Below are 144,179 nucleotides of genomic sequence, written 5' to 3' on the forward strand. Positions count from 1 at the left end.
GGAAATAACAACTAGCACTTGGGAATACTGAAAACTGAAGTGATCAGAGATGCCTAATACTACCATAAATTTGAACAATTTCAAGTATTTCTTTCATATTGAATATATAAACAGATGACTGCCGTAGTGAAAGTAGTTTGAAGGAAAGTGTTCATTCTCTGAAGATTTTTCCCAGGCAGGACATAAAGATGTGCTGTTAGACATAGCCTTGCTGTGAGAATCCACTGAATGCCATTGATCTGGGTTTCAAAAATTAAACATAATGAATGAGCTGTAGAGAGATGGGACAGAGAAACTAGAATATATTTTTCAGATCCTAGAAAAAAAGTCTGAAATAAGCTTTTTATTTTTTTGTTGTCACTTTTTTCACTGGCTAGGTCTTCTGTTTGTATTTATTTGTGTATGTTGTTCTATTTAAAATTGTTTTCATTTTAGCAGGAAGGTAAATGTAGCAGTGTCCACTTTTCAGTAGTTTTATGAAAGGAACTTCTTTATATCTGATACTAATATCTCCTGGAAGTGAGGACATGAAGAGAAACATTTTTTTTCTCTGGGAAATAAATCCATCTTAGCTGTATATTTTCTGTGTTGAATATATAATACTCACATGTACATACTTCTTTCAAGATACATTGTCATCTTGACTTTATTTTGGAGAGAAAGGAGAAATTACTTTTTTTCTCCCTTGCTGTTGTGACAGTGAGGGTTCTTTTTACTTACATAAATCATTAACTGCTGCTCGAAATATTACCTTTCACTGGCATGGAGTTCATACATCAATCCCTCCAGTTGAAAGTGGGGTTTGAGTTTTACTTATGTGGAAATAATGTTCATTATTCTTTAAAGTGTGAAAATAAAAGGATGGTGAAAATAGGGTGGTATTGTCCCTGTCAAGATGTTATTTTCATGCTGTTAGTAATAATGGATATACTCTGAAAACCTCCGGTAGAATAGGAAGTCATTCTGAGGTATGTTTGGGAGAACTGTTAGTAGATATTGTGCAAGGAGATGTTATGCCTTGCCACAATTTTTCTGTGTTTAACACTTGAGAGCTACAGCATAAAGCAGTATTAGAGTGATTGAAGTATTTCATGCTTCCCTTTGCTTTTACGTAGCTTGTAATTCAGTTTTTCCAGTGAAAAGGCAGACCAATGTTACATCAGTAGGGTGCAAAGAGTTTGTTTTTTCTGCCCTTGCTGTAAAGTGTAAGGTGATTGCCTTCCAGGTTTGACAACCTGGGTTCCACTTCCTATGGACAAGAGTTCTGGGGTTTAGAGAACAAATATAAAATAAGCTCACTGGAAGAGAACAGAAAGAATCTAAGAGGTTCAGGTAAATAAAAATAATGAATAGGAGTGACTGAAATGCTTTAAAACATGCTTAAAAAATAAGGGCAATACATAACAATGTTGACTTCATTCAACTGGAGAGGTTAATAGGATGTACTTGCCAAGGAAGAAGAACATTTACCTACCACATAAAAGTTGTAATTGCATCCCTTAAGTGCTCAGAAATAGTGCTTTAATCTTTGGCCATCTGAGTGGGAGAAGATAATGGAAAGCAGCAACTGTTGAGTTGACTTCCTGGGAGTCTCTTGGGTTATGCAGATATGACCTGGGTGCTCAGTAGTGTTGACTGACTGATGCACCCACACAGTGTCTTTGATTTGTCACAGCTCACTGTTACTTCTGCGCTCTCTTCCTGAAGCTACAGATGGGATCTAGAGAGCAGACCAAAAAAAGCCAAGCTCACTGCAGTAGATTATCACTTTGCAGTTATTTGTCAGCTTTGGCTAATTAATTCTTCACTACTTCTAGGAGAAATTTTTACATGTTCTCATGCTGTAGGCAGAATTGAAGTAGTGCTGCATGTTTTTTTAAAAATCTTCATTCTAGATCTGCTAAGTTACAACTGAGTCTTGTCAGTGATTCAGTATGCTAAGTCAGTATGTAAGATTCTTGTTGATGATTAGCTCTACTAGCAAGAGTCAAAAAAGGGTTTCTCTTAATAAGGGAAAATGCAGAAACCAGAAATAATTTCACTATACTATGCATGAAGAATATTTTGTATGTGCCAGGGTACTGCTGCCCTTTAGCTTTTTCCCTTAGAACATCATCATAAAGTTTGTAGATTCTTTACAGAGGTCACCAAGTTTGAGACTAACTCTCTTCTTCATTATCTTTGGAAGAAAAATACTTGCATTACTCAGATGTTACAGCACATATGCAAATTTGTGTGTTGAGTTGTACACCTTGTGGTTTGCTTCTGTGTATGTAGTAATACTTGACTGGAAACTAAGGGGTTTTTTTTCAGACCTGAAAATCTGGTTTTCTGTTCAGTGTTCTAATAGATCACTGGATGGTCCTGTAGGCTTCTCTTTTGGGATGAAGAGAGTAAGTGTAGTCACTGAAATGGTTGCACTTGCAGCTATTATTAGTCTTGTGCTTATTTATTGGTGTGTGTATGAGGATAGGGATCTTGGAATGTAATGCAGCTGTATAGTCTACTATGTGATCTGCCTGCTGCTGTTATACCAACTAGAAGTTTGGGGATTCTCTTAAGCAGTTTGTATTTCACATTTTTCATTTGCTGAAGAGTAAATAAACATCTACCTATAGTCAAAAGCTTTATGTTGGAGTACAAAGAATTAAATTCTGCTTCTCCATAGTGGGTTTGGGCATACATCCTGGGCTTGGGCAGGCCAAGTCATCTTTATTTTACCTGTAAAATGGGTAGAAAAGTTTCTTTTGAGTAGTCTGATTTTTAATAGAGACTTTAATAGAGACTTGTCCCAGCATTGAGAGGGGAACTCCTCCCAGTGTTTCAGCAAACACAGGATTCATTCAGCTTTGTTTACAGTGAGGAATGGGCTATGCTGACAGGCTTTCTGCAGGATTTGACTGAAGATGCAGGCTTTGCTAGTCAGACTGATCTGCCCAAGGATTGTCTGATGGCATGAGTATCTCAAGAGTGAAAAGAGCATTAGTGGTGATGAAAGTTCAAGGTGTAAATTAGCATCTTGTCCTTGTGAGTTCTTCAGGAGACTAGACTCAATTTTTAAGCAGGACTTTAAGTTCCCTAGTGGAGCTACTCATGTTTTTTTATGGAGTTCAGAAATGCAAAATTCAAAGTATAAGTCCTGACTACCTGGGGGTTTTGAGCATTTTAACTTTTAATCATAGGAGACCTAGGAACAAAACTGGTTTAAAAGTCAAAGCAATACTATCCTGCTACTTAAAAATATATGGTGTAGTAAAAAATCACATCTAACTGAGTGGAAACCTGCTTTCCTTGGAGAACTGGGATGAGAGGGAAGGTACAGTCAGGTGAGGACAAAATTCTCCTGACAGCTGTTCACTGAAATTCACCTTTTGCATCATATTGCCTTGCTTTAGCTAGATTCCTTGTATGTTATGATTTCAGAATCAAGAGCTTTCAGACTGACAAACCACACAAACCTCTCCCTCGCTTTTTGTTTCTATAAATAGGGATATTATCTGTTTATGTTACAGTAATGTTGTGGACATTAGCGGCTTAAAAACCTTAAAGATCAAAGAAGTCTGATTACTAACAGATGTCTCTCTGACCCTGTAGGTTGGCAGCACAAAGCTTCTAAGTGTTCAGGCGTTTTGGGATCCTGTCAAAGAAAGTTTCTATTGCTGTGTGTCCGTAGAAGGGAAATCCTGCAAGAGAAAATAGTCAGGATAGGCGCTATTGTGAAATGCATATGAAAAGAAAGTTATAGCTAGTCATGCAACTGGGAGAACAAGAGGAGAGAACAAGGGGACTCATTTGTGGGAAAGGAAATGGCATCTCCTGTTCCAATACAAGAAGAGATTGGAGATGAGTTTTGTGGACCAAAATGTCACTGGAACCTCTTTGTCCCTTATTTACAAGCCCTGTAAAGGTGTTCTTCCCCGATTACTAATCTGCTTTATAAAGTCTGCTCTCAGATTCATTTAGCACTTTATCTTGAGCTGGAATGGTTCAAGATGCCTCCAACTGAAATGCAAATTAGTCTTAGATGTCTCTCTTCAATTCACACTTCTTGGAAGAAGTGACACAGTTCTTGAAAATACAGTGATATTTCTGTGACGTGCAGGCTCTTTGTTGCACACATAGTATAGCTAACCTGAATCATATCAATATCCTTATGGTCTGCCCGAAAGTGTGGTGCATGCAAGTTGCACAGCACGTGATATTTGTCACTGAATGTGTGATCTGATGATCTCATGTAAAAGAAATCTCTTCAGAGAAGGAAGAGAAATAGGGATGAGGGGTGGGATGGGGGATATGTCCTTTTCCAAGAAGGGACCAAGCAAGCTGTAGCAGTTAGTGAACATAAGCATGACAGCTCCTAAAACTTTAGGAATTTTTTCCTTTTAACTTAAAAGCCTATTTTTTTTAAAATGTACTTTTATTAAAATAAGTTTAGAAGAAATGGTTTCTTTATGATTAGTTGCATAGTGAATAGATGTGACTGACTCAGTCCCAGTTCTCTTTGGGTTTTGCTTTCTGAATTTTTAAATTATACACTTTGCTATTTTAAAATGCCTATTTTTAAATTACTCAATTCAAAACCATGTTGCACTGAAGTATTCTGACCCATCATATGATACAATGTCCATTGACAGAGTATCCATAAAAATGAAATTATTATTCTGTATAACATCTGGAAAGCTGTTTTTTCTGATTTTAAAAATGCTATTTTCCAGAATATGAATAATGGAGAAACCTAATTTTGCAGCCGTAACAACTATCTGCATCTATTAGAACTTGCAATCATGATCAGAGAGCATTGTAGTAGGTACATCAAAATATACAAAGCACCTCAAAGAGCTAACACATATAAGCATAAGAAAAAGGTAAGATATGATGAAGAATTAAATGCTATTCCTGTTGTGCAGAGAGGACTTGAGGAGCAGGTGAACATCAGTTGGTTACTCAGGGGCAGTGGTTGGTATGCAAAAGAGATGAGCTCTGTACAGACTCTGCCCCTCAGCTTCCATACTGCAATGCCATGGTGCTCTTGTTTGACAGCTCTGTGTTATATGGAGGAGAGCATCTCCTAGTGACACAAAAAACAGGATAAATTTAGCCCACCTTAAATAGTAAAAATATAGGATATTGGGACCTTAAATGCATGCTGTTGTATGTTAATGCCTCACTGACCTACGTGCCACATGTTGCAGGGTCCAGAAAAGAAAGCCTTGTGTCAATAGAGGAGGTAAAACTGTGTCTCACCTTGAGGAAGTTCTTTTCCCCCAAACTAAATCCTACCTGTTGTGTCCTTTTGTCAGCTGAATCCTGGTGCTATCAGGAATGACACCAACCTTCTTGTATTTCTCTAACATGCAACCAGACTGAAAAGTTTGTGGGTGAAGAGTCACTGCTTTCCAGGGGTTACACTTGCATGATTTAAATTGTTTTTGCAAACCCTTTGAGCTGGCTTGGAGATTACTGACCTACCTAGCCTATGTTACTGTAAAATATTTCTGCAGCACTGACAAAGAACTCTCACCTCACACAGGGTGGCAGGGGTGGGAAGTTAAAATCTTTTAATACACAAGAAAACTTTTGCACATGATGCAGACCTATTGTAGTCCTTTCTTCTTACTTCCAATCTTGTATGTTAATGAAAGTATAAACTAGAGGCAATTCCTTTGGCAGGGAATGGCTGAAAATATTTGTATGATGAGACTGTAGCCATCCAAGCTGAACTATTCATAGAGTTCCAATAAGTGGCTATATTTTTTAGCAGTTTTCCATTAATCTGATATTCTGGTGTAGGAGTCTGTGTATTTGGCTTTTTATTCAAGATGATGATATTTGTTTCAGTAGAAGTGTGGTGTTTCGACCATATGCTCAAATGTTAACACGCTTAATGCCAGCAGCAGATTATTTACATTAAAGAACATGGAGCCAAGTTAAACTCAATTGCAACTTTATTAACTGAATTACAGTATTACTAGCAAAGAAACAGCTGTTATAATCAATTGAGTATATCTTGCTTTTTTTTCCTCTCTAATTTTTCAATTGGGCTGAGGCAGATCTGTCCTTTTTAGAAGTTGTGCTCTAATCACTTATTTGTATTCTGCTTCAACCCGAAGCTCCTGAGAGGGAGGGATGGGAAGGTGAATATATCCAGAATTTTATTCCATCCTCCCTCCTTCTTGTTAGGGACTAGAAAATCTTATATGTCTTTCTTTTGAAAATGCACAATTTAGCTATGTTAAATTAAGTAGTACTTCTGGAAGATATTTTATGGGTAAGATTGAGGCAGTTCACTGTCCCCAAAAGGCTGTTGATGCACACACAGTATCTAACTAGTAGCAAATGCCTCATGAGCTTTCCACCTCTCAGATCAGGCTTTCAAAGTTTTATAGCTTTGATTGTATAACTGAAGCAAGGGATTTTTGATAGAAATGTCTATCAGAGGGATCACCAGACTAAACAAGTCAGCAGATTTAAGGAAGTGGTAACTGAGCAAAACATGGTGTGAACAGTTAGTGATGGACATCTATTCTGCCCTGTTGCAGCCAGAGGAAATGGTCTGTTCATAGATTGTGTCAGAACTGGAACTGCAATGCAGGAGTAAAAATCTCCAGTTTAAACAGTAAGGAATGGGGCATTACTTAGTGGGGTCGCAGCTAGTGGTAGGATGATGTGACCATGAAGTGCAGAATTTGAATAAGTATTCATCCTTCAGAAAAAACACCAAAACCCAACTCCTAACAACAGCCTCAAACCCTGGGTGATCATTAAGCTCGTTTGGAAAGAGGATCAGAAAAGTCTTTCTTTATATAGTTCCCCTTTCCATCTGAAAAAGAGAACCATGTGAGGAAGGCAGAAAGAAGAAGTTCAACGGAACTTTTATGGTTTGTTTGTTGGCAAACACTAGGCCATTTTTTTTCCTTCTTTCCACCCCCCCTCCCTTGCTTTTCCCCTTCCAAAGTTTTTAATTCTAGCTAGGCCCATTTCAGATGGGCCCATTTCTTGGAGAGGGCTGACAGGGACTTAGCATCCATAGTATGATCCAGCCACAAGTGATTTCTTGTGGAAGATGCAGAAGATGGACCTTTAGCATGGTTTGTACTAAATATGTCTGCTTTCAGAGGCATTCTGACTGTTTTTGAGACAAGAAGGCAGCAGAAGAGCTGCACAGCAGAGAATGAAAAGCTAAGGAATTTACACAGGAAAAAATCAATCTGCCCTGGGGATTAGGCACCAGTAGATCTCTAGAGAGTTTTCTCCTTGCTGAGCTGATGTTTCTGAGACTGGGGATAGTGAGTGTACAGGCAAATGAAGACTTGGTCTCTCCTTTTGGAGGAAGTGTTGGAACTGGAGTTGTCTGGATGCTGAAGGTGAGAGAAGGTGATATATATGAAAACAAAACGTGGAGTTGAAATAAGTATATTTTTGTGAGGGATTTTTTTTCCCATCTTGTGCATTACTGTTCTGATTTTATACTTGTGAGCAGGAGTGAATGAAAGAGGGCCCTTTTGCATGGATTTATGTGTCAGAGCTCATAATCTTTTCTGTATCATTTACAAAACCCACTGACACACACTGGCCACAGCAGCTTGTTTCTCATTCTGAGAACATGGTCAGACTGTGGTGAGGGGTTAGAAAGGTGGTAGCCTCAACTTCCCCAGTTATTTTAGGGCCCAACCACTTCTGAAAGGAGGATGATCTTAGGGGGAACAGTTGATTCATTCACTTCTTAAAAGCCAGCAAGCTCTCAATCTACCTTGTGTTATTTTCCTAGTTGCAGTTTCTTAAGAAAAGATCCTGTAGGATGCAGGTGCTGACCCAGGAAAAAAAATGGTAGTTGGAAATGTCAGGTGGAACAGAAGTAGTACTTCCATGTTTGCAGAAAATTTTTTCAAAATTTTGTTAATGGCTTTTTTTTATTGCTGTATATTCAGTGGCCTGATCCAATTCTTTGTATCAGGTAATAACAGACAATGGTTTATTTCATTAAGGTGATCGATCACTTATGGAAGTTGGTTGGAGAGCAGGGTTCAGTGGTGCAGGCAGATGAAAAGAAATATGTTTGGGGGAGGTAGCTGCATAAACATTAAGTCCAAATTAAAACTAGCTAAAACAAACAGTGGATCAAGTCCGGGGTAGTTTTCTCTCCTGAAGTACTTGGGAAATTGTCTCTCACATTCCAGACCCCAAATTTGAAGTGTGCTCATGCTTTGTGAAACTGAAGGCTTACTACAGATGTTGATTTCTATGCGTGATGTAGTGGTTTCAGCAAGTGGCAGATTTACAGCATCAGGACTTTCGAGTTTTATTGCATTCGGAGTGATGTAGCGACCTTCGGGTGCCTCCCGGTTAGACACTCCATGCAGGGAGCGCGGCCCGGAGCAGAGGGGAGCGGCAGCCGCGCACTTCTGCCCGCCGGCAGCAGGGGTAGCTCAGCCGCTGCTGCTGCCCGGGCAGCCGCTCCTCTCCTGCCTGGCTCCTGCTGCTTCCCAGGGCAGCGGCTCCTCTCCCTGCCTCGCTCCTGCTGCTTCCCAGTGCAGCCGCTCCCCTCCTGCCTGGCTCCTGCTGCTTCCCAGGGTAGCGGCTCCTCTCCCTGCCTCGCTCCTGCTGCTGCCCGGGCACAAGGGGCCGAGGCTGCAACCACACAGCTTCTCCCCTTCCTGGCGAGGAAAGGGGAAGTGGTGCCGGGTGTCAGCTCAGAGGATTGCTTTTCTGGGAGCGTGCTGCTGCCCATGGAGTGTGCGTGGAGATGGGAGTTCCTGCCTCCCACCCCCAAGCAGGACTTGGTTGATGAAGTTTGCTTTCTTGATGTTGAAATAAGTTTGTGGCAAATGCTGCAATACCCTGAGCGGGAAAATGCCCTTTGAACCCACAGGAGACTTTCGTGAGGCATGAAAAGAAGGAGGTGAGGTGAGGGAAAGCAAATGACAGCTTCGTCCAGATTAGCTTCCAAGTTAATACCACATGGCAGTCAGATGATTGAGCACAGCTGCATAGCTGCGTGGTCACATTATTCACATCCTCACTAAGTAATTTGTTAGTTACTTCAGAAGGAAAAGTCAGGGCAGGGGAAAGCAGAGGGACTGCTGGGACACACTGTCATGTGGCACGGGAGAATCTCTGGTGCTATGCTTCATGCTGATAGTGAAAACAGTAAATAGTGAAATAAATACCTTTGTGCACAAAGGTTCTGTGAAAACCCAAACCAAGAAGATAGCAAAAGTAGTCTTGTCCAAATGAATAAACACCCAAAGATTGTTAACTTCCACCTTTAGCATTGACTTTTCTTCACACAAAGAGATGTAGTGGCAGGCCTGGGACTGCTGGCAGGCACAAGAGGAAGTATTGAGCTGCATGGGGAGTATTTACTGTCCCTATTTCCTCCACAGAAACAACTGTGGGCGGGTCTGGTTTTAGTGCATATCTCTTCGAACTGGCTTTGTACATCATGCATTGTGTGGAAACCACAGGTTGGGAAGTCCTGACCTAGATGAAGGGAAGCCAGTGAATTACTGCTCTCAGCCTGTTTGAAACTGCAGTGCCACAAGTAAATGCTGCTTCTAAAAGGAGTTGTTACCATTTAGGTGCAGCAAGCCAGTAGTGGTGTTCCTTGTGTGATCATTAGCAGAACTGCTGAACGAGACAGTGTGTTTGCATTCTCTAAACTCAGTCCAACACTAAATGCAGAAACCGGGTAGGGGAGGTAGGAGCAGACAAGGTAGTGGCTAATTTAGTTCTGTTTCTGTAATGCTTTGGCTTCATGGAAAACATCAGGAAAGGCTGTGAGAGGCACATATGGCTTGTGATGGAGCAACTCCCAGAGAAAGTGTGTGAATTTGAAAGCAACAGAGACATCAGCTTGACTTCCTGTAATTACAAGGGGAGAGAAAACTGGAATAAGAGGTTAGACTCTGGCTAAAGGTAAATCCTGTGAGGCAAAGGATATCCCCAAGGGATGTTGCCCTGCCAGTGGCTGTGGCCACTTCTGTGGAAGGGCAGGAGGAGAGGCTCTTCACTACTGGCTGCATAATATTTCACTGCCACTCTGGAAACACTCCAAATTTTCACTACCTTTTGCTGAATGTATATGCAAACTAGCCTTGTTTATTTCATGAGTCTATTATGTCTACCTTTCTGTTTTTCATGAAAGACTGCTATGCTTTGGTAAAAGAGGAGTGGGATTTTATGAATTTGAAAGATCTCAAATGAATTGGTTGTGAGCTCTGCATTTTTTCTTGGAAAACACACACCAAGCAAGCCTCCTCAAAACACAAAATACATTAAAAACAAAGGTTATTTTCTCATTGGGGAATTTTGAATTGTTCAAACCAAGCAGCTGTTTTTTCAGCTGTTGCAGGTATTAAACAACTGCAAGAAAATCTTCTGCTTTGACCTGTCACAGGAAATAATCCCTTCTGATCATGCTGAACAGCTGGGTTCATTGCTTCTCCTGCAATAGTAATATTAAACTTCTCAACTTGTTACCTGCACAATGACTCGTCAAAATTTTAAGCTGGGATAAAATATGAAATAATAAAATTGCAGATGTTTAAGTGCATCCTTGGGATTCATAAATTATGGGAGCTATAGTGAATTGCTAGGAATTAATTAGGTGTTTGGAAGTGAGCAACTCTGAAGATATTTTTCTTTTTTAAAAATGCTAAATGATTTTGACCTTTCTTCCCAAACACCTAGTAACACCACTTCAATTTTGTTGGCTTTTTGTGATAATAAGTAAGATTTACTTTCCATGGTGATACTTTAATTATGCAAATCAAATTCTCACTAATGGCTTTTTTTCAGACCCCATAAATCTGGGGTATAATTTGTTTTTTACTAAATAAGTCAGGGGAAATGCAGCCCTGACAAAAGTGTGCAGATGCATTTTGGATTCTCTGTTTAACTACATTTATGCTATGTAATCATTTAGGGAAAAAAACCCAAAAGCTAGAAATCCAAAAAAACTGGTGGTCTCTGTAAATGTTAAGAAATGGAAATAATGATTGGAATTACTATGGTTTCTGTTGTTATTGTCAATAAAAGGGAACTGTTGAAAATTTATTTCACTTAACAAATATCAGTGAAACATATTACTTTGGGAATATCCTGTATGCTTCCTTTACTTGGAAACCAACATTTATTTCTGGCTTCGATCTGCTTATTGTTTAGAATAAAATCTGCTTTGCATGGTCAACATAGTTAAAAGCAAGCAGATTGGCTTCTGACTCCTACATTATCAACATAAGAATAATTGCAATCACAAAAAGGCAGGAAATAGCTTGCATTACTTAAAAAAGAACACACAGCTTTCATGTACACAGATTTTTAACAATTACTTTCCCTTCTCTTTCTCATATTTTCAAATCAAAACAGAATCCTATCTCTAAAAAGCACCAAAAACTCAGGAATAAGCAAACCATCCCAAAAGCTGAGAAGCAGGCAGTGATCAGTAATTGCTGGTACAAATAAAAATGTACTTCTGCTGTATCATTTCAAGAATCATATTTAAGAATGGTACAGCGGTTGAATGGTTCCTGCAGTACAGAAATAAAAGCATAGGAATGTACTGAGGCAGAGCTGCATGAGCCAGCCAGACAGAAACACAGTGCACTGCAGGTATGTTTAAATGCAGTATGTAGCAATATAGAGCAATTTCTGCACACCAGCCAAGGTCACTTCAGCTGGGTGAGAGTCTAGCAGATAATGTTAGAAATGCAGGGTTGTGAGGAGCAGGATCAGGAGGAGTGCATTGCTTAGCACCATCCTGTGTATGCTGAGGGTCCTGTGATGGCCACGAAAAGTGCATTTGAGCAGGGAAGATTAGATGTTCTCCACACTATGCTTGTACTTTCCCTTTACCATCTTTTTGGCATTCTAAGATTTTATAAAGGAAATTAGGATGTAAGAGCATGAGACACCTTAAAGAATCAGTAGGTGAATACCAGTGAAGATAAGCACAGTCTGGCTCAGAGGCCCTGTTGATTATCCAACAGCAATTTGATCTTGTGCTCTGTTGGTTCAGTGATTTGAACATGGTGTTTGCATTGTTATTTAGGGTGTTTTATGTAAACCGGTAGGAGCTGGTTTATCCTGTTTAGAGTAAGTTAGTTCTCCCATTCTCCCAGCTGAACCTAACAATTCCATTACAGTGAGTGCTTTCCTTATTTGTCTCTGAACTCTTTAACTGTGATCACAAACAAAGCAGCTCTGACCTCTGGCTTTGACAGGAGGTTGTCAGACTTTTCTTAACACAAGATGAGATACTGCCTTGCCTGACTTTGGATAGTTGTTCCCCATTATCTTCAGAAATTAAATCTTTTTTAAAAAAGGATGGTAGTATTTGAAGAACCATCATTGTTCAAATGTTTCTCAGGCTGCAATCCTGGATTGCTGGACAGCCAAAAAACATTGGAAGTTATGGGCAAATTAGTAGCAGATACACACTTTTAGCATTACTTCTTTTTGGGAAATTTTAACGAGTAACAGGGAGGCAAGCATGGCCTTGGATATTGTTTCTTTAATTTTCTGAATGAACAGATGAATCCTATGATTTATTTATGTTTGGATTGCTGGGAAGCCCTGTGCTTGGGCTCTGTTCTGGTGGGCCTGATTATCATGGACATGAAATGCTGTCCGTCCTGCCTCTGATCTGGACCACAGAAGTCACAAGCACTGATCTGCAGGAAGAACTAAGATAGCTCCTATTGCAGCCCATTTGTGGCCATCTAAATTTGGAAACTATATGGTCCTTGGTTTTCATACATAAATCCTTGGATTTGGACAGTCCTGCTATTGCCATTGTCAGAAACACCTCTGTTTTCTTCTTCATGGCTAAGTGCCGTGGCACATTTGTGTCACCTGAGCCATAAACTGCTCTCCCTGCAGTGCTCCATCCAAGCAGCTTCCATTTTACACAGTGGTTCAGAGTGTTCAGTTCTCCAATTTCCGAGGAAATCCAGCCCTTGCAAAACTGAACAGATGGATCTGAGTTCCAGCATGTAGACGTGGAACTATGTTTCATTCCCACATCCTGAATGAGTGCTGTAACCACTAAGGAAGGGCAAGGAAACTGCTGCTTCCTCTGCTCATGCTGTGTAGTAGAGATGTTGCCCTTCCTCATGAGAGCAAAGGGGTAGGCAGGGCAGAGCTCAGCATGCTGAACTGCAGATGAAAAGCAGGACCTCCTGTTGCCCTGCATGAACAGCCTGAGCTCCCTGAAGAGGGGGATTTAAGGAGCTTCTCTCTCCTTGGTGCTCCCTGGTGCTGGTTGAACCAGCTCACCGTGCAGAGAGTAGTTTGCATGGATTGCGCTCTTTCCTGCACATTGCAGGGGAAACTTACTTGCTGAAATCACAATTGTTGCTTCTGCTGCAAAATCTGGAGACTGCAATAGTTTTATGTCCTTTTGTACAGCCCTGCTGTGCCAAAAACCTAGGTCCACAAATAGATTAACAGCAGATTAACAGCTTGTTCCTCAGGGGACATTAACACCACAGTACTCTGGAAGTATGTGCTTGTACAGAGGAAAAGTAGCATTTGGCACTGCTTTCTTCCCAAACCTTCCTCTCAGCAGGCTGCATATTAAATATACATTAACTCCCCCAATAACGACACAATTATGACAGTTGAAATAGAATTAGAGGAGCTACCATAAAGCCCAGACCCCATGTCCCACCTTCACCGCAGGCTGCCTGCAGAGCACCTGTCAGTTGTGATTTGCATCTGTGCGATTGTTTCTTCCCTGAAATGGAAAACAAAAAAAGCAAGCTTGCTTTCAGCCAGCTACTCTGAAAAGCTTATCAGTCACAGCAAAAGCTATGAGATGTAGCCAGGATAGCTTCTAATGTGTGCATCACCATGCTCTTAGAAGCACAGGTGACACAGCATTGACAATCAGTTCCTTGCATCTTGTTGCACTTCAGCTGCTGATTGGACATCTACCAGCTGTTACAAAAAAAAAAAAAAAAAAATCCAGCTGTAGCATATCCAAAGTCTGCACTGATATTTTTGTCAATCAATTTCTTAGTCTTCTATTTATATATAGAGTACACAATAAAAAAGTTGTACAAGAAAAAAACAGTCCATTTTCACTAGAAAGCTCTAAGCTGCCTGGGATGGTCTAACACCATATATGCATTATATATGTTTATAGATATATATATAGATATATATAGATATATATATGCATTAGCATAATTCAAGAATAGATGGCATTCTTCTCTTGAATAAGCAACATGCTTAGCAGGAGAAATAAAAACTGTCTTCCAAATACCTGGTATAATGTATTAGCATTTTAGAGGTTGATTTGGACTTTTAGCATTTGTAACTCTGAATTTTCAGTATATTGTAATCATTGTTTTAGGCCGATCTCTTCTTTCTAAGCTAAGACCAAGAATCAAGGCAGTTGCAGTTTAAAGATAATAATGTCTTTAGTTAAATAAGCCCAAGACTGTAATTTTTTAAAAACGTAGCTCTAACCCATTTGTTGCAAATTATGACTTTCTGTGTTTGCACTGCTGTGACTATGCCAGTTCCTGATGTGGGCTCATTAATAGATTATTTCCTTGTTAGCTGTAGGTAAAGCTTTGACCTAGAGCTGATTAGGGAAAAGAACTTCTGTATCTATTATCTTTTCTCTCTCATAATTAGTATAATTATGCTTCTGTGCCCCAGACAGCAGTCTCAGACAGTCTGCTGTGGAGCCACAGAAACCGTCTGGACTCCCAGAACGGGAGTTTGCTGTTAAGCAAGGCATAGCTGTGTGCTGTAGAGTCAGGGAAAAGCTGAATTACACCATTACACAGAAAGTAACCACATCAGCACAGAGAGATTTCCCTTCCTCCCCACCCAGTTAAATCCAATTAACTGTGAGGAATGCAAAAAAGCAGATCTTGTAATTTCCACCTTTTTAAAGGTAAACTGGCACACCTATAAGACAGAATCAGTCAAGAGCACAGTATTTCAGTTTATAGGTGAAAATGACAGGCATTGTTGAGGAAGAGAGCACCCAGCTGAAACTGCTCTGGTTTTAATACAACACTAGAGTTTTTTAGTAATGTGTTCACCTGCTCTCCCTTAGCTGATTGAGAGGGGTTGCAGCTGGGCAGGGTGGGTGTGACTGGGACTAGTCCAGGGCTGGGCTGGGGGCTGCTCTCCAGCAGTGAGGGGAGGGCTTTCCCTTCTCCTGGGGCACCAGCTGCCTCTTAAGTGAGGTTACAAAATTAGACCAAAGGAGGGGAGATCTCTTTCCAAGGTAGATTGTGGCAGATTTTAGGGGAAAACAAGGTGAGTTCAATTTAATACTTACTACTGGTGTGTGTGGAAGGCATTGAGCAGTGTAACTGGCAAGAAATCTTGAAGCTTAAAATTTGAAGGATTTTAAGAGTGTGTTGGAGAACAGCAACAACTGTCTTTTCTGTTGTCTCTTACCCTTCCCACCATTGGCACCTCAGAGTATGTGTAGTTTGTTTCCTTGTAGTTTGACTGCTCTGACAGGATTTAGCAGGACTTGTTCTTTATGGCCATCTCAGGTATCATTGCTCTGGTGCTGTGTAGGTGAAAGTGCCATCATGAAAGCTCAGCTGTGGCTGAAAAGCAAAGCTCAGTAAAAGGGGGAAGGAGATTGTGGTAGTAGGTAATTGTAAGGAGGCAGCAATTTAACTCCTTCCTTGGGCTTAGGGCTTTAAGTCCTTGCCTTGTGGTGGAGTTTTCCAGTGAGGTGGAAACAATGAGTGAGGTGTTCAGAGGGAGCAGCCTTCATCCAACTTTTTGAATTAATTTTGTAACCTGAGAGATTTGCAGTCTGAGTGCCTGGAGAGGGAGGCTCTAGTGCTTCATGCCCTTCTCCATACAATGACAAATGCATGAGCAGCCTCTGGAAGGGAGGAGAAAGCTCAGGTTCTGGGATTCTGTTACAATAAATGTTAGGATGCTTTCTTGGCAACTAAGAATTATAAAATTGGATCCTCTCCCAAACGGAGAGGGTGTAAGGCCTAATCTACCACATCTCAGCTAAATGCCAAATTAGTCATGGTCTAAAAGCCATGACTCCTGCATTTAAAGTTGGTCTAGAGGTGCTTTCTTGTAATCAGAGGATGCTCATCAGACCAGTGATGTTGCTTCTTCATAAGTACCTGAAGATCCCGGGAGGCTGGGCTCTGCTACTTGCCTGCACCTCCTGAGGAACCTGATTGTCTTTGGATTTTGGCTAAGCTCAGTGATTCTGTTGACACAGTCCCAAGTTCCACTCAAGGCCTAGTCTTTGGTTAGACCCTGCAATTCTACCTGGAGCTGCTCAAGCTCCACTGCCGCTGAATTCCTTGTTGTTAGTTCTCAGTACTGTCAGAAAAGAAATCACTCAAACATGTGAAAATACTTTGTGTGATAAAGCACCTGATAACTGACAAGGGATAGTTCAATTTTATTTATTTGGCTGATTGTTTCTACTATATGACTTCTAAAAAAAAAGAAATTTAAAAAAACCCACTAAATAAAAACATAACCCATAAAACCACCGTGGATTGTGCTGTGGTGCAACTATCTGCGTTCTTCCTGTGCTCAGCATGTGATAAAATATCCTGGGAGAGGGTCTGTAATATCGTCCAAGGCTCCTTGCCTGGAGGTGCTCTGTAAGCAAACCCGAGGATGGGTGTGATGAGGGGTGTGGCATTTGTTCTGGTTTGATGGGTGAGGGAATGAGTGTGAGACTGTGATTGAGGCTCTTCTGATGGGCCCTGAGAATGTGAAAGGCTGGTCTGTGTTGTCACTAGAAACTGAAAAAGTTTTGTGATGTATGGACAAGTCTGCTCCTGCAGACTTTAACCTTTTTCAGGCTGTGATTAAATGCTCTTACAACTAATGAATGTCTGGGGGGTTTTCTGGGTTGTTGTTTTTTTGTATGTTTTGTTTTGGTTTTAGTACAGCAGAGCAAGACTGGTTTTTTAGTGTAATAACACCTTTTGGAAGTAAATATGTGATGGAGCATAGGAGCTTGTGTGTTTAAATTAGGTTAGTGTCTTGGGCCCCAAGAAAACAGGTAAAACCTCCTGTCAAGGGGAATGATGCCATTGAATCCTGGGTTACCAAAGAGAAATCCGAGCCTGCACGTGGAAATATTTCAGGTTTCTGCTAGGTCTTTACTAACTTTGGGACTGAGTTCCAGTTAAGAAACGTGAATTAGTTTATTAACTGTGTGTACTGACCTTTCTCCTGTTTACTCACACTGTTAATGCTTTCTTTGACTTACAGAAGGAATCACAGCTTGGGCTCTCTTCCTGTGGAACCTGCAAGCATTTACTTTGCAAGGTGAAACCTCTCCCTTGAGCTGATAAGGAGCACCCTGCGTTAGGAGTGTAACTGTTCAAACTGAGACAGCTCCCAGTTGGGCAGGGTGGAGTGCTCATTAGCAGTGGAATGTCCCCGTTCCAATGGGGACAAGCCCAGCGTGAGCAAAGCTGGCACGGAGCAGGTGAAGGAACCTGGTGATCTTACACTGTTTACACAACCTACTGCCAGTTGACCAAATAAATAAACTTGCCTGCTGACTGTATCCAGAATGAGTCAGGCTATTTACAAGAGGTCTGTTTTGGCTACAGAAGTGTAGGTGTTTTCTTCTTGTGAAAAACACTGAAAAAGAGTGGGATTGACTTGCTTCTAATGTGTGAGGAAGTTCTGGCATTTGCTCCTTGGGTTTCCTGTTTGCTAGTTACATTAGAGTGTATTACTTTTCCCCTAGACTTTCTGAATGTAATTTATTTTTTATTAGCAATCCAGTCATCATGCCATTTTCCAGCCCAAGGGAATTAGTCAGCCCCAGGTCTATTTTAACTTTCTCATTTTCAAGATGTTTAAAGATTAAAAGTTTTACATTTGGGTGTGGCTCCCATGTGAGAGGACTTGCAGAGAGTGTTGTTCACTGACTCCTTTCAAAGTATCTGAAGTGAGGGGTTTTATTGCTTGTATTTTTTGTTTCTCTTAAAATGGATAATGTGAAAGGGTCACAATGCATATTTTGAGTTCTGCATAGCATCTTGGTTTAGATCCCATTCTTTGCCACTTTGTGAGATAAACTTTTAAATTAATTTTCTTACAGGTTACAAGTATTCTTTTAATAATACCTTTGAACAGATTATTGAGTTGCTGTGAAGAGGGGTAGAGGGGATTAAACAAAAAGAGGAGGGGAATGAAGAGAGCTCATAGGTATGATTCTTCTGGAAACTCTGACTGTGAAGCATCTTGGTGGCTGCAAAAGCTGGTATGATGCTCCCTTCTAGAGTCCTATGGGAGCTCCTGTAGATATTTGGAGACTTTTGTTCATTTCCTGGGATAAGTGTTGATGGCCACAGTATTTAAGATCCACAGTAGGAAAATGTCATGAAGGCATAAGCAGGTTTGGGCCTTTTTTTGACTGATGGAAGGTAGTGCACAAGTGAAAAATTTATTAAAATATTCCACTGTGAACAGAAATAGCATAATGACAAGTAGAATTCACCTAATAGTTCTCAGTTGAGTCAGAGTGGTGAGCCTGGTAGAAGAGGGGGCAGATGGGAAAGGCTCATGCAAAGGTGCAGTCACAGTGCAGTGAGGTTTAAAGGTCTGAGATTATTGGGGGATGAGGAAAGAAGGATTTCTTAGATGTAAGAGGTTTTGTAACTGATGCATGAAAGTCTGGATATCCCAAGCAGAAGTAATAGCCTGGGAAATTATGTTTACTAAAGACTCTCCTCCTGTGTTAGGAGTAATCTGTTTCCAACCTGTTGTGCAAATGGATCTCTTCAGCACCTGAAACTGGATGCAAAGAAGGAAATCTTCAAATCCCTGGAGGAATTTGCTAGTTGCAGAAACTCCCAGAGCTCTGCATGGAGTTTGTGTTTTTTATTGACATTCTGGTAGTCCTGTGCTGCAGCTCTGAAAACTGAATTCTGGCTGCTGGGATCGATTTCTGTGCCATTCCCATGGCTGCACTTTACACAGAGCTCGGTTCCCAGGGGCTGCTCTGTAGGCAGTGCTGTCTGGTCATGGTTTGTGTTCAGGTCCCTGCTTATGAGGCCCATGGAGAAACTGGACACTCAGGGGGTTGCCTTTGCATTGCACAGGATCCTCTTTGTCTCAGCCTGACTCCTGCAGCTTGTAAGAGGCAATGGTGAAATTGCATCCACACCAAAAAACAGTCACAGTTTCTCTCTTCTCCTTCCCCTTTCTATTCTAAGCCAGAATTGTGCCGTTTTTAACTATTGCTGTTAGGGTTTTTTTTCCTTTTCTATAAGGAGAATATTGAATGAGATGGAGCATTTTCCTTTTTCTTTCTTTCAAGCTAGCCTTTCCTCTGTCACGTACGATCCACTTAGAAATCCCCAGACCATGTCTTACTGTGATTGGTTGCAGTTACCAGATGGTGCTTCTGGTTCAGTGTAGTTTGTGTACATCATGCAGTAAAAACTGTGGTGAGCCTGGCTGGAGTTGTGCAAACACTGCCCAGTTGTACTGCTGACTAATGGGCAAGGGTGAGTGCAGTTCACTCACCTGTGTCAGCTCTTACACCTTTGTAGTTGTTCTGTAGCACTCTGCAGAGTGGATGCATTGTCTTGCCTTGAACTTTCCCACAAGTCCCATATTCACTGTCATCTTAGTGCTTTCTAACTTTATGAATTGCCTTTTGGGAAGGATCTTTGGAGAACTAGGCTTTGCGAGAGTTTCTTGGATCTTGAAAGGGCAAGAGGGTCAGAGCAGCTTGTAGTTCTCACTTGCTGAGCTCAGCCTTGTAAAGCAAGACTCTGAGAAACTTCTGCATTTCATTACAATTCCCAGAATCACTACTACTTACACTGCAAAACCTAAGCTTTGGGATATATCTGTTTGTAAGCAATCAAAAATTGTATTAAAAATGTTTCTTTGTAAATCTGTAATTGGAGGAAGGAAAAAAAAGATGTTTCAATAAGTATAGAAATGGATGTTACTGTAGTCTGATCCACAGTTAGTCTGTACTCAAATACTTCTCAAAGTGACCAGCTGAGTGTTGGCTAGTTAATGTGAGATGTTAAAAGAAGTTGAAGTACCTGTTTATATTCCAGTAATCAGGTGGCTTTCCAAGGTTTTCAGCGTGCACAGCTTGAAACCTTTTAAGGTTCCAAGAGTTTGTAGTGTATTTGACCACATATTTTCTATAGACTTCAAGACTCGCTTCATTCTTTTGCAGAATCCCACAGTGACCATCAAGTCTAGCTCTAAAGTTAATAACCCTTCAGCCACTGTGATGGGGGAGATTTTGCTTTCTGCACGTTTGGATTTACACTCGAGGAGGAGAGTTTCAGTGTCTTCGCTTCTGCTTATCTTACCCTGATGGGCCAAAGTAGCACTTGAGTAGCAAACACCTTTTGCAATCCCCATCAGCTCTTCGAGGTCACTGCTGATGAGTTGGGATAGGGCCCCTCTGCCTGTGGAGCTGTGAGCCAGTGGCAAGATGCACTTTTCAGCTTGACATTCGAGGCAGTTCACTGCAAGCTGGTAAAGTTTGCACGAGGGGTTGCTTTGTTTAGTGTTTCATGCCCTTATTTCCAAACAACGGAATACAGTGTGCCTGTAATGCTGAGAGCCTGTCCTGTTACGCTGCTCTGGCTGTTGAGGCAAGACAAGCATGGTTGTTGAATTGTGTGGCACTCCTCCAGCTGAAAGCTGATTTTGGCTAGTGGGGTTTGGTTTTTTTTTCCCCTTGCCAGTACTTGATGTGATTAGAATTGGAAAGGATACCATTTTGTATGGACTTTTACTGAAGAAAAAGCAGTAAGTAGATCTACATCTCTGTTTCCAAGGTTTTTTAGTGTTTTGGTTTTTTTTTCTGTTCAGCATCTTTCCTGTCTTTTGATGATGCACATAGAATTTTATGAGAGATAGTGAAATATTTGATTGATCATATTATGAAAAATCAATGAAAAAGCTGTCAGTTTTGTGCTGCCTACTATGTATGCAGTGATGGGTTTGAGTGCTCAGCATTGTGAACAAGAAAATACCTTGGGGTGCCCAATTATAGCAGCAGTGAGAGGAAATTCAGAAGAGTAATTTTGGCGTCCTTCATTGCCTTTATGTTGGCCTCTGAGCGAGTGGCTGTTCCACTCCTTTCAGATTTCACAGCAGCAAGAGTACTAATGGCAGCTCTGTGCAATCCTGACTTCTCGTGTTTTTGAGACCGAATCAATGCTTTTCCTTCCACATTTAGTAAAACAATTTTACACGCACACTGAGCAGCTATTCTGGTCTATACCTGCTTTGAGGTGGACTAGATGACCTGGAAGATTTTATAGAAAGTCATCTCTTTCATTCATTCTTCTTCACCCACACGTTTTCCTTTTTTTTTTTTTTTTTTTTTTTTTTTAATAAACTACTTGACAATGGAGCTGTTCTTTAAAGGAAGTACTTTTAAAGCAAAGATGAGGGAAAGCCAAGTGTTTTAATAGGGCTTACCTCAAAAGAGTGGAAGTTTAAAGCAGGAAAAAAAAAAGTTAACATAAAAAGAAAACAGCAATTGCGCCTGTCCAGTTCAAGCATACAAAAATCAGGTGCTTTTACCACAGTGTCTGAACACTTAAATTGATAATGTGTTTATTGCTGTAACATTCCCATGTGGTTTGGAGCAGAACCTTTTGGAAGGGAGCTGTGACCTAGAAACTGAGTTTAGGGGCTTGGATACCTAAAGTATGTTCTAAGCAGAGTTTAGATGCTGAAATCCAGACTGCAGTCTATCTATTCCCTGTTCAGTCATTGCTTACCCTTGGAGGTGATGAACCTCCTTGACATCTATGACCAGCTGGATTTTCCTTTTGTACCCACCCAGGACTGCTTAGAATGGGAGTCCCACAGCACAGCTCATAGAGAAATGTGACCTAACCCCAAAATGAAGAGTTTCTTTTCCTAAGTTGTGATCAAAGTAGACTGATTGCTCGGGGGAACCAAGCTCCTGACAAGAATCACACCTCTGTTTTGACTGCTTTTAAATTGTAGCTGGGAAAGGAGAGAGCCTACAGGGGAAGGTGCTTGCCAGTGAAGAGGAAGGCAGGGGTCAAGTGCTGTTTCTGAGCACTGTCTTTTAATGTGCTGTTTAATATTGACATCACATCCTTAAGCAGAAATGAGAACAGGCAGCAAAGCTCTTCATTGCTATACTACAGAGTCATGCTTCCCCATAGGCATAGTTCTCTCCCTCTGGCCCAGCACATGCATTATTATAATTTGGGTTGAGTGGCAGGAGGAATCCCCTTCCTCGAGGACAGGCATGTCTTGGGCTAATGCTCTTTCCCCTGGTCTGCAGGCTTGAATCTCTTCTGGCAGTCATTTACAAACAGTGACCATGCTTCCTAACAGGAACCCACCTGCATTTTGGAAGATGTTCATGTCTGTCTGGTAGGTAAGAGATCTCTTTCCAGCCTCTGTGGCATTGTGTGATGTATAATCTCTCTTCTTTGTGTATTTGATTGACCAATGTTAACCAAACAAGCAAACACTTTGTTTGCTCTTTTGCAGGAGTTTTTTGGGAATACGTACTAGCAGCAGGGCCTTCCATGGATCAGAGTGTCTGCTCACTGCTTGGTCTGTGGTTTACAGGCAAGCAGGCAGGCATCACATATGCAGCAAGCCTTTGGTTTGTTTATCAGCACAAATATAACATGTAACCCTCCTGAAAGAGGGCACTGGCTTTCCTAGAGTGACAATCCATGCCTTTCTCTGTAGAAAGACCTTCACAGTGTAACTTAATGCCACATGTAACTCGTGACTATCAAGTGGCAGCAAACTGCTTTCTTAGGAAGAGGAAGAAAGTGGCTTCTAATATTCCCAGCTAGTTAAATGTCAGCTGTACCTGACCATATGCATAAGGAAGAATAACTCTAGGCACCAGCACAGGCTAGGAAGCAGCTCTGCAGAGAAAGACCTGAGTGTCCTGGTGGAGAGCAAGCTGTCCATGAGCCAGCAGTGCCCTTGTGGCCAAGAAGGCCGTTGGTATCCTGGGTGCACTAGGAAGAGCTGTGCCAGCTGGTGGAGGGAGGTGATCCTGCCCCTCTGCTCAGCCCTGGTGAGGCACATCTGCAGTGCTGAGTCCAGTTCTGAGCTCCTCAGCACAGGAGGGACATGGAGCTCCTGGAGCAGGTCCAGTGGAGACCACGAGGGCAATGAAGGACTGGAGCATCTCTTGTGAGGAGAGGCTGAGGGAGCTGAGCCTGTTCAGCCTGGAGAGGAGACAACAGGGAGGGGAACTCAGAGCTTTTAAACATCTGCAGGGAGGGTGTCAAGGGGATGGAGCCAGGCTCTGCTCAGTGATGCCAAGCAACAGGACACAAAGCAATGGGCAGAAACTGATGGACAGAAATTCCACCTGAACATGAGGAAGAGCTGCTTTACTGTGCAGGTGACTGAGCACTGGAACAGATTGCTCGGAGTGGCTGGGGTGACTCCCTCACTGGAGATCCTCAAGAGCTGTCTGGATGCAATCCTGTGCTGTGTGCTCTAGGATGAACCTGCCTGAGCAGGAAGGTTGGACCAGATGAGCCCCTGTGGTCCCTTCCAACCTGACCCATCCTCTGTGACTCTGTGATATGTATACTTAGCCGTGTATCTGGATAGCTCCTTCGTGCATAACTGCAAATGCATGAAGACAACACATAGAAATACTTGCTGGATTCACAGAAACTTTTTCTCTTCAGACTTTATGAAGCTTTCTTCTTTCCCTCACACTTAAAATGTGTTTTCCTGGGGGTAGTCTGAGAATGTGTAACTAAGCTGTTTGCCTGGCTTTCCCAAGGAAGCAGCTGCTGCTGTGTAGCAACAGAGAATGTGGTGGAGGAGGAGGCAGCACTGCTTTCTTCATGTAACAGGCACAGCTGCAGGAGATCTGAAACTTTGTGGCTACACTTGACCTGGTTTTCTTGTCAAAAGCACATCTGGTTTTCAATTTGATTTAACTTGGAAACTATGTTCTGCCTGTGCTGGGGCTAGGAGTCCTGAGATTCAAATCCTTCTGTAAAATGCCAGTGTGTTGCTGCTGGGAAAATTACCAAGAGAGGAGGTCTAAATGTTGTCTTGGTGGTCCTGTGAGAGAGGCTCAACTTTGTCTTGTTACTTTATGTGGCTGGGATTTGTGCCTGGCAATTTGAGTGCTCCAGGAACTGTCAGACTCCCTTCTCCTCCCTGTACTTCTTTGATTTGGCTTGTATCACCTGGCATCCCCTCATAGCAGCATTGTCTTAGTACAGGTGACTTTCCTCTCTGCTAGTATTTCTTGCCTGGCGTTGTGGACAGAGAAGTCCAGTGTCCTCTGGGACTCACGTGTGCTGTGCCATGAACTTGGTCCCTGTCTTCCCTGGAGCAACTGAGCTGAGGAGTTTCTGCAGCTCGCCTAAGGCTCCTGCAGGAGCTGGGTCAAGGTGGAAACAAGCTGCTGTTGGTTGCATCCTGCACCAGAGGTACTAGAATTCTTTCATGCAAATGAGCAATCATTTTCATCTTAAGAGCTGGGAGAATAAATGCCTGCAAACTGCAGCCCTCTGACAAGAACTTTGCCTGCTTCTGGTATGGAGAGTGTGCACAGAAGAGATAAAACAGAGGGGAGATTTGCCAGGGTTACTGATTATAAGACTGTATAAATTCCTGAATAGCAGGCAAGCCTGAGGTTTTAAAATTCTGCCTGGTACAATCCATTCCAGTGTTCTGTCTTAGGAAGGCTGTGTGGATGCTGCAAATGTTTGAATACAGACCCAATATTTGCAGTCTGGATGTTTTAAATCAGGGCCTGAACTGAAAGGCTGTAATGCAAAACAAATGCACTGGGGTGGCAGTGGAGGACAGAACAGCTAATAGATGTTTTCCCTTTGCTTGACATCTGTCACCTTCCCCCATGCCAACCCTTCCTCTGTTTATAGCAAGCCATTTGCTCCCATTAATTAGAACTGGATTGCTGCCATCTGACTAGCTTTGTGCCTGTACAAATGTCAACAGAACCAGACTGCACAGGTGGGGAGAAGGGCCAGTCAGAGGAGACCTATTGCATCTATTTGGGGAGGGATAGATTGGCGGGGGGGATGCCACCCCTCCTTTCCAAATCAGGCACATTGGCCTCTAACAATAATTGAAATGCAGACTGGGAGCCCCAGGATGCCACTTTACTCAGCCCTTTTCAGAGCAGACTGCACTTTAAGCCATCCCCTCCAGTTAAATCTCCTTACCAAAGTGGTCTGTATGAAGCCTTACATACAAGAAGATAATGGTGCTGTCATTTTTACAAATAATCACAATGGGAGCAGAAAAATAAGAGGGATGATTATGCCTAAAAATGCAATGAGGTTCCAATAGCTAATGCAGTGGAAACTAAAAGGAAGCTGAACCACAATTCCAAGCTGTTCCTGCCAAGCTGTCTTTTCTGATGTGATTTAGAAGCATACAGCTGTGTTGCCATGACGTTGGGAAGTGTACCTACTCTGGGATGGTTTTCCCTGTGTAAAATACAATGAAGACACAGCATTTAATGTGGTAGTTGAAGCAAATCTTGAGTAGGAGAAATGGGTTTACATAGGCTGGCTTGGCTGGGTTGTCAAAGAAAAATCCCTGCAGATCCTCCTGTGGTTATCTCCAGCAGTGATGTTCTGCTTCTGCTGGGACCATGAAACAAGAGGGTGGCACTGGTTTTAACACTGAGGATTAAACTCCATCTTAAAAGGAAGTAGAACAGCAGGCTTCCCTCACTCCTTCATGTAACGGTGGAAAGTGTTTCTTTGTGATGTGGGATGGGGGAAGATTGATGGGATGTGCTTGTGTGTACCCCAGAGTACTTCAAGCCTTTTAGAATGATGATGATCTGAAACTTTTCAGACATGGAGGACCTGAGTGCCAAAGTTGTGACTACTCCAAACATCTGAACTAATGGCAAAATGGTTTTTGGGGAGAAAGAACGGTGTTTTGTTCTCACAAACTTGCAAGGAAGGAGACCTTTTGAAGTCAAGAGTAAAGAGATTTCTAAACATAAAAGCTTTGGAGATGTTTTTACAGGATGTTTTAGGAAGTATGTAATTCCCTACCTGATGGCCTGGCATCTGGGGATCCTTCTTTTGTGTTCCCCTGCATGGACAGGGGCAGTGGCCCCCACTCTGCTGCAGTGACAGTGGTGTTTGTCTGGGGCTTAAGTGCCTCATGTTGCAACTTCCAAGTCAAGTAAGCAGCTTCCAGCCTTAGTGTACTCCCATTGGAGAGGACAGCTGTAGATCTTGAACAGACCTCTTCCTTCTTTCTCATATTCTCGCCCCCAGTGCAAGATTTTTCTTCCCTCTAAAAATGAGCATTTTTTGTTTCTTTCAATCACCAGCACTTTCTATGCTGATGACAGATAGTTCCTTTGTTGGTTAGAGGTGAGGCAAGTAAAACATAGAGTGACTTATCCCCCAAGTTCTCCAAGAATCTCACCTAGCACGATATTTTCCCTAATTAAACTAACTTTGGGAATCATTTGCAGGTGAAGGAAATGGATTCGCTTAATGCATAAACGTAGTTGGAAAGCAGAGTGTCTCACAGAAAGATGAATGGAGAGCAGTCTTTGTGTCTCATGGGCTGGTGGGGGTGGAGCTGTCAGTCCTCTGAGACAAAAGGTGCCTCAAAATTGTTAGTTGTGTCTGCATTAGGTAAACAGAGTCAAATGTAACAGGAACTTGACAGATGCATCTTTTTCCAGAAAAATAAATGTTACTGTGTCAATTAAATGGCAGAGTGTTAATTTGCTGCTGAGATATTTGCCAGTTTTAGTATCAGTGCTGCTGGATTATCAGCAAGCCTTTGCAGGTTTGGGGTGGCATTCATCACAGGAGTGTAGAAATAAGGCAGAGCTCTGCTGGCAGGGCCTTGCTCTAGGGAACAGCCCAAGGGCAAGAGAATGTGCATTTCTATAGGCTCTGTTTGGCAGACAGGGTAAGCCACAGGGTTTATGCTTAAAGTCAAGGTCTTGTTCCTCTACTTGGAGCTTTATTTTAGTGATTTGAGCTTTTCTAAAGTATTTCCTATTTGAAAGTGTTTTGAAAATGTGCATCTAGAGAAAACACAGTTGCCCACAATTTAATCCCTGTCTTCTGTTTTAAGTTGCTTTGCTTCTTCAAGAGAAATCTGTTTTGTTTTTCCTTTCATCCTTTTTGTACTGGATACTTTTCCATATCTTTGAGCATCATCATCTGTTGCTCTTAATTTTTGCTTGGAATGTGTTCACTCTGGTTTGGCTTGTCACCACAGACTTCCCAGTCATTCCCATAAGAAAGCTGGGTTGTCCTCTCTGTGAGATGTCAAAAGGTGGGAAATGACACAACAGATAGGGAAGTGAAGAGAAAAGGTGAAGCAGAAGCTATTTGGATGCTCAGCTGGGCATTCCCAGTTGTAACCACTGTATGGGGGCTACAGCCAGTGCTTTGGGTGGTGATGGCAATTGGTGCCTTGTCACAGGCCCCCAAGGCACAGCAGCAAACTGCCCAAGTCTTGGGGAAAGCCTGTATTCCTGGGAGAAGTGCTGTGGGAAGGTCTGGTTTCTGTGGTCTTAGCTATGAGCACATTGTGCCATGTTAGCACCTCTGGAACGAGATCTCTGGAAGCACACTGAAGAAATTAAGAAATTAAGCCAATAGGGATGTTCATTAATGCAGGACTATTTTCTGAGGAAGGCTGAAGGGCTGAGAGAGCTCTGTTAAAACCAGTGTGTCTGTCTGTTCAGCTGGCTGAAGGAGGGAAGTGCACCTGTGCACAGAAAAGAGCAACTGGGCTGCTGCAGGGTGCTAGCATGTCCTTAGGCAGGACATTCCCATCTGGGAATACACTGAGAGCCAGAGGGGGAACATTACAGATTGCTGAGTTTCAAATCACCACATTCCCAAGACACCAGTGATCTGAATGTGTGTAGCAGTGGGGCTTTCAAGGTGTGTGGCTTTGATGGATGGGGCGACCAGTGGTGACAACGAAGTCGGGCTCTTACAAAAGAAAGCTTGAGAATTCTTGCAATTGTCACAGGAACATTTTGCAACTGTGGAGAGAGCAATTTCTTTCTTTTCCCACAGAATAGACCGTTTCAGAATTCAGTCCTGATATCCCCTGAAGTTAAACAAAAGGACCAGGAGAAAAAGCCTTTTTCTGGTTCTTCCAAGAGTGCATGTCCTGGTATTGATTCAGACACAATTTCTTACTGCTTCTGCTTTTCTCTAGCTTGTGAGTGATGTAGATTATATCTGAGGTTTTCAGCTTTTATAGTTTTGGGGTTTTTCTTGGTCACAGAATAATTCAGGTTGCAAAAGACATTTAAGGTCATAAAGTCCAATTGTAAACCTACACTGCCAAGTCCACCACCAAACCATGTCCCCAGGTGCCACACATACAGGTCTTTTGAATAGCTCCAGAGGTGGCAACTCAACCACTTCCCTGGACAGCCTTTTCCATTCTTACAATCTTCTTGGTGAGAAACGTTTTCCTAACATCCAATCTAACCCTCCCCTGGCAGAATACTATTTGTTGGAGCATCCCACCATTTGGGAGTGATTTTAAATAAAGTAGAAAAACGCTTAACCAGTACAGCTAAATACCCTAAACAAACCAATGAATGCTTAGATTCTCCCCCTTGTCCTGCCTCTGCTAGGTGTGCATTAGTGGCTGTTACTTGACAGCAAGGGTACTGGAATATGCCATAATCATTTGTGTGCACAAACACCAATGGAAAACCAGCAGTTAAGCTCTAGTCCATAAAAATGTCTCCCTCCTTCCCTATAAACACAGATTTTCTGGAGCAGTAGCCTGGGCTCAGCAGCCTGGGTCCCAACCTGTTAGAGGTAAGAGAAAAAGCAGAACTAGGAATTAATGTGATGCCTAGGCATCTTGTTGTGAAGTCCCTAGTGATGCACTTTGTTTGTGCCTGCTTTGTTGTTAGCTGGTAAAAACAACAAGGAAAAACAAGTTTCTGCAAGACAGACTTAGAGTGCATTAAATAAATATAAATTTTATTAAAAACACCCACATCTCAGCGTTATCAGGAATGATATAATAATAAACAGCTTTCAAATAACCTGCATTACATTACAATACTTACAGTATTTATAACCATCCTCAGATTCTTTTTATAGACATACCAAACATCTCATGAAAATGAATGAAACTAAAGTAAAAAAAGTAGAACATAAGCATAGAAAATGCACACAGAAGTTCATTACCTTAGTGTCAAATTGCTAAAGTTTCCTACACAAGTTAACCACTAACTTTAGAAGTGAACTTTATACTGCTGTGCGTCAATCAAGATGAAAAATTCATTCAAGTAAAGTTGACAACTCTCAGAAGCATCTTCAAGTATGGCTATAGTCAACCTGATAATCCTATACAAGCAACTCTGTCTGCTTTGTCATTCGTTCCAACTGAGGCAGGGTTCTGTACACCAAAAATTACAGCTCAGATATTTACAATACAAAACTGATTCACCAACTAAGCTTCCTGCTCCTGCTGCCAGCAGTTTGGCAAATGACGGTGCACGGCATATTAACCAAACATCTACTATGGATTATATGAATTAGATAGGATTTTTAAAAAAATCACCAAAAGATGAAGATACATAATGATTTACTTAATCTGACATATGACAATTTTTTTTTTTCCCAAAAGTGAAACTTTTGTTTCAGTGAGTGGATAAAGTCACAGACTGAGAAAAAACAAAATTGCCGTAATAAATATTTGACCATTAAACCCAAAGGCCTCCTTTGATTTACTTAAGTTATGTTGTGATTCTGTTGGATAGAATTTCTTTCGACCAAACTTAATCTTACAGTATATTGCACAAGATATAGCTGGGACATGGAGGTTTGCATGTTTAGGGAAGCCCTTGCACAGACTGTACCTTTTTATATTTTATGTTATTCATTACAGTATTCAAGAAGCCTTGTTTATAGAGTGACTTGAACAACTCTAGCAAACAGTCACTTGCCAAACCCCTGCCTTACATTTTTCCCTTTAATCAGCTCAGTGCATTCTACTTTCTTTTTGTTTAATCATTTGAAACAGTCAAAACATTCTAAATCTCTTAAACACTTCTGTTACAATAAAAAGAGCTAACAAATTTACAAAATTAGTTTTAGTTACACAATACATGTACAAGAAAAATAAGAGAAGGGATTCAAAAGAAAAACATTAAATCCCTGAAAATAAACCAAAACCAAAAACAAAAAACCCAAGAATAATATATTTAACCTACAACAGCTTTACATACACACAGGTGACACATTGGCATAGGAGAACATGAGCTGAAATATCCCTGAATTTTTAGAACCAAAAAGAAAAAGAAAAAAAAAAAATTGAAGTTCAAGTTATACTTGCTAAAATATCAAGTATTGAGAGTTTTTTTTGTTTAGTTTTTTTTTTTGTTTTTTTTTTCAAAGGCTTTTGGGGGAAAAAGATGGTATACAATATATAAACTTTCACACTCAGTTCAATATCCTATTGCCAAACTAGTGTTGAGGTATATGACAAGTAGGAACATCACTCAAACCTTTTAATGTATTTTTAGCTCACATTATGATATATTTGTAGCAGGCTGAGTAGCACCATGATGTGAATTCAGCTCAAAACCCAAATATATATAGATTTAATATTTTTACAGTACTAAAATACTAAAGCATTGCGTTAAAAAAAGTTTTGTTTACAATTTAATTTACTATACAACTCTCCTGCTTTTTTTAATAGAAATTAATGATTTAAAACCACCACAGCAAGCCAGCTGCCTATTTTTTTTTTCTATTAATCAACGGAATCGCACAGAACTAACCCTGTTTCATTCATCTTGTGTAGGCATCTGTCTGCTCAGTCTTCCTGGAAAAGAGGCCACTTGCACCAAGAAATGACTTGCACCACAATGTACATAATTATCAACACAAAAGCAGTTCTGCCATTCCATAGGGGGAGCGCACAGATCTCTAGAAACAGCAGAAGCCCAAGCTAACTAGGTGTAGTTTGTTGCATGCTGCTAATTATCACCTGTGGTTAATATAAAATTCTTTCCTTAAAACTGTACATATTTGAGCAATGAACTTGTCATAATAATTGTAGAAAACAGTTTACAGTATAGCTGTGTGAGATGAGCACCAGAAAAAAATGTGTTTTGTGTACTAAAGTATTCCCTTATATCCAGTAAGCCCCATTTTTACCATAATTGACTGTATTAAAAATGGATATGTAGCCCACTAGCTGATGCATGGCTAAACCAAAAGTATTTAAAAGCTTTTTTAGTTTAAAAAAACTATCTTTGCATTTTAAAATCAAAGTAAACTCTTCTTTTTTTTTTTTTTTTTTTTTTTTTTTTTAATGTCTTAGTACCTTAGCATTGTTCAAGTTGCCAAGCTTAGGTAGACAAAGTGCTTTTGAAACACTATTTAAAAAAAATATCTCTCTATTTTATTGTCCTGTTCTAGGACTTGACTGGATGAGCAAAATCCAGAGGTCTTCGTAATTCCCATATGTTAAAAAGTAAGCTTATTTTAACACCAGGTAACTTCAATACATACATGAATGAAAAGGTCCTCCTTGTTGCTGAAGAACGTTTGACAACATCATTGACATTTTGTTATAAAGGCATTAACTGTTTGAGTGATAAAATAAAGACACCATTCTCTTAGATAGCACCATGGTTTTAGAATATTCAAACAAATTCAGTGTTTTGCTGTCTATTTGTTTTATACTTATCTACTTTGTTAAATAAAATCAAAAGACTATTAAGATTACAGTAAAAACTGCATGTTAAAAAGCCATAATTCCAGTATTTCAGTACATCGTAGATTCAGCACCAGATGTTATTTTAAGATTCCTGCAGTTGTAATACTACAGTATAATTTTTTTAGGGTTTTTTTGCTCCTGTTCCATGACTATGCAAACTTGATGACATTGAAAGTGGCCACAGATGTGCAAAACTGTAAGAAAAAAAATTCCATTTGCGGATTATCACTTTCAGTAATAGAGCCAGTGTTTTCTAATGTAAATTGTGAAACACTTTTTTGTTGTGTTTCCTCCTCTTTCCTTTACTTTTATGTTCTTCTTCCGGCTTTTTTAAATTTTTTTTTTTGAATTTTTTTTTTTTGCATAGGATGCTTTGGTCTTGTTTCCTACGTGCCATCTATGACCACTTAAAAATCAGTGGAAAACAAGTGCTCTAGTGAGATTTACCTCTTTTTGCTGGTGTGCCGAGGTGTTTTCCACCAATGAGTTCCGTAAAAACACTGTTTTCTTCTCCACCCTTTCCTTCCACGAAACCTAAAGCACTGCCCTAGTGACAAGGTGTTTTTTCAGATGAGGTAACCAGCCAAGGCGTGAAGTCAGATGTATCGGTTGTAAGGCCCTGTAACCCGTGTAAAGGCATATGGGGATGTGGTTACGGTGGAGTCCGTGGTGACCGACAGTGTCCTTTGTGCCAGGGACTTGATGAAGCGCAGGTACGTTGGCTCAGAGGGCTCGTGGGGCTCCGCGGGCTCCCGCTTGGCTTTTTTGCCGTAGGATTTCTGAGGCACGTAGTCTGGGCCGTACTTCTCGCATTCCTCTTCTTTCTCTCTTGCCTTCTCAGCCATCTTTGCCTCCCACAGAGCCAGACCATGTTTTGGCTCGTTCATGCTTTTGTGCTGGTAAAATACAAGGGATATTCTGGTAGGATGATTCCTGTTGGGATTTTTTAAAGGAGTCGTTGCGTGGAGCTCACGTTTTGCACACTCTATGAGAATTGACCCATGAGATGGAGCAACTGCCACTCCTCCAATTTCTGGATCCAGAAAGTTTTGCTCACTATCTGACCAGACTTCATCGGGATCCTCTGCTTTTTCTGGATTCAGCACGTCAGTTTTATCTAAACCACCCTGGGGAGTAGTCCTGTCAGGGTTTTGACCTGGAAGCATGTTAGACAAACCATTAACTGCATGTGAAATAATTTTATTATCCTTATTTTGGAGATGCAGTGAATTAGGAGGACCACTAAACATACTTGGAGCAGAATTGTAGTCATGTGATAAATGTGGAGGGGGTTGCATGTGATGATGTTCACCTGTTTTACTCATGGAGTTATAATCCATGCTTGGATTACTCAGATTAGATTTTAACCTTGAGGCAATCTCCATAAAATGGCCATTGGCCTCATGGGTCGAGTAAGAGGAAAATGACCCTGTGTGGTGTAAATTTGGTCTAATGGTGCAATTACTGAAGGAGTCTAACTGCATATTTTGGTTTCCATAATTCAAGTACTTGGGACCAAAACTCTGGTTATTCCCAAACCTATGCTGGTATAATGTTTGGATGGGTGGTAGACTTAGTTTAGACATATGGTCTTGGCTCTGGCCACTATACAAGTCCATGTGCTGATGCTGGGAAGAGTAGGAGCCCAAGTAAGAGGAGCAGTTGTCCATAGCTATGTTTCCATTGCATTGGTAAGGGGGATATTGGTTATTTTGACTTAAAGATCCTGAATAAGGGTTCATGGGACTGGAAGAATTCAAATAAGACCCCGCAGACTGTGATGAGGTTGTATAGAGGTTCATGGGATTGGACCCTCCATATGGATCTGAAGTGTACGAAGAGTTTGGATAAGCATTGGCTGGATTAGGCAACCTTCCATAGAGATTTGCAGAACCTGAACCCGAGTAAGAGTTAATGGGATTTGACTGAGGGTTGTTAGGGAGAGAGCGCTGTGGATGTTGCTGCTGCTGCTGTTGTGTGGCTGGTCCTGAAAGACGTAAAAGATCTGTAGATGTAAAAAGGAAAAAACAAACAACCACACAACAAACAGGCTTTTAAAAAAAGGCCCCAAACCAACCAACCACCAAACAAATTACATACTTTATATGAAATTTCTAAGAAAAGTAGATTCATTAGCAGATGTTCCCCTTCTCATTTCTCAAACACCATCCTGTAAGAAGCTGAATAAATACTAAGCCTACTCTTCCTTTTTGGCATGTATCCAAAAAGATCAGATGCTAGTGGCAGTGGGGAAAAGAGGACAGTGCAGTCTGTTCACAGTCACATGCACAAAATGCAAAGAGTTGAATAATCTTTTTAAGTAGCCCATGAAATGGAGCATCAAAGTGCTCCCAAACAGCCGTGCACAAAGTGACTTTCTTTTCCTTGCAAATAAATAATTCTTCTCATCTACATGAATAGAACTGACTCCAAGAAACGTCCCTAGCAGTATGTTAAAAACAACATTCACTGATAGACAGAACAGTGCAGTAATGAGTGAGATTAACTGAAGACATAAGAGCAAAAATACCATTCATTAAAGTGCAATGGCATCATTTAATGGTCACAACCCTTGCCTGGGTCATGGGACAGCTGGCTTCTATTCATAGGTATTTCAGTGACCTTCTGGGTGGCCCTGGATGTATCGCTTTTTTCCTCTCTGGGAAAGCTGCTGCAACAATAAAATACTTCTGATAACTCCTTTGCTCAGGACTCTCAGATCTGCTGCTGAGAACTGCCATGAACTCTTACTCCACTATGGAAAACCTGCTTTGCTTTTGGTCTTGAGGCAGAGAGTATAAATAGTGGTAAAGAGATTATGCTTGTATCTCCTGAAATTAGGAGGTTCTCTGTAACAGTGGCAGACATTGAGTGATGTGTAGGTCATTCTTTGGCAGCAGCACCACACACTTCTCTTCATGGCTTCTAGCACTATTAGTCCTTTAAAGATACTTTACATACACTGGATGGCAAGCAGAGTTTGTTTCTACATTTCTACAAGTGTTAACTATCCAACAGTAAAAGAATTCTCATTTCAACTTTTCTTTATTTTTTCTTCTCTGCCTTTTTACTTCAACACATTCTTGGGCTGAAAAAAATGTTTTTCTTGAGGCTGTTTATAACTGGCCCTGATTTGTAGGATGCTTACCACTGCTGACCCCGCTCAGATTCCTGTGTTTACCTGCCAGCTGCTTTGCGTGACCTGCTGCTTCAGAGGTGCCTTGCTTGTTGCGTGCTGCAGCTGACTTCTCTCTCTCAGCTTTGCTAGACCCATTCTCCAAGGAGGAAAGCTTTTCTGCAGCAGCTTTCTTTGCTTCTAGCTTCCTTTGCCGACAGGTCTTCACGGGCTCTGCTAACATCCTCACTTTTCGTCGAAAGGAGGTAAGGACCTGGATGCTGCCGTTCCTCTTCTTCTCCTCCTGGCCCTCAGTGCTTCCAAACTCATCCACATCAGAGACTTTGTATAATGGGAGCACGTGGAGCTGCTCATCTTCTGGTGTTTGACCAATTTCACGATTGTCTTCTCTAGTCAGTGTGCAAACCTGTTGGAAAAGTGTATTAGATCTGAAACTCTTCCTCTGCATTGTGCCTTGCCCTGGCACTGTCAGCACTGGCATCTAGAAAGCTCTTTGTTAACCGTAAGTTTCTGTGCAATTTTTGCATGTCACAACAAGCCTGCAAATGTAATTTCTTCCATTACTTTGCTGGACAGTGTTAAAAGAAACAGAAGGTGTATAGATATCTGTTTCTTTTACTTGTGTTGAAATGAACAGTATAGTTAGGAATTACCCTAATGTGAAATAAACTCTGTGATCCATTGTATTGTGGCCAGAGAACTAAAGTTGTAGAATCTGGGACTTTGTACTCATCTGAAGATTCTTTCACTACAATACATGAGATGTCTAGCTACCTGTTAGAGAGAGTGTGCAATATAATACACTGATATTGTACTTCACACCCCCTTACAGTGTAACCGTAATGTCAATAAAAAGATTTAGGGGAGCTACTGTTGACATGCAGCAAGCCTGTTGTATTAGTTCTAGCTAGAACAAGTATTGGGAGGATCTTTGTGGGAAAACATGCTGGTAGGGGCATATTCTGCAGCAAAATCATTGTCCCAGCTTGGGGGAGAAAGCTCAGCTGGAAATGTACATTGCATTGGTGGTGATTAACTTGTGAATTAAGTCAGACCCTGGAAACAGGAAAAATTCAGTTTGAATTAAAAAGGCAGATGCTCTCTCTGGTTGTAACACTGTGAATCTAGGGGGCTGCTTCAAACTACAGTCTTTATGGTTGTTCAGAACTGAAGAGTATTATTTCCTATGTTTGGGCCAACTGTTTTGTCACAGAAATCCAATTGAAAACCAGCTTACTTTTTTAGTATCTTCTACAGAAGATACTAAAAGAAAGTCTGCTGTACCTGCCAGAAATCTTAACTGAAGAGAGTAAAGGGTACATGGACTTGCAGACTTTCTGTTCATCCAAAGCAGGAATAAAATCAAAAATTTCCAAAACTCTCTCAGAAAGAAGTTATTTGTTTCTATTTTTTTTTCCTTAGAAGATATAATCCAAAGTTGTTAGAAAAATAAGGGTTTCAAGAGGGTAATATGAACCATTTTGTGCCAGGAACCACTGAAGCAGCATTTCAGCTCTGCTTGGGACCTTTTTCCCATTCTCTTCACAGTTCCTCTTTTACAAGGTCTGTGTTAAAGCTTTCTTTAACACATCTTAACTCTCATACATTTGAAAGAAAAATGTAGGGGGTAATAAGTTAGCTCAGTTACTGCCTAATGTTTTTTTTTTTTTTTACTAATCTGCATTATGTTGTATAAATTTAAGAGAGAGAGATAATGAATTAAAGCCATGAGCTGAATGCTGGAGTGAGGAAGCTGTTTCACATCCCAGACTTACCAGAGTACTCCCATTTTGCATATTGTGCAAGTCTCTGTGAGCATGAGCACAGAAGTCAAGGCAGGCGGTGACCCCTGAGAATGGGCGGCCTTCCTTCAAACCCAGGCGGCACTCGGGGGCTCTGTGTTCGTACTCGATCTGGAGAGAAGGACAGGTTTCACCGAGTGCACAAGGAATGCTCTGCTCTGACAAAGGGCAAGTCTCCCTGTGTCTTGGAGGGGACATCTTGGAAACAAATAAACTACAGCAATTTGATGGCCATTTTGTATCCACGCTTCGTTCCTTGCTGCTTTGTTCCTTGGTGCCTTCAGTCTCTGGTGTGATTGTGACATCAGTCAATACTACTTTTCCTTGTGTATTACTCCTGGTTTTCTGCCAGGGGTTGGTGTTCTTACATGGCAGATGAAGTGCATGATTCCTGTGACTGGCACTCTGAGAGTAATATAGACTGTGCATAGAGTGTATAGACTAGAAGCATACCAAGCCATTAAGGGAAAATGGCTTTTGAAAACTGTCTTCAGAATGACTTAATGAAAAATAATAATTTGCTCTTTGATTTGTAATATTTTGGCATGCTAAACATGTATTTCATTAGCTTGAGTACAAATCTAACCCCTGACTAAAAAGAGAGAGAATTCAGTCAAGACAGTACTTTGTACCCATGCAGTCATTATTAAGGAGCTTAACAAAGAACTCATAATGCAACAACAAACCTTACACAAAAAGAAAGGATTTTGTAATGGAAGATAAAGTCTTAGAAAAATGATGGTTCATATTTTATTTAGAAAATTATAAATGTGGTTTATAAACCACATGATTATAAAATGCTTTGCTGAAATTCCTGAACCTTTCAAGTGTATGCACAGAACATCTACACTTAATGGAACTTAATAGATTCCTTTTCAAGCTAAGGTCAAACTAAAAGCTTTACCAGGTCTTAATTCAAATTCACTAAAAATATGTCTCGTTTAGTCACAGACCTATATTTTTCAAATCAGAATTATTTAATTCCTTGCAATCTGAAAATAAAAGTAGGACAAAACTTGAAAACCGTGTAAACTTTTTTGGAATTAAATGCGAGTGGTTTGAAATATTAGCCAGACTATAATTGTCTGATCAAACTATATGGGTGCAGCTGCTCTCTGAAATGTTCTGTTTGGTGCAGTTGAGAAACAGAGCCTTTCCAGTTCTTGATTGTAATCCAGAAGTGGTCCAGATTTGGATTAGAATAAATCTGGGAATTTGAAATGTGGTCTTAGTGCTTTTTTGGTTTCAGAACCTTTTACAATATCATATAAATTAAAACTCAGCCTTCTCTCTTTGAAACCACTGACAGTAGCTCAAGTACAGTTTCCCCTGAAATAAGCCAAGCTATATACATGCTTTATTACATAAGGTAAAAATTGAAACTAATGAAAGTATGTATTTTCAACAAGTGTTGGGTAGCACCACAGCTTACTTGGAGAGAAGTTCTTTAGTGAATTTTTGTGGGAAAAGAAAAGCAGCCCAAGCAAAGAAACAATTTACCGTTCACCACCTCTTTTTTTTTTTTTTTTTTTTTTTCCCCTTTCTCTTCCTATTTTCTCTTGCAGAATGTCTCTCAGATATTTGGACAGATAACCACAGCTAGTGGGCACATAGCCACAGTTTTCTCCATGAGTCTCCAAACATCATCTGGTCAGCAAAACAGGGTAAGTGAAACTCTGTAAGTGAAACTGGGTAAGTCTGCACTGAGTCTGCTTAGCCTGTCTAGCTGCTACTAAGTACACAGTAAAGGAGTGAATTTTACAGCAGGTAATAATGATAATAACTGACAGTTTTGTGTCAGTACTGTTTCTTTTAAAGCTGAGAATCTATCTTGTGCTAGTTGAACAGTGCTGTCAATAGAAAAGCAGGGTGATGTCACAGTTTGCAGTAGATGCTGAAAGTTTGGGGACTGCAAGTTCAGTGAGTGTTCCTAATGGTAGTAAACCTGAGCAATGAAAATGAAGGTCAACACTTACATGTTGGTAAGTGGTTTGTGCTGTCAAATTTAGGTGTAACTATCTGAAAGACATTTTGTAATGAAATGTACACAAGACACAGCCACACTGGGAACTTCATCAGAGCTCTGAATGTGCTGGTGTCTGAGAACACATGGAAAACAGGAGTACACTTTTACCCTCATGCAAGAAGGCTGGTGCAGGCACTTGTGTGCATACACAGGCCTGAATGTATTCAGATAAAAAACTTCACTTTAAAAGCACATTTAGAAAGGCTGTTTTGATGAAAACTAAATTCATCTGCTGCTTGAGAGAGCAGAACTGAAACTGTGGCTTCAGGACTTGAGTGCAAACTGTTGCCAATCTCACACCATATTCATGGCTGGTTTGCTGGTAATTCATGCTAAATTGAGAAATTTGTATTTTGGAGCTGAAGAGAAAAATAATTTTATTTTGTTGATGCAGGTGAAAAGATTAATTCTACTTAGTGGACCAAATCCTGCTAGTTTTACTGGTGAGAGCATTTTAAGTGGAGTTTTTAATTTCTATTTGTTTTCATGCTGATATGAAAGAAACGTTGGCACAAAATGTATATAATGGTTTGGTGCAAGGCTGAAGCATTGGGAATTGGGTTATTTCCATGACTGCTCATACTCCTTTTTCTCCCCATCATACCTGGTTGTTATACGCATCAGGTGCAAGCTTCTTGTAGGTTGGTGCCATCAGGGTTGACAGATTCTGCAAATTGGATTCTAGTTTTTCTTCCTGTTAAGGATGAAACAGGGTTCAATGACATCTCCATACTGTACATCTGGGATCCAACAAGTTAGGGTCTTACACAACCATGTTTACACTGGCAGTTGTGTAAACACGTAAACCAATATCACTGGTGTTTCAATAGTGACTGTTGTGAATCTTTTACTTTTATTGTTCCAAGGCCTTTAAAGGAATGGAGCAGTTACAGCAGTGTAGTGGGAAACCTGCAACAGAACATTGTGTACTATACTTTTATATATTAAGAAAAGTAATATTCTTCAATGTGGATATGTTTTACATCTAAATGTGATAATCCTCATTATTTTCCTTTTTGGAGTTGTGGGAAAAAAATACTCTTCAGAAAGCTTGAGAGAAATAACATCAGAATGGTCCAAGTAAATATGGCTGATTTAAGGGTTTTGCACATTGCAATGACAACACTGACATACTGAAATATTTTTACATGCAGAAATTAAAAATATTTAAATATTGCAGCCTTCAAAGAGTTTCTAATCCTTAAGCAATAAAGAATCATGGAGATATCTAGTAATTGTTGATAGGGAGGTGGGAATGTCCACACCACCTTTTTTCTCTAAACTTTACAATGTCAAAATAAAGCGTTTTAAAAAAAGAATCTAATAACATACTCCAGAATTGTTCCCCATCATTTAAGGATGAGAATCCCAAATTCAAAACCTTGCTTGTATGAGGCCCTTATCTTTAATTTTAGGTGAATACAGAATGGTGGCATACTGGAGTGGCATATTTGTTTTCAGGAGTTTTTGTATTTAAGGAAGATGTGAAGAGCTGTGAGAAAACAGGTTTCAGAAGGAATGCATTTCGTGTGCTGAAAGTTTGTATTCTCAACTATGGGACAATATCCTAGTTTGGTTTGAGATGAAACTGTCAAAAAATACCTTGCTGTGACCTTGTGCCTGCTGCCAGAATGTGGAGCTTTTGTATGGCCTGTAGGTTAGCATTTGTTAGTGTAACTAGTTTTTATGGGTGAGGATTCTGTTTGTGCTGCCTATAAACTGTGTCTGTGCTATGAAACCCAGCCCCTGGTCTGGGTGCATGCTTTGGCTGCCTCCAACTTTGAGACCAGGACTGGAGGGTAAAATCCCCTTTCCTGCATTAATCTGGCTTCCATCAGAAATAAATCCAAGAATGCAAGTTGGAAGAGTACCCTGGTGTGCTCTGGTCAGCTATCTATCTTAGGTAGTTTAGGATGGCAAGCTGTGATAAAGAAGGTTTTGTGCCACAGCATGTCTGTGGATAGCTCATAGGAGGAGAGCTATTCTGTAGCTCTTGGTGCTGTATAAGAGCAGTGGGCAGGAAAACCTGTCAGTTATGAGGACATTCTGAACAGTGCACTCTTCAGCACAGTCTGTAGGATGCAGAAATACCTGTCTCTCTGATTATGACAGAGTAATGCTTGGATTTGTGTAAGACATCAGAATACAGTGAAACTGTACACTAATGTGCCAGTACACAGGCAAGGGAATAAACCTGCACATCCTTGCCAGAAAGCAGACTGGGCCAGTGGAGCTTCACATGACTTGCAGGAGGCGTCCAGGAGTCACTGCAGTCATAACTTCAGGGTATCTCATGTCCTGGCTAAGGTCAGTGTTTATTACTCTGGCTCATTTTGAACATTTGCCAGTTTGTTGTAATACAGAGCCCAGTCTGGAAGCATTCAGTAGGGCAGAACTGTATGTAGAATGAGTCTTCCTATCCTCTTCTTCCTATTGTCATCTCAGAGTTTCATCATGTTTGTCTCCATTCAACCAGTCTGCTCTGGTTCCCAGTTGCAGTGTTATGTGCCATTAGCTGGTAAACCTTCCCCTGTACCACTGGGGAATGCTCAATTGCAGCCCTAATACAGCCAGAATTATTCAGGCCATGCCCTCTCCTCTAATTCTGAAAGCATGCAAACATGGTTTCAAGTCTCAGGGCTTTTACCAGCTGTCAGAATTTGGACAGTCAATTCAGCTGGCTCAGTGACTGGAATCAATTGGTTTTGACTGGCAGTTATTTAATTACCCTACATGTACAGCACTCAGGGAGGCCTCGGGCCCTGCTCTCTTGTACTGTATCTGTATTTACAGAGCAATAGAAAACATTTCTTTACACATGAAGCTCATTTCAGAAATGGACACCAACCTCTTTTGGGTCATCCCCCATCAACTTAAACTTTCTTGGAATCTTGCTTCTGGCAAACTTACAACCATTGTAGTACATGCTCCAGGAGCAACCAAAGGAAAATGAAGCACCACAAGTTTCAGGGTCCAGCCCTTGGCATGCACAAGTCCGTCTAAAAGATAAGAGAACACAGCTGTTAGCAGGCAGGTCTCCCTGTAGTGCTCCAGCAGTGGCCATCATTGTTCTGCCAGTGCTCCAGGGAATCAGTGGTGTGGATCATCTTCCACCAGTAAATAATGAAGAAATGCACGAGGGAGACATACACAGAAGAATTTTTCATAATTAATAATTTCATGGTTACAAAGCAGGATCTTTGGGGATTCTACACCTGTGTGAGCAACCTGGCTTTGCTAGGGTGAGTGTATGTTTGTGTGGTGCCTTGTTATGTATTGATACTCAGAGTGCCTCAGGGGCTTGTGCTGACAGCACTGCAGGAATGTGGGAGCCCTCTGACAGAGGCTGAACAATAATTCCTGAAATATCACTACCCATGAAGCCATAGTAACATAGAGTGATTGCTGTGGTAATTTTGATCTAAATGTTCTTGTTTCTCAGAAAGGCGTGGGAAAAAGATACAGTGCAATTTCTTTAGATTGAAGCTAGTCTGTGTCAACTTGCACAAGTATGGTTTAGTGCACCCAGCTTTTATTTCAAGGTTGAGGTATCAGCTATCCTTGCCCCTGCTGAGATTTCTTCTTTTAAATATTTGAGATCCTTCACAACTCTGGGAAAATGTTTTTCCCTATTTATAAGAGTGTTTAGTTTGGGTTTCCTACAAAGTTTGTGTATTTTCAAACCACCTAAAGTAGCTGGAAAGGCTGTAGATGTTTCAGGGTAACAGCCTGCGTAGAGGTGCTGGGTCTGAAGAGGGGGCTGCAGGTTTGGTGAGCACAGCCTTTGCTCCACTTACTCTTCGTTCAGGGCGCAGCGCCGGTTCGTGAGCGTGCCGTACTTCCTCAGGGTGTCGGTGAGTTCAGAGTAGAGCTTATCAGCCAGGCTGGTTGGGATTCCCTCCCAGACCAGGATGAGAATCACGATGACAGCTGTCTCACACGTGTGTCCCGCTCGCTCGCGCACCAAGCAGAGCAGCTTCTCCTCCTGACTGCTTCTGCGGACTACCTGCATGTGCAGCAACACACCCCAGAGCCCCACCACAAACGATGGCATTCTTAGTGTGAGAACAAGAGAATAGGAGACCCCAGCATTACTGTGCATGTGGGGAGGTTACTTCTGCTTTGCTTCTGGCAGTTCATTCTGTTTTTCTCACTGTGATATGGCAGGGCTACCCTTTGTGTTTAATGAAGCTGGCTCTAAAAGGTTAACTGATAGCATGGAAAGCTATGGTGGTGGAAACCAGCTTTGTAAGTTTCTTCTATGCTCTGATTCAGCTGGATTCCTCTCCTGAACCTACATTACAGCTGTGGCCCAGATTGATTGGTGAGCAAGAGGAAGTGAGCAGTGAGGTATCTCTCCACACACAGCTGGGTAGTGGACACCTGTCTTAGGGCAGAAAGCAGGCAGGGAAAGGCAGGCAGTAAGGAAGGGACTTAATACCTGCACATGGGAGCTCTGTCCCCTTCCCTTCCAAACTTAAACATCTATACTCATAACCAGCCTCAGAGTTTTGTGACCTGTTCTTACTACATACAAACATTACAGTGTTGGGAGGAAAGCAGTACATGTTTTTCCAGTAGCATAAGCACTAAGAAGCATTTCCTAAAAAGGGTGCAATCTGGCATGAATAAAAACTATAATGTATTAGTTTATCCTCATCCTGTCTTTCTCCAGCAATTCAAACCACTCAGAAATTTGTTCCAAAGTATGACAATGTTTGCTAAGAGGGCATCCTAACACCTCTCTCAAACTGGGAGAGTATTTTAAAGACATCACAGTGCACTTACTGGACTTAATTGTAGGCTAAGATTAAAAAGCAATGAAAATGTCAGGTGGTGCGAAACTTAAATCTAAGCAAATATGACCTTCTTCTTAGGTTTTCATGCCTTTAACTTATTTTTTCTTCTTGCTATTCTCTGTGCAACAAGTTAATGGAGTGAGAGATGGGTGAGAGCAGGCTACAGGCATCATATATTACTGCTGCTGTTATTTTTTGTCTCCTAGTGTCAGTTAACAGGACATGTCACTGCTGTCAGCTACACGAACCATTATACTGGACTAGATTAATTTGTTTACATCACTTACCCATTTAGCAATTGGACATCCTTGAGAACTTTTGCCTTCCTTCCCAGTGTAGACAACCCTCTCAATTCTTATAGCTTTACCCTTCTGTCCAAATCTTAAACAAAACAAAAACATGTACAATAAGCAGATTCCTTTGGTTCTGTGTGACACTGGAAAGATGGAGCACATTTGCCAGTCTTATCTTAGAAAAATAAACATTGTGAATTACAGGGAAAAATGTGCAATGTGGTTTATCATCATGATTTTATTACAGTGGTGGAATGATATATTAAGAGAGGCAAATATATAACCCAGATGGATAAAAATTGTCAATATCACATTATCAAATATTTTAACCATTTCTTTAGAGCATTTGTTATAGATGACGTTTGGAAAAGTTGACTTAAAAAAAAGAAGATTTTGGTGAAGAATTTTTTCTTTTAATTTCTGGATTGAAGTTGTTTCTATGAAATGTACATAACTAAGTTGTCATGGAACAGCTGGCATGTAACAGTCCCTCTATTAATTTTCTGTGCTTGTTTCTGTCTTAGTGTGAATCAGTTAAATCAGGATTAATTTGCATCGTATCTCTTTTTTTACTTTATGATCCACTCATAAATTATTAATCACTTCTACTCAACTTCTATGCTCCAGTTAGGATCACAAGGTGCCCTCAAATAACACCATTTGTGGTCTCTGTAGCCAAAGTGGGCAAGCTCAGCTCTTGCTAAAGCATTTAAACAAGGGGATTATGCTCTCAAGGCAGGCTCTTGTGCAAGTTCCATGTGCAAGCAGTGCTGTTGACAGAGCAAAGAGGATCCACTTTCCAGGTGGAAATATGTGGCAAATGCCATGTGAAGCATATCTTGAGCACGGGAGCACACTGGGACAGAAACCACAGTGGCCACAATGTCACAGACTGAGTCACTCTGGCCACTCAGCTGCTCCTTGGGCACTGGGCAAACTGCACTTCCATCACCATTTCTGAAATTCTGCCACTTTCATTGGTTTTAACTTTTGACAGCTAAATGGAGGGACTGACAGAAAAAATCTCCTTGTTTTTTAGCTTTACCTACTGAGCAATCAAGGTATATTCCTGTTAAGCAGTGATGCCTTAAGAACTTTTGACCCTTTTTCCTCTTGTTTTTGCACTAAAATCTTGGTAACATATTTAAGGGCCAGTATCTGTATTTAAACTTTTGTCTTGTAAAGGAAATAAAAAATGTTTCTTTTTAGATGTGATCTCATTGTTAAGTTTCAGTGTCACAGGAAATTATACAAACAAAATCAAGTTGTACTCCATGTGTTCTGCAGGCAACTCTTAGGTCAGTTTTTCCTGCTTAGGCTTGGATATTAGTATTTATTTGTTTCTTTAATTAACCACATTAAAAAAAACCAAAACATTTTAAAATCTTAATATTTTCTATCCGTTTTCTAATATGGATTGCAGGACAACTGTGTGGATGCCTCTATAGAAGTATGTTGTACATTACACACTGGAAATGAAATGGACTTCATCCCAAATTTTTTCAACTGTCAGAAAGGAATTTGTGCCTGATGTTTGTCATGCTTGCTTTCAGGCTTTAAAACTAGAGCAAATCTCACTGAGCATGATGTACGATTTGGGAGAAGGAAGAGGTAAAAATGTCTGTATCCGTTGTGGATTCTGCAAGAAATTAGTTCTAGTATAGCTAAAATATTAATTGTAAGTCTAAATCCAAATCCTGGCTTCTTTAGCAGTGCTGATACCTTAAAAGTCAATCTATATGCATGGGAAGCCAGGTTAAAAGTGCTTGAGTTGTGATTAATGTCACCAATTGCAGATGTATGCTTGAGAGTATCTTTATAGTGAAGGGTTTGGTTTTTTTACTTAGGGATGAAAAAATTAACTAATGAGTTTTGGAGTTCCTCAGTCAGAGAATTCCACAGTTCATACCATACAGTTGCTAGTCATTGTTCAAGTGCCTGCTGCTATACTCTGCTTCACCTGGCTGATTAGTTGCATGTTACCTATGATATCTCATGATTTTCTTCTGCCAACATGAAATGAAATTAATTCAAAAAAGAAAAGAAAAAAAGTAAGGTCAATATTAAGAATGAAAAATTACTTTCCAAAGTAAAAAAGCTGAAAAAAAAATCATCTCTGTAATTGACATTACAATATTAATGACTTTCCTCTTTTATTTATTATTTGTAAATAATAAAGAACCAATTGACGAGAGCTCTGGAGATAACAGATGGTAAAGAATTTCTTCAGAGAGTCAGTGTTCACTGTCCCTTCCCAGAAGGAAGCTGATTTATGTAGTCAACATGCACTCGAGCTGCTCTCAAAGCTGAAAATTACTGGGGCAAGCCATGCAGAAGAGTCACAGGGAAGGAGGTACCAAGAAAGAGAAAGGACCTTAGGATTTAATCTGAAGGGTTTAATAGGCTACAAGTGCCCCATGGTTGAGCAGTGATGAGCACAAGCTAACAGACCTTGCTAAGAAATGGTGCTCCTTAGCTCAGATCCAGCACTGCAATAATGCTCACTTGCTTTGGGTTCTGCAACTAGCTGGAGCTTCACTGCTGTTTTGGAGTCCAGATTTTTAAGGTACTAGCAAATCAAATTCCCACCTGTCTCTGACTTAACTGAAGAGTTTTTTGTTTACTTCTTTGTTCTTGGGGAACTGAATTCCCAGATACCTCTAAAAATCTGGTCATTATTGGCTACGAGTAGTGCAGAATTCACAGTGTAGAAATCACTGCCGTGATAGCTTTTAATTTGTGTATCTTAGGCTGGTGGGGTTTTGTAAAACAGCATATACCATGTATCTGTTCTGTGCCTTTAAAAATTCCTAGCTTGGTTGGTGTTGATGTAATAAATACACCACAGGATGCAACATGATAACAGGGATTCATAACCAAGATAAGACTGGGTTTGTGCAATACTCCAAGGCAGTGGAATGTTTTCTCACAACACTACTTATTGGTTCTTGGGCTGAAATCCCAACCAGCAGTTTTGTGGCACTCCTCTGGACGTGAATGAATGAGATTTAGACATTCAGTAATTTGGTGAGGGGAAACTAATGTTGAAATTTTGTATTCTGCTCTTCATCCTCCTTCTCTGCTGGCATTCTCCTAGCCAGGGGGAACACCAGCTCCATGCCTGCCCTTGCAGCCAGTGCCAGCCACCTTTCTTGGCAGGCTGGTGAGAACTTGTTCCTGCTTGGGTTTGCTGGCATCTGTCTCCCAGGGCACAGCCAGCAGACTATTAGCCCTGTCAAATATTGTGACTCTCTGGTGAATAGCAGGGCGCGTAATGTTGGCAACACTGGAGTAGCTAAGCCTACAAGTAATTACTTGATTTGCAGTTGTTTATTTCTTTATGTGCAAAAGCTGGAAAAATTCTGACATCCACAAAAGGGTAAACGTTAATCTGCTCTGTGCCTTTGCACTAATTACCTTTCTTCCATGATTTCTCTAATAGCTGCCACATTAGGACCGGCTCCTAGATGGGTATAGAAGGGACCTTCATCTTTTTCAATAATTTGCTCTGTTTAAAACAAAATAAAGGTTATTACTTTGAAGCTTAATTCTTTCATGTAATATGTCACATTGCAAAGCTTACCTCTAGCTTGTTAGAAGAATGCTGTATGGGCCTGGGGTCAGTTTTCAAACGCTTATGTCTAAGGTATTTGCCCACACAGTTTGTATAAAACATGCAAAGCAATGGCTAATCCTGCAAACAGCTGTGATAAGGACTGTGTGCCTTTCCCTAGCACAAACACTTATTTCACATCCCAGGCTGTACACTGACTTTCAAATTGGCATTTTCCTGTTATCAGCAAACAATTGTTTCTCCTTCTCCCACTTCCTCCTCTCTCAGTATATATAAAGGAGGATAAATGGGACAACAGTGGTAAATATTGATGTTAGGGAGCTGTACCATACTTGTTTTTCAGCAGACGTATTACAGTGCAGGAACTTACAGCTTGAAAAACTGGCCAGTAAGGTCACACAGAGAATGCCTGCCACCCACAGAAAGACTGTGAAATTAAAAAAGGTCCCAAGTTTGCTGAAAAAAATCTTGCACAAGGCCTGGTCAAAATCCTTGTATGCCAAGAATGTGGCCTCAGTTTTCTGTGTGTAGGTAGGACCATATCAGTAGTCACAGTACATGCTTGTATGGTTTGATACCAGGAAGGAGGCTCCAGCTGTGTGAAAGAACTGGCCAGGCCCTGCTTGGGTTAGATGATGGAGCTGTGCTGACTGATGTCTGAATGCTGACTTAATGCTTTCTGCCATGCTAACTCTAAGGGCTGGATGGTGGTGCTACTCCTGACAGACAGCCTCTGGAAGCATGGTGAAGGCATGGTGTAAATCTGAACACGTCAGTGGGGAATGGCTTCATTTAATCTTTTTAAGATTAAATTAAATTAAGATTAAATGCTGCACATTGCTTGCAGCAATATTGATAACAAAGAGCAATAAATTTATAGATTATGCTGTGGCACTGGGTTCTTCAGAGAGAGTTTCATACTCCTGTAGTGTCTGCTAAAACAGAAGAATTAAAATGTTAATGGAGGATAAATTCTTAAGTTTCTTAGTGGTTTCAGTATGAAAAAAAAGAAAATGAGGATAAGGAAGTAACTCTCAGAAAAACTTGTGCTAACTATATAAAAGAAACAATATAAAAAATCTCAACAAATGACAACTGTGTTTTAAAAAACCTATATTTTTGAAGGTTGTTTTTTATAAAACAAGTAACAGTGAGGAATTGGCTTCCAGAGTTCTGTCTGGGAGCTCTAGAAATTCACTACTTCCTAGTTTTGTTCCCACATATCATCTCCGAGACATAGCCCCAACATTCAAAAGGGCAAAAAGATCCATTTTGCATTTTGAAGGAGCATTGATTCAACTTTCCTCTTTTATAGTAGATACAAAATCCTAGTAATTGAAACTGTAACAACTATTTTTCTTCTTATTATTTTTGGTGCTGAACCTTTTGTCTCAGCCTGAATAGTTTATCCTGTAGAGTCTTAAAGTGCCTGTTACACTTGGCTACATGCAATGCCAGTACTGTGTGAAAGCTTGGGCTAGTGGACCATGCTTGTCACTCTGCTTCCCTCTGCTTTATTTTTCCACCTCCTGGAGACAGGGTTTGCCATCAAGCAACAAGGGTCCCCCCACAGCTTTTTTTTGGTACTGCTTGTGTAGCTTCTCTATGAAAATGTGGATCTCTTTAGCCTTACAGGAGACAAATGCCTGAAAAGGATGATAAACTCTTGCAACAAGTGAGGAATAATCTGACATCTGTTTTTGCTTAGGCTTTGCTAAAGAAACTTCAACAATTTCACTGTTAGAGCAAAATATGGCCATAAAGCTCTGAAGTTTTGGACTGGGATAGTTTAAAAGCTGTATCTAACCTTGACAAATAAATTAGGTCATAAAGTTATGACCTACTTTTTATCAGTATGTTGTTGTTACATGTCTGCTGCTCAAGGAGAATGGATGTGAGGCCATAAGCATTCTGACTGAAAAATCAAACAGGTAATTGCTTCATGAAATAATGATAACGGACCTATGTGTAGGGCTGGTAAATGGACTAGGCATAAGTGTGTAAAATCCCAGTTTTATAAGTCTTCACTAATTACTGATCCTAAAATAACCAAAAAATCTTCCAACAAAAACATCCAGCTAACCCTGTGATCCCAACTTGAAGGCTCATTTCCTTCCTGTGAACTATTATGTTTTTAGTACATCTCAGCACTTACCAACACAGCTGCAAGATGGGAAATCATACTGGGTTTTGGCAGGTGTGTCCAATAAATTTTTTACAGGAGTATCCAATAACTTGGAAGGTGAGTCTAAAAAATTATTGAGAACAGTTCCAGCTGTTCTTTTGGTCGGGGTTTTCTCAGCAGGCAAGTTTGCTTGCTGATCTGAGATTGGGGTTTGAGTGTCAAAATCTGCAGCACTGGTATTTCGTGATAGGATGGTAATAGGGCCTGCTGTTTCAACCTTCACATGCTTGGGTGATTTGAGAGTAAAAGCCTTATGATCAAACAGTGATTTGACCTGTATCTGTTTTAGCTGCTGCTCCATTGTCTCAATGATGCTCTTTTGTTGCACGTTCTCGCAGCCAAAGTGCTGATTCTCTTGTTTAATTGTTTTTTTCCACATTTTGTTTTCCAGCTGTCCAGCTGATGGGCGCATGCAGACATTAGACTTTGTGCCAGCCTCAGTTTTTATAGGCTTGCGTGCTGCACTGGGACCAATCTCAGTTTTGGGTTGCTGGTATGCTTGTTGCTCCTGTTTTTGCAAAAGATGCCACCGCAGAGCAGCATGCTTTTGAAAATCCTTAGGGGTCTGGGACTGCAAATGACAGCCTCTCTGATCTTGGGTGTGGGGGGCAGTTTGGCCGTGTGGTAAGTACTGCTGAGGAATCTGTGGAGCTTGTTTGCTCGGGAGGTCTTGGTTCAGACTAGCACCATAGCCCTGTGAGGGCTGGAGGGGTGGCAACTGCAGAGCTGAGGCTTGTTGTGTCTGTTGCTCTTGTTCTTGAAAACAATGATTCACATCTTGCTTTGCGGTCAAGTTATTTGAAAAATACTGTGCATGCTGCAAGTCCTGCATTTTGTTGGCTCCAAAGTGTTCCATATTTGCGGCGTTCCCTTTCTTCTCAGAAATCAGGTGCCTGTTGTTTGGGCAAGGGTGCTGGAGACTGGCGTTTGCCTTCTGAGTGTAAAGGGGAGCTTTGTTGTTCATGGCTTGCACCTGCTCTAGGCCTGGCTGAAGGTTAGGCAGTGGGAAGGCAGCTGATTTAGCATACTTACTCCCAGTTTGGAAATGTTCATCTACTTTAAGTTGATTGAAGGATGTCCTATCTAGAGACTGCTCAGCATTGCTTTGGGGGTGGGATATGGCTTGGGGCAAGTCTTTAGTTTTCGTTTGTGGACCCTGCTGCTGATTTGGGGTTAGCTGTGGACTGCATGGCAGTTGCACTGGATGTACCTGTTTTTGCAGCATCTGTTGCAAGATGTGTGAATGCAAGAATTGCCCGTTTTCCCCTGGCTGGGGATTCAAGTGCTGCTGTTTCAAGGGGGCCCCTAAAGGCTGTTCAGCTTGTTGTTCTGATCTTGGCTGGAAATGGAGCTGCTGTGGAGGGTGTTGCTGCACTTGGGACTTGAGAAGGGAATCCACCTTTGTGAGCTGTGGCTGCGGTGAGTGCTTCTGGAACAGCAGCTGCTGGTCAGCTGGGGGATGCGGTTGCAGCTGGGAACTCTCACTTTTGTACAGTGAAGGAAATTGTTCCTGTTGCATTATCTTCTGGCTCTGGGCCTGTCCTGAAGGCCCCTTTAATGAATCAGGACTTCCAGCATACTGTTTTGTATAGACTGTTTGGGCTGTGCTTGCCTGGTACTGAAGAATTGACCGCAATAATGCTTCGCTGGGCTTTTGGGGAGGCTCTCCCTGGCGGAACTGGGTGGAAACTAGTTCTATCCAGGCTGGTTTTGAATAATGTTGAGCCTGTTGTCCAGGCTCTTTCACTTGGTCCTTTTCTTTGTCGGGAGGAGTCTCAGGTTCTCTCTGTCCTGGGAAATGCTGATAGTGTTGTTGCAACTCACCCTCGCTTCTGTGTGCGTGCAGGTTTTGGAGGGGAGATTCTGACGCCAGCGTCACTTCTTCAGGGCGCTGCGGAATCGAGGCGGCCATAGCAGCTTGCGGGTTGCTTTCACTGACATCTTGGTGTGATGTTTGTTGCAGAAGGCTCTGCTGAGGGTGAAGTTGTTGTTGGCTGAGGCTGGGACTTTTTGACATTGGTCCCTCCTGTTGCCCTTCATTTTTTCTCTCCCCAGGAAGAGTTTCATCACATCTGTTGTCATAGGAACGGTGTCCTTCTTGCACCACGGCAGACAGTGCACTGTTAATTTCTGGAGCAGGAGCGGTGGAGGAATCTTTGTGAAACGTTGAGTTCTGTATAAAGAAAGCACCATTATTTTCTGCTTGCTCAGAGTACCTTTCCAGAGCGGTGCTCTGAGCTTGCAGGTTACTGCTGGAACTTAGAGAGAGGTCTTGGTTGGGAATCTGCCTTATGCTTCCATGAATATTACTGTTTCCTACAGGTAACTGGTGAGGATCATAGCCTGGAATCTGTTGCTGTAGCTGTAGATCTGGTTTCTGAAGTGAACAGCTACCTGGCAATGCAGGTGGTTTACTGGAGTCTTTTGTGTTGTAGACCTCAGTAACCACTACAGCTGGCACTTGAGGCAGCTCAGAGTTTGAGGTCTGTGGGGAAGTGATCTGCCCTGAGGTATGGGATGAATGCATTGTCTCATAGGACAACTCATTAGTAGCCTGACTGGTAATGGCATTGATATGAGATGTGTTCTTCTGCATTGCTATGGAAACACGTTCTGGATAATACTGAGACAGTGTTTTCTCCAGGAGTTCACCATGCATGCTTTCCATGGAAGAGGCAGAAACTGTAGCACCATTAGGCATTGGCACTGCCTTGTTCTTAAGTAGTAAAACAATGTCCCTGTTATGGCAATGAATATTTTCCCGCTCCTGCTCATCCTGAATCAGAAGGTCATGAGGGTTTTCTGAACCAACACTGTTGAATCTTGCAGACGGTGTCAAATCTGAAGCTTCATTTTCTTGTTTTGTATAACTCTCAGATTTATTCTCACTGTAACAAATGGAGACACTTGGTTTTTCAATATTGTCCTCTGGCTCAGCTTTTTCTCCATTTACCTCTTTGTCTTGTTTCACTCTCTTGCTCTCATGAAGTCCATACAGAGAGGGCTCGCTAAAAGTGCGTTTGATCCCACCATTTTGCATATATTTGGAATATACTTTATTTTCTTGTAAAAGGTCAGGACTAACACGGTTGTTTGGATTTCCCTTCGGGTGGGGCACTCCAAAGTTGCTTTTATTGAATAGCAACTTGTGGTCTCCATTCACTTCTACTTCAGGCCTCTCTGCTGCTGGACTCCCATTTTGTAGCTTCACTGCAGAAGGCTCTGCCTGGCAAACGTGAGAAGACTGTGATATTAGAAATGGACTCAATCTATTGCCGTCAACATGGTTGGTTCTGTCCTGTTCCATCTGGCCTGCTCCGGGGCCATCCACAAGGCTACCCTCTGAACAAATCTGCAAGAGAAAAGAAACAGGAGAGAATCTAAGTCAGTTTGAGTTTCCATTGAATGACAGCCAGTTACTGACAATTCCTGCAGCACTCAAGCACCCCTTGCCCTGGCCAACTCCCAGGCCCGGTGTGAGCCTGCAAGAACACCTAAGGGGTGTTTCACTATCCTAATGCATCTTGCACCCCCAGGTCTCCCTTTTTCTTAAAGGCTTGTTCTTCAGGATCAAGAGAGAGTCAAAATACAGAGTGACTTCCTTACCCCCTTCCTTATTTAACACACAAGAAGATATTTTAGGAGAATAAATCTGTCATAGTGGTACAAAAAATACTCTCTGCTTTTGAATTATTTGCATAGACTCTTCCGTCATCACATTTTGCCCTTGGTAAGGCAGAAAGTTATGTTGAAACCATGGTTCCCAGACTTGGTGCTAATCCTGTAATTTGATTAAATGGGCCAAACCTCTTTTGTCTGACTTAAAGGAGTATTGCCACCAAGTTTCCAATTAGAGGGGAAAACTTTTTTTCTGTCCTCAGTTGCCTGACAGGGTCTTTTAAAACTGGCATTCCTAAAGACCATGCAAGTGGCACAGTACACAAGAGAAAGCCATGCTTAACTGCTGTCCACAGGAACTTTTACAGTTCATGAACAGATTGGTAATATTGACAGAAACAGAGTGATTTTTTTTAAGGTTTGATGAAAATGCTTTTTTTCAGGTATCAATGTCCTTTCAAATTTACATATAGACATCAAGCATGGCTTAAATTGTACTTTGGGTTTTGAATTGAGCTCTGCAGCTGTGGAGCTAGGATTTTTTTCTTCTTTGTTGGGATGGGAAATCCCATTTTCTCATATACTCTTTATTTACAAAGTGAAGTTTTTAGCTGGATAAAAGTACTGACAATGTGCAGTTGAGTAAATTCCATACAATGACAAACTAATCCTGTTCACATGTATCTTCCCAGAATTCACAGACCCAGTTAACATAGGTAAATCCCTTGTTTGATTCTGCTTGTAATTTACTCTTTGTTGGTTTATGGTTCTCAACCAGTCACAAATGACAGAAGGCAGACAGATTTAAAGTTGCACAGAGAAAATCTGGACATGCATGTCTTTTCTGAAGCTTTTTATTTTTGGTTTGCATAAAGGAGAATCTGAAGGGTTCTCCATGACCAGGTCAGCTTTGCTCAGACTTCAGAGTCAGGAGAAGCATTATGTGTGGCTGGTATTGCCACTACATAGGAAGAACTATTATAATGAAAAAATCCTTCCATCATGGTTGCTCTGCTTATGTATTTATCCTACGTTAATATTTGTATGCTATTAAAAAATTTTCTAAGTGTTATTTAAATGCAATTTATATAGTTTTCAGTGCAGTATTGTCTTACTCAGTTTAGTAATATGATTCTAAAATGCTCTTATAAGTAATATTAATTCATTAAATACATTGCATCCAGCAGAATTCTCTCTGCTTGCAGGTCTGATTTCAGTAGCAGGACAATTCAAATGCGCATTTTGACCAGCAAGCACCTATATGATCATTTACTTTTGACCTCCTGAAGTTTATTTTTTTTTCTTCCTTTACTCAATTTATGTTTTTTTATGACAGAAGTAGAGAAGTTCTTGCTGCAAGTAACAGTACTTTAATCAAGAATTTTTGCAGGGAAAAGTAAGAACAGGGAGAGGGAAAAATGTGTTTGTCAGTCATGCCTGGGTTTTTTTGACATGGTAGTGTAGGCTTATTCCCTTCTAGAGGTATTTCCCACCCTAGCTTTTTAGTACCACAAGACATGAGCCTTTGCAGCTTTCCCAGGGAGATGATGTTCCACGCTTAGCAGAAAGCTGTGTGAAAAGGATTCCTCTGATGTATCATTCTAGGTCAGGCAGCAGAACGATGCTCCCAGAGTGTCTCAAAAATAAAATGCCAGACTAATTTGAAAGCCATTCTTTGCCTTCACACCTTTCATTCCTAAAAACTGCAGGTGAACCACAGACATGAGTGTGTAGGCTGCTGCATTTCGCAAGCATGAAATGAAATAAAGGGCACCATAGTGATTAACATAGTTCTGTCAAGCTGCTTCTAAAAGAATTATTTCTTTTAAAAAAAGTTTTAGTCTGTGCAACTAAGCTGTGAGAAACTTTGTCTGGCCCTCAAAGTCTGCCTTGCAGCTTTTTTCCTGGTGTACCCTGTGGTGTACCCTGTGGGAATTCTGAGAATTCCCAGGCAATCTTTCTCTCAGCTCCTTACTATCTATCTATCTATCTATAAGATAAACCCACTACTTTCTTTAGAAGTGGGGGCTCCCTGATTTCTCTAAACTTAGCTTGCAAACCCTTCAAAGGAGCACATCTGTGGTCAGAAAAGAGTCTTAGGTTCATGCTGTCCTCAAAACCCACAAGGTTATCTTGAATTATTGTTCATGGCATTCTCAAATTCTCATGGTTATATTCCCCCAAATTCTGACCACTTTCAGTGTAAAAGGCACTGGTGTTAGACATTGAAAAGAACTTAGAAATTATTTGATTCTTCAAAGTACAAAGTTAATTCATGCATTAAAAGTGCCAGATTTGTATTCTTTGAAATGCGTCTAGGATGGGGGTGACTTTGCATTATACTTCTTTCTGTCTAAACTCAAGTTATTCACTATCCTCAAGTCACACCTGAGTAAAAATCTTCCTCAAGCAACTGCAAATCACAGCAAATGTAAAGTAATGTAATTTGTAATGTAGAACTGGTAAAAAATAAATGGCCACGATGTCTTTATTACTGATTTTAACTGGGACACCATGAAGTAGTACTTCTACTTGCTTGCACCTTAAAAAGTCTTAGTGGTCGTCCTTACAATCATTGTGGGATGAAATCTCTACTGCTCAAAGTAAATCCACCTTCCCCCATGTGCAGCAGTTAGCCTTTTTAGTCTTTCCCATAGCTGTACTTTATCCAGACCATTTAGAAGTTCCACATATTTTTTTATTCAGCTATAATTCATCAGAAATTCAAGTCACATCATCAGCATCTGTGAAACAATTACTGCATCTAGGACTGACTCTGCAGTCTAATCCATCATAATTATGACTGGCCTCTTTGAAGATGCCGTGATGCGTGACTTAAATACAGCACATTACTGTGCAAATGGATCAGCATCTCATCCCACCAATAGGCATTCAAGTTAGAATTCAGACTGCCACTGTTGGACTTTTTCAGATGCAATCGATGTATGTACATTTATTTCTTGCTGCACACAGGGCACAAACTGGAAACTAGGCACTGAATGAGAGCCTCAGATTTTTTTGTTGTTTGTTTTATGGACAAGCTTGGCATATTCCTGCCACCTCTTATCAGTATACTGTGGAAGGTGTTGTTACAAGCACAACAGATATTTCTGCAGCAATGGAAGTTGTATCATTTTCTTTCACAGAAAATCTTTCTTTAGCTTTAGCTAGTTCTAGAGGTTAGTATCTTATTTTCTATAGCACCTGTATCTGGGGAGTTTGTGAATGCAAAGCAGCTCAGATGAATGAATGGATAAATACATCCACTGCAGGGGAGTACAATCTTCTGCAAAACTGGGCAAGATTCCCAGGAGAAAAAGTAGGTGGGGGAATAGCTGTGGTAGAGCATTCATAGACCTAAAAGGACCAAAATGTTGGATGTCAGATGGGTTGTTTCCCCTTCTGGGGTTAGCTGAGATCGACATTTATATCCTCAGAGGGTTTTTTTCCCTAGCAGAAATACACATCCTCAGATCAAAGCTTCAGCTGACTTGTGCTCAACTGATTATTGGTTTGAGACTTGGGAAAGCAGAAGTCAGATACCCAGAAGCTTGTTGATGGCTCACTGGGTTGTTCCTGGAGTGTTGCCACAGTCTCCATCCTAAAATATACGTATTTCTTTCTTACTGCAGCTTTAAAGAGCAGTTAAGGGGTTAATCTAGAAACTCCTCAATGACACTGTGACTGTATTCTGCAGAAGGTCATATTACATGAATATAATTGTCTTCTCTGGCATTTAGATCTACAATAATCTGTGTCAAACAAAAGAAAATGTGAGATGGATAAAATTGTTACCTAATTTATAGCTAATTTATCTTTAATTTACAGGGAAAATGGTGACTAGCGAATATAGATATAAGCAGACATACAGGAATGAGGAGCATGGGATTTGTGACATATGAGGATTAATAATTCATTAAATTTTATCCAAGCCAGGCACTTCAAAATTCATGCATTTTTAAAATCAACTAGTGCTAAATCTCCCTCAATTTACTGACACCAGTTCCTGCATTTCAGTGGGACAGTGGTCTAATTGCAAAAGCACTTTAATCAGTTTGATTTTTGACCTTAATATAGCGGGCATGGTAGTAAAGCTGAACAGTGATTTCCCCTCCTACATTACATAACCATCAACAGGACTGGACACTGCATAATTTCTACCCAGATGTGAAAAACTGTACTATTTTAACAATTGCATAAAATCAAGGGAAGTAAAAATTAAATGCTTCTACAATATGGGTGGAAAAAAAACAATTATGCAAAGGATATGAATTCAGGTTTATAAAATATGACTAAGCAAGAATTATAATGTCACATCACAAAGCTCTCCAGTTCCTATTTCTTGTGATTTGTGTACCATACAAACTTTGCACCTAATTGTGCCATGTAGCACTTCTAGGAAAACACCACAACCCCTCAAGCATGCTTTAAATGCCACCATGGTATGACCACATTAGAAATGTTTCCCAAAAGGTCAAACTTCAGAACCAGGCTGAATTTTAAGAAACAAAAGGACCCTCCCATTGGAATAACCAGATAATTCAGGATGAGGTTGGCATCTATGTCTGTTCTTGCCAGTTGTGAGCTCTTTTCTGTAGTTTAGGTTTGGAGTATGGTGGATCCAAGTGGTTTGTATGGACAGGCCATCCTATGGAGCTGCACTGCTCCCTAGGTTAGCTTGTTTGGTACTACCTTGGGTGCTGGGATGCCAACTAACTCTAAGAGCACTATTACTCAATTTCTTGAGCACCACCCTGACTATTAGATGTCTTTTACAAATACAGGGAAGATGACCTAAAGCACCTTTTCATCTTTTCTGGTTTTTTGAAAATCTTTGTATCCGATAATAGTAATGAAAGGCTGTGGGAATGGGAGTTATAGCCTTAAATCTCAGGGGTGTTCAAATGAGTGTATGTTGAGTGAAATGCTTTTGCATAATGAGAAACTTCTCCATGAAGTGTGGACCAGCAAAATTATTTCAAATTGTGATCCACACAGGACATAATTTGGTAATTCCCCAGTGCCTGTGAATTCAACACTGACAAAGATGTTGGGGTTGGAAAACAGAACAAAGCCTCTTTATTTTCATCTCAGTCTATTATGCTAGGCTAGGTGTGTTGAGCAGTGTTAATCAGGTGCACAACTTGTGCTTTGACCTATTTTTGATGTCTGGGGAAAGGATTTTATTTGAGGGATGATTTTCCTCTCAGTACTTCAGCTACTCCATGTGTCAAATGGTGATGGTGATATGGGCTGCTGATTAAAATCAGCTCCCTGAGAGCAACAGCTGACTTCTCTTGCTGTTCTGGCCAAGTTCTGCAGTGCAGCCTCTTGTGAGCACGCCAGGATAAGCAAGCGTTGGTGGCTGAACTGTTCCTCAAGGCACACTTGATGCTATCTACCTGCTGTTTAGGGAGGGTTAGCAAGAGGTCACTGTCATCATTATCTTCCAGTTTCTGTGATCTTTGTCCATTTGGCTTCAGACCTGGGTATAGCATGGATTTCTTGGGTTGATGACTTCCTAGCACCAGTCACAGGTCAGTTATCCATGATCATTTCATCACAGCTTTTGGCAGAGTGAAAACTGCTGGATGGAAAAAAAAGCCACTGGCAAGCTAAAAATTTCAAGGTTTCATTGTGTTGGGTCAGTAACATTAGAAAATAGACATATGAGCGGAAGAACTGATAGAAGAGAATAAAACCTTGTGGGCTGCAGCGTCCTCAGAAAACCTATTTACACAACTCTGGTTTTCATTATCCTTTGAACTTCAAATAGGAAATCCTGTTGGTCTCACAGCTCTGGTGAAAACAGAATGTTTTACAAAATGCAGTTTTCTTAAGTTTCTTCTTAAAAGTTGAAGATCATACTGAGAGGAGAGTGGGGAGAATGCAAAGAGAAGGTTGATGGCTCCAAGGTGTATTCTGGTGCTCCTGCATGTCCAGATGGTGAAGCAGAGCTTTCAGCCCCTTCCCTGGCCTCACTATGGTAGCCTTTACATCCCTCTACACATTCCTCCTCTGTTTTTCTCGTGGCTCTGCCACACCTAGGCTGGGATGTTGTAGTGAACTCAACTTTTGGCTGCTGTGTTTTTAGAAATGAGAGGCAGCCAAAGAGGCAGCTCCCACACTACACAGTGTACATTGTGTGTGCCAGTATAGCCAAGGGGCAGGTTCTGGGGATCCCTGCCAGGGGCAGTGAGCCACAAGATGCCCTGTGTCCCTGTGAGAGATGCTGCCTGCCCCTGCATGTCCTGCTGGGGCTTCACTTCCACTCAGTGGAGCTGGAGGAATTGAGCCAATACAAGGTACTTATTTTAGAAACATCTTACACTGTTTTAATTGTTGCATGATTTAATTTCAAAACGTGTTTTCATTCCCACTTGTGATTTAGTTTCATTCCTCCTAATTTCTGCTTTTTGCGACTTACAAATCAGACCAATTGCTCATAAACACATGGAAAAATAGGTTTGTCAGTGCCCTATTCCTTGGCTTCAGGGCAACACCAGCCAGACCTGTACCAGTCCACTCCAACCTGTTTTCAAAAGTCTCTGACAATGAGGGTTGCATAATAACACAGTTACATGCAATAATTAATCTAATTTATTAGAAAGCTTCTACCATTTAAAACATAACCTTAGATCAGCTCATCCCATCTGCCACAGACATGCAGAGCAGGGGTTTTTTTCCTTCTGTGCTATGACTTCTTTCTTTTCATGTAACTGAAAACTGCCATTAATGCTCCCCCTTAGACAGAATAAACAACCCAGTTCATGACATCCAATCTCCTCCCTGGGTGGATCTATATCCATACCCTTTGTTCCCTGACCAAATGCATGGAGGTCACATAGCAAATCCACAGTCTGTCCTCTGGAGACATTATGCACATGCTACACTCTGCTAGATTTTCTCTAAATTCAGATGTTGATATACAACCAGCTATAATGTGTATCTGTATAATCTTCAAAAAAACCTGTATGAATTACCTAGACTTTCCCCTCAGTAACTAAGAAGTTTTATTCCCTCACTGTATAAATCACACTGAAATCAACAGAACAGGCTAGTTACTTCTAGCAGAGCTTTATAGAAAAGGTTGTTTCCTTAAAACCTCTCAGTGTGCTTAAGTCTTTGAGCTACTCGCACAAAATCTCTTCTGACTTCCACTGTTGCTGGGGCACCACAGAAGATAACAATCTAATACATTTTTAGAGGTCTATGAGAAAATGCTCCCCGGAGCTATGGTTCCCATTCAGCTTTTCTGCATTTGTGTGTGGTCTTCAGGAGCAGCCTTCATGTGGGTTATTGCAATCTACACAGAACAATGGCATGGATTATTGGGCTGAAATCCACATCTGAGACAACAGTTATAGTTTACCTCTTCAGATGTACTAGAGATGAAAGAAAAGGTGGTTTTGATGACCAGAGCCAGCTGACAACCTAAGAGCAGTCAAGGTTTAATCCTGATAAAGTCAAAACTCTGGGAGAGAAACAAAATGTGAGCCAGTGGTGCCATACCACAGTTCCACGCACACAAGAGAGCCCAGGCACAAGCTCGACTGTTGCCATCCTCTTCAGCTTTAGGTTGGAGATGAAGATGTGGGATTACGTTTTCATTTTGAATACTCAATGTCCAAGCTTGGGAAGAACTTGGTCATTGATCCTCTTAGATAAAAGGGCTCAGGACCTAAACAAATTGTCAGTTGAGAGACATCAGCTTCACATCATGGCAGCATTTATTGAAGAGTTATACCCTAGGTTCTTAAGCCTGACTCAAAAAACAAATTTTCTGTAGTTGCCTTCTTGGCAACAGTATTTTTCTTCTCTTTCTAATTTTAGTTTTATATTCCTTGCCAATAGAGTTTTTAGGCTTTTCCTTAGAAGGCTGCTGTTAATCTTGTTCTGAGGATCAAATGATAGGCTCCAGTTCATGCTTCCACACAACTGAGGCCATTTCCCAGTTACTTCTTACCTTGTTCAATCCCCACTTACAAAGGATGTGGGTTTTATGTACAGCCACTTAAAACTTCTTAGTATTTAAGCATAAATGGACAGTATATGGGGAGTTCTATGTATTTTGTGACAAAACATTTAAGAAAACATTTAAGAAAACTACTAGAGAAAAAAGATTATTACAAGGATACAGCATTTTTCCTTTCTGTCAAATACCACTTTGGTATTCCAGGGAAACTGGAAGCTGGTAACAAGTCTAGATTTTGTGAATGGGATGATTGCTTAAAAATATAGCTCTATCATGAAAGTTTCTCCCTTTTACCAAATTAAAAGACTGGATAAAAACTTGGAATTGTTGTGCTGAGAAACAGTTGGGAACCCAGAACGAGCTGGCATTCCTACTTTCTTTTAATTTCCAGTAATTCAAAGGAACATTGTTTCTCCTGTTTAAATTTTTCACTTTGTGGCGGGATGCAACATGAAGAGGCAGAAAATTCACTGCTGCCAAGCTAGAAGGAGCCAGGGGAACTGGCAGATTGTGATTTAACTCTCACTAAGACTTTTAGACTCCCACAGCTGACACTTGGAAGAGCAGCATTTGAGCAGTCCTGAAGGGAACTGCAACACTTCTCTCTCTGTCCTTCCTTTTCAAATATTTTCAAAGCTTTGAAAACAGTCGGTTGTTCTTCATTCTGGCAATTTGCCACTTGCTGCCGGCTCACATCAGTTCATAGTCTTCTGAGGTATAGGGGCCTGCATGGATTTGAGAGAGTTTGAAACTAATGAAAGACCTTTGATATTTTGGGATGTTTAAGAGACATACAGAAATGGGTGAGTTAAAAGAGCTGTTGTCAGCCTCTGCAAAGCCCACTTCATATTCTCAGTCACGAGATACCATTTCACTAATTGATTATTGTCTGTCCACAACACAGCCATGCTCTTGGTGCACAAAGAAGCAGTGTGGATGAAAAGCTCACCATTGTAAAGACACACTCAACTGGATTTAGAAAGCTGGGAACTACAGACAAATCTAAGATATGAGACTACTTTGAATAAATCATAAATCATAAATCATAAATCATAGCTGAGTCTTTTTTCAGCTTAAGTAAACATCTTTCCTACAGATGATGAAAGTTAATGGAAGCCTTTTAAATGCCTCTCTTTAGTCTTCCTAAGAGGACCTAAGCGTGGGAGCTCTCCTCAGAAGGGTCAGGTGACTTTTCATTCTTTAAATCCACACCTCCAGCAATGAGGACTTGATCCCACAAGCCCTGCAGAACTGCTCCTACCTGGCAAGGTTATGCAGAGTGTTTGCCAGGCTAGTCCTTCAGCCAGCAGCCTCATAGCTGTGGTGGTCTTGAGCTGAGGAATGCAGGTGTAAGAAAGAACGCCCTGCATTGTGTGCTTGAGTTCCCATAAGCGTATGTGTGTCCTCATATGCCAAGTGGATTGCACAGCACAGTCCCTGCTTTTCTTGCCAACACAAACATATGATCCCTCTGTCACTCTTGGTCCCGCAAAACACATCAGGGAGAGAACAGTTTGGAGGGCAGAACAAGGAAGATAGGCATTAAGCTCTGATATATGCAACTGGTTTTACTCAGAAGAAATACAATGCAGTCTGTGATTGGTAGTGTTACTTCTATACAGCCTCTGGGGGCAATGAGCAGCTGCTTTTTCTTAAAACAAAAAGGCAGGGGGAGTTGGGAGAAGAGAAGAGACATCTATCAGGATATTCAATGTCTAATACATTGAGTTAAGCTAATATGCATACCACTGTCAAATGTATGTAAGGGCACTTTGGCTTGTTAACTTTTGAGAGTCAGCCAGGTTGATTATGAGTAAATGAGCTAATAATTTTACTGTGGGAAGGGTGAGGGACAAGGATGAATGGCAAAGTTTATCTGCTTGTTATATTCCCCAGCAAACAAACCTTCCTAACAGCCTCATCTAGCTCATAAAAGCTTTTTGCAGATAAATCAAATGTGTGCCTCAGCTTCCCAACCCAAAATTGTATTAAAAGTCTATGATAGGTATTGGTGATTAAGCAAATGTTCTGAAAAGTTAGTTGCACCTAAAATTAGAACTGAAAACAAGATGGGGGAAAAAAATGTATCTTGGAGTAGATGCGGTTAACCTTTATAAAAGCATTTGGAGGACTAAAGCAGATCTGGTGAACTCTAGAGACAGAACATGTTCCCATACTGCTGTGCATCAACTGCGCAGCATTACAGAGGGAAATTATGTCATGAAGCTGTTTCCTACCTTTTTTTTCTAGCCCTTTAAAGTCCTGTCACTGATAGGTCCTAACAAAACCATGTCCTCTCTTCAAGCAGAGGGGCCAGCTGAGCACACAGTATATACAGGACATGTGTAAGCATCATCCAGCATGGTCCCAGTCCCATCCTGGAAACTGATGGGGATCCCAGCAGCTCTCAACCTCCCCCTGCCTGAGCTCCCTGCCCCAGCCCTTGTTCCTGGAGCTGTGGAGGCAGAGATGTCTTCAGAGTAGTTAGATGTTTTCTCATACACTGCAGTGTAACCAGGCACCACAGAAGTCTTAGTCTGCACTTCAGTTTTTCTGTCTTCATTGAAAAAATTCAATGTCTTGAAAACAGCTGGTACTACTTAATGATCTTTTGGTAACTAAGGATGATTCCTTTTGTTATGCTCTCTGAAGATTAAATTTTGCTCTGGAGTCTATTGCCTGAAGGAGGCTATTGTAAAACAAGATACTTGGAAATCAGCAAAAAGATATTCGAGCTAAAACAGAACACCAAAACATTTTAACTCTAGTGGTGCTGCTGCCAATGAGTTAGAGAAAAGATCCAGACATTATACTAAAACGAGGCTGGTATAGTGGGCTAATGGCTGAGGAACTGCTTTGTACAAATGTTCACAGTCTTGTAAATGAATCAAACCTCCATGATACAGAAGATGCTCCTTTGATGTTCGGTTTTTAATCCTGACTTGGTCAAACGGGCTATCATGGAAATAACTACATGCTGGGCACTGCTGTTGCTTTAAATTAAAGGAGGGAAATACAGAGCTCAAGGATGTGCAGTCCCCTTTACAAGAGACTCATTGGGAACAGCTTGTGTCTACCGAATACTGAAAAGCTCAATAAGGATTCCAAAGGAAATTGCTATAAAAGATTAAATATGTGGTCAGCAGTAATAACTCTCCTTCTGTTTGTTGTGTCAGATTATATTTGTGTTGGAGGAAATTCAGATAGCAACAAGGAAGAGAGGGAGATAGATTTTGAGAGAGATTTTCCATTACAAGGTTAACAAGAGGAAGTGGATGGGGATGAGGGAATGTGCTCCACAGAACTGCAGGAAGTTGAAGTTGGAGGAAGGCAGTGCAGCAGCTAGGGACTGTGGCTAAAAGTTTTGATGACTAAAAACACTAAGAGTAGTTTTTAGAGATGAAATTACCAAGGTCTGCCAACCAACAGCCTTCAAGTCTCCATTGTTGGGATTGCCTGTGTACTCTGGAATCAGCAGGCAGTGACCCTTTGTTGGGTGTTAATTACAGAGGCTGCCCCCTGGATCTGGCTCACTAGGAGCCTACTGCAGAGTTTGCTCTGACTTATTTGAAAGTTTAAGCTCATGCTTTGCAACCCTGGCACTCGTTTCCAAGTGATTCAAATCAATCTTTATAGGAACTGGCCCATGCGACCTTCTGACCCCTCCCAGTGCAGAGCAGCTCCATAGGCTATCCCATTCTGCCAGCTGCACTGGAGTGCTCTCCTCCCATCTAGCCTGACACCAGCACACACTTGTTTGACCAGAAATCCCACCTGTGGGAATTGTGAAGCCACTTCTTTGAGGCTGTCTCTGGAGAGCCCTCTCACTCCCCACAGAGAGTTACTGAATGATGCTGGGGCTTGCATGTGACACGACTTCCTTTGCGCTCCAGCTGGAACAGGGTAGCGCCTTTGCCAGTTATTTTGCTCACTAGGTCACAACCACAGATGCAGACTCACAGGGAACTGCAGTAACCAATACATAACAATGCACAAAATGCAGGAAACACATTCTGTAAGCACTTTGAGCATCACTGTTTCCTCTTTCTGTTAAAGCTACAGATGTGTATTTATAATACACAGAACCAGGTTAATTAAGGCAAGTACTGCCAACATTATCTTTCAGAAGTAGATTTGCACATCATACATGACTCTCCCTGAATGATTCAGGGTGGCCAGATACTGTAAAACAGTGGCCACAGGCCATGAACTGTGTACAGTGTGGCATGGCAAAACACTGAGCACATAGGACAGGATATAGGGTGTTTTTTTCCGACCAGAAGCTCAGGGATGAACTATTCACAGGCATTGTAAAACAAACAGCTAAGCTTTTAAGTTTTAAATGAACTTGCTTGACTTGAGACTTAGTGGGTTTACAATAAGTTAACTAAAAAGAGGAGCAGCTGTAACAATCTGTTATTAACTTTTGTTCCCATTTGTGGCCTCATCATAATTTAGATTTGATTTTAGGTACAACAACTTACATAACTGCAAAATGATTTGTTACTTTATTAATACTTCAATTTCCACAGACTGTACATAGAAAAGAGGACCATAAACTTTTGCATCCGCTGCAATGAATGGAAAAACTGAAGTTGACTAGGCCAGAGATTAGATTTTTAGACAGAAACACTATGGATTCTAGTAACTTAAAGGTGCTAGCAACGATTACAGGAAAAGTAGTGGTGGTATTTTGTATATTGGTCATGCCCCAGTAACTCCCACAGCGCTCTTCTGTTATAATACTGAGTACTTCATGGGTTGACAATGTTTATTTGCATTCTTTGTATTTTTTTTTCTTGAAGGGAAGGTTTACTATAAGCCTTTAAAAAAATAACAAAAAACCCCTTTATGTTTAAACTCTAGTTTCTGTATTTCTCATCTTCTCATCTCATTCTAATCTTGTCTTTTCTCAAAGGGAAAAAAAGAGATTTATAGTATCTGAATAAGAAGACAGATAATATTAAGTACCTGACACCTCAAAAGAGCAAAGATCATCAGTGTTCTCTTTCAAAGTTATAGTTAGACAGTGAATTTGACAAAGTTAGGCTGTCAAATAGATCATCTGCTGAGAAGATTTACACAGTTCCCTCACTTGTTATCTCTACTCATGACACAAAGCTTAGTTAAAATCAAGTCACTCCAGATGAAAAATGGGAAACTGTGTTTCTTCACTTAAAATCTTTGGTGATTTTAAAATGTACAAAGTAGATGCATTAGTTTCCTGCCCTGTATGATGTTGATCCTAAATGCATATTTAGCATCAGAGCATTGGAGGCTGAGCCCCGGAAAGTCAAAATGACAGCACAAAGTCTTAGATAAGAGGGATATTACTGAAAGATTCCCCATACCAAGGAAGGTATGTAAATTCATACCCCATCTGACTTTGGTCCATGTTAAGTGTCTGTCTTACAATCAGAATTGAAAAATGCTTTACAGTGGAAACTGAATCAGTGTTGGATGGGCAGAAATCTTTCTTTCCTCAGTTCTACAATCCTCACAGCTGGTTGCTTTTATTGTCTGCATTTCAACTTTAGCTGTATTTGAGAGCTGCTGAGGAAGAAAGAAAATCTAGGAAAATCTCATGCTTATACTTCTTGTCTCACAGAAAAAGTTCTATACTCCTTTTGCTTTTATTCCTTCCCACTGTAAAACAGAGCTAAGAACTTTCTTGACTATCTTTAGGGGTGAGGAAAAGGGATTATTTCCTAGCTTTAAATGGCATTCTAGCAATCCAGAAAAACAAGCTTTTGTCATAATGAAAAACAGTATCATCACCTTTTAGCAGGTGATACAAGTGGTATAGCAAGATTTTTGGTTTTGCAAGGGTAGACCCTAGTTCTGTAGTTCAGACATAAAATAGGAATCTTTCTAGATACGAGGAGGAGTTTCAGAAATGCATAATCCTTGTCACAATTGACCTTTTCTCCCCCTGAGCTTACAGGTGTTTTCTCAAGGAGTAAAAATTCTTGTTCTTGTTCTTGCTGTGCATGGAGGAGATAAGGACAGTATCACAGAGGGAGGAAGTTGTGTTTTCTTAAAAGATAAATTGCTATTTAAAGAGGGAGGAAAAGAACAGACAGAAACTGTTTTGGGGGATAGTTTGCCCAGGGGAAGAAGAAAATATGTAGTATCACAGCTGAGACTAATTACACTGAAAAGACTAAGCAAAAGAAACTGCAACAGTGAAAAGGGAAATCCAAGCTTGTAGAAGTAAAATGCACCCACAAAGGGTAAGAATGGAAGATTAGCATTCAGATTTGAAACGGAATTGATTTGCTGACTTTCTAGAGAAAGAAAGAGGAAGGGTGGATTTTTGTGTTTTTTCTTGTTTGAATTTTTTAAGTCATCATCTGATTATATACTTAGTTAATAGCCAAAAAAAACCAGAAAAATCCAAATACAAAAGATCTTCCTATGCCTCAGCAAAGAAAACTGTCAGAGTCACTAACACATTGATTGAATCCTGCTTTAGGCAGGTAATGACTTGAAACTCCCTGCTGAAAACAAAGGTGATTCACAATGATGCATGACAGATGTAAAGTGCCTGTGAGATGGCACAGTTATTCCAGTTTCAGGGACAACAGGAGTTTATCTAAGGATAGAGGAGGGAGGGATTCCCTTTGCAAGGTCAGTTTAGGGGAGAGATCCAGGGGGAGGCCAGCTGTCTGTGCTTACTAACCTCTAATCCAGGAGGATGGCTTTATTTTGCTGCTCCATTACAGAACAGGTTAGACTGAATGCTGATGAGGTACCAGCCATCTAGGAAATAATTTTCTGTTTGGCTGATTTTGGTTCTGGTTGTTTTGCTTTCCCTTCCCTTTGTATGTAAAACAAGCGTTGAAGGAGTTCCTGAACAGAGGTCGCTCTGCTCCTCTCAAAGAGTGGCCTTGCAAGCAATGAGGCTCTGCTGGCCCAAGGGCTCACCAGCACTTCACAAAAGGCCCTGATAGTACATAAATTCAGATCTTCACCAGATAGATAATTTTATGTGGTCTGCAGAAGAATAGGCCTTTGTCAGAAGGAGATGATAGCTGACTTTGTTCGGGAGGGGGAGGGACGAGTATTCTCATTTTCTGTGTATTTCTATTCAGCTGCTGCAGAAACATCCCCATCTGCTTTGAATCTACATTTTAATTCCAAACCCTAGCAAGAAATACAGCAAGCTGGCTTGTTCTGCCTGGCAAAGTACATACATAACAAGTTTCTGAGCTGAAAGCTGTTCCAAAATCTAGGAATGCAACAAACTAAAAGCCAAGTTACCTGGCCTTGTGCTCTGTTTAACCATATGATGATGATAATCAAAAATAGTTTTCATTTATCTGTCCTTTAAATGTTGTCACTTACTCAAGAGTATGTGCTTTCTTTCCTATCTGCTCAGTCAGGAAAATTTGGATATGAAATGGATTTGGGTTTTCATTTCTCTGGTGAAAGGAAGCAATGGAGCTTTGTGTGCTTTTCCTGCATGATGAAAGGGTAGTGAAACAGGAGGTGCAAATTAAATTGTTGATTACTGTAATTTATTTCTGCATTAATGTAGTGTGACATGACTTTTGCTAGTAGCAGTGAATTCTTGCATGGTTTACACACACACACACACACACACATATATATATATATATGTGTGTGTATGTGTATATATATATGAAAGCTCAAAGGCTCATGTTAGCTTTAGAATCTCCACAGTTGGAGTTTCTGCTTGCCTGTCCTAGAGCATAAAATTTTATCCCTAACTGTCAACAGGTGTCAAAAGCAGCTGGAGTCAGAGTTGAACAACATTTCTGTTCTGATCTGATAAACTTGCAAATAAACCATGTGTAACTTCTGTTGTTATGGTCACCCAGCAAAAGCTACTTGTGATGCAGACCTTAAGTTAATTTCTGTGCCTGTTTCACAAGCTACAACAGGATAGTGAATGATATACAGACTAACTCACAGGCTGATAAGCAGAACTGCCTCTAAATTGTTCTTGGCTTAAAAGTATCATAGAAATGCAAGTTATTTGCATGGCACTCTAGAGAGAGTACAATTTAAAGGATTTTTTTTGATGGAAAGAAAATGGACAAGCAAAACTGTTCAAGCAAACTTAAGCTGTTGTGAGAAAAGAGAAAAGGAGAAGAGGGTTTACTGTGAGCTGAAAGAAAAAAAGAATTGAAAGATGCCCATTCAAATGCTTCATGTGCCTGCTAATTTTAATTAAGACTCCTCCTTTGTAACTATGCCACAGAGGCTGAGTCTTTAAAAAAAAAAAAAATTGTCACTAGGCAGATTTCTGAGAGTCTCCTGATTGAATCATCATTTTAATCTCTTCACTGCCACCCCCTCTCCTGAGCAGAAGCTACCCGCAGCACTCTGTGACAATTAACATGCTGAGAAATGCTACTGCACTCCTCAGGGAGTTTCAGTGATGCAAAACACTGTTCTGCTGTGTGACAAAACTACCAAAACCTTTAAAATATCTCTCTGGTGAAATATCATGGGTTTTAAAGCCTGGATGCACACCTTGTTTTCAATAGGAAAAAGTACTCTTCATTAACTTTTTCTGAAGAAAAAAACATTCCTTTCCTTCAATTCTTCTCCAGCCATCCCCAAAATCCTCTCCAAGTTTGGAGAACTTGACAAATACTCTGCAAAAATTACCAACCAGTGACAAAACCTGCTCTCTGGGTTTGTGTGTACTTTTACTTTCTCAAATCCTTCCTCATCCTTGCCTTACTGCTTCATGTTTAACCTCTTCCCTAACAAAGCACTAGAAACAGCTTCTTGCTCTGTGCCTGGTGTGGTCCCAGCCTGCTCTCCTGCACTGTTTCACTCCAATCCCACAGGAGCCAAGCCAGGTTTATTGAACTGGGTCACTGCTTTCAGCTAGACACCACCCACTGTACCAGTCTCCTCTCCTAGCAACACAAAAAGAGGGGGGTAATAAAAAAAGCGTCTTCTCTCTGTCACCTTTGTAAGTCACAGATCAATCCAAGCAAGGTCTGCCCACAGGGACATGCTAATTGAGATGCTGTTTGGCAGCAGACTCTGTCCTTGCACGAATGTTCACAAAATTACTAATTAAAAACAAGCCTCTTGCCCTGCTTCCTTCCCTTGACAGGCTAACACAGGCACATTTTTCCTTTCATTATTTTATGGGCAACAATAATGAACACACCAAAGAAAGAACACTTCAGGAACAGTTTTGTCTGAAGAAAATACCCAGGGTGGTAATCCCTTTCTTCTCTCACACCCCAATGGCTGCCAGCATTGCTGGGAGGGTACAGTCCGGGAGGAAGTTGTGAAGAGGAGGTGTATGGGGAAAGGTGAGTCACTCCAGGCAATTCTTAATTATAGTGAAAAAGGAGGAAATATGCTAAAGCTCAAGAAGTCTGTTTCTGTTATTCCAAAAATATTTTGGGTATTTGTGAGGAGAAAAAACAGATTTTCCATGAAGCCAGGAAGGTTAGGTCTCAGTGAGAAACCCTTTGAGTTCTGCTTCTCAGCTGAATGTCTGTCCTCCCATGGCCTTGCTTGGAAACCAGAAGGCACCAAGTAGAATTGCAGAGTGCTACATTACTCCAGAAAGCACACACCATGCCAAATAGGCAGAGCTCTTAATTACATCATAGATAACCATAGAGTAATCATTTAAACATGCAAGGAATGGGAGTAATTTTAATTCAGGAAAAATAGCTAAGTGGGTTGTGTAATGGGGAAAACCAGCAAATGCAGGAGGAGAACACAGTGGTGAGGTGAAAAGCAAAGCAGGCAAGAGAATGATTTCCATAGAGATCAGATATCATGAAGCAACAGGCTGGATTTTTATCTGGCTGCTGTGCGTGACTAACATCAGCTCTGTGTGTACACGAAATGCTGAGAACTGCTTTCACTACTATTCCACTGCATGTGTGCTCATTGTTGTCTAAACTTGGGAATAATTGCTGTGAAACTTTCAAGCACACAAGAACTTTCCTGTAGGCAGAATGGACAAACTCCTAAGGGAGAAACAAGCTGGCTCTTTCTGAGGGCCTTGATCTCAAGACTTGGAGAGGAACAGCTTTGCTGTGCTGGAAAAAGCTGCATGCAGATCCACGTGCTTTGGAGGCAGCCTCCTCACTGGGTGTGAGCCAGCTGCTGAGGAAGCAGCTCTCCATGCACAGCCAGACTGCTGGGTGAGTGCCCAAAGTGCACAGGGACACGGAGGGGAAGCCATGGTTATTCCTGCTGGGGCTACAAAGGGACAGCAGCGTGGCACTCAGCAAAACCTGAGTGTGAGACTGAAGACATGAGCTAAAGATGAGCCAAAATGTGCAGTGGTGTTTAAGCACACAGACATGCAGATGGACACATCATGGGAATTTACATAGACAGAAACTCTATGGAATTACAGAAATACCAGCCTGACTCTCCACACATCTGAATGCTGCTGGTCCTTAGGGCCTGTTTGACCAGAAGTCAGGTATGCAGGTTTGGTGAACACAGCTGTCCCACAGGATACCTGAGCTCTGCTGTGGACTGCTGGTGTTTTGGTAGCCCACTCTCCATAACACCAGCCTGTGCCATTCAGTTAGCAGTCCTATATGTAGTTTGTGGAACTGCTGCTGAGCTCCACAAGATCCTGCCAATATGTGGAGAATTGCCAGAATTAGCCCTATGAAGCTGAGGTCGAAGTGTAATGAAAACAAAACAAAACAAAACAACCAAAAAAGTGCAATAGCAATTTCACCTTGATACTGGACCTCCCTTGCTAAGCAGGTAAATAAACTTACAAGGAAAGCCAAATGCTACAGGAAGTAGGATTCATATTTCCATGCATAAATCCGTCCTCCCTTTATGTTAGCTCCAAACCCTCAACACAAAAAGATGAAGTAATCTGATTTACAGGCACAAAAAAATTGTTTTCCTCTGAAAAAGCCAACTACATTTTTGTTCAGAGTAAGGAAAGGGCAGGACCTAAAAAGAGTGATCTTTACATATGGGGTTTTTATTTATGTAAACTATCCAGAACACCTTGAAAATCTTGGGGATACACAGAGCTATATATAGAAATGTGAATAACTGTGTAAGTGAGCATGACACTGTGTGCAAGCCAGAATACTCCTAAATGTTTTCAGCCATATGCTTTCTTCCTTCCCTATAGCTTTGCATAGATTTTTCTAAATCACTTTAGCAATATGTAAAATAATTTTTCTTGCCTTTTATGGTAGTTATTTCAGTATGAATATTACGTAGTTAGAGGCTTCCTCAAAACCTCCTGGATTGTCTTGAAGTTTCCTCTGAATAAACACTTATATTAAGATCCTGTAAAGCTTTACTCTATCCCATTGAAGTAGATCATTCTGCAGTGAGCAGTTTATACAGAAACCTCATTGCTGAAGAAGTGCTATAACATGAGGATTAGTAGATCAATAACCACAACAGGCTGATGATTTCTCCAGAATCAGTACATACCTGTCATTATCCTGAGTTACAGAGCTTTTTAGAACACAATGCAAACCCACCAGGTAAGGTCTTTTCCAGGGGTTCTGGAACCATTAATGTTACTTGTATTTTGAGAATGAAGAACACATGCTCTGAACTAACTGGTACTCCTGAGCTGAAATGCAAATGCTAAATTATTCTGGCTGGAGTGGGAACTATTCCTGATTTGGGATCCATGGCATGCTTTCTAAGCAGGTAGTTTCAGGAGCACCAAGCCTCATGAAGACTAAGATTACCTTGGATTTGCTTTTCTTGGGTGACTGAGAGTTTCTGCAGTGAAACTCTCCTGCTTCATAGGAAGCTTTTCCTGTAGTTGGAACATTTTTAAGGGCTCTTTCTCATGACACTTCTCTGGTGTTTAATAGCATGTGAAGTTATGTATTTGTTGTTCCCTCACTGGGATGTTCACAGGGTCTTCTTCCTTTTCTCAGCTTCTGATCTTCACAACAGTTAGAGCACTAAATCTGTCATATATGGCTGAAAGCAGACAGTTGAATCAGACTTCCTTTGTGGGGGATGGACATGTGCATATGCACGGTTTCATCCCATATTATTCCCTTTGGTGGGAAACTAGCTTAATAGACATTTTTCTAGTCACAGGAGGGATGTATGACTGCAATAGCTTGTGGTAGTGAGCAGAATTATTTCTGGTATTCATGAATAAGGGAAATATGTTCAAACCAAACAACAGAAAGCTGTCAGACACAGAACCTTAACCACAAGTCAGAGCACATTAGGGAACACTACCTCTTAGAACTGGAAGTAGAGAGGAGAAAACAGAGAAGAGTAATTTTAAACAAGTCTGGACAGTAGTCAAGTCCTGGACCTTGCAATCCCCAGTGGGGGTTAGGCGAGGAGCTCCTCCAGAGGCAAGTGGAACAGGTTCATGGAAGACACTCCCTGTTTGGGATCACACAGAGAAGTGAGAAGGTAAAAAGTAAAACTGTGCAGGTCTTTTTGAAGCAACAGACTTACTGGCTAGAGGACAGTACTTTGACTTTACAGCTTTATTGTCTTCTGTGGAGAGAAGCTTGATAAATAACATTTTTGAGAAAATAAATCAGAAGTAAAGCCCAGAGCAATGCTTCAGAAGGGGGCAGGGCAGACAGGTGGTACAGTTTAGAAAAATTCTGTGTTGGTTTAATGCATGCTAAGTCATGCAACTGCAGGATAGGAATTTTGTGCCAGTCAACAAGTTTTCCCAGAGAACATTTCACACACAGTAAAGTAATACATATGTGAAAGAGAGGCTGGAGAGCCTCAGAACTAAAAGGGACAGGAAGCTGGGAATATGCTAGAACTAGTCCCTTCCTAATTTTTAAGTTGGGAAGGGAACTGTTTAGGAAAGAGTTGAAGATAGTTGCAAAGTTAGATCACAGGAACTGAAGAGAGAAGTTTGAAGGATGTGAAGGGAAGCAGGGTAGACACACAGGCATAAAATGTGTAGGTGCTTTGGGAGCATGCATTGCTAAGAATTGGGTATATGGAGAGTGCTGTATATATCCAGACACAGATGCAGACCTTGGTTAGATTATTCAGATGTCTGGCCTCCTTTGGGAAAAATAGCAGTGAGATCAAAGGAAGGATCCTAAAGGAGGGCAAGAAGGGATGAGTGACAATGTGAAATGGAAAAGGCTAGATATGAAAAAAGAGGTTCTAGATAGTAGAAGAAAAAGCTTACAAAAGCATGTTTTGAAATAAAGCAGTGATATTTTTCAACTTGCAGGGAGTGAACAGAGCAAGCGAGAGGTGAAAAAGAGTTTATAGAGGCAAGAAATGAGATAAGAAATAGGATTTTCTGTTTTCTTTTAAAACTAATCTAACAAAATTGTGAATTTCAGTTTTCTGTGTATGACAGTTGTTGTTCTTCTTTCTTTGTAAGAGCTAGTGTAGTGTGGCCAAGTGGCAACAGTGATGGACACAATAAGAAAAAGGTCTCTGGTGTAGCAAAACCACAGGAGGATGATTTTACCCATCTAGTTAGTTCATGAGAAGTGCTGTGAACTCCCCATTCAAAATGATTAAATGGCTTACATGATATCTTTTCTGCGGCACGTGGAACCAAATCTGTGTCCTGGAGTAAGGTCACTAGAGTGTCAGCTGGGTGACAAACCCAGTGTGAGCACTGGCTGGGGATTGCAGGCCATGGGCCTGAGGCCAAGGGACTGGAGCGTGCCACAGAGGTGACGCGCGCACTCCCGGCGGAAGGATTCCAGCGCAGCGGCACAGCGCCGTGCCATCCCTGCCCAGTCCATGGAAAGCAGCCGGGCTGCCTCCACAGCTGCCTTGTCTGCCTGTCCAGATGGGTGTGGCATTGTGCTGGCAGCAGTGAAAACCTGGCAGAGAGGAGGAAGCCACTCTGTTGGGTAGCCACTCATTGTTTGTGATGAGCATTGTAAGGAGACTGAACGCTTGCTGAGGATGCCCTGTTAGCTTTGCCCAAAAATATCTGGTATTTTGCAAGAAATAGCAGAGACCAGGACAGGTGTTGCACTGCTGTGCAGGGGTCAGGTTAGCTCCCCTGTTTCAGCAGAGTCATACTGTTGAGTTTTGGCTCAGTGTCTGAGCAGTGGCATTACACAGTGAGGCTGTTACTGCACTCCTGTAAAATGAGACCATTCCAGATATTCCTGGTGTAACACAGATGTCAGCCTATCCCTCAAGCATTCCTGTTAAGATATGTTGATATTGAAAATTTATTTGGGGTTTCTGCATCAGTTTGACAGGTAGCAACCTCCCTGCTGCAGCTTAATCCTTCAGACAATGCCATGACAACTGTACCACATGGTGCCTGTCAGGTTCAAGTAAGGACATAGTGGAGTACACGTCAACAGTGAAGCTACAAATGAGGTAATGTGTTATCAGCAGACAGGTCAAGGCTTTGTGTATCAATTCCTGGAGCACAGAGTAACCAAAAATAACTTTCTATTGCAAGTACCCATTTCCCAAAGAAGGAAATGCCCTTGACTAACACCTTCCACCCCAAACAAACCAGGAATGATTCAGTGTAATGCCTGTGCCCCTGTACATCCCTATGGTCTAGTTGGATGCCTGGCTCAAGTACTCTGCTTTCACCTCCAGAAGGTGACCATAAGTCAAGAGTAATATAAAGACCTGAGCAATCCCAGCCACAACCCCATCATCTGACTGTCACCATGGATAGTATTACAGTTATGCACCAGCCTCTCTCTGTCAGGAATGTGAGTGTCTGGAGCAAGTGTGATGCTGAACTACTCCTCGTGGCTTTTGAGGTACACACCATCAGGTCAGGATCTAGACTACTAAATTACCTCACACGTCAACTTCCCACTTGGGTCTGAACTGTGAACAGAGAAGCCTTTGGTTTCTGTTATGAAACCAGACTTTATGCCTATACATAGCCACCAGAGAGATCCCAAGGAAATATTTCTATTATTTAAAAAAAAAAAATAGCATTAATTTGTAGCTTCTAGAGTACCCTAAGAAGTTTATTTTATCCACTAAACTGTAGTGGATATTTTGGTCCTTGCAATGTATGGAGTCTATAACACAACACTTCAGTGTGAAGGGTGTGAGTCTGTTCTCCCTAGCAGTGTGGAGCAGCATGGACTTGAGGCAAGGGTAGAAGTGAGTGAGGTCCAGTTCATTATTAATATTGGAGGACAAAAAAGAGTCAAGGTTAGATCCTCTAATTCTGGTTTTACATCTTCATTAAAAATGTTTATTTGATTTCAGAAGGTTGTTTCACTCTCGTCCATCGGCTTTGATACTTTCACTCTGGCCAAGCAATTCCTATCCCTCCTGCCCTCCTAATTACACTTTTCCATATATTTACATTAGTAAATCATGGAGTATGATGATCCTGTCTAATCAGAGTGTCAGGTTTACAACTGTGCCACTACAGGCTAATGCAATCTTCTCCTGAAGACACTACTGCTTTGAGTACAAACAACAGAGAGCAAAAATGAAAAAAGCATTTTGAAAAGGCACCTACTAATGCTAATAGATACACCAGAAACAAGCACGGTAAATAATTCATGGCACATCTTCTAGTGACCAAAACCACAGGTGTTTTAGTAACACACATAAGCAAGGAGCTTAAGCAGGTCCATTGGATCAGGCAGGCAAAACTCCTCTGCATTTCCATTATTTGACTCAGGATTGGGCGCTTTTTTTTTTTTTTTTTTTTTTTTTTCCCCTGACTACACACTGTGCAGTGAGTATAAAAAGGATAATTAAGCAGCACTGCTGAGCATGTCTCTTCTTCCCATGTTGCACACCCTGGCAACAAATCAATTTTGTCCTTTACTGAAAGACTTTCTCTCTGCTGGCTCAAAATTACTCTCCCAGAATCCTCTAGAGCAACTTTTTTCCCCCTTCACAGTTCATCCTGCCAGTTGCCACTCCAGTAAAAAGCATATAGTAAGCAATAACTTTGTGTTTTCCATTCCGTCTGAAGGTTAACTATAGGTGAATGTTTTATTCTTTATAACAAGTAATTGACATGCATGAGCCAACTTTCTGTTCAGAACATAATTTGTATTCTTGAGAGAGCTGTGCGTGTTCTTGTTCATATTGCTTCTTCCCTGCAGGGATCTGGGAGGGGGAGGAGAAGCTTTTAAAGTTTGGCTCACAAAAGTTACAGAGAAAGATCTGGGCTTTCAGCTCCATCAGATAAATGCTAATGTAACTGCACCGTGTACAGTACAGTGGCACGTACTGATAGGAAAAGAACAGAGTAAATAAAAGGGAGGGAGAAGGGGAGACGTGAGCAGGGAAAAACCCCCAGAATACTCAAGTATTCAGGCAAGCTTGCTGCTAAAATATAAATCATCTGGAATTTTGATCCCAAAGGTTGGTGGGCCCATTAGAAATACAATTCAGGTGGGAATTTAATTAAAGCTTTCTAATGAAAAGTTTATGTAGTTCTTCATAGCTTGGTACCTGGGTACTTGGTCAGCATTTGCTTAATCAAACTTAAAGATATAATCCCAAGATCACTGAAATTAGATTTGCTTCACTCACTAAAGTGAGTTTAGAATGAAGTTCAAAAAAAGCATGAATTTATGGGGGTGTGGCAGGAACTTTCACAGGGCATACTTTTTTTCTTTTTTTTAATAAATCAAGAGTCTTCTCATGTGGTTACATCTTCTTGTGAGAAGGTAGAATTTTAGAATTTTGGTTTAGAAAGAGTGTCAGCACATACGCAACCCCTGTAATTGAGAGCATAGCTTGTGGGTTGTGGTCTCCTTGGTCAGGGTGATAGGTGTGGTAGGTACAGCTGTGTCATCCTTGTGATGCTGGCATCTGTCAGCTGCCACTTTAATGTTACCTTACAGTAACATTATTGATTTTTTAATCTTGTAGTAAGGATCTTCAGCCCCCTTGCATATGTTTTTTTTCAAAATTAAACAGACCTAACATCCCCTTTAGCAAACACTTTAACCTAAGAGGGTAGCTCCTGCTGACCAGCAGTAACCCACTCCCTTAGCTTGTAACATGCAAATTTGTGGTTTAAAAAGAGTGAACAGTAGAGTTTTACTGAAGAAAATATAATTTGCAGGCAGAACTGGGACAGGATTGTTTGTTAGTTGCACATGATCATGGCCATTTATGAGACTTAGCTAGTGTAGTCTTTGGTACTTAGGTTACAGTATCCTCTTGCAGCCTGCTCCTTCCAGTTTCCTGCTGCACCCACCAACAAGCATTCTACACACACAGATTCCAGTTGTCTACTGAAAAATACTCTAAAAACTAAGGAACTAACACAACTCAGGCAGACAAAGCCACCTATTTTGTACAATAAAACCTGAAAGAGCACTATGAGGTTATTCTTTCCACTCACACTATTTCAAACAGGTGTGCAAAGGGAACATATCAGTAAGATTTAAATAAGTTAAGCAGACTGTGAATTTCCATCTACGCTTGGTCTAATTAAAGCTATGAACATACGTGAGACTGAGAATTTTGTTTAGAGTAATCCCCTTATCAAAACTGTCATATGCCAGGAAATGTTAGAAGCAGAGTTGCTTATTCCCCGTGTTCTTGAGCTACTGTGTTTGCTGTTTAAATATCAACATTTCTCAACAGCTTTCAGTTTAACCCACAGAGGTTTTCCCACAGTAACGTCTGGCTGACTCGTGAGCCCTTTACTCACACCGGTGATTAGTTAATTCCACAAATGCAATTGGATCACATTTAATTATAACTGCAGCAAGGTAAAAGGTTTCCAGCCCTTCAGTACTAACCCAGATAGTGCTATGAGATAATCTCCCAGAGGCTGTGATCACCAGACTTTTTTTCTACTTCTGCTTGTGTGAAGGATAAGCCACTGCCACCACAGACAAGTGACAGAATGTTCCTATTGCAAGCCATACTAAGCATGGCTTAGTCTTTTTTTGGTCTTTTTTTTTTTTCTTTTCTATTGTTATCTTCCTACAAAGAGCTTTCAGCCTCTTTTGACTTATATTCTACCATAAAAGCAGAACTTTAAGGTCTAGGGTGCAAGGATTTTCCCAACTTTACACCATCTCACTCGATACACTTCCAAGCTTTGCACCTCCACCCAGTATTTGCACTTAAAAATAATTAACAGATTATACAGAAAAAATATTTTATGTGCTATTTATGTACCATAGACATGTCTTCAGGCATCTGCTGAGCTAGGGGGCCTCCTGTCAGACACTGGGAGGATATAAAATGTCCTTTTATCTCCCCTCACTGTTACATGTTTCCTCTCAAAGGGCTATAGAGTAGTTCTTCCATGGATGCATGTAAGTTCTCACATGTGATCTCACTGCAGTCAGTGACATTCTTTGTGAGATTAATTAATCAGCATTATGGAAAAGCACTCATGTTCATGTTCTTTTCAATGAAAGGAAAAGGGAGAAAAAGATTTTCAGTACAGGGACTACAATCCTACATGGAGCAGCAGTCAAAGGCCAGAATTGGAAACAGGTGCTCGTGGATCACACAGATCCTCCTGAAGTCACCAAATAGGTCTGGGGCTAAATCTACATATAGACCACAGGGTCATTCCCTTAGAGCTACCCATTCCCTTAGGGCTCCTTTTCTTGCTGCCTGAGGGACAGATTTCCCTCAGTCTTTGCCTACAAGTTATAAAGCTCTTTTTTAAGAACTGCTATGTAATAACCTAAAATAGCCTGCACCATCTATCCTGAGTGCAGCCCAGCAGAGTTCCTTCACAGTATCTGTAATGCCTAAAAATATTCCTGTAATGAAAATAGAGACAGAGATGTCTGTTCTTGTGTGCTGTGCCTGTGTGTTTAATGTACCTGTACATGCATGTGGAGCTAGTCTGAGGGTGAGCTTCCTCATCCTCAGAGAGTGAATGCCACACTGAAAAATTATTTAAAATTGAGCATAAGATAAGGGTTTGATACCTGTTTCAGAGTGTCTGTCTATAGCTCTACTGCTTTACTGCAAATACATAAAACCAAAGAAGATAGTATGTAAAGCAGAGCAGGGAATACCTCTGACTTCTGGACTTGCTAAACTTGCAAAGCTGTGGGCAGTGCTAGTCACAGTAATAATTCACAGGCATGAGAGAAATACAAAGAGCAGTGAGGTAGGCTAAGCCTCATAAGTGAAATGGGGTATAAAATGGGGATTTTTGCAAGGAAAGAAACTGAAGGACAGAGCAAAGTAAGGTAAGATGTACCTTGACTGGTGTGAAGAGGATGACAGTGGTGAGGGTCACAGTGACAAGACAGAAAAATGGGAGGCATTTTAGATCACATGTGGTTTTCCTTGTCTGAAAGTTTTAAGTCATAGAAAAAGCCCATAAAGAATCAGACATTACCATACAGAAACAGGAACTGAAGAAAGAATTTAAGTCTTGGGGTAGAGGAAAACCCTATTAGTTGAGTGTTACTCACAAGTTCTTTTTCCCTTCTGGCTTTTAAAATGATGATGTGTTCAGCTCCCTAACAAAGGCAAACCCTGCAGCTGAACTTGTTCAGTTTAGGTTTTTTAAGGTATGAAGGGAAGCAAAAAACATGCAAGCACAAATATCTGCAGAGTTTAGGAGAACAGAAAGAAACAAAAGAAAGGATAAAACAAAGAAAAGGCCTTGGTTATCTCCAGTTTCCTCTGACCCTAGTCCAGATCAGCACTGTTGCTGACTATGGTGCAAGACAGGAGTTTCTGCAGGATGCCCAGATTGTATGAAAGGATGTTTATTTCTCACAAGTGCTATCTTTACATCCAGTGTTGCTTTGAAACCTTCTTTGCTTCATAGTTGCTACAGTTCTACAACCAATCTCCATGTATTCACCTTCTGAGACTGCTGAAAGCTACTTCTAAATTCCCTGGAGAGAAGGACACAATCAGATGAGGTAGCACTTTTCTGCTCATTCTGCACACAGAACCTGTAATCCTTCCAGAAAGACCATTTATCCCTCGAATGTCCCGATTTAGTTCAAACCATATATATAATTAACATTTTAAAAGGATTTCTAAAGTCTGTGTCATAGCCTGTAAAATGCTTTGGCACATGCAGAGAAATTTAGGCACTTTCAGGTTAAAACAGTTTTGGCAAAATAAAGAAAACCAGAATCAATAATAAAAAGCCCAAATTCTTGAAAGTACATGATGTGTCCTTCTCCATACATTAGACTGCAACAAGTGTGTTAATAAGCAACATTAGATATGCAAAGACAAAGTAAACAAAAAGCCCAAGGATTATGAAGTAAATATTTGGGTGTATTAGCTAACTGTTTGGGGGTGTTTTGTTTTTTAAAATTTGTTTGTGTCAATGTTTGAGTCCAACTTGCCTTCTAAAAAAAGATAACTGAAATGATCTGTCTCCTGCACACAGTCATCCCCTCCATCAATATTTTTGTTTATCTCTGTTCTCATGTGTCATGTTGTTTCAAGCAGCTCTTTAGCAAGCCACAAAAATGTTAGCTATCCAGCTAGGTTTAAGTGGACCCCAGCCGAAGTAAATACTCCAGGCATATTATCTCTCTTTTCCATTTCTTGGTTAGTATTCTTTGGGCCTGCTACATGTAGATCAGGAGTCTTTAAAATGTTTAGTGAGGGAACCATGCATTACAGAAACTCTTGCTTTCACAGTGCTGTGTTTCTATAGTAACCAGCTTATTAAAGCACTGCAGCCATCTGCTTTAAATACTAACTTCACAAGACCATCAGGACTAGCTTAAAACAATATCACATGTTCATTAAATATTAAAACTAGAAACAAAAGGAAAGAACTAAAGGAGAGAGCTTTTTCCTGTTCCTTCAATCTAATCTTTAAAAACCCCAACACTTGCTTGCTCTTTTTAGATAATTAAACAGTTCATGCCACTGCTTTACAAGAACTGTGGAAGTGGCCACATTTGCTGCTGGTGGCATAAACTACAACTTTTTGGGATGTTGCAAAAATGAACAAATGAATAAAATAGCTTCTTGGGGTATGCAGTCAGTCTGTACGTGTTCCTGATAAGAGATTTTCTGGACCATGTTTTTGCAGCAGCACTCTCAGACATACTGTGGTGAAGTCTTTAGAGGAAGGAGCACACAGGGAAACAGCCAGCAGCAGCTGAGAAGTGCCACACTGAAGCAAACAACTGTCTGTTTTTATCATAGTCTGCTGAAGGGCAAATGCCTCAGTGAAATGTATAATCACTCAGTAATGATTCAGCCAACCTTCAAATGATAGCTAAAACCATGAGACTTAAAGCCCCTACAGACTGTATCCTTAAGGAGCAGGAGCCTAGACATGGTCCTAATTCAGAGAAATGTCTGCTGCTTACAAAGGAACCTGCTTAAGTGACAGTCTGTGATGGTGAGGATTTAAGCACACCCACTGTCTTTGTTTCCTTTCAGCAATTTGAAATATGTTGGCTGCTACCTTCTTTAAATACTGTCTTTCTTCAAATGGTGCTAGAGAGCCAAAGGTAGCTCCTCAGAGCCCTTCTTTGTTTTCAGTGTATGTTATCTAACTCACACTCCAGAGTTATTTTCATTGTGCTTTACTTCCTAGTGCCTCATTCTGTGCTGCCTGCTTTGAGGCCCAGATCCAGCACAAGCTATTGTTTTTGAAGTCAGAATATATGGGAACACTCATAATTTTCAAATTTCATCTGAAAATGCCACTGGAACAAGAAAGAGGAGGAGAATTCAGATCTTCCCTTGGACAAATCGTACACCTCTGGCACTATAGCTCAAGAGAAATATTTTCTAGCATTTTGCATTCTCTGAGACATGTTTCTGTCTTCCTTCACTACAGCTTAACAAAGCCATACATACTGCTAAGATTAAGTACTGTGTTGCATCTGTTTTCCCCACTTCCCTTTACTGCCACAATGAGCAAGTGCCTACACTTAAGCTGTCCATTGTATTGTCCAGATCTTCTTCCATGGCAGAAAATTTCTTTCCATTATGCACAGAAAAGCAGCAGTGTGCCCAGGTAACAGGGGCATGGTCCTTGGCAAGAAATGCACACTACAATGGATCACCAGACCCTCACAAAAAAGTGTAGTTACTTAAGATCCTCTCACTATGCAGTTCCTCCTCCTTGATGACACCAACTTCTTTGTTTCACAAACTATCTTTTTTCCTGAACTTCTTAGGGGGTTTCTTGTATTGGTAGCCTGAGGGCAATGTCTCAAGGTAGGAACAATCATAAGCAAACACACTGAATGAGGAACAGGAGTTCCTGAAGTTAGAGTGAACATCAAGCTGAGCAGTTATGTCAAACTTTTTTGAGAAAAAAAAAGGTAATTTTTGCACAGGTACTTTGTGTGGCTTTTTCAGGCATTAAGTTACTTTTCTTCTTAAAGAAGGAAGAGCTTCAACCGAAATGCTTTATCTGTCCAAAAGGCAAAAATGTTCACCAAGATGAGAAGACTTGGAAGAGTATAGAATCTCTATTAGCAGAGGTCTTCTAGAGCAGATTATTCACCTTTTTATCAAAAAGTGCAGGTTTTATGATTTGGCCGACTTGGGAGAAGAAGATGGAACAAATGGTCTCTTCCATGACTATTTCAGACAACTTTTAGGAACAGCTTTTCCATCTTTCTTACTGCTGTGCACTGGTACAGGGAAAGGCTGTTTAGTGTATCCTGAGGAGAAGTTTCCTGGATAACGGTGCAAGCAAGTTTGAGTAGGCAAAAAGGAGTTCACAAATGAATGTCTTCCCCTCAAAATTCAACTAACCTAAATTTTCCACATCAAAACTTTACACTGAAGCATGACATTCTTTAGCATTGAGTTTCATGGGAATTGCTACTCTTGAGACAACCATACTCCATGTATAGGTCCATGGAGCTATAGCAATGATAAAAAATCAGATGGGGAAAAAAAATAAAAAGGCTGCCAGTATAGTGAAACATGAGCAGTAGATAAGATTTGATTTTGCTGCTTCTGGAGTATCTCTTTTGAATTTATAAATCAGGGTTTCTACAGCTTGTTAAATATATGCAGCTGCTTTCTTTCATTGATATGCAACTTGACTACTAGAAATAGGGCTTTGGTCATATTTTGAAGCTTTGGAGGTGGCCAAAGTCAGGCTGGTGGGTGAAGCACAGTAGTGTTTCTTGTAAGTGTTTCTTTTCATGAAAGACATGGGAAGAAACCTTAGCACCTCACTGGTTTCATACTGTGAATATGAAGAAAAGCCATTGCTGGTATGGCTCAGCCACTTTTGTGTTTTTTAAACTCACTCTATAAGGTGGGATTTTCTTGTTTTCCTAAAAACATCTCCAGGCCTTTTTCCCCAGTACTGTAAAAAAATCTGAAATGCTCCTTGTTCCTTGCATTGTTTTTGTTCTCTTATTCACATATTATAGTTCTTGTGACTCTTGAATTTACAGGACTTGTTATGTTTTAAAGTAGGGTGATGGAAAACATTTTCTGCCAGTGGTTTATGCTGAACATGTATTTTGGAGGCCCGTTGCATGTTCCCACCTTGCCTTAGAGTGCTGTGGACAGTTGTTAGTGTAACTTAATGTACTGTCCAGCAGGCATTCGGTAAATTTTATTCTCTGTGCACAAAACCAATAAGCAGTTGGTCTGTTAAGGAACCATATTCTGCTAAGAAAACAGTGAGTAAGAGAGACAGAGGAACAATTTGACCCCTCTCTGTCTACCTTTTAGGGCAGGAAGTCCTCTCACTGCCTCATTCAGTGCTTCAACTTTTGGCAGCTCCAAAAGACATTAATACAAAATCCTCAGGTAAATACCAGAAGTTCTGTTTCATGTCTTCTCCATCTTCCCTTGCTTTTTTTGGTAGATTGGCTTTTCAGAGTGGTGAAGAAAGAGTATTAACTTAAAAATATAAACTTGTGAATAATCTCTTGCTCTCTCCCACACACCTAGGAGGCAGAGACAGCTGTGGCTGGGAATAGTTGTTTATTATGCCAAGGGATATTCTTCCCCAAATTGTACAGTGTCATGACTGTAGATCAATCCATCTAAGTATAAGAAAAATCAAAAGTCCTAAGTCTGTTCTCAGGGAGTTGAGTAAAACTCTTTAGTAAGACTTGCACCCATGCATCTAAAGACATAATTAAACTTTAGGTGTGCCTTCTGCTGAACTTGTTAAACAAGATTTCCACTGTTTTTTTACCTAGAGGACAAACCCATGACAGAGTCTGTATTTATTTTGAGATACTCATCTAAACTGACACAATGGCGGTATTCACCCTGTAGCATACAATGGTAATCTTACACTGTTCCCTTACCTCCTGCCCCCAACTAAAAGCATTGAATAAAATAAATTTCATCATAAACAGCACTTCTTCCCTTATATTCTCTTCATTGGGTGACTAAAAGAAGCTCTTCATATAATGTAAGAAAATAATATAAACAATAAGAACATTCTCCGAGTCAAAGATTCACCAGACAGAATTAGTGTATCTATTACATTGGTTAAATGTACTGGTAAAGTCCACAGTCATCATAAGTACTAATAATAATCCAGTTCTTGAAAACCTCAGTACTTTCTGATTCAGAACAATTTAAAAAGTGCTTCAGGGTTTCTGAGGAAAGACTCTAGAGGATGCACAATGATGTACCCAAGAGGAAAGCTATATACATTAAGGGATGATTTTACACTAAGGCTCTAATTCTCCATTCTACCACTCTGCCCATACTTGTACAGTTTCACAGTAAGGTGGATTTGCTTTCCTCAGGCAGGAGAAATGCTACAAAGAAAATAGGAATACAGCAGTGACCTATTTTCAGTATTTCCATTCTTATTTCTGTTATATACAGTGTAATGAACATTGTAATGAACATTCAGCAGTGAAAATACATCAATAATTGACCAAGTACATCTGCTCATTCTAAATACAAGATTAAAAATAGGAGACTGAACAAAATTGGCAGTGAGTCAGGGGCTAACCTGCAGCTCAGGTTAGAGCTATCAGAGACCACATGAAGTGAGCTAGTGACCAAGCCAGAGTGAACACGTGTAACCCTCTCTTGTTGCATTTTGTTTACATAGTGAATAAACTTTGCAGGAATTTTTGACAACTCTAATGCAGAACTGCCATGGGTATGGTTGGAAAAGATGACATCTGTATTAGAAAAATTTTATTCAGTAGTGGGATTGAACTGTATTACAGAAGAGGCGTGGAGAAGCTTGTAGTGTGTCTTTCCTACAGGCTTTATCATTATGATATTTACAAACACTGAGATGTATTACAATAACTAATATAAAACAGAATTACCATCTTTCTACCATCTCATCTGTTTCTGAGAAGTCAAACTTTCTGTTTGAGAGGGGGAAAATAATTTTTCATCATTTAGGAGGCTTTTGCAAAGCTGAGATTAAATTCTTCAATTCCAAAAGTGAAAACTGGAAGTGATTTTTAACAAGGATGGATTATTTTTGCTTATTTAGCAGCTTTTTCAAGAAAACTGATTATTTTGAGCAATCACTCACAATTATAATACCTGTCTTCCTCCACATACATGCATTTCTGAGACAACTTCAAGAATGCTAGAATCTGTCAAAAACTAATTCTTGGATCACTTACTCCACTTTACTATAAACTGCTAACTTATAGAAAGCAAACTGCATACAATATAAACTTCTTTTGAGAGCTTCAACAATGAGGAAGGGATGCCTTCTTTTTTTCAGTAGACGTGTACTGTAAAAAATATACATGTGAAGATAGAACACGGACATTTGACAATTGAGCATTCAGTGCTTGGTTTGCTGAAGCAGCATTTCAGCTTTTTTTCTTTAAGCCCGTGTCAAAAAGCCAAATCAGCCATATAATGGTATTCATATTTTGTAGATGGAAGGGCTTCATTTGAAATTATTAAGGCATCTTTTTCCTAAATGGATGGTCACAGCCTGACTACGAAGCATTCATTAGTGCCTGAGTGTTAATAGAGAAATAAAAAAAGGAACTGTCAATCAGGAACTACATGATCATGGTGTTCGTTTCGTTTAGCCAAAGTAAGCCAGCTTTGCATTTCCTTCCCGTTGTGAAAATTTTATGCGCCGAGTTAGTTCAAGGCAGAAACAGAGTGCTGAAGAACACAGTCACTTCTATCCCTGAGTTGCTGAATCACTTACCCGCTGCTCCTGCTAGTTAATAGCAGCTATTTTTAGTTTATGGTGGAAAACGCTCTCATGGTGGCAATGATACTTCAAAACAGTTTGGGAGCAAAATCGTCTGCTTTGAGCGTCTCCCAGAGCCTGCGTTGGTAGGAGCGCCTGGCTGCTCCTTCCCAGCGCTGGCGATCCAGGTCAGGCCGGCGCGCGGGATGTGGCACTGGCTGCCTCTTTCACAACCTCCCGTACGAGTTCTGGGGTCATGTTTGTAAACACTGCTGCCATGTGCGTAAGCACGTGGCGAGACACCAGCACGACCTGGAGTGCCAGAGCCGAGGTAAAGCTTGGCGGCAGGGCCATGTCGCTAGCCAAGCAGCGCCAGCGGCCCGGCTGGCGCACACCCCGCGCAGCCCCGGAGGGCACCACGGCAGCGCGTCTGAAGGGCGAGCGGGAGCCTCCTTCCGTACGCAGCACACGTGCACCTGTGCTAGTGCTGATGGTGGCCCCGCAGCTTCGTCTCAGTGTAAGCAAATGGCAGTGCTGAATTGTTCTTAACAAAAATGGAACTCCTTTCTGCCCTAAGTCACTAAAATTGGAGCCCACGTGGTCCCAGAACACAATGCAAAACTGTGGCTCTTAGGGAAAAGAACTGTGTAAGGGCACATTGCCAAAGTTTCCAAAATTACTTCAAAGATACATAACAGAGTATTCGTGTCTGTAATAGCTTTTTGCTGGCTTTGCACTGATGAAATTAAGACCACGTTTCAGGCATTAGAGGAAGTAATTCCTAAATTATTTCTGTTTATCAGTAGAAGTTGCATGATATGGCCAGTACAAACAAAAGTCACAAGTCTTTCATTTCCTCTTAATGAGAAATAAGTAGATCCAGCCACCCAAACCTGTGCAAAGTTTCATCTCATGCCGTCCCCTCACTTCATATGCTTCACAAAACGTGACGGGGGGAGCAGTCTATGGTCAATGTCCTCTCCATTATAGCAGCTCTGTTTCAAGCGCAGCTGTAAGTCTCGTTTGCTTTGACCTTTCCTGGGAGAGCTGAGAATAGGACAAAGAGTTAAAGTGTTACCAGTCTCTGCTGAGTCTGCAGTTCTCGGCCAGGCAAGCCAGAGAGGCGGCTGGAAGAGGGTGTGCACGCAGCAGAGGGTGAGCGGGAGGGGGTGCAGGGAGGGAGAGTAAAACAAAAGGAGAAAAATAAACTGTGCACACCCCGAAACAAAACAGGGGAACAAGTACAGAAAAAGTGCACGTCTTTGAAGAACAGGAACTTTTCTGTTTGTTTCCCTCCATGTAGTTATATCTTGTTATCTGAACTCAAAGTACGGTAGATATATGAGTCCTTGAACTCTGAACTGGTAGGGAGAGTAGCAAAAGTAAGTGAATACAATTTTAGCTGAGCAGCTGGAAAGAAACAGGCTTTGTCTTTTTGTGCCTCAGCTATGGGAGGCCATTTAACACTGCAACACACAGCTGTTCAAACCTCTTTCTTACTGTACGCCAGTGGCCTGCTAGAACAAAGCAGAACTGAGGCAGTCTTCTCTGAGTGATAATGCAGTTCTGGTTTTAAATAATAGCTGCTCCAAACTATTTGTGTTTTTTTGAGCCCCATCTCTTAAACTTGGACAAGAAATGGTCCCTGGTTTGTTAGTGGGAAATGAAAAAAAGAATTAAAGTGTCAATTCATTTCCACAGGCTTTTTGAAATCTTCCCTACTGTAAACGTTATTCAATTCCTTAGTAGTGTTTCTGGAAAGCAGAAAAGTACCTTCCCCACTGTTGTGTGTACATCTAGCTAGCGCTCTCCAGTGCTACTATGCAATCGAGCAATGAAGTTTCTATTTTTGACTCACTGTGGACGACCTTGCTCTAAACCCCTGGCCTGAATAGTGCTTAAATATAAAATGAGCAAACCTGAAGAAGCTAGCAGGCTCCACAGCCCATCACAGTCCTGCCTTTAGTCAGGACTAGGTGGAAGACGGGCGCAGTCAAAGCGGCAGTGTGGCACCCAGTGGTGCCTGGGGACACCCGGGAGGGTGTTTGTAAACAGCGCGCCACGTGCGCATCAGCCACGTGGGCTGGGCTGGCTGAACCTCCAAACTGCCGTGGGGAGAGAGCAACCGTGGGAGGCAAGTCCCAGTGCTCTGCTCCATCTTTTTCCAAAGCCCTTTGCAGTGGTATTGTATCTCTAAACATGGCAGGGAAAAATCCATCTGTCCTTCATGGTCAGCTGCGTCTGACAGCATCCAGAGATGCTGCATGAGCTAAATTACTGATTGGATTTTATTTCCAAATGCAGTTCATCATGGATTGTATCACAAGACCGTGAATGTGCTGAAGTTAAATAGGGTGGGCTTGGTTAAATGCACTATGTAACCAGACAGGCTGAGCTATGACTATGACCCACAGCCAAGGAATTCTCAAAGGCCAGAAACATTAAAGCTTGATATCTCCAGTTCGGGTCTAGGAGATGAAGGTGGACATTAAGCTATGAATGCTGCTATGGTTAATGTCAGTTAATGCAAATTTGTGCATCTCATCTCCAGCACAGAGATTTCTGACACCAAATTAAAATTGGTTTTATTTTTGTATTTCCCTCCTTTGAGCTCTGCTACCAAGTGTGATGTCAGCATGAAGGTTTGTGGACCCTCACAAACCTTCAATTGATAAAAAAGATCAAATGGGAATTGTGTGGTAGATTGGAGCTGCTGTACATGAACGACTTGCAGACTGTGGGAAATCTTGCCTGAATGAATAGGAGGATCAAGGGTATTAAAGGGAGTTAACTGGAATACCCACTTATAGAAATGTCATAACTGTTTCACACACTGTGATTAACTGACACAACCTACTACTTTTAATTATTATTTTAATTATTTGTTTGGAGGTACATGGAGGTACTGTTCCTACAGTGTCAGTAAAATGGAGATAACATTCTTCCTGCATCCTTTCTCACTTGGAGTGGAGGACTTAAACAGTGGCATAAAGCAGTGAACAAAAAGTCATTCTTTTCCCTGAGGAGATTTATTCAATTTTAATTTGCTGAGTCGTTTTGGATAAGCCCTGCTGATTTAGAGGTCCGAAAGTTTGTGCAGCAAAACCAGAACATGTTGTCAATCAACAGAAAATGCTACTGAAAACCGAATTCTAAAAAAAAGTGAAAAGCATCTAGTTTCTGTTTCTTAAAATTGATACTTCTGTTATCTTAGTAAGCAGAGAAAACGATCTGTAAACTTCTGAATGAGCAGGAAGGAGGGTATCATGGGTAAAGCACTGGGGTTTAGGAGATATGTGTTCAGTTCCCAGCTGTACCACAGCTTTCCTGTAGGTCCTCTAGGGTTAAGAAAAAAAAGGCACAGAAAATGAATGACTCCAGCAGGGTTTGTACCACATTGCATGATCTTTGTGTGCTTTGGCTCTCAGTTGTTGCTTATTAATTTTATACCCTTTCTCTCCTTCTTTGCGTGTTTTGCCTGCTCATTAACATCAGCACCCTGGGGAAAAGGCTGCAGCAGTGCTGCTCAGGAGCTCCTCTCACACACACACACACACACACACACACACACAGAGCAGGCACTAATAGCAGCTTTGCTTTATTTACTGGAAATATTTAGTTTTTTGAAAGGGAGCTGCCTGCCTCTGCTATAAACAAGAGTTACTAACACTCTGGCCCTTGTGTGCTGCCAGACCCCTTTTCTCTGCCTCTTTCACTGAATTAAATAGTAAGACAGAATAAAAATGGCTTATGCTTGTACAGCCCCAAGCACAGTGGGATTCTGTTTCGTGGCTGGGATATGAGGTGCCTCCTAATGTGCAATAATTAATTTCACTCTATCCACTCTCCTTATATTTAGAAGCATCAGAGTTGCCATCTTGAATTAGACTCATGCTCCAGCTTGTCCAACAAAGCATCTCAACCAGCTCCTTGTTTCAAGAAAAAGCAGCTATTCTTTTGGTAGTTAGACCCCCTCTTCCAGATGCATAATGTCTTATTCATCTGCTAGAGTCTACATTTCATAGCAAAATACATGTTAACTTGCAGCTGCTTTCAAAGTTGGGGCTTCTAAGTAAAAATTTGGTTTTTAGCTTCTATACTCATAGTCTTTCAATGCATTTCTTCTCCCTGTCCCAAAAAAAAAAAAAAAAAAAAAAAAGCGCCCACAAAACTACTTTTGTTTTTCAGTACTGCAAAGTATATATGACTGACTAAGTGCCTTACTGCTCCAAGTGTCTCTGGCATAGCTTGGCAAGCCCAAGACAAATGAAAAGGACTTTGTGAAAATGGCAGTTTGCAGGATCACAAGTCAGCTGACATTGGGGAAAAAAAAGCCACCTATACTTAATGTATTGTCAACTGTACAGCATAGACACAGTGGAAAACCAGATAGAAATTTGTATTTTCCTGCCTGGTTTCTCATTTCTCAGCCACTACACACAGTAATAAAGAGAAAGAAAACAGATCAGCACCGTTCTTGGTTTTCTTACTGCTTTCTCACACCTACAGAAGCTTCTCTGCATTAAGGATTACAGGGAAGCAGAAAAGTACAGGTCTAAACTTCCTTAAGGAAAACAAATGTTCCATGTAAAGTATGGAAAGCACCATAGAAACAGCAGAGAACTGAAAGGCTGTATTTTTCTGCTTTATGTGGTTTTCATCTATATGAATATCAGGAGTGTTGTTCCCTATTTGGTCTGTATTTTCACTCACTCCTAGTATGTGGTATGTACATTTGCAACTACCTGTGCATAGAATGGGAAACACACTAGCATACATTTTCCTTCCTATAAAAATGTCTACTAGATACAAAAAATTAAATAAGTGTTAAATCTGACCCTTTCCAGTTGTTCGGCTTTCATGTTTTTGATTTTAAGTGTTGCCATTTAAGTAGTACTTCAGAGCTTTTTTGGGCAGACAAACTTGAAATACAAAAGCAACCAAAGGAGTGCAGAGGGAGCAAAAATTTGATAACCTGAAAAGAAAGTATGTTAAAATCTGCAATATGTGCCCACACATACCACCACTGTTCCATATCCCAGGAAGAGGTGAGTCCCATGTATTTGCCAGCTTTCCTATGTTCTCTTTTAGGGATAAACAGCATTCCTTTTATTAAGTTGTACATGCACTTGAAGCTTCATGGAAATACCTCACTTCTGTGGTCTTTAACTTTGGGAAAACAGCAGAAACTTCTGTTTTACTGTGACAATTCCTTTTCCTCATTTTGAGCAGGAGCGTAATGCTACTTGCACACAAGAGAAAATATGCAATCATTCTTTACTCCTTTTTGCTTACATAAGAGCTGAAAGAGTTTTGTGTCCTTTGGCAAGTATAAAAATTGTATAACTTCAAAGAACGTGACTTCAAACACAAGTGAAGTAGCACTGAAAGAACAAACAGATTAAAAAAAGATGAAAAAAAAGCATCAGGGGCATGAAATGGGGTGAATGTTGCATGAGCAGCTGTTGTCTTTCATTTGAAGGGACAAATCTGGAAAGATACTAAAGGACACAGAAGATGAGGGCAAAACTCTGCCACCAGAATCAGGCCCAGGGTTAATGTTTACCCTTTGATCTCTCTAACACTGGCAGAAGTGGCAGAGAAGGAGCAAATAGCACAGACTCAGGAATGCCACATATTCTCTCACATGCTTTACTCTTGCTTGCTACCTACCTTCTTATACCTAGCTAGTGCAAGAGTAATAGGAACTGTAGGTAAAAAAAAAAAAGGCCAGAAAAGAAAATGAGAGGTGATAAAGAGCTTACTGAAACAGAACCAGATTCTGGATGTGACACAAATAATTTTGTCCTGCAAATGAGAAGACACTACTGTAGTGTAATTACAAAATTACAGTGTTGTAATAGACATCAACAGAAAATGGGAGCGTAGAATGTGAACATACAACTGCTAGCAGAAGCCATGTGTATAACAAGATCTGTGATCAGCCTTCCTACTCTGTTGCATGACAGTGAATACCATGAGTCATCCAGATAAATTCACCACATGGAAGAGGCATTTGTACCAACTCCTTCCTCCCTATGAGGAGAAAACAGATCCTAGGATTTATTTTGTAAAGCAAGTGATGTGCTTTGCACAATGTTCTGAGTGCTTCCCGCAAAACTGCCTAAGAAAGTCTGAAAAATGTGCATGGGACTGGATAAGGAGTGTTAGATGCTCTGATAATAAGGTCCTACAGGACATGCAGGGCATAGGTTTCAAGTGTCTCTGAAGAGCAGAACTGGCCTGACAGGTTTGGTTTAGGTCCACAGGGGAGAGCATGAAACACGTTGTGCTACAGGGCCTTTTCATCTCTGCAAGGCATCCCCAATAACCAACAGCATTTCTCCCCCTCCTTTTTCTTTTTGGGTAAGTGCAGAAATTTCCACCAGGCTTCTTAGACCTAATGGAGATCCAAAACTTGCCTTGCAGTGGTAAAACTTTCATAACAGCAACACCTTTTTGTGTCAACATGCCTCAATAAGTAATAGAGACTTTCAGCTATTTGATTTTACTCATAAAGTTGGTAAGATTCGTGATTTCTTTCTTGTTCCTTAAAAAGGGAATTGTTCTAGAATCCTAACAGGCAGTGAATCATACTTAATTAAGGAAAAAATATATAACAATTTACAGTGGTTGTACCATTTACTCTTATATTGTAAAGAGCTGTTTTTTGATAAAAGCTTTTGGGATTTGAATTGATTATACATTTTTAAAAGGGGAGGAGGGGCACAGAATAATGTGAAACCTTTGCAACAATTCCCTTAACCCCCATCTCCTACTTCGGGTCAGTCTGTTCCAGACAAACCCGTCAACATAGCCCAGACTGCGCTCAAGCGCAGAGGAAAAAAAAAAAAACAGTGGCGTTTGACAAAGGATCCAGCGGTCTACAATGTAACACAGATGCAGAAAGCACAGCCAAAACCCAAACTATGATATGTGTTCTTAAAACTTGTCTTTTTTTTATTTCTTTCCCCTCCTCAGCTGTCCGTGAGGACTAGGGACATTCCTAGAACTCTGTCCTCACTGGCTGCGTCAAGGCAGCTGCCGAGGATGCTGGGACACTGTTTGTAAACACTCAAACCACGTGCACGCAACCGCATGGAGAGTCATCGTCCTGACCTAAACCTACCACTCGGTAAGCCCGGCTTTGGCTGCAATGAGCCAAATCCTTTCCCAACACGATGGGACTTAGAGCAGCTCGCGCCAGGGCACTGGAACACAAACTTGGACTGACGATGCGTTATTGGAAAGGCGATTAGGCAGAAGAGTTGTTTAAACTTTAGTCATTGAAATGTAAGTTTAAGGACAGGGTAGCTCATATAGAGTAAAGGATGCAGATGTTGTTCTTGATACAGCTGCAAAAATTCAACTTCAACCTGGAAACTTCCCCTCCCCCATGAATACACCTGGTAAAACCAAGATTCACATGCTGGGAAAACGTGGAATATATTTGAGGTTAGAGGTAATGCTGCAGAACACGGGAAGATTAATTCATGTTGTCTAAATTGCATCATAGTATTTAATCAGAGCGTGGATGGTAGTGCCCTGTACCTGGGGAAGACACTTCCAAGGGGTATTTGGTTATTGAGCTACTTCTGGTTATCTTAGCTATCTAAACACTCACCTGCTCACTTCTTTGAAACTGTCTGCTGTGGTTTAACAAAACTTTGTACTTGATTGCCTTAAAATGCTGAATTATTCTTTCTTGCTGAACTTGAATGGAGAACAAGCCTATTCTTTACCACACTGCAGCAGAAATGCCTCCTGTGTTAAATTTTTTATTTTTGTTTTAGTAAGAGGAAAAACACACACACAAGGAATTAGGTCAAATACTGCAAGCTTTTATTTATCTGTTAGAATAATCGTTCTGGGATTTCTTGCCATATGTATACTACAAGGCAACAACACTCCAACTTGGAATCCCCACCTTCACAGAAAACTTCACTTTTTAAAGCCTCAATTTTGTTCAGGTAACTAAGATGATTCAGCATTCTGGAAGGTGTTTTACAGAGACGAACAAGCCTGCTTGAAAAGACAGACAGGAATCTAAATCTTTATGACTTTTATTTGTTTAAGTGTTTTTCAAAGTATGGCAATTGTCTTTAAAGTGATCTCAGATTTCAAATTATTTACAGTGAAAAAACAGTATAAAACTCTTCCTCATCCACCTATAAGTTAGGACATATTTTCTTTTTAATTTCAAGAACAGTGTGAAATATGTGGGTAAAATTAGTTAGCTGTTCTTTCTATTTCTCAGACTTTATTTTTCTCTACCTTCTTCCTCCCTGCTACTTAATGCAAGGCACATTCCCAGTATTTTAATCCAAACAATCTTTTTGGGTCAGTCATCAGCTGTCCTTGGGATTAGTCCAGCTGATGCTGGAGGGTCATAATTTCATTCCTTAACCCCACCATCTCTGCATCCACCCACTGAGTAGTTCCTCAGCAAAATGGGTGATTTTCCATATGTATATATATACACATACATATATATATGTACATATATGTATAAAATAGATTTTTTAAGCAAACTCATCTACCCTAAGGTAAGGCAGAAGTGATTTCTTTTCAATGGGTGACTACGAGGATGATTACTCACAGTACTTTCCATTTATAAGGTTTCATTATCTAGGATTATTGGGATGAGGTATGCAAATTGAACATGTAAGCAGTGATGATAAAATAACCAGAACTATAGCAACTTGTTAGTAGTTACTTGTTCAGTGTTCAAAAGCATATTTCTGCTGCAGAATATCACTAAATGAGTAAGATGGCATTCACTGCCTTATGAAGTAAGGGATGGGAATAATGCTGCAAGTGTGATTGATTCACACAATTCTGTTTTTGGCTTTCAGCCATGATGCAGTCATATGCTTTATCTCTGTTCAGACTACAGCTTTTTTTTTAATAATGAATCATAGTACATCCCACTCCATTTCAGAACCAGCACATTACCTTTCAAAATGATGTCACAACACTTAATGCTGCTGGCTGACTGCCTTAACAGCAATCAGAGAGCTGGACTAAATAAATACTGTATATTATTTGCCAAAATAATTTGTGGTTGTGTTCTCCAGTGCAGTTTCCAAGATAACCACCAACTCTACTTGAAACTTGGCAACTTGGTTCTACCACTTTCAAGCTCCAGTTGTGAAGCTGGCTGACAGATGCTGCTACCATGCCTCGAGCTACTGTGCAGCAGCCCAGTGAGAGAGGTAGAGGGGTCACTCGCTGTGACAAGCCAAATTTGACAGCTCTTCTGGAATTCCACCTTGACAAATTGTCAGCTTTTTACAAAGGACCTTACTTGGCTCTTATAGAAACACAAAATACCTGTTCCATTTGGAACAAAATGGAACAAGGGATTTAAAATCACTGCTTAGGCACACTGATAAAAACACTACTGTCCATGCAAGTAACTTAGGAGTGGGGCACTCCCTGTTAACCTGACCAGGGTCAGTAACATTAATCCAACCTGACCTTCATGTTTTTTTGAGAAGATTTGTTCCAAAATATGATGAGGGCTTTTTTTCCCCTTTTCTTTTCTTTACAGCTGTTGCTAATATTTAAAGGAAGAGTGTGGAAGACACGGGCCAGCAGCATCTAAAGTGCTTAGTCAAGAAGAAACAGACCCATCCAACTTTGGCAGCTGAACTGTCCATTCCAGCAGCAACTACAGGTTCTTCCAATTCCCCATGCAAAAGCCAAAACATTTACAACCTTGTATTTCTGCTATCCAGTGCAGCACTGGTACCAAGAAGAGAACTTGGAAATCTGTCCATCATAACTCAGTAACCCGCAACAAGCACACGATTCTTGTTCTTTAAACAATGCTGACATGCCAAAGTCTAAGACCATGTGTACTCTATCAAAACAATACCAGTTTTCCTGGCTAAAAGCCACCACAATGTATCACCACAAAGCCAAAGTTCTGGCTAAAAATCTTGCTACCAACAGTGATAATTGGGTAGATTCAGGTGCCTCAGTGTCTCCTGTTCAACCTTGTCTTCTCTTCAAGATTTTGGAATGGGCAAGACAAAACCACTTTCTGAGGTTCCCTGGATGCATTCACAAAGGGTTTTTTATGTCACTTCCCAAGATGTAACAACTCTTTCTACTGAAAGGTGACTTTTGAGTTGTTCATCTCACCTTAACAGCAGTCCCACCACCAAAACGTTGTTTTCCATATCTTTGCCTTCGCTTTTTCCCTTCTCCCCCCACCCTGGTTTGTACATTTAAATGTTTTCTGTCTTCATTGTCAGGGTTCAAACTAAGCTCTCTATGAGAGAGACAAAATACTGCCAAGAAATTTTTTTTTTCATTGGTTCCCAATGGTGGTTTTCTGCGGGATAAAATCCAGGATGGGTACATTGCTTCAGAGAGTTAACAGCAGCAGTCAGATCCCCCCTATAACTCGAGTTTGGACATGACTATTGACCATTGACATCTCCCTGCTGAGTATCTTCGGCAACCACGTCCTGTTTTGCACTTTACAGCCTCCAAAGTGCCATAGTGGAATACACACGCAGATACACAAGTGAATGTGTGACTGCACTCACCCCCTGCTGCAGTAAGTCAACCTGCCATTAACACGCGAATAGAACGGCCTCATTAGCCGACAAACAACACCCACTGACCTGCTTTCACTAGGGACAGTGTTATCTCCTCATCTCTGAAACTCTTAAACTTCACATCGAAAGGAAAAAGCAAAGAAAATGATGCTGAGCATATATTCAGAGCTGCCGATCACTGCTCAGAGCCTGCACAATCGTATGCCGCTCATCACGGAAAGAAAATCTTGTGATGAGATCTTTGGCTGCAGCGTTTCGGTGAAAGCACGCTGGACCACATCACTTTTCCCTTCACCTCGCTCCGAAAAGGAAAATACTTAACAGAAAAGAGTCTGCTGAATTTCCAACACTCAGACCGCGAGGCGAAAAGCTCTCTTTTAACTCTGGGCACGAGAATGAGTGCTGCTGTCTGAGGGGTGATTTAACGCCGATAAACGCCGCGATGCGAGCGAGCGAGCGCGCACTGCCGCGCGTCCGACTCGGGCGTGCTGAGGTTGTTGCTCTTGCCTGTCATCTGGCGGGGAACGAGCCCGACCTCGCCGAAAGCGTTATTTCAAGGGAACGCGCTCGGGAAAGTGATTCTCCTTTTCATCCCGCGGCCACATTGTGCCCCGACGGCGGGGTTTAGCAACGCGGGCAAAACACGCGCGTGGAGCACTGCATGGGAGAAAGGGAGGCCTCGCTCCGAGCCCCCGCCTCGCCCGCACTTCTCCTCCCGAGCCCCCCGGCACCGCGGTCCGCTCGCCACCGCCTCGCCCTCCCCAGGCGCCGCAAGCCCCCCGCCTCTCTCCCCTCTCCCCGGGCTGCGCCCGCCTTTGTGTCCGCCCGGGGCCGGGGAGCGGCACAAAGCCGGGGCGCCTCCGGCCGCCGTCCCCCGTCCGCAGACAAAGGCGCGGGGAGGGGCGGCGAGGCGCAGCCCGGTCCGGCCCCGTGGGGAGGGGGTCCTGTCAATCAGCCATGTTGGGGGACCCGCGGCGGCGCCCCCTCCTCGCCGACCCCCGGCGGCGCGGCGCGGCGCGGCGCTGCCCCGCGACACCTCCACGCGGTGCCGGCGGGGAAGGCGGCCGGCGCGGGGATCCCGCTCTGACCTCTGCCGCGTCCCTCAGCCTCGCCGACATCCAGCACGCACAGCCCAGGCGCCGCGCTCCCCGCTCCTACAGCGCCGCCATCTTGCTTCCTTCTGCTCCTTGGCGAGCGCGGCCGGGCCCCCGCATCAATATGCGCGCGGCGCCCTGACGTCGGCGCCCGCCCCGCGCACCGCCCCGCGCGCGCGGCGCGGCTGCCCCCGGCCCCCCCAGCGCGCGGCGCGGGGGCGCCCCCAGCGCCGTCACCGCCGCCGTCCCCGCTGCCGACCGCGCGGGGCTTTTTTCCCGGCTGCTGACGCTCTTTCTGCCTTTTGGGGATTCCCACCCCCGCCCTCTCGCTCCCCCGCCTTTTCTGCTTTCGCCGGTGGGTTCGCGGGACACGGCGGGGCGGAGGGTACCGCCCTCCCGCGCCGCCCCCCGTGGGACACCCCTCATCCCGCATCCCTCGAGCCGGCGGCGCTTTCCCACGGTTCCGAGAGTCCGTCTGCTGTGCCCGGGCTGCTCTCCCCCGGCTGCGGAGGGGAGGCTCGGGAGTGCAGCGTGGTAGTGCTAGGTGGCCGGTGACACGGTAAAAGAAAAGCCGAGAAAGAAAAGTGGGGGGAAAACCGACAAAGTCTCCTCAGGCTTCCCCAAAATAAAGCCCTGTGCCCGCAGACACCGGGCTGCCAGCGGGAGCGCCCGCAGCCCCACGGCTCGGTGCGTGACGAGCGGGACTAGCGGCACCATTCACAAACTATGGGCTCTTGGCTCGCAGCAGGAGAAACCGGTGCCCACGGCAGCTGGGGCTGCGGAAGAAGGTCTGGCTGCCGGTGCCAGCCCCGCAGCCCCGGCAGCGGAGGTTGGTGCCCCCCGAGCCCCCCTGCCAGCCCCGCCGGCGGGGGACAGGTCCCCGCTGCCATCCGCTCCGTGCCGCTCGCCACCGTTCACGGCGGAGCTGGAGCCCTCCCAGCTGGGCAGCTGCGGGAGCAGAAGTAAAAGTATGCAAAATCGCCTCTCTGGTAACCAGCGCTGGGCTTTCCCACCGCCGAAACACCGCCCGGAGTCCTGAGCGCCGGACGGACCCCGGGGCGTCCCCTCCAGCGGGTCCCTGTGTTTCCCACTGCGCCAAGGAGAGCCGCCTCCAGACCGCCTTCCTCCGGCCGGGCCGGGACGCGCGGGGCCCGGGTGGGCTTTAGGAGAGCATTACCTTTCCGGCCGGACCGTCTCTCCCTCTCCTGTGTGTCCTTCGCCCCAGCGGGTGCCAAGAGAAGGTCTATAAGCGCTGCGTTCACCGGTGGTGCCCAAGAGATGCTGAATCCCCATCTGTCCCCTGCCTGGCAGAGGCGGGCTCGTGAAAAAAGGCTTCATCAAGATTACAAATCTGGTGCATTTGATGCAGATCGGGGTGATTTCTAGGAAGTTTAGGTCATCATTGAGTAATTTGTTTTTCATGTCACAGGTTGTTGTCTGAGTTTTGGTTTTACTTTAATTTCTGTGAAACATTTCAGAAGTACACTAGGGATAGAAGTTTGCCCTTACAACTTGCTAAAGTAGCTCTGTGATGGTGGCAGACTGTCACCTTTGCAAGGCAGCTCATTCTCCGCAGCCATCGGAAAGGTGCTGGTCTGGCTAGTCGTATCCTGTAGGAAAATGCATAGGGTTTCTGACAAAACCTATGTGTTTATTTCTGCGGAGCTGACTTCAGCAACATTTAGTGCAGCCTAAATCCATGCAAATAAACTCAGGTCTCTTCCCTTTTGGAAAAGTCAATAATGCAAAAAACCGGTCAAGATCTGCCTCGATTTTGCCCTATTTGTGCTTTCATGGCCCTTATTTGATTTCCAGTGGGCTTTAATCAGTATTTAAAACTCTTTTAAGTTTTCCTGTTTTATTATCCCCTGGTGTGGTGCATCCAGCTGACATGACAAGGAACGAACATGCTCAGCCTCTCAGTGGCCTCAAAGCGCTGTTTCGTCCAGAGCTGCTCTTAGGGCACTGCAGACACCTCCGTCCTCTGCACGGTCTTGTTCTGATCGGCTTTGACAGGGTTTGGCGGGGCTTTTCTCTCTCTGTGCTTTCCTCCAGCAATTTGCATTGCGCTGGGAGAGGTGACCCTCCTTTGCATAGCTCAGATCCCTCCGGTGCCCGTGAGCCCTTTTGTGGCTGGAAAAGGCAGGTGGCTGGTTTTGGCAGGACCGTGCTGTGTCGGAGCAAAGACCTCTTTTCCCTTTGCATGAGCAAGCAGCTGCAAAGCTGGGTAACTAACGGGGTGGGTAAAATGGGGGAAAAAAGGAAAATTAAAAAAAAAAAAAGGAAAACCCTCCAACAACCACCAAACCCAAAACCCACAACTTTGGAATTGAGTTGGGGTTCTTTTGTTTTCTGACTGTGCTCCTGTGCTGAAGATAAGGCACCACTCATGCATGTGTTACCTGCACATATCAATGCATTTTTTAAATGCTTCCTGACATAGGTGTGGTTCCCTTCCCTAGTCTTTGCTCTCTCACTCTCTTTCTCTTTAAACTTTACTGCCCTAATGACAGCCTGTAATCACGAGGCTCAATAAACTCAGGAGCAGTCCTGCTGAACCAGCAACGCTGTCTTGCCTCCCGGAGCACAGGGCACATTTGCCGGAGCCTCCCCTGCACCACCAGCTTGTGTTCAGCTATCCCGACCTACAAACCTAAGCGACCCGGTGCCATCCTGCTACATCTTGACAAGCCAGGATCTTTTGTCTTGTAAAACAGTGTGTTGTGCATACCCCTGTCAAAGGTAGTGTGCTCTACTGTGCATGATACTTGGTATCTGTAAGCAGCCTGAGGGGAGGCACATGAACCTAAATTCTCCCTGGAGTAGGTCTGTTTGGTTTTATGTATTTATTGAAAGAGACATTTTGACCCATTTTGCTTTGTCCTATCTATGAAATGGGGAGAAAAGTGGCTGAACATGACTACAGTGAGAAGTGACGTAAAACCCCCCATACTTTTTCACCCTTAAAGGTCTGGGGGCAAAAAGTCTTTTACCTCTCAAACATGTGATTCCCTGACTTAGGTTGTACGCATTCCTCAAAGCAAGTATCTGCTGTAAAAACCAGATATGCAGCTTCTTTGGAAATGTGCTGGAATGCACTTACCTCAATGTTCTGGAGCTGTTTCTAGAGCTATCCCAGCCACACCATTTTTCATGAGCAAAACGTCAGGTAAAAAGCATCCTGCAATTAGAGGGCTTGTGTGTACAGCTTGTAATTGCACACAATTAATCCAATGATTTCAAAGAGCATGGGGCTTGCCCCTCTGCTAGAGGAAAACTTGCTCACTGTCAAGGATGGTGGGGTGGCCAAGATGAGAGCTGCAGCCAGATTCCTCCTAAAGCTGCAGGGAGCAAACCTGACTGCCTTACTGAAGGAATGTAATGTACTTGGCCTCCTCAAAGCCCCAAATGAAACATTCAGAGCCATGTACAGTGCAGATAATATTTCATCCTGTGCCCTGCATTGCAGAATAAGTGGGTTTGTATTAGCTACTCACTTCACATAGCTTGCAGGGACAAATTGAACTCTGACTTTAAATTTCCATGTAATAACCAGTTCAAAGCCATAATTCAGTTGTTTCTATTGAGATTTCAACTTTTCATGTTGTTTTTATTCACGTTGTCTTGCCCCTATAATAAAATGTGAACAGCTATGTCAGGTGAGAGGAAAGAAATTTGGTAGATTCCCCATTTCACCTGCTTGAGCAGACCTCTGGAGCCCAGAGAACTGTCTGCTGTAACGTGATGGGCCTACAGAAAATCTCTTGTGTCCTTTCTCCCCACAGACATTTGTCTCTGCCACGAGGGACACTGATTTCTCATGGGCAGCAGCATCTACCAGAAGCCCTAGAGAGACAAGATGAGGGAAAGGCAACAGGACCAGTTCAGTGAGCTGTTGTTTTGCTTTGGTTTATACTTTCAGCAGGGCTCTTTCATGTCCTGAGACATCTGCTCATCCATGAGCTTGAAAGTCCAGCCTCAGAGCTGGGGGATCACACTGATGCTGGGGCTGCAGCCAAGCCAGCAGACAGCGGGAGGTGGCCCTGCCAGACTCATGTTGATGACAGGATGCCACCTTATTTTTTATCCCTGAATTCATCAAAGATCATTATTTGTCATTTCTTTGCATTCCTGTCCTGGACAGGAAGTTGCAGAGTTGTTGCAGAGGAAACACGTGGGAGTTTTGTTTGTTTGGGAGGGATGTGCCCAGTGGCTGGGATGCCTGCAGGGATGTTGTGATGTGTTGTCTGCCCAGTGCTGTCATTCTGCTGGTGGGAGATGTGTGTTTCCTGTAGATGGCTCACCTTTTCAACCCTTGGCTTTTGCCAGTAGGTATAGATGTCTTTGTGCTGCTCTTCAGTGTTAATGGCTCTAAGTGACTGAAGCCTTGCAATTGCCTAGGCATTTATGGCTGGAAAGCTTGAATTTTGGCATGCTAGACATCTCCTAAGCAATTCCTGCCCCCAGGATCATGGTTGGGATGAGTGTCCTGGGGAAAGGAAGCCCCTGGCAGAGAAGAAGGGGTAAGGGAGGCTAAAACAGAGGTGAAGCAGAAAGACCCTTTCTGAATGTACAGCTTGTCCTTTTGGGATCCCAAGCTTGCTTTTTCATGGTTGTAGAAGTAAAATCTCGAATCCTCCATGCAAGAAAAGCAGAAGCTCTACTCACAGGATGTAGGGGAAGGTTTGGGCTGAGGAATGGACACGAGGTCTGTGAGTACTCCTGAGGAGTGGCAGTTTACTTTGTTGACTTCTGGTAATAACTTTCCAAGAAAGGGCCAGAAGCTGACCTGCAAAGGAAGAGTGCTCAGCAGTGTGTCTAGATCCTAGATGCAACTGAGTTGGTGACATTCAGGATTAAAATCAGTTCTTCCTGCTCTGCTCATCCCACTCCCTGGCCTGCCAGTAATACTCATTCATGTTCACTCCTGGACTGCAGCACCTCTGGGAAAGGCAGCAAAGCTGGGAAAACAAGTGCATCAACCCAGTGCCATAGACCAACATACACAGGGGGACAGGAGCAGAGTGCATGGTTGGCCTTCCCCAAAACACCTCCCTGTGAGCAGAGAGGGCAACCAGTCTCACTCCATCAGTCAGGCTTGCTGTGAATGAATGTTCTCCCTCGGGCAAGTGCCTGTCACAGCAAAGTGTGGTGAACTGTGCTGTGTTTCTGTCGAGTGCATAATGCAGCCATCAGGTGGCTTGAAGCTACACTATCAGTCAATCCAGCTCTGGGGAGGAAAAGTGTGCTTTGAACCTTCCTCAGAATCGTTGAGCAATGACATGTGACCAGGACTGCTGCACTAGTGTCAGGTTCTGAATGTGACAATGTGCATCTCTCTGAATTGCTGGGCTAGAGCAACATTTGGTAGCTGTATCCACCCATTCTCTGATTGTTGGAGGAATTAAAATCCTTTGATAACCCCTGAACTGTGAGCATTTTGTGGCTGCATGAATACCTTAGGGCTTGTATGAAGCAGAAATAGGTGCAGGAGGCTTTTGCAGGAGTTTGGCGCTTCTATTGCTGGAAATCAATAGTGTTCTCAGACTGCCTTCTTAGCTTTACCAAAAAGTGTCCCAGTTTGAACAGTGGCTTGTTTTCAAGGGCCTCTCTCTCCTCTGTCCCTGAACACGACTTTTGCTTGACTACAATTTGAACAGGAGGGAGGGAAGGCTAAATTCCTACAGCTGCTGGGCTCTGAAAGGGGCTCAGTGTCTTTTCTCCCTGGAAACTGACTTCAGATTCCTCAGATCATCATGGTAGAAAGTGAAGGAGTGACTGAGCACTGATCTCCTGAAACTACATTTTCAAATTACATGTATTAAAACAGGCTCCCCATGTCTGTAGAACTGAGGAAAGGTGTCTGTTCCAGGTGAGCTTGATGTCTGCTGGTGACACTAGTGACAGTCTCAGTAATCAGTAACCTTTCAGGTTAGATATTTTCCAATGTATATATTTAAACATACGGCTTTAGGCATCAGGAATTTGGTCATTTTCTACAGTTTGTCTCTGAATTAGGAAGGAGGAGGTTTTGCTGTTAACTGAGAGAAGTCGAGGATATGTGCCCCTTTTTGCAGTGCAGCCTGTGATTTCCTGGCATATAATGAAAACTGGCTCCTAAGAAAGTCTTGCAAAGGAAAAAGTGCCAAGGGAAAACTAGAAGAGACTGATGAAAGAGTTAGGCTGGTATACATACACCTGGAATGTGATACAGCAAATCCCAGTCTTTGGAAGGAGCCTTAGCTGTGTGCCTGGGCAGAAGCTGGGAAAGGCAGAGCCCTCGAGTTTGTGTGACTCAAAGAGCTTTACTTTTTCATTTTTAATCATTAGTCTTTTTAACAATTTCAGTAGGACTTTACTTGTTGGTTGCTGTTCTCCCAGTGCATCTAGATGAGAAGCCCAAACCTTATAACAGGGTTGCCATTTCGCTGTGACTGAGAAATTCTCAGCCCCTGAGCAGAAGTGTCACATTTGTTCATATCCCTAGTGCAGGCACAATTATATTGAGTTAAATTCTGCTTAAATCAATTTTTACCCTGTAAATGAAAGCTATATGCAAAGCTAACTGCTTTGCAGCATGCATTTAAGCAGCTAAATAGTGTTCAAAAGCAATGTGAATGGGTGCATGCCAGTGATCTCTTTAGTGTGGATTTTCTAATCTGGAAGCATTGTATAAAGAAGATAAATGTTGTAGCTGTCTTTGTCTCTTTTGATTTCCTTCTCTGGCAGAGCAGTTTGTCTGTGGTCCTAGCTGAGCTGTCAGCTTGCTTTGATTTTTTGTTACATGCCTGCTACTGATTTAGGCAGGGAGTCAGCACTGTATCTCCTCGGGGCAAGGCACCCGAGGAATCTCCTGTTTGGACACAAACTGGCAGGAGCCTGGGGTTTTGCAGCTCGAGGAAGGAGCTGTGCATTCAATCCTTTTTCTTTGGGTGAATGTGGGGATGTTATAAACAGTTTCCTTTCTGCCTTTCTTCAAAAAGGTGGTGAGAAGCTCTGCTGAGAGATGCAAACATACATCAGAGTCAGTCACTGCTTTATATTAAAAGGTACATTTTTATCTCAGGATCTGAAGAGTGAGAAGAGTTGACTGTCAGGGCTCAGCAGCTGTTAGGCACCAGCAGAAGCCCTTGCCACCCTGAGCAGCTTAAAAACCCCATAAATTCTCTCTTCTTTCAGGAAAAGACAGCTGCCTTCCTGGCTCATTTGGGCAACTTTCACTATCACAAGGTTTCCTCTGTCATCAAAATGTACCACTGTGTGCCCCTTTGGCTGGCAGCAGGGTGAGGCAGGTGGGAATTGCTTTTGGTCACTGACATCAGCAGGTACTTTGGGCAGGCCTGAGGGCTGGAGTCCAAAACGTGTTCAGTGGTCAGCCCTAAACTAACTACCAGCCTTAAACAAGTGCCTTTGCACACTGGAGCCACTGCCTCCAATGTAGTATGCCACTGTCAAAATGGAAAATAGCTGTAGTGCTTCTTGGTGGTGCCAACCTGCCCTCTTCTGCTTCCCTTAATAAGGTGTTGAGAGACAAGGAAAAGAATGATTTTACAAAGCTGGTAAAAAAGTTAAAAACATTATAGCTATTGGGATGGTGTCTGCCTTGCTAATTCTATCTCTGAAAAGTTAGGAGACATATTAAAAAGTAATTGCTCTGCTAGAAGAAGGTTATCTGTGACCGAGGACTCTGGCTGCCACATAGCAAGCAATGTCCTTTTGTCTTTCCACAAAAGAACTGTGGGTGAGCTCTGCACCTCTGTGACAGGATCCTCAATTTTCTTCAGTACCAAGGGAGTGGGGATGCCAGGATGCCACTGTTTGGAGGTCCCTAATCTGAAGCACCTTAAGGGGCATGAATTAGAGGATATTTATCTGGCATTTTCAGAAAATTCAACTGCTGGATGTTTTCAGGACATCTCAAATTAGAGACTCACTTTATGAGATTTTTTTCTTCCAGTCCTACTTTGCCTTGCTCTTCCATTTGTAAATAAGAACAGTAATACCCTTATCAGCAGAGGGATTTAGCAAAGATAAACAGATTTGGCTTTAATTCCTTCAGAAATCATGCCAGAAGTACAGAAAATAAACAGGAAGTATTTGGATACTTAGCACAGAAGCAGACCAGGATTTAACAGGCACCACAGAGACTCTGGGGGACAGATTACAGCTTGGAAGGATGCATATGGAACGGCACGGCTGATTTAGGAAAACTAAGCAGAGAAAACGGGGGTTAAATTTTGCAGCAAATACCAGGAAAGGTTGCTCTTTGTCTGACGTTTGTGAGGAAGCAAGAGGAAGATTTGTTGAATGATTTTATAGACAGGTAAAGAGGAAAGAGAGGAGGGTTTCAAGAGGAGGATTATTACAGCCCACTTGGGGGAAAGGGAAGTGTTTAGGAAGGTGCTGCCCAAGCAGCTGCTGAACAGTCACCCACTGGCAGTGAAGGGCACCTGCCCTGCCCACAGCTCCCCAGGAGGGACACAGGCTCAGCATCAGCAGAACAGGCTGCTCTGGAGCCAGCCAGCACAATGGTGCTGTCCAAGGGCAAAGTGTGCCCCACAGGGAGGTATCCTCTGGTGTTCACAGCTTGGTGAACCTTTGGATGGAGAAATGCAGCCAGCTGGAGAGCTGCTTCCAGTAATATATTAGATGAGGGAGTTCAGAGGAGGTCTGCAGGAATGACAGTTTATACAGCAAAGCTCTCCCCCGAGCAGAAGGGTTTGGAGTTGCTGAATTGGGATTTTTGGCAGCTGTGAGGACATGGTAAGTCATCTGCTCCATGTTAAATTCTGTTAAAATGCTGAGCAGTGACTACCCTTTACAGCCTCTGGAAATAAAGCAAGAAAAACCTGGGCTAATTGGCAGCCATGCACATCTATTGCCAGGACAATAGATGTGACTGGAAAGATTGTTCTGCACTAAAAGAAGCTGCCTGGAGAAGATATTACTCCAGAGGTTCAGCAGGGTAAGGCATGTCAGGAAATATCCACACAGGCCATGGATGGACCAGAAGCCACCTACAGTCCTTCAAAGACCCATGTTTCCTTCATGTCAATAAAATGATGGACTTTTTTTAAAGAGTCTCAGGAAGAACAATAGTGACCCGTTGGAGAACATGCAGAAAATAAAATCTGGGTGCTTGGAGTAAGATAAATAGTGGAGATGTGCCATTTGCTAGGCTTTCCACCCTTAGAGAGTTGTCATATTGTCACATTGTGGACATATTGTCACAAGGGAAGGAGGGGGCACACCTTACATTGCTCTTTGCTAGGATGCCAGAGAGTGGGCTGAACCTGAAATCAAAGACAAAGCAAAACACAGTAGATGAGGGCTAAAGCTAGAGAAATTCAGCCTGAAAGGTTCTCATTTTTAAGCGCAAGTGGCATTTTTTTTTTTGTTAAATTGTGGAATAATTTAGCAGGGGAAGTGCCAGAGTCTTTCCATCAAGGGTTTGTCTAAAAGACATGTCATGGTGCTTTAGCTGGCTACCTAAAGGCTGTGCTGTGTGAGAAGCCAGAAAATATAATTGTGTGGTCCAGGCTAGTTGGTGGATCACACTTTTAAACCATTTGTGCTGTTATTGTGACTAAAGCATAACACAAACCTGAAAATATCAGCCTTGTTGCTGGAGGTCTATGCAGAGAGCAGATGCCTGGGATTCCAAAGTGAACAGATAAAATCAAGATGTCCCATGCAAAAGAATTGTAATGGTATTAATTTCACAGTCCTTCCAGGGCTTTTGAAACCAGGGATTGACAGAGGAGTCAAGAGAGGGGGCTGCTAGCCATGAAGGGAGCTCATGAAGCTCCCACATGTCCTGGTTTTCAAAGAAACTTGGTGGGCTATTGCTGTTGGGCTCCTGTGGCTTTGACCTTTTCAGCTGGCTGTCTTTCCCTGCCAGAAGTCTTAATTTTTGAGCAAGAAAAACCCCTCTATCTGAGGGAGGTCAAGAGAGCAAGAAGTTTATAAAAAGGGTAGGATTCAAATTAATAAATGTGGGTGGGATGGAGATGGTGAGGTGCAGTTGTCTTTCACATCTAGTCACCCATGTTAATCTGTCCTAATTGCATTAGAGAGAATGAACAGGCAGCAGAGCTGATGTTTGCTGAGGCTGATGTTTGTCACAGCTCTGGGCATCTGCTGGGGGATTTCACCAGGTCAGCTGCACTGAGGGCAAAGATACTGACTCCAAGTGAAGGTAGACACTGCCTGCACGTGTGTGCATGTGTACCTGTGTCTGTATTAGATTAGTGACAGGGATGTAAACATATGTATGCATAAATGCTCTCAGGAAAGACAGCTTAGGAGTTTGGTGAATATAATGCCCCTTCACTCCAAACTTAGGTGAGACCCACACTTTGCATGTTGAAAAGCAAGCTCTTAATTCCTCATTTGCTCCTCTTGTGCTTTGAACATGATGTTTTCCCAGCAGGTAATATTTATCCTGTCCCCCACAGTGTGCTGGTTCTTTCAGACTGTTCTTCTCTGGCAAAGCTTTTGAGCAATGAACTGTGTCACTGGGGCTTCAGAGCAGGTCAGAGTCTGAGTCTCACTAAGGACAAACTTTCCTGAGGCAAGGAAGGCAAGATCCAGTCTGAGAGCTGAACATCACCTAGAACTGATGTTTTTGGTGTCTCAGTCCATTTAAATTCATTGATATGTTTCTCCCAACTCCATGGTTTTGCTACGTGCAGATCAGCAGCAATGAGAAGGTAAAAATCCCCATCTAAAGCCTCTCATGGCATTGCTGTACCTGACATGCATCACCTGTGCAGGGGGGTGACAGTCTGTTTTAATGATCCCTCCAAGCCCTTTTGGCCCATGCACACCTGTGGTGGTGTCTGTGGGTGGGGAAGAGTAGAGGAGAGCTGCATGGGAGTGCAGAGACTTTGTATCCCTATTTGTTGATACAGCAGCTGCAGGAGTTTACATTTTTTAACAATGCCCTCATTACCTGCCCCCTGTCGTGCTTTCCTGATTTGTTTTCTGTACTTGGGTATGGCAGTGGTAAAGGAAGGGAGCTGCCCCTCAACAGAGCACTGAACTGGGTATGAAATGTGATGTGTAATGAAACCTGCCAGGTAAAGGGTTTGTCCTGGCCTCATCTTCCTCTCATCCTTTCTCCTTTTCATCCATTTTCCTAGTCACCTTTCCAGTCCACCCTGTGGTCCCACAGAAAAGCCACAGCCTTTTCTTTCTGCAGGGAGCTGGTTGGCAGCCCCATCACCACGGCTGTAGCAGCGTCCACAGAATGCAGTCATGGAAAGCTTCTTTTTAAGGTACATCCTCCCTCTCCCCAGGGCAGTTGAGAAAGCAGGGGGCCTGCACTCATCTCCTTTTCCTTGTGCTGTCAAACCAGCCCTGGTTTAAGGTATCACAAATTGGGGCTGGCCTGAGTGTGGGGAAAGCAGGATGCTGTCAGCACTACTGCCCAAGGAAGGGGGAAGCAAACATTGGTTTGCTCAAGGTGTTGCAGGCTGCTGAGGGTCTGCTGTTCCTCCTAATAGATTCATTGATTGCTCTGTGGCTTTCAAGGTCATTCAGGTTTTGAAAAAAATTTCCCCGCACTTTTCCCCACTTAGCTTTCCTTCTGCCAGTGGATTTAGAAAAAAAACACACTCATAGTATGTCAGGCTTCATCCCGTGGGAAGCACTAAATGAGATTTAATGATTAACATCTATATCAAAGCCAGCTAAAAGGTGGTGACATTTTTCCTGCTGTTGGGTGCTAGGCCATAGGCACTGAGCTCTCTGTACTTACCTTGCATGTGCTGATTAGTCTGACGTGTGGCTGGGAGTCTCATATGTAGTGGCTATCCCCACATACCTGCTCTGTTTGGTGCCCCTTCCCCAGAGGTGAGGGCTTGGAACTCTTTCCAAAGTACCTCTGTGCTGGTACAGGATGAACCTTATGCACAGAGCATCCTGGGGGAGAATAAGCACCAACTGGTGCAGCTCAGTGAGCAGCCAAAGCACCTCCAAAACATGGAGAAATGCTTTTCATTTAAATACACAGGCACTTTAAAGTCAGGGGAGCAATCTCAGAGAGTGACAGTGTGACCCAGCCTGCCTGGGTTTTAACACACTGAATTGAAGAGAGCAGCACAGCTTCCAGCTACAACAGGGACAATTTAAATATGGATTTCCATAAAAAGAGGGGTAGCCCTAGGTAGCAGAAACCTCATCTTGTTTTGGTGCTTTTTGCAGCATTTCAATGGCATTAAATCTGTCTGAGTCCTGCAGGTATGTTTTTTCTCCTGAGGTAATGGTATTGGGTAGAAAATTGCCTATAAATGTCCATCCTTTGAGACTACAATCTGGGGAGTTGACTTTTGTTTGTTAATTTCATCGATGTATTTATTTAACATTAAGGTGTGGAAAATACATATTTACAAGAAAGCAGCCACCAAGATAGTCAGTAAAAGCCTTGATGGTCTCTCAGAGTTTTGAACAGACAGTGTAGTTCTCTGCACTGCAAAGCCAGCCCAAATCAGCCCAAACAATCATTAAGCATTAGCAAAGGCTGTGAATGCCAATAGTCCTAATATTAAGCCTTCTGGTGCTCTCCCTGGAGTTGTCTGGCTCGATTGTATCCTGTTACACTTGCAATCTGCTTTCTGCTATCAGCAGATAGGCTGGCAGACATTTAAATTCTCATTTAGAAAAGTCTGAGAGCGGTTGGTTTGGGACATTTTGGGTTTTTCTCTGGCTTTTTTTCTTGTTCTGACAAAATGTTATGGTTCCCAGAGGGCAGCCTGGGGAAGGGCTTGATCTCCTTTGGAGCTGAACAGCAAGAGCTGGATTTTAGGCTGGTATAGTCCACAGCAGGGACAGCTGAGAGGAAGGGTGAGCCTGGTTAGGTGTGGGAGATGTCAGTGTGCTGCTCCCACCTCTGTCCTCATCCTCTGTCCCTGTCCCTCACTGGATTTGTGTTCTGAGGAGACACAGGAGACAGATGCCAGCATTCCTCAGCCCAGAGAGGCACAAGCCTTTTTGCGGGATTTTGTGGTGCAAGGAGACAGCGTGAGGGACATGGGGGGAGCCGAGTCTCATGGAGCTGGGCTTTGGGCTAGGAAATCTTCCTTGGGACAGTGAGGGGAAGAGAAGATGTTCTAACAAGGAAAGGGAGGTTCTTCCTCCTCGAACTGTTGCGCTTCTCCTGGCACAAAGCACGGGGGAGCAGGGAGAGCCTCCTCTCTGTTATCCCCCCGTTCGTGCAGTGCGACCCCCGGGGCCGCATCCCAGCGTGCGGGACTCACTGCCTGAACGAGCAGGGCTCCTCCCGAGCCTCCCTCCTTCCTCGCCATCACCTCCGCCCTGCCTGGATGAAAGGCCCTTTGCTGAGACACGGCAGCACTGGCCCCCGCAGTCGCCTCTCAGTCTCGTGGAAGATTTCCCTGTGCAAACTCTGCCCGAGGTGAGAAGCTGCTGCTGCCAGCGGCTCCGCTTGGTGCCTGCGGTTTCGGCATCCACGGGCGTGAGACACCGCTGGGCATGCCAGCTACTGGCACAGCTTATGGTGGCAGTCAACACTAATTCATTTGCTCCTTTTAACTGCGAGAAAGGCATTTCCAGAGGATTTTAAATGTGCAGGGATGTGGATTTCCCCTCCTGAATGCTTATGTGTAAGTCTCTCGCTTTTGCACAACTGTGAAGGTGTCAGGAGGTTTCCTGGAGGATTTGGCTGGGAGGCCAGCCCTGAGGGCAGCTTTTGCATCCTTAGGTCTGCTATGTGGGAAGGATCTTTAGATGTGGAAAACCTTCTTAGAAATACTATCTGCCCAGCTGCTGGATTTGGGAGACTTTGTCCTGAGGGAGTATTTTCTAATTTTTGGTCATGGCTCCATGAGATAAGGAACTGTAACCGTGTCCTGGCATATCTATCTGTATACAAATCATTAACCTAGTGTAAGGAAAATAATTTGCCCAGCTCCTTGGTACTGCTTTACACAACTACGTTCTATAAGCAAATAAAACCTGACACCTCATTTTTTGTCTGTAATGACCCACATCTGTCCTGTTGACTGCCTCCTGAGAGAGAGCTGCACACACACATCCCCAGTCGAGGAGCGCCATCACATGTGCCTAAGCTGTGCTCAAGGACTTGAGGGATGCTTTGGGGAGCATATTTCCTCCATGGTAGACACTTATTTGGAGGGGGCTGGAACCCACAAGATGCAGATACATCTCAGGTATGGCACATCCTTTTTCCACTGTCATGGGAAAACTGTCCTCCCTCATTCCATCAGTTCTGTTCACAGAGGTAGGCTTGGCCTAGGGGCTGGTCCCCATGTGCATGGTGGGAAGAACTGCAGGGTGGTTTGGGGCACTTTGGTTTAATCTCATCTGCCAAAAACAGTTTCAAGGGAGTCTGAGGGGACAAATGAATACCAGGCTTGCCTAATGGCTGCACTGCCAGGGAGACACGTGCTGAAAATACTCAGGCAAATGTAGAAAGCCTAGAAGAAGCAAAGGGAATTTTGGTGGATGCTCTGAAGTGCTCCAGGAGCAAGGTTAGGATCAGCAGTTGAACAGCAGACTCATGACTCCAAAATACAGCCTCACCATGCTCTTTTCAGGCAGCCCACAAATCTCTTGTTTCTTCACCCGGCTCTGCAAGGACCAAATCAAAACACTGGAAAAGTGGATACTGCATGTCTCTCCCACCTCCCTTCCCATCCCCTCTTGGCTTTGTTGGGAGAGAGGGGTGCTGGGGGTGTTCTCCCTGCCAAAACTGAGTCTCCAGCTGCATGGGGACTGCACACCTGCCATCATACCTAGAGGCCAAGTTTGTTCCTTGCAACAGCTGGTGGGGAGGAAATGGCTCCTGCCACAGAAGGGGGCTTCAAAGGAAGGGGCAAAGGGGCTTTATGTCACTGCCATCTCCCCTTCAAGGGAGCAGAGATCTCAGAAGCACCATCAAACACTGCCAAGGAAATTAATCCCCTACTCAGAGACTGGGCAGGAGACTGTGACTAGACCAAGCCCTGCTGGGAAGGCTAGGATAAGAAGCTGCTTGCATGCCCTGAGGGGAAACTCCCTTTCCCTTTTCCAGGTGACATGTTTATGACACGTGGCTGAAGGATGCTCAGTTTCTCAGAAGTCTCAAGCGTCCCTCAGTGCCAATAGCTGCCAAATTACATGTCCTGTCTCGGGGTATATGTACGACTGCATAGGCAGTTACACTTATATACGTGTGTACATACGTCTATATATTTATATATTTATATATTTATGTATCTATATGCACACTCATGTGCATGAGTATGGCATGTGCACCCAAAGCTTTTATCAGTGAGCTGGGTCTGACCCAGTGGCACAGAGATGTCATGGCATGGCACACATTCCCCACCATCCCTGGCTCCCTCCCTCCCTCTGGGGGTTTAGGGGGGGTCTCCTCTGGTGTGTGGGTGCAGGGGCTCAGCAGCACAGCCTTTGGCACCAGCTGCTTCCCGTGCTGCTGCTCTGAGTCAGCACAGGTGGCGGGTGATTCATCTCCTGCATCAGTGTGATGCTCATCTGCACAGTCTCAGGTTATATGTGTTTTTTCTATATTTTTCTCTTTTTTTTCAATGGCAGGATGATTAATCTCCTTGTGCTGGAACTTCAAAAGCTTCAGTCCCAGGGGCACTCTCTTATGTGGTTGGTCTTCTAAAGAAAACTGTGCTACCACTTCCCTTCCTCTGTAAGCTGTACTATCTGGGTTTTTGCACTTTGCTCCTTCCTTTCATGCTTATGGTTGGCTTTTTGTAGCATCCAGATAGCATTAGCTATTGGGAGTGATAATTTTCCCTGGCACCTCATCCCTAATAATTTAGGAGGGCAGTGATTACCACGACATCCTCCAACCTCACTCCTGTAGGACTTGGTCTAAAGCTGGTGAAATTATTTGGCTGAAAACATCTTACACTACCAGAAAAGTCTCCCCAGCTGCCTCTCCCTGGACTGAGTGGGCATGTCCCTACTGATGGAAACCAAAATGCTCACCCAGCATGAAAAACCACATACTCAGCTTTTAGCAGTGCAGAGGTGAAACCCTTTCATCTGCCAGCAATTTTAGATATTGGTCCTCAGTTGTAATTGCTGGCTCCTGAAGTGGAGAGAAAGAGGTGCTGGACATAATGAGAGTGGGGGACATGAGGGCTTTAAATGGGGTGTTTGCAAGCACCAGCTGGAGATGGACAAGAGGACATGAAGGGGCCATGATATTGGTCCAGACAGCAAGAAAACTTTCAAAGTACAGATATATCCAGAGGAAGGAAATATCCTTTCTTCCAGGAAGGAAATATCCCCATAGATGTGGAAAAGAGGGATGGTGAAAGAAAAGGGGGAAGGTCCAGTCCCTGGAATGGATGCAGCAGAGACTCTGTGGGTTTCTGGCTTTGATTTTGATTTTAGTGTTTTTTGAAAAATAGTAATAGTTCTCAGAATACTCTGGCAGGTGTGAAATATATCCTCACCACAGACATGTTTTCACTGCTTGTGGTGTTCCCTCTGAAGCGGGCTGTAAAAAGCGTGCCTTTCTAATTGAATTTGTGTGTAGATGGAGAAGGTGTAATCTAAGATAATTGATGCTAATTAATTATTGCATGGTCAAATGAGCAGGAAATGCATATAGAAGCTTGAAAAAAATTAATTATATGAAAATAGGATAATTGCTTGTGTGTTCAGATACACATTTATCTGAGCAAGCTTATTCTCAGCATTTTAAAAAGGGTTACTGTAGGACAAAAAAAAAGCTGTGAAGAGAGCATATTTCCTAGAAGACTCCCTACTGCATATTAAGGAAACACCAAGCTAGAAAAAATAGATGAAGGTAAGAAGAAGCTAGTTTCAGTATCATTTGCTTTTGAAAGGGAAAACATTGACATCACACAGCCTACTGCACTCTTCCCATACAAATACACCTGGCCTCTGAATGAAGCCATCGCTAAAAAAAAAAAAAACAAAAACAAAACCAAAAACCCAGAAAAGGCTAAATTTTGATAATTTGTCTCAGTGTTCAGTGCTTTGTTTTGTAAGGAGCTGCAGTGAGGCTGGAGAAAGCAAGGGGAGAAGTCTGAGGGGTGAGTGACTGAGACCCATGGGATGGGAGAGTGCAGAGGCAAACTGATGGTTTTTACATCTGCTACAGCTTGGCCTGAATACCCATTACAGCTGCTGCAGACAGAAGCTGGTTTCCTTACAAATACAAAAATACTTGCTTAGAAAGCCTCCAGAGCTATTAGGATCCAGGTTTTCTTCCCATATGTTTTTCCCCTGTCAGCTCCTTGACTGTAGTGCATGATGAAATGCTCCTCCTAAGCAGCCAGGGCTGGGCTCAGAGCTGGTGGAGGCAGGAGGAGATGGTGGCTGCAGCCTAGGGAACTGGGGATCCTTAAAGGCACTTGTGGGGTTCACCTCCCTCTCTCCACAGGCTCTTGTGCTTAGGCAGTACAGCACTGCATTGCTAAGAGATGCACCACCTCCAGGGTTACTGGTGGGATGTGGGACAGTTTGTGATGGAAAATCTTTCCAGGGAGCATGAGATGGGCTCATGGGAGAGAGAGATTTAAAATATAAACCTTTATAGTCAAAATTTCTCACTTTCTCCATCTTCCTTACCCAAGGATACAGATTTTAGATGGTTTATTGAAGAAGCAAACTTGCCATAGGTTTGCAGAAAGTTGCTTGGTGGGATATCAAATTTTGTCCTAAAGGCGTGTTTAATTCAGAAATTCATCCTAACCCTTGTCTGAAGACTTGCAGTGCCCAGACACGTTTATATGCTTACATCTTTCCTGTGAGAAGAAAGTGGTAGGAGGATGACCAGAGCTTGGACCTTTCTCCACAGAAGAGCACCACAGTTTGCTGTTGTGCATCTTAGTACCAACTTTCTATCATCTCTGGAGAAAAAGAAATGGAGTTGATGGAGCTATCCTTGGAAATGGATAATGGGCTCAGCATTTTTTGGGGCCTGCTCTTGTCCAGAGAGCTGGAGGAGGAGCTCAGTGCTGCACCTAAAGGCACAATCAAGTCCTCAAAAATATCTAACAGCTGAATTCTTATCTCTAAAAGGCTGCAGTAACACTGATTTGGGATTCATCAAATGTTTTATCCAGGCATAGGCATCAGTTTCGCTTCCAGGAAGTGGGTGGATGAAAGTGTGAGGGGGAATGTGTGATTTGTATTAAATTAGAAATAATCAGTTAAGCCAATAGTGGTTCCAGAGAGCCCCAGCAGACCATTTCCAGTAATTGATTTTTTGGGAGCCCCGTGGACAGAGCTTTTCTTTTTTTTATATAATGGATCTGTCCCCTGATGATTAACTAAGTAATTCCTCTAGCAATTACATCCTCTCTGAAATGACATGGCTTAGAAGTTACTGGGAGCTGCTCTGATCACCAAGCCTGTGCAGTTTACGGACAGTCCGACCTCATCCCTCCAACATCCCCATCCCTCTCAGCTTCATCTGTCCCCAAGGCTTGAGCCCCTTGCTCTGTCCTCTGTGCTGCCCACTTGCACATGAGAACCTCATTGCAACACTGCAGATGTGACGTGGAGCTGCAAACAGCTCCCACCCTGGCCTGGGCACAAGGGCTGTGCCTGGTCTCTCGTTGGATGCTGAAGCCTGTGGGGCAGGATGGGAGGTGCTGGCAGATGCAGGGTGGCTGCAGAGTGCAGGAATTGGGGCACAGGCATCTCACTTCTCACCTGGAACCTCGGCATGTGGTGACACTGGGGACACAGTGGTGCTGGGCAGTAGCTCAGACAGGAGTGACTTGTCCTCTCTCAGCAGCCACAGGCTCGTGAGCATTTGCAGTTGGAGGTGAGACCACTCACAGAGGAAGAGTGTCCATCCACGTGTGGGGCCAAATGTGGCACAGACAGATCCTCTGGATGTCAGTGTTGTACACTGATGCATTTTGGGCATACCTAGGAGGTGACAGATGTATTTCTGGTATTCTATTCTATTGTATTTAAAACTGCCTCCTTAACTCTACTAGTAGAGTGTGATTAACCACTTTCACCTTTGAGTGGGAGCTGCACAGGCACATCTCATCCCAGAAAAAAGCTGTAAATTGAGGGCATGTCATGGAGACAAGTCCCTATGGCCACTGGCCAAAAGTGAATGATTACAAACCAGCAGGGCATTCACTTCCTTCAGCTTCATTTAAACTGATAATTATCCTTTGGCTTTGGTGTCATCAGTGCAGCATTGGCTTGTCAAGTTGGCAGGAGCCTGTTCAGTCTAAGCAACAGGAAGTTTCCTCTGTGAATACTTAAAACTTTAATAATTATTTATTGAATAAGTAGGATGAGAGCCAGGACATAACAGAAATGTGAGGAGTTTCCCAGGTGGCTTTCCAAAGTCTTTGAGATACTAGCAGGTCCAGCTCTAAAGTTATTAAAAGGACAAAAAATTCTCTTTAAAGAGCTTTTGGCTATTCGTCTTGCTCTCTTTCCCTTCCTTGTTTATCCGGCCAAATCTCTTCAATCTGCCTTTGTTTAGTGAAGTTAAGGAAACTTTTTTAAAACAAACTGAGTCCTTCCTGAGTGATCTTGGTGGAAGAGATAGAATAAGAGAATACAAATCACAGCACCATATTTATTCCTGACAATGGGAGATGTTGCTGCTAGTCCTGAGACAAACAGATAAGTCCAGTAATTATAGATAAGTGCTTTTGTTTGATCTATACAACAATTTCTGAATTTTCAGGTAATTTCCCTTAGGTGTTCACAGGCAGGTGGGAAGCTGCTCTTATACAGTCTGTATTTTAATCTATTTTCAATTGACTTCTTTATAAGCAGACAAACAACTTTCTTCCATTTTTAGGACTAAGCATTTTCCTGAGACTGTATATGAGCTGAAGTTATGACAGATTTTTAATATTACACTTTCTGACTTCTGCCCTTTCCTTTGAGTAAGTCAGCAAATATAATAAAATACCCAGTTGCTTCACTCTTGATTTTTCCCAGTAGAAAGAACTTCAAAATGCCCTGGCATGTTGCAAGGCCACCTTACAACACAGAAGCCAAAAGCTCTGGCAAAGATTTGTCCTAAGCCTGCTAGAAGTTATAAAAACTTCTCCAGAGAAGTGAGAGTGGTGTGTGAATAACTCAAAGCATTCACTTTCCTAGCCTTCAGATTCCTCTGAAAGCCCACTGGGATGTTTTCCAGAGGTATAAACAGACAGAGAGGCGCTTTGCTAAATCCCATTAGCAAGCTCACACACAGTCAGAACTTCAGGGCTGCTTGCAGACACACTCACTCCCCTGGCCAGTAGGTTCAAAAGTGGACATGAGCTGAAGCCAGCTCCATAATGCAGTGATAAAGCCAAGCATTTGCTCTCCCACCTTCGGCTCCCTGAAACAACGCCAAAGTGATGGGGCAGGCTGGGGTGTTGGCAGGATGGCTCACACAGGGGTTTAGAAAGCTCTTGCCTGTCTGGAATTGCCCCACTCTGTTGGTGGCTTTAGGTGATTGTGAGAAGTTCTTGCTAAGGAGGGATGCAATTTTTGATGTCTGAAGTGAATGCAATATTAGTTTACTTGTCAGCTTGACTGGCAATTGTTCTTTTAGAGGTGAAAGGGCAGCAATTTGAGAAGACCTAAAGCAAACTAGATGTGTTGATCTTTGCATCTTGCTCCTCCTCCTCTTCTTCACTCTTTCTGGTCCCAAGAGCAGTAGTACTGCTTCAGTACAACAGCATTCACCACTCCTAACTCAAGGCTCAGTTTGACCCTAATAGCAACCCCAAAAGGAGAGGCCAGTGGGTCTGGCTGAAGAGGAGAGTAGGTAGGTAGCTTGCTTTTGGGTTTTTTTTGTGAGTATAAGAAAAGAGCTTGCCAGCATAAACAGCAGCTGGAAAACTAAAGAGTAAATAAGAACTAGAATGGTCTCTCTACAGATGTGTGTGAGCATATATTCCTTCCCTTCTTATGATTCTGGTTATGATTATGAATGCTGATGCTGGGTGGACTGAATGGTGATGAAGAAAGGCAATGGGAGTGTGGTCCAAGAATCATATAATAATAGAATCATAGAATGGTTTGGGTTGGAAGTGACTGTAAAGATCCCCCAGTTCCAACCCTGTTGCCGTGGGCAGAGACACCTTCCACTAGACCAGGTTGCTCAACACCCTGTCCAACATTCTCTTGAACACTTCCAGGAATGGGGAAGGAGTTTGCTTGCTCTGAGCAGTACCTTGTGGCCTTGTGGCAGCTGCCTTTTGCTAAGGGACAGTTGTTCTTTGGCAGTGCAAGACCTCTTGTGGTCAAAGGAAACATCTCCCTTGGCAGTGCTGTGATCAAAAGCCATGTCTGAATGGATTCCAGCTCAGCTTTTGCATTGAAGCTTCAAGAATGTTTCAGTGAAATTTCTAGAGCCTGATGAGCCCTAGAATTTCTTAAGCACCTTGTCTGTATCTGAGTTACTGCCACTACCTTAATTAAAAAGCTGATGTTGAACTGGATGAAGAAATGTCAGAATAAGGCAAATGGAGAATGAGGACCCCATTTTGGACCAGGGAATATCTAGTGGGCTCCTATTGGGCAGTGTGATTGTGCCTGGCAGTGAGAAAAGCATGGGTGTTTAATTGTGGGCCATGTTTGTGTCAGCTAGGTGTAGGGGGAATGAGTGTCTAATAAGTATTTAACACAGTTCACTATCAGTCATGGTAGATTAAATAACAAGACATACATTAACTCATTTAATAATTAGCTACCATCGTATCAACTTGATAAAAGAGTACTATTAAGTTAGTCTGACATTGTATTAGTACAGTCTTTAATTTTTAACATGGAAGATTAAGATGAAGTGACTGTCAAGGATTGCATTGTAACACCTTTTCCAGCTATGTTGGGGTAAATATCTTTTTGACAGCATTTGACCTGTTAACTCCCATGTCTGGTGTTTTTCTGAAATTTTGTATTTGTATTAATTGTCCCCTTGCCTCACTTTTCTTTGGGAAAGAGCAAACTTGGAAAGGGCAGCTGCCACAGCCAAGCCAGTGTCAGGGGAGGAAAGGTGAGGATGTGGTGAAGAGCAGTGACCATCCCATGCTGGGGACCACAAGGAAGAAGGATGGATGAAGGACCTGGCTCAGGTCTGTCATGGGGTTCTCCATTCTACTCAATCTCTTCATTCATCTCTCTTTGCATTACCTTATCTGTGTAAAAATAGCAATATTGATGTTTTTTTCCCACGTCACGTTGTTTGCTATGTCACTGCTAGTGGTGCCGTACTTGGTGTGGGGTTAACCACATTTCCTGGGGTGGTGTGGGAGGCAGTGAGAGCACAGAGCTGCTGCCCTGTGTGCATGTCTGTTGACCACATGGAAATTCTGGGTTTATGCTCATGTGGCAACAAAAGTGATGTGTGGTTTGTCACTTGAGTCACTGTAACCAGTGACTTAAGCTGGTTACACCGAGCAGATACCTTCCTCATAGTGAATAGAGCAGGAAGTCAGACGAGAAGAAATCATTCGGGTTATGATCACGTTGTATAAATTTGTTGTGTGAATATTTTGTCTTTTATTTTACTTCCATTGGTGCTGAGGGGTTTTGTGCTAGCTGTGCTTTTCTGAGTCCTTCAGGCAGCATCCTCCGACTGGATTTTTGGTCCCTTGCCTTCACTTCTGGATGTAAAAGCCACGCAGGGTAAGATTGCTGGTGGGAATCACACCCAACCATACGTGGGAGTGTAGCAGCCTCTGGCTCTGCTTTGTCCTCTGGCCAAAGCACTGGTGGGCACCCAGGGGGAGGCAGAGCTACTGTGGGGTTTTCCAGCAAAAACTTACCAGTAAAGGTGCTCCATAATGGTGCTGGAGGGATTTCTTTTGTAGCAGCTCATCTAAGCCTCTTTCAAACCTATTTAAGCTTTCAGCACCCAGGAAGATGTGCTGCCAGGATTGGCCATCCACGGTGCAGATGAATTTCTTTCCCATCTACGACACACTGCCTGCTAGGTTTTTTTTCCCATTCCTGCTTAGCTGCTGTGTTAAAATGAGTGTGACCAATCCATGTCTGTTGATGCATAACAGCTCATTGCTATATCAGCAGGCAAGTCACTGCATATTAATGTGAGGTTTTTGGGGGTTAATTTTGGTTTAAATTCAGAAACTAGATTTAGAGGGTTTTTTTCTGGTGGAAAACTGATAGAAGATGAGTATTTGGTTTGCAAATAGATACTAATCACTAATTTGAATATTTATGTGTTTATTGCAGACATGAAAGACTAAGTGGCCACACCATAGAGGGTTTGGAGAGATCTTTATGAAAGGGACTTGAATACTGTTGTACTCATGCATTTCTTGTTAAACACTGCAGTAATGCTAGTGGCTGATATTAAAAAGTAATGGTGACCTCAGAAAAAACAGAGGTCAGCTTAAAATCATAAGAAGGAAAGGAATATATACTCACACACATCTGTAGAGAGACCATTCTAGTTCTTATTTACCCTTTGGTTTTTGAGCTGCTGTTTATGCTGGCAAACTCTTTTCCTATACTCACATGCTGTATCAATACTTTTTATTACATTGAAAATGAGGTGCACATGATATTACTCATCTGGAGGGCCAAGGCTTTAAGAAAAGTAAATATGACAAGATTATTTTTCCTTGATAAAGTCATGGGAGGTGACAAGCTACTGTAACTGCTTTAAGTGTCTTTACTGGTGAAACATGTTGAATAGTCAGTTGGGAGTGGGTACAGGTAATGATTCAGAAAAATCATATTAATAGTGCTCATTCAGGAGAATGAGCCCTTGATGGGAGGTGCTAATTGTTATTAATTAAACAACTTACAGATGATATGATTAGTATTGACCCACAATATTAAAACAGTAAATTACTTACAGTGTGGGCAAGACTACAATACGGGAAATTGAATAAGTTAATAAATCAAAATTAATGGGTGTCTGGAACAATTATAGCCATTAGTGGAACTACAGTCACTTTAAATATGTAAAGTCAAGTTCATAAAAGATAATAATGTTGCCCTGAAAAGGAAATTCTTGGACCAAAACAGAGATACAGACTGCCCCAGATCCCATGTATTAGGGGCATTAAATGAGGGGGTCACCTGTGGTCAGGAGAGGCTTTTCTTCCTTGTCAATTTTTTAGAGTGACTCAGATAAACAGTTTTAAGCTCCTCCCCAGTGAAGCCAATGAAAATTAATGACTGAAAATATCTCTCAAGACTAGGCTTTGATGTGAAGTCCTCCCAGAGATTTACAAAAAATAAATTGCACTTAATTTAATAAGCCAAAATCCTGTTCTATACTCGTAAGGGCTTTTTAAAGTGCCCTGAAACTTGGAGAATTGCTAAGGGTTTAGAAGAAAAACTGCTGCTTGTTGGCTGCTGCTGTGACTCTGGGCTGCCAGTGATCCACGTTGCTTTTGCTTTCTTACCAGGCTGTGTTGGTGCAGCTGCTTTGTTCCAGCTGGGAGCTGGGGCCTCAGTCCATAAACTTTGTCTCACCCTGCTGAGTCCAATGATGATGCCTTCACTGGCTTGAGTGGGATGACACACTTGGTCTCAGACTGTGGAATCTCATGTATCCCTGTGAGGTTTCCTTCTGTGGAAGAGAGAAGGGATGTAGGATGAACTATTTCCACCACTGAGGGCAGGGAACCTTGTGTTCAAAGATGATCTTCTTGCCCTTCAACATGAAGCTGCACATCTTCATCCCCTCTGGAAACTGTGGCCACTGGCTTCTGGCCTTTGGGATTGAGAGGACACATAGGGCTGCTTTTGTGGAGAGAGGGACAGGAACACACTCTGAACCCATGTCTGGGCAAAGGAGGTAGCATGCTATGGATCTGCTCTCCCTTGTTTCTGTTAACTTATGTGGAAATGCAGTGAAACCTTAACACCCAATCATCAGGAAACTGAATATCTCCAGCCAAAGCTGTACTCTGTTACTGAGGCAGATTTAATCAACAGGAACCAGTGCTGGAGGGCAGTGACAGATAAGCAGAGAAATTAGTCCCAGAGTCATCGTAATTAAAAACATCTGGGCGATGTCAGCCTGCCTAAAAGGCCATTTTTATGAAGAGTTTGTGAGTACTCCTAAACCCCTCATACTAATTGGCAAGAGCAAGTCTGTGCATTACCTGCCACTCTTTTTATTCCCCCCTGTGTGAATGTCTCTACAATATTTATTGGTTTGGATATTCCCACAAATGAAATTTCCCATTTTTCAATGTTGAAAAACCAATGCCACTTAAGAATTTAGAAGGACAAATTGATAGCCAGACTCCTCAGCAGATGGAAACATTTAAGAAATTTCCACATCCACTGGAAAGACTTCCACAGATGTACCTTACCCAGAGACTTCAGCCAAGTCTTTATTCATTCATGGGGAAATTCTTTCTTTATATGAGAATTTTCTTTTCACTGGCACCAAGCAGAAACAAAGAAGCAGTACCTCTCATCCCCACCTCTGAACCAACAGAGTTGGCTCTGGTGGATGCAACAAAGATGGAAAATGGGCAAAATTCATCTCTCCTACCTGGGATGTATGGCAAGACCTTAAACATCAGTGTCCTTCAATCAAGGAATATGTCCTTCACCTTATTATTAAACAGGGAGAAGACAAATGGGCTACTTCAGGCCAATACTGGAGTAGGAGTTTCCACTGGGACACTGGGATAGTTGAGCTGAGTGCTGACATGGGTAGGGATGTCAAGCTGGGTGCTGCTCTGGTTTTGTCCAGCAGAGGAAAACGAGGCCACAGAGAAGGAGTGGATGGACAGAGGACACACTCATCCAGGCTCCACAGTGCACAGAAAGCAGGGCTGACTGCAGACAGGCACCTGTGCTGCCTTTCTGGGGATGGGCTGCTTAGGGACATGAAGAGGATTTCCCTGCCAGGGAAATCAGCCAGGGCAGCTGCAGCCACAGGATGTTTTCCCTTTCCCAAGGTCAGTAAGACTTTTTGATGAGGCAGGACTAATATGCTTAATGTCTGAAAGGGATTTTTATTAATGTTTATATTACTCAGTTTAATTGACAGCTAGCTGGGATTTTCAGTGTTTGTAGGACATGCTTTGCCCCTGCTAAACCTCACATCTTATTGGTTTAGTTTACAGTCAGAGCGGGAGTCATCCTCAATTAATGTTAGCATAAGACTGTCAAGTAAAAGACACCTCAGGCCTTTTTGAGATGCTCTCCTTGTTATCTTGTGGAATCCCAAGCAGGGGACTGGATGCTTCAGTGCAAACTTGCTGCTGCAAAGACTGATGTGAGAAGGGGCAGTGAGGGGTCACAGGGAGCTGCTGCAGAACATGCCATGCTGTGAAGTGTCACTGACATCTCCATTAATGAGCTGCTGCAGGAGATTGTAATTGCACTAAAATTAACCTGGGGTATTATTTAAGCATTTTCTCAGACTGATCTAATCTGCTTTTGCAGGTGTTTATAACATAACCATAATTGGGGTGTTTGTGCACGCTACAAAACTCTCTTAAACTCTGTGAACATGTTACATTAGAGATTGATTTTTCTCTGTGTGAGCATCTCCCTGGAGCAGAGAGGATTTGCCTTGTCTTTCCTGTACAGAAGAGTGCAGGGTTTTTGTTTTTTTAATGAGGCCACTATAATACATTCCAAGCTTGCTGTGACTTCCTGGTTCTCTGCAGCAGAGAACCACATCCCTTAGCCCCACACGTTCAGGAGCAGCCTCTAGCATGCAGTGCTGTGTGCATCAGGCTGGTTATTCTGGTGCTGCCTCACAGAGGTGGGGAGTTTTGGTTCCCCACAGGCCCTGGCAGGACCCTCTGCAGCTCTGAAACAAGCCCATGGGCTGAGCACACCACAGCTGATGTGTGAGAAAAATAGCTGCTGCTTTTGTAGATGTCAAATGAGAGGGAAGGAAAAGAGCCACATTCTCTGACCTCTTTGCTGCAATGTGCTCACCATATTATTTCTCCTGGCCCAGAGGAGGTCATGCTTTGTAAAGTGCACAAATAGCTCTCCCAGTAGCCAGGGCTATTTTGAAGATGCTTTTCTGTTATTTTTTTCTTCTCTGCCATGCAGTGTCTTGAAAATACTTCAGCTTTCTGCTAAATAGAATGTAAATTTTCTTAAAGAGATTTGTGTTGTGGGAGTACACACAGAGGGAAACCCTGCCATGCATTAAGAATACCTAACTGAACAATTTAAATTTGTACTGAAGTGTGTCATCAATCCCATGAGATGAATGGGCTACGTCTGGGCAAGGTCAGACATGCTGTCTTTTAACCAAGCTTCAAGGCAAGTCATGTGGTGGCAAAGTCCATCCAAGCAAAGAAACAGGCAGTCCAGGCTTGTTGGCAGCCCTGATGCCTTTTCCTTCCCTTGCAGCCCCAAAAGCTTCCTCTGTGGAGGGGGTGAGAGTGTCCTGCCAGAAACGCTGCATGGCTGGGATGGAGCAGAGTTATCAGCTGCCCTGCCCTCCCAGAACTAATTCTACCCAGGTCAACCCCAGGTCAACCATGGTGCATTTTAAAAAAGCCTAAGGAGGCCAAAGGGTGCCCATAGGATGGGGAGGGGGCACTTGTCCAGCTGCATTTGTTGGTGCTCTACCTCCCAAGGCAGTGGTGGATGAAAGGTGCAGGCCCTAACTTTTGTCCAGCTCTAAAGCCTTATGAAGCATCATACACCAGCTCAAAGGCCTCTGCAGCTTAATAGCCACTTCCCTCCTTCCCTCCTAGGTTTTTGCTAAGGCAGTGCCAGAAGTACAAACCTGAACCAACAGGCTGAGAGCAAAATCACCTGTTTTCACAGGGAATCACATTTGTGGTTCAACAACCAGGAATAAAAAGGCTGAGACCAACAATTTGCTGAGTGCCACAGCCCATTAGTTATTAGGCATGTACAAACCTGAGGGAATGGCTGCTCCCACAGCCTCATGCTCAGCTGGAAGTAGGCGGGGAGATGATGATGCTTTTGCTGCCCTTTGCATCGTTCATCAGCCTCAATTCTCTTCGCTCCAGCAGTGAAAACTGGTGATACCCGCTCCATTGGGATCTGGAATCTGCCATTCCTAACAGCAAAGCACCACGGGCACTGGTGGTGATGCACTGAGAGAAGAGAGAGGAAACTGCCCAGTCTTATCACTTGGACTAACTGGAAGAATCTGTGCTGGTGCAAGGGAGGCAGGGGATCCCTAACAAGTGCATTTCTGGGTGACGTGCTGTTTTTACCCCACGGCGTGGCTCCTGGAAGTGAAATCTATTTCATGCCTTACTGTTTTTTCTGCTCCCATGCCCCAAAATGTTATTTTGGAACAACTCAGCCTGTTTTTGGGGGAAGTTGATCATACCAGCTGCTGCAGATGATATGAGAAATTAGAAGTTTTAAACTTATGAATGTCACCACTATTTCCAGTTTTCTTTTCAGGCTGGGCTGCATTGAAAACAGTATGTGAAAGCTAATAATTACCTGATTCTTCCTGAAAACAAAGGCAAAGGGCAACTTAGTCCTTGTCACCTGCAGTGCAAGGTGACAGATCATCATCAGAGGAATGAGATCAGGATTTATGGAACTCTTGCTCTATAGCAAGTGGGTGAATGTAGTGTGATGCTTCCCATGACTATTCATTCCCATTTTAAAAGTGACATTCCATCAGCCATTCTGGGGTAGTTGGTCTCTCTGGAGATTACCCAATTAAGGCTACTGGCAAATTTGTTAACCTTGAATTTTTTAAAACCAAAGGTCCTTTGCAGTGTTTTCCAAGTGTGATGTTGTTTTTTACAGAGGTGGGGATAGTCTACACTGCCCTGTGGGGTCCACTCCCCAAGCCTGCTGCAAAACATAAATCTTCCAGATGCTGGGGGGTGGGGAAGGATTTTTACCCTGGTAGTGAAGGGAAATGAAAGTGAGCTAAATTGTGGCTGCTACTGTCTTTTTGAATTTGAAGGAGATTATCTTGATATCAGTTATTTTATAGCATGCCTCAAACTTCCTCTGGATTTTTTTCACGCTTCATACAACAAAGTTTTATTCCAAATACAGACATCAGAGTTTAGATGTAGCAGTGCTGGGTTAGGGTTGTGTCCAACTATTGTTCTGAAGCTGAGTAACAGCACTTCTCTAGGCATAAGTTTTGCTCTTGATATCCAGGAGTGTGGCAGAAGTGGGAGCACACAGCACAGATGGAATGTCTGTCTCTGGAGGGGGCTGATTGCCAAGCATGCAAGGTTGCAGGATGCAGGCTGACCACGTCCAGCCTGCATGGGTTACAGGAAAAGCAGCTCCATCACTCCAGAAAAGCTGGAGATCTTTAAAAGTGAGAGATGCTGACTATCCTGGGGAGCCCCACCTGGCTCCTTTTCCTGCTGCCCACAGCTGCTCTTTGGGTCGTTAAGAGCCTGTTCACATTAGGAGAGGGGAAAAGGGGCCATGCAGTGAACAAAAGAACTCCTGCAAATCTTCCAGTGCTCTCCAGCTTGGCTGCAGGTGAACAGGTGAACACCTGTGTTGGACTTTGTGTGACTAAAGGCATGGGCAGCCCCTGCTCTGTGCCTGGGACATGGAAGGGCTCTGTGGGAGCTGCCAGCATCTCTCCTGGAACTGTCCTGCCCCAGGCTACAGTGAGGCCAAGTGTGGGACCCAGAGGGAAAGGTGCATGGAGAGGCAGCCCAGCAATCCCCACCTATGCATTTTTCTTGGGGTATCAGTGTAGGCTGGTTATTTGAGTTGCAATTGTTTTCTGTAAAACATTTTCTGCTTTAGTAAAGAATGCTTCACTGAGCTCTGCTTTTAAAAGAAAAGCCAAAGTAGCTTTGCAGGGTGTTGCCAGCCCTACCCTACTTTTAGCTTTAAAAGACCTTATTAAGTTGAACACAACTGACAAGTTGTATTTTGAGGAAGCCAGCCAAAAATGTTTTCACTATTTGAGTAAATTCAAGTGCTGGGCAGTTTAACCTCAATGCACTCTCCTCGTCTGCTCACTACACACATTTTAAAATTGGTTTAGTCAAGGAAAAATGTAGCTTGGCTTTTTATTCAGTGAATCATGTGTTTTCTGCAGTGTTATAAATATGTGGTGATCATTTAGTAAAAGATAACCAGGAGGGAAGGGGAAGAAAACCCCCAAAGGTGATTTCCATCAGTGCTTCCAGGCTTCACTTCCACTGTTATGCAATTAAATCCAATTCAGTTGATGCATTAGTCACCCAAAATGGAAAGACAGAAGGTTTCTATCTCTTTCCATTATTCTGAGTATGATGAAAGTATCACAGGACCCCATCCCTGATAGGGACTGCTATTGTCTGAAACACAAAGCTGAGTAATAAACACAGTCCCCAGGGGAGATTCTCAGCTGGTGTAAATTATCACAGCAATTAATGTGCTATTTTGAAGTATGACAATTTACAACAGATGATAATCTTCCTCCTGGCCAGGAAGAATTACTGATTTTAGCACACGATTCTATAAAGAGAGCTACAATTGCAAACTGCCCTGATTTACACGCTTGGCTAAAAAACACCTTCTCTGTCACATTCCTCTGAATTAAAAGATTAAATGCAACATTTGGGATCTCCCTCTTCTTTACAACTGACACCTGTTGAGCATCCACCTTCCAGGTGCAGCCAGTAGTTTTTGGCATTGCCTTCCTGAAAGGAGGCAGGACTTGCCTTGTTAACAGCACCCTGCCTGTGCTGTCTTCCTGCCTGGTGTTATCAAGGTTTGTTGCTCTAAAAGTGTGAGGTGCTGCTTTAATGAGTCTCTGAGATGATCTTTGGGAATGCAGGAATTGAAAAGCAAAATAGCAGGCAGAGGTGGTGTATTTTGCAGCTGTGTGGTGCCTTGAAGGATAAGGAATGATGAGGTTAGTGAGAAACCCTTGCTGAGCCTCTTCCTTGCCAAAGTAGCTACCAGCACTAGCTTCTCTGTGCTTTACAGGCTATACTCATTGGGCACCTTTGGGCATGTGAGTATCTATCTGCTATTACTTTTGTTACCCTGTTTGGGCTTTGGTATATGTAGGACACCAACGTCATGGAATAAGCTGAAGTGACCCACAGGGATCACTGATTCCAGCTCCTGGCTCTGCACAGGAGCATCCCCAGGAGTCACACCATTGAGTGGTGGCCCTGAGTGTGTTGTCTAAATGTTCCTGAACTCAAATAGGCTCATGCTGACCACCCTGGGGAGCCTGTTCCAGTGCCCAACTACCCTCTGCGTGAAGAACTTTTTTCTAATATCTAGTCCTGATCTCTGCCATGGCTGAAATACTTCTGTCTCTCCAGAAGACCCTTGAGGAGCACTGCATTTTTTAAAGAGATGCATACAGACTTCCACAACATCTAAAGCAGGAATTTTAGAGTCTGACTGTGGGTCAGGCACCTAAATTATCTAAACCAGTCTCAAGAGAGGTTATTTTTTAATTACCTTTTACTTTGTGAGGTTGGATTGCTATTGTTTCTTCTGTGCACATATATTTTTAAACCTATGAATTACACTGAAAATTTACAAGAGTGAGGACCACTCAGATGTACTTTACACCTAGCCCAAATACACACTAGATGGAATCCTGGCTTGATTTTTTTATTTAGCCTGGTAGTGTTCCAGATGCTAGTGTTGTTGATTGTGTTCAGTGAAAAAGGATTTCTTTATCTGGTTAAGCACTTTTGGATCCTGCAGGATGTAGACATTACTATTAGAGTAACAGTTTCGGTAATTTCCAAGGTAGGTGATAAATCTATAGCTTAATCCATCCCTTTTAATTAGACAGCAAGCATACATCACTATCTGGGCTATAAGCAATCTCAAGTGAGATCAGTGTTTAAAATCTAAAATTCAAGTTATCTTTTCCTTTCTGAAGATGGGGTGGGAAGCACTGTTTAAAAATAACAAGACTCCAGTGATTTATATGGTATCCTCTTGTCTTATTAAAAAAAAATGCAGATTCAAATTGAAAAGGCTTTAGTGGTCCTAATGGAGAAAAGTCTTGAGTTTAATCCTACCAAGCATTTTTAAGACCATGAGATGATACAGAACACAGATTTTAAGAGGCAAAATGAAATACTTAATCTTCATCAGTTTAAAAAAAATCACCACTTCAATACACAGAAGATTATGTAACTTTGAGGAGAGGGTTTAAATGTTTACTACAGCCTAAGTAAACCAGGACTGTGGGAGCTGGGGGCAGGAGATGTGAATGGGGGTTTGGGTTTGACTCAGTGTTGGGGGTCAGTGGAAGTGAATTCTAGACCTGACTGTGTAAGTTGAGATCCTGGCTCACCCAGGGCCCCCCTTATGCAGGCAAAGTCCAAAATGTTGGAATAACTCCAAGGAGCAGGGTGAGCCGTGCATGTCCCTGTGCTGAAGCAAGGACCAAAGTGGTGGCTTGGCTGGTACAGCTGGTGTGGGAATGGATTGCTGGTCACAGTCTGCATTGTCTTCTACTGCCCTCATTTTAATCTGCTAAACACAGTTCTTTTGGAGGGGTTTTACAGCCACTTTCACTGGTTCAAGAAACCTTTCAGGTTTCAGGTGTGGTTAGAGGTCTCCTGCCTGTGAACTGGAGCTCTTGTAAAGAGCTCTGCACTCCTGCCTAGGGCTTCTGGATTAGGGCTGTTATTACTGCAGTGCACTTGGCATTAAACCCACATGAGCTGCTTTCTCCAAAAAGCTTAGAGGTGTGAATAAATTCTAGCTTTTGCAGGGAAAAAAGAAAAAAGGCAAGTCAATCAGCTTAAAATTTCACCCAGTGTGAGCTTGCAGGTGATTTGCTAGTGCTATGTAGCTTTCTATTTATGAACTTTTAACAGGATGCATTTGAAGCTGGCCTGTGGCCACAGTTCATCCTTTTGCCTCCTTTTTTTTTTTTTTTTGTTTTTTACTGTTCTAAGCTTTTTCTTTCATTAGAAAAATCAAGGTGCTTCCTACACACAGATCAGAATGTTCTGAATGCCTCTGATGCAACAGGTGGCTTTGAGAAGAGAAATGTTCGTGTTTAGGGTATTTTTAGCTGATTTGCAGCATAACAAGCAGCTGATGTCTGTGGCCCTAAACATGAGTGGCGGGGGCTTGTCACTCATAAAGCCTTATCTGATGCAGAAGTTTTCCTCCATCTGGAGCTTCTCTGTTTTGCCAACTTTTATCCTATTGTGGAGAAGCTATAAGGATTGGATCATTAATTAATAGTGGTATCCTAAGGATATTGTCTTAATCCAATGCAGTAAAATAGAGCTCTGATTTATTTAGTTCTTTCCCCTGCCTTATAAGACTAAAAAAACTCCCCCTTCCAAAAAAACCTCACCCAAAAAACCAAACCTCTGAAGTGGAGTATTTTATAGTGGCCAAATCTAGCCATAGTGGAACTGCTGCATGGGCTGGAGGATTGGGGAAGAGGGAGGAAAACCCCATTCTGCTTTCCCCTTGGTCAGAAACAGTGTGTGTAAAACAGCTGAAGTAGCTTACAGAGAAAGCAAGGCTGACAGCAGCATTTACCCCTGCCTCAACAACAGCCCCTGGGATGTCCTCTGTGGCCTGGCTGGCTGGGATGAACATGTGCACTCAGGGTCAGTCTCTGCAGAAGCACTGCTTTTGGAGGGGAGGTGCAGATTAATACCAGCCAAGGACCTTCCCCCACCAGCCATCAATTCTTTTTTTTTTTTTTTTAATTTTAATTTATATCGGCTTAACTCAGATCAAAATCAGGGCCACTGTGCCAATAAACCCACGACCACTGTCCTGATGGGATATGGATTGGTGGCCTTTTACTTAGACCTGCCTGCACTGGTTTCATATACTAACATAATCATCTGGCATTAGCATCCAGATGAGGGTCTTAAAAAAGGAAAATTAACATGACATATTGGAGGTGACATTCAAGTACAAAGTCCCCATAATTTTCTTGACTAGAATTCTGCAATTACAAAAAAGAGCCCATTACATGCTGGAGGTCCTTTCAGACTGCAAGCAGGGAGTGCAGCAATAAGACAAACCCCACTTTGTGTTCAAACAGTATTTGACAGCATTAAATATAACACAGGCTCATCTAACCTTCACGTCTCCATTCAGATGCCTGACTATAGCAGCAGTGTTGTTTTATTATGGATTGAAGTGCATCTTGACTGGCTTTTCTTTACCCTTCACAGCATGCTGGAGAGATCTAGATATCCTTTTTTTAGTGTACTGAGGGAGCTGAGGCAATTCTCTTGACTCACACATCTTTCCCACAGCATGGACAGCCAGCTGTGGGGGCTCAGCATGTTCATAGTCCTGTCAGGCTCCTGCTCCTAGTTCAAGAGCAGCACTGAGTATTTACTGAGTGGCAAGGAGCTGTGAGGAAGGGATGGGAAATGGAGGAGTAACAGATCAGCCACACTGGTACTGTTTGGCTTCTCACACAATCAGCAGCAGAATGGAGGAGATGCAGGGCCTGACTGTGGGTTAATCTATCCTGACAGCAGAGCTGTCAGGGCATCTTTGCATAATGGGACCTAGAGATAATTAGATTAAGCACTTAGGGCCAAGCTGTGAACTCTGGAGAGAAGGGGCTGGTCATTTGGATTATTCCCCATGGTGGGGTCAGGGTGTCTGCCTAGCCAGGAGGTGGCTGAGGTGAAATCTTTGCTAAAGCCCCTCTTACTTTCTGCTGAGCTTGGGGTAACGAGCCAGAACCCATGGCTCCTTCCTCAGGGTGAAGTTTATTTTGCTCCTCTTCATCTCAGATTACTTTCCTCCCCCCCCCCCCCCCAGTGATTAATCTCAAAGGAATATTTTGAGAAAAAAAATATTGATATAAAATAGTTTGGTTTTTTTTTTTTTTTTTTAATTGTGGTCTTATACAGCATTTCAAACCATCCTTAGGAAATAATAGAAGTAACAGAAGTCAGGGTGAAAAGCAAGATGAAACACGATTATGCCAAAAGGTAATTTAAAATGCAAATTTGCCGTAGAAACTGCAAACCCCTAATTGTGGTGTTCTCTCTTATCTTTGCTTCAAAAGCTGTGTGCTCCCTTCCTGCCGCCAGGAAGAGCCTCAGCCACAGCTGTGCTGCCACACTCTGACCTCTCCAGTGAAATGACCCAAAATAAGAGCAAGAGGGGAAGGGGGTGCCTGCCCCCCTTGGGACTCAGGGATCTGTGGTGGGTGCCCCGAGAGGGGAGCTGGCACCAAGGACTAGGTGGGAGCGATGATTTACAGGGAATAGTCCCTGAACATGTGGGTCTGGAGAACACCAAACTGCTGCCTGCACCTTCAAGTCTGTAATGCCAAAAAAAAACCCCATAATTGCACTTTAAAAGGTGCTTAGCTGAGAAGTTTGAAAATGCTGCAACTATTGAGATGTGTTTTCACAGAGCCTGGTAAGTGAAATCTAAAAAAAAACTGTACTTAGTTGTTGAGCAAAATGTTTGTAGCTCTTCAAATTTGTCCTTGATGGCTGAAATCCCTGGTTGGACTATGCAGCAGACTTCCTGATGTGCTGCACACACCACCATGGCCTCCAGGAGGGCACTTTTTGCCTCTGGTTGGGTGGCCAGAGGCAGAGGGGCCTCTCCAGTGTCCTCTGCCCTGCCTCCATGGGCTGCCACTGCCCCGTGGCAGAATCCCTGTGTTTGCACATGGACCTGTGGCTGTGCTCTGTTCATCAAAGATATCCTCAAGGACAACACAGAAGCAATTAACACCCCATGATCTTGGACAGGCTGGCCTCCTGTGAGTATCTCCAATCACTTTCTGAAGCTGTTTGTGTTTTAACCTTTGCATTAAGTAGCCCCCATGGTTTTACCCTGATTCCTTGTGTGACATTGGAAGATTTTTGTCGGGCTTTGTGCAAAGCATCTCACAGTGAATTCAGAAGAACTGGCTATTTATAAACTGTTCAGCCTTCCTGTGGCTTTTTCTGCTTGTGGTCTGTCTCACTTTCTCTTTAGTTATGCTTTATGTGTGCACTTGAGATGCCCTGAGATTGATTCCTGACAGGCAGAGGAGTCATTTCAGAAGCTCTGATCGCTGTGGGAGGAGCTGGTGCCTCCATCTGCCTTGCACAGGGGTGGTGACAGACATCGGGGTGTCACCCTGCCTGCCACAGGACTGTGGGGTTCATTTCAGCACGAGGGGGAGCAGTCAGATCTGTGCTGAAAGGCACCGAGCAGCTGGGGCCTCACAGATGGGATTTGCTGGCCCTGTGCTCACCGTGGTTGCAGGACACGTTTCCCTCTCGGTCCCCCCAGTGCTGTACTTTGCCTAAATTTTGGCAGTGCACTGAGCTGAAGCACTTACCTTGTCTTTTCACTGGCAAGGTTTCTCAGAGGCTGCACGTCTGGGATGCAGGTAGGATGTCTCTCTGGTGTTTGCCAGAGCCTGAAACTGTGGTGGGTCTGAGGGTGCTGGAGTGGGAGTTTTTTCTTGTGCCTCTGACCCAGCAGAGTGCTAATGTGAGAGTGGAAAATCCATTCATTACCTTTGTAACAGTCCTAGATGGCATTTGGGAGTAGGTAAAAAAGAGGATGAGGGCAGGCGTATGACACTGTTTCTACTTGCACAAGGAAATAGTCAAATGGGTTGTGCTGCTCCAAACACAGTGCTGCTTTCCCTTTTCACTTTTTCCCATTGCAACATGAGGTAGGAGAGCCAAATCAGCCTATTTAGTGGGTTGTGTTTTAGGTTAAATCCACTTCCATTGGCAATATGGACTCAGATCCTTGCACTGAAGTGTCTGAGCTGCATCCTGCAGGGCCAGCATCCAGGGCAGGAGCTGCAGGATGACAAGGACTTGTGAGCCCAGCTTCTGGGTAGCCACATGTAGGACCTGCTGCTGCAGTGGCTCCTCATTGCTGCTTAGTTTTGCTCATCATGGCTCTGCCTTTTGCAGACTCTGGTCTGCTTTTTAGGGTTGTATCCTGCACAGTTGCTCTTCAGCCATGGGGGTCTGAATTCCCTCTGTGATTCCTCATCAAAGGTGTATCTGAGCATGATGAGGATTTCACAGCCTCTGTGCTGGCTCTTATGGGATAGAATGGTCATGGCAAGGCTTTTGGGATGCTCTAAAACAGTGAGGAAAGGGTTCTTGGCATGGCTGCTGACCTCTCCTCTGGCTTGCACTGAGGGACATCTGTGGCACAGCCAGTCACATGCTGCTTGTCTGCCATGGAGAGGGGACAGGGCTTTGCAGGCAGGCTGGCATGTGTGCTGCTATTGCTTGGCACATCCAGCACCATTTAACTGCGTGAGCAGCTTGCTGGCAGGTACAGCGCCAGCTGGAAGCACAGCTACAAATGTAAGCATGAGCAAGAGGCATTCACATTGTCTGAGAATCAAGCCCTGGCTCTTAAAGGCCAGTGTGTTGTATTTTCTGAGCTGGGATCTTGAATTATTAATGCAGCTTTATGCTGGAGATATGTATTAGATGTGGAAGTTTTTGGTGTTACTTGTTGGTGATCTTTCTGAGTTGGGTTTTGCCAATGTCCTTGACTTTATCAGTACTTTGTTAAATACTGTCCTGCATTTTCTCTGGAAGTACTTGAGCAGTGCTACTTACCTTGTGGCCTAATGGCATGGTTTAATTTGGCACATCATTAATGCTGCTACTGTTAGTGTGTCCTCAGAGCACCACAGCAGTGTCTCAAGCCTTCAGCATGCCACAGCTGGGCAGGAGGGTGGCAGCAGCAGTAGTTGTCTTAAGGAGCCTAAAGGAGCAAATTAAGTTTCAAAATGAGATTCCAGACGTTATTCCTGCCCTGAACCTGGATACTGTGCCCATACAAACACAGGCATCACCCCACTCCTGAAAGCTCCTAATGGCTTTCATTTCAAGAGTCTCAGAAATCTAACCATGATGCATAAACACTACTTGAAAAGATGTTTCTAAAACCAAAATGTGGGTCATCCTTAGTTCCTGTAGGTGGGTGAAGGCAATGGGTGCTTGCTTTTGTGCTAACTGCAATGTGACATTCAGATTTTGGAGCTGGAGGTTGGGTGCTTGCACACAGTTCAGGGAGCTGTAGCCAATGGTTATGGCTTGACAGCAGCAGAGCTGAGCAAAGATTTATTTCCACCTAGCAGAGCCATAATGAAAAACTTCTTGCCTCAGACACGGTGCTCACCTGGCTCCTTCTGTGCTGATGGATGGGAAAGTGAATGAGGTTTTACTTGCCTGTGGAAAAAATATTCTCAAAGAAAGCCAGCCTGAGCTCAGCTTGTTGGAAGAGCTGCCAGGGACTTTTGAAGCCATTTTTGGGGGTAGGGCAGTAGTGAAGTAATTATTGTCTGAACGCATACACACCGTAAAATGGGGATGTTTTCTAAATGGTCTCTTAAAGCAAAACTGAGTAGTAAGTAGGAATGCTTCCCTGCAGGCTGGCAGAAGGACACAGTTGGTATCACACATTTTAGCAGCTGGCATGTTAATGAGGCCATTTTCATTGAAATGAGCTAAATACTATTAACATTTGTGGACTCCCAACTGATTTCTGAAGCATTTATTGAACTTCAAAAACTGCCTCGAGAATCAATTAAAAAATAATTTTTTAGATTTGATAGAAGACGAAAGAAAATTGTGCTGTCACGTTTGTTTATCTGAACAGATCTTACCTTTCTGTTGCTGACTTTAAAGAATTTCCTCTTTTTTTTTTTTTTTCTTTTCGGTGCTTAAAATACCACTGAAAAATATCTCTTTGGAGAAAGTGGTAAGATAGTTTGCAGTCAAGATGATTTTTGTGGGTGTGGGTTCTCTGCTGCACAGGAAAATGGTTGATGTGTGGTTGAAAATGATCATGAGGCTCTGTTATACAGTGATTGCATTTGGTCACTTTTACCAGTGAAGTAAAATTGTGTATAAATTATTAATTAGAATACTAAAATGTTTAAGAAAGGAAGAAAGCAATGAAGAACTGTCTGGCCTATCATTGTGGGGGATTGGATGACAAGCAGTGCTTCCCATTTATCCTTTCACCAGGCAGGTCTGGGGGAAACCTTGAGCTTTGATATGTTTTGGGAAGCCTGAGCAGTGAAGTCTGGGAGCAGCAGTGAGGAGCTGCTTGTCCTCAACAGGGCATCTAGTAGTCCAGCACACCCAAACCTACCATGGCACAGGCAGCTGTGTCTCCTTGGCTGCTTCCCTTGGCTTTCGGGAAGGTGTAGCCCAATATTGAAAACATTGTGATAAGCTCCAGTATCTTCAAGGCAGAGTCAATTATTCGGTGCTAGGGAGAGGGGCTTGTTGGTAAAGACAAATGTTAAAAAGAAAAATCAAGCCACACATTCTTGAAAGCAGCATTAATCTAAGCAGTGTGTCAGCCTGCAGATGCTGCTGGAGTAATTATCCCAAGCTGAAACAACAACCTATGCAATTTTATTCCCCTTGTTTTGTATTTTTTGTCACAGCAGGGATCCATTGCCTGAAAATACGTGTAATGTTTGTCAAAGACAGACAAAGGTTGGCCTGAGCCTTGACAGTGCATTTAGGGTGGCAGGAGCCAGGCACAGTGTGGTGCCTGAGGGCACCCCCTGAGCCATGGGCTTGGGGTGTCCTATGCAGCTGCTTCAGGTGGGGGCAAATCCACAAAAAGGGATGACTGGCTGCTTTGTTGAAATAACCTGGGTAAGGGTGGCTGGGCCATTGTGTGGCCTCTTCCCAGGAACTGTAGATCCTTCTTTGCTGTCAGATGTTCTTTATGGCTGGGACAGAAAACCTGCTCATCAGCAAGGCTCCCAGAAAAGCAAACTTGTATATTGAACGCTGCTGGAGGGACAAACATAAAAAACTGGAGTGGGAATTCTATTCTTTATCCCAAGTGCATCTTGCCCATTTACTGATGAATCCAGTTAGTGGCAGAAAAATCCTCTTGGCTCCATTTAACAGCTCTGGAGAGGAAGGCAGAGCATTAGGATGTGATCTAGAGTTGCATACCAAAACCACAGGCTGTTAGGTCTGCCTGTGGTTTGCGAGACCACAGCCCACTGCAAATGCCCAACCATGCAACAGCTGAAATGAACAGCACTTCTGTTTCTGTACACCCTCTAAAAAGTTGTATCATTGCTTCTAATTTTACCTCATATCTAACCTGAAAATTACTAGCCACTAGGATGATGATTTTTTTCTTTGGTTTCCTTTTAAAGAAAAAAACCATACCACAACAAAGCAAAAAAAAAGATCCCATTATGAAAGCACAGCCTGTGCAAGAAGAAACCAATAGGCAAAAAAAGACTACTTGTTTTATAAATATGCCTGGAAGTGGTTGGGGTTTTTGTCCTCATCTGACTGGAATCCTTTCCCAAACTTTAAATATATCCTCATCTGAAGGAAGGATAATGAAACAAGAAGATACAGCTTTTCAACCCAGTGCCTTTAATAGGAAACCTATGCTTCCCCAAGCTGCCAGGCCACTGCCCAGCCCACACTTAGATGGTGGGAGTATAATAGACAAGCAAAGGAGTACCAGAGCTCACCCTGAAGTGAAGGATCTTCTCCCACCTTTAAGTGCTGGAGATGAGATGTAAGCCTGGTAGGCCAGGACAGTGTGGAGGAGAGGAGGTGAGCATCTGTGGTGCAGGCTGGAGCTGTGGCAGCAGCACGGGGAGCTGCAGGTTCATCCCACCAGCAGAGTGGCATCCCTTGCCTGCCTTCTTCACCCTTCCTTGCCAATGGCATCCCTTGTGTGCTAGTGCTTCTGGCTGTCAGGAAAACAAGCTTGAAACTCTCTGCATGGAGATTTCAGGGATCTTGGTCATGGCTGACAAAGCACACTACAGCTGAAGAAATTACTCTTCTGAAGAAGTCTGTCATGTGAAAAAGAAATATGGATGTTGCAGAACACTGATCTTTGTTATTTAGCCCTGTGGCAAAATCTGGTTTAGCTACTTGTTGTTTCTGAGGCTGCACAGTCACTTCAGCCTCATCCAGGAAGGACTTTGTCCTTTTACCATTATGGAAATTGTGGAGTGTTGCTCAGCATGTCAGACAGCCCCCTCAATGCAGTGGGGTGACTTACCTTCTGTTCAGCACAAACACATGTGAGCACCCAAGATGAGCTTCAAATTCTCACTCTGTCGGTCTCTGTGAATGATTTCTGTATTTTTATATTGTATTTATTTAGAGTCCAGGGTTAGTAATGTGTCTGGCATAAGTTAACCTCTTTTAAGACCACTATCATTCTGCTGGTATAGTACACCTGTGGATCTTGCTCATTCTCTTGAAAATGTAGATTCAAAATACTCCTAGAACTCTTTCTGATCACTTTTGAGTGACCAGAAAGCATGTTCTGATTCCTTTGTGCTGAAGTTCACATTGTCCACTCAATTTCCAGGAGAGGGGTAGCATGCAGGTAAGCCTGCTAAAGGAGGCCATGTGCACCAGTGTGGCAGAAATCCAAGGTGAGCTTGTAGCTGTGCTGCAATTACAACACACAAGTGATTAACACATTCAAATAAAACCCCCAGCCAAGGTGTTTGATAATAAAGGCAAAGTTCAAAAGCTCCATAAATTAATCCCTGGGAAGGGCTGTTGTTCCCCAAGCCCAAGGGCTGCAGTGGGGCTGGAGGCTGGGCAGGGGCAAGGGCTCCAGCCCTGGCATTGTGCAACCAGGCACAAATCCAGTGGGTTATTGTTGGGTGGTTTCAACATTGCTTAAACAATTTGTATAGGTCTCTTTAGATGCTGAACAGTTTTGTGGCAGCTGCTGCCTGGAAGGCTTCATGTGCCAGGGCCCTAGTCCTGAAATAGTAATTTAGGTGCTAGCTCTTACTAAGATTAGTAGCTCTTTTTTACTGGGATAGGATTGTTCCCAGTGAGAGTTTGCTGGAAGATGAGCAACTGAAGATCAGCAAGAGGATGTGATGACTGATAGGTGTTGAAAGAAGCAGAAAGGAAAACTAAAATGATGGCATTAGTTAAGATAAAATTTCAGTATAACTCTTCTTACTACCATACAGCTTCCCTTATATACTTTGTCCTGTTTCTGTTTGGTTTTAGGAATTTTGTTTGGGGTATTTTTGGTTGATTTGTTGGGGTGGGGGGTTGTTGGTTTGTTTCTTTTTTTTTTTTTTTTTTTTTTTTTTTTTCTGCAAGTCCCCACTTTCACATGTTCTTGTTCAGAGAAATCCACCTCATCCAGCCCCTGCCTGCCTCAATGCCTTTGCTGCTTCAGGGATATTCCTGCTCCTCTGCCCAATTTGGCCAATGAGGAGTGTTGGCAATGTGCCTCCTTGGGAAGCTTTGCTGTTTGGATGCCATTTCACTTATATTTTCATTTAAAAAATTAAAAATGTACCAGCAGCGGGAATGTTGCCCTGAGGACTCCAGTGTGCCAAAATGAGTGGAGCCAAATGGCCCTGGTTGCAGCTTCCTGTTCACTGTGCCACTGCATCCAAGCATTTGCTGAAGCTGGACGGGTTCTGGGTGAGATTGCTGGTTCTCATGTGACACAATAAGTGTTAAAAAGCAGGGCTGGCTCTTGCCTACAGAGAAAGTAAGTGGGTGCTGAACAACAGCAAGAAAACCCCTAAAACATAATGGCTGTTTATTGCCTGAGAGGGCAAATTATTATTTTTCTGGCACATGAGAGTTTAGAGTTGGCATGGGTAAAGTCCATCTTTCTCCCCTGCCTCCTGTGTGTGTCTGTGCCTGTGTGAAAGTCTAGGAGGGAAGGGTTTACTGGGCAGGGAGTGACCTGTACAGGCACTTGAGATGGGAAATCCCAAAACAAACACCATGGCTAAACTTCTCTCCTCTGGGCTTGGATTTGCTTCCCCATTTGGTGGGGAGATGCCTGCCTTTCTGGGAAAGGCAGTCCTCACCCAGCATGTGACAAGCAAGAGCTGCAGAGTTGCTGAGATGAGTGAGTTCCCTGAGTGCCAGAATAAAAAATTATCTCAGATGGGAGCTGGCATCTCCTTTATTACTCACTGAGTGACAGCACCAGCCTCAGCTGCTGTACACAACCCAGAGGCTTTAGCTCGAGGTGACTCATTCAGGAAATAACATTTTCCCTCCCTCCCCATCCAGCTATTCCACTCTTCCAAAGCGGTGATGCCCCCTCTGTCTGCTCGGATTCCCCCTCCCAGCCCAAGGGAATACTGGCAGCCTGGAGCTCACCTCCCTGCCTGCTGGAGGCTTGCCTGGAGCAGACATGCAAGGGACAGGACTGTCATTTGGCAGAGACTTGCCCAAAACCAAGCAGACTTCTCTGTGTGATGCTGCTGGAATCAGTGTCACCTCACACCTGGACATGTGCACAGTGCTGAACTGAGCCCCTGCTTTTTCCAGCTGCACTTGGTTGTGTTCAGGAGGCATCTTTCTGCCTCCCTGAAAACAAAGAAACAAAATTCCAACAAAAAAAAACTCCCAACCCTGCTTTCCCCACTTTCCATCCTCCAACCCTGGCTCTGTGAAATAGAGTAAAGGTGTTACAATGAAATGAGTCAGATGAAAGTGTTTTCTCCTGAGCTCTGTTCTCCAAAGTTGTAGTGTGGTCAAAGTGAAGAAATCAGAGGTCACATGTTTTTAAGGCTTAAAGAATTACTTTTAGTCTAAACAAGGCATAAGGTCTGACATGGGACTAGATTTAATGATTCCTGAGTATCCGTGGGTGTTGTTAGATGTGTAAAACCAGGGAAAACGAGACTATTTGAGGAGATGGTGCAGTCTGTTGATGGTAAAGCTGGACACAAAATTGGCATTCAGACCAAAATCAGTGCAATTAGTAAAAATAACTCTTCTTGCAAGGTCAACATTTTTGTAAACACTCACTGTACCATTGCTCTCCATCCTGATGTGTACCAGGGGCTGCCTTCTGAGTTATCTATTATGTTTACATATAATCACCTTGAAATCTTGTGATGGTGTTGTAGTCTTCTCCAGAAAAAATGCTGTTTTTAACAGAAATCTCTGCCTGTAGAACTATAAAAAATGTATGACTCTGTAAACACAAACTAAAAGGACTGAATTTATCTTTCCCTGTAACTTTGCTAAAGCTGATGCTGTGATCTGTCTGTATAAATGAAATCAGCCTGAACAGCAAGGGAACCAACTTCGTACCAGATTATTGCAAATCTTTGCAGATATTCTACTTTGCTGCCAGAAGTGCATCACTGTCACACAGATTTTAAGTACAATGCATCACATAAAACCAGAAATAGGAAGTTCTGTTTTGTTAAATGACTGAATATCAAGTATTTATTTTAAACACCCCACTTCATGAGACATTGGGAAACTGCTATCACTTATATTTTAAGAGCCCACTTGCAAACGAGCAGTTACTAGGAAAATACAGAGTTTGAACCTTGTTTTTGCAGTAGGGTGGCTTAAATGGTTAGAATTGGTGAGTTTTTGCTGTTCTGGATTGTAAGCAAAGTTATTGTTCTGCTGCTGTCTCTTCAGGAATCATGCTGTTTTTTTCACTTCCCTGTGAATGGGACAAACATAAAGCAAGCTGGCATCAAGAACTGTGCTTTATAAGAAAGGAATGAGGAAAGATAAAATGGCTACATATGGCAATATGGACAGTTTCCAACTTAATGGAAATAAAAGAGTCAGATTTTTGCAGCATGTAATGAGAACTGAACTGTATTTTTATGCAAATGACATAGAAAATGCAGCTCAGCAAAGGCTGTTTTCTGACTGTTGGCTGGAAAGCATTTTGAGTGCCTAAAGACTTATATATTCCACAAGAACTTGGTGAAAAAGAATGTAAAGGGGTAATAGAGCATTTAAACCTATTATACCTACCAGAGGTTTCTTTTTAAAAAAATCTAAGAAACAGCTAAGAGGAGGAAACACTACTGAGCCTTTAACAAGCCTAAATAGTGATTCTTCCTTGCTGTTTTGTTTGTTTGTTTGTTGGTTTTAAATGCAGCTCAAACCCAAATTTGTTTGTGAAGTAAAACACCATGAAAAATGGTGTATGCTTGCACAGCACAATCCAGCCCTGAGGGCTGCTGCGGGAGATACTTTAGGTGCAATGTAACTTTGATGGGGTGGAGCTGTGTGTGTCCTGGAGGAAAGCCAAGTACAGCAGCACAGCCCGGCCGTGCAGTGTGGACCCAGCCTTGCCCAGGCCCTTCTGTGCCGAATGATGCGAGCACATTGACTGAAAACTCACTGCATGCGATGAATAAGATGCTATTGCTGTCAGAGGGAGCTCCACCATCTGGAAGAGCCTCTGGGAGAGGGCAGGTGGGACACGCGTGGCTCAGAATGAGGGTGCTCCTCAGAGTAAAAGCTGAAGGGGCCGAGCCCCTTCACTGGCATGGATGGGATGGGCAGGCTTCCTATGTGTCCTGTTACTGTGGAAGCAAACCATGTGGTGTTAACCCTGGGAGACTAGCAAAGAAAAATTTCTTGAGTAAGCGTGAAGGAAATGGGCTTCTTGTTAAGGTGTCCCTGAAAGGGGAGAGAAGGAGTTAGGCTGTGTGGTTGTCGCAGTAACATCTCCAGGTACCTGTGTGCCCCTGGAGTTAACT

The 144,179-nt window shown here is 42.6% G+C and overlaps 1 protein-coding gene across 2 annotated transcripts; it reads right to left on the minus strand.

The window, feature by feature from the left end:
- Positions 1-28,964: 28,964 nt before the first annotated feature.
- TET2 (tet methylcytosine dioxygenase 2) lies at positions 28,965-98,944 on the minus strand. 2 transcript variants are annotated; one of them, XM_079306763.1, is made up of 10 exons: positions 98,789-98,944; positions 49,523-52,904; positions 47,211-47,301; positions 43,788-43,881; positions 42,499-42,707; positions 41,550-41,700; positions 39,306-39,395; positions 36,649-36,786; positions 34,919-35,279; positions 28,965-33,724 (listed from the first exon to the last, which is right to left on the minus strand). In XM_079306763.1, the coding sequence occupies exons 1-10, from the start codon at positions 98,816-98,818 to the stop codon at positions 32,334-32,336; spliced, it is 5,937 nt and encodes a 1,978-aa protein (XP_079162889.1). In that variant the 5' UTR covers positions 98,819-98,944; the 3' UTR covers positions 28,965-32,333. The 2 variants fall into 2 exon arrangements, with proteins under 2 accessions (XP_079162889.1, XP_079162888.1); XM_079306762.1 differs by having other exon boundaries at positions 28,965-33,742.
- Between the last annotated feature and the right edge of the window lie 45,235 nt (positions 98,945-144,179).

Source organism: Erithacus rubecula (assembly GCF_903797595.1).
Source record: "Erithacus rubecula genome assembly, chromosome: 5".
NCBI lineage: Eukaryota > Metazoa > Chordata > Aves > Passeriformes > Muscicapidae > Erithacus > Erithacus rubecula.

Bases quoted from the DNA above. Each gene is read 5' to 3' on its own strand.
- TET2 (XM_079306762.1), bottom strand. From the start codon at position 98,818: ATGTCGGCGAGGCTGAGGGACGCGGCAGAG. The intron at 42,708-43,787 runs GTAAGTGATGTA...CTGCACATGCAG, and splicing joins GATGTCCAATTGCTAAATGG to GTAGTCCGCAGAAGCAGTCA. The intron at 33,743-34,918 runs GTAAACACAGGA...TTACATCTACAG, and splicing joins TCACGCAAAGCAGCTGGCAG to ATCTTTTACGTCTTTCAGGA.